Source organism: Podarcis melisellensis, assembly GCF_964234715.1.
Source record: "Podarcis melisellensis genome assembly, chromosome: 15".
Classification (NCBI taxonomy): Eukaryota; Metazoa; Chordata; class Lepidosauria; order Squamata; family Lacertidae; genus Podarcis; species Podarcis melisellensis.
This window is the reverse complement of record NC_138532.1, coordinates 44,604,207-44,727,864: the sequence shown is the minus strand read 5'-3', so window position 1 is coordinate 44,727,864 and position 123,658 is coordinate 44,604,207. Positions and strand designations below refer to the sequence as shown.

General features: G+C 49.1%; 4 protein-coding genes across 8 annotated transcripts; 3 read left to right on the top strand and 1 right to left on the bottom strand.

The window, feature by feature from the left end:
- Nucleotides 1–6,817: 6,817 nt before the first annotated feature.
- Nucleotides 6,818–22,578, top strand: ALDOC (aldolase, fructose-bisphosphate C). 2 transcript variants are annotated; one of them, XM_081889688.1, is made up of 9 exons: nucleotides 6,818–7,048; nucleotides 13,590–13,716; nucleotides 14,823–15,034; nucleotides 15,339–15,393; nucleotides 17,565–17,725; nucleotides 18,638–18,721; nucleotides 20,297–20,471; nucleotides 20,774–20,973; nucleotides 21,719–22,578. In XM_081889688.1, the coding sequence occupies exons 2-9, from the start codon at nucleotides 13,605–13,607 to the stop codon at nucleotides 21,812–21,814; spliced, it is 1,095 nt and encodes a 364-aa protein (XP_081745814.1). In that variant the 5' UTR covers nucleotides 6,818–7,048; nucleotides 13,590–13,604; the 3' UTR covers nucleotides 21,815–22,578. The 2 variants fall into 2 exon arrangements, with proteins under 2 accessions (XP_081745814.1, XP_081745813.1); XM_081889687.1 differs by lacking the exon at nucleotides 6,818–7,048 and adding an exon at nucleotides 7,787–7,810.
- A 3,403-nt stretch (nucleotides 22,579–25,981) lies between these two features.
- PIGS (phosphatidylinositol glycan anchor biosynthesis class S) lies at nucleotides 25,982–39,362 on the top strand. Its single transcript, XM_081889527.1, has 12 exons — nucleotides 25,982–26,098; nucleotides 27,051–27,190; nucleotides 28,207–28,318; nucleotides 29,100–29,189; nucleotides 30,130–30,221; nucleotides 30,517–30,727; nucleotides 32,749–32,891; nucleotides 32,983–33,097; nucleotides 35,200–35,345; nucleotides 36,297–36,397; nucleotides 37,376–37,586; nucleotides 38,952–39,362. Exons 1-12 carry the CDS (start codon nucleotides 26,056–26,058, stop codon nucleotides 39,225–39,227), a joined length of 1,680 nt encoding a protein of 559 aa, XP_081745653.1. The 5' UTR covers nucleotides 25,982–26,055; the 3' UTR covers nucleotides 39,228–39,362.
- A 2,103-nt stretch (nucleotides 39,363–41,465) lies between these two features.
- Nucleotides 41,466–69,579, top strand: UNC119 (unc-119 lipid binding chaperone). The gene is made up of 6 exons (XM_081889628.1): nucleotides 41,466–41,668; nucleotides 61,742–61,855; nucleotides 62,944–63,046; nucleotides 63,850–64,022; nucleotides 64,725–66,275; nucleotides 66,308–69,579. Exons 1-5 carry the CDS (start codon nucleotides 41,506–41,508, stop codon nucleotides 64,835–64,837), a joined length of 666 nt encoding a protein of 221 aa, XP_081745754.1. The 5' UTR covers nucleotides 41,466–41,505; the 3' UTR covers nucleotides 64,838–66,275; nucleotides 66,308–69,579.
- Nucleotides 69,580–76,069: 6,490 nt separating this feature from the next.
- On the bottom strand, nucleotides 76,070–123,360 carry FOXN1 (forkhead box N1). Of its 4 annotated transcripts, XM_081889610.1 has the most exons (10): nucleotides 122,996–123,358; nucleotides 98,940–99,080; nucleotides 96,803–97,309; nucleotides 94,087–94,194; nucleotides 90,873–91,000; nucleotides 87,894–87,990; nucleotides 81,916–82,123; nucleotides 79,945–80,073; nucleotides 79,576–79,758; nucleotides 76,070–77,835 (listed from the first exon to the last, which is right to left on the bottom strand). In XM_081889610.1, the coding sequence occupies exons 2-10, from the start codon at nucleotides 99,057–99,059 to the stop codon at nucleotides 77,543–77,545; spliced, it is 1,773 nt and encodes a 590-aa protein (XP_081745736.1). In that variant the 5' UTR covers nucleotides 99,060–99,080; nucleotides 122,996–123,358; the 3' UTR covers nucleotides 76,070–77,542. The 4 variants fall into 4 exon arrangements, with proteins under 4 accessions (XP_081745736.1, XP_081745734.1, XP_081745733.1 ...); XM_081889608.1 differs by having other exon boundaries at nucleotides 79,576–80,073; nucleotides 122,892–123,360; XM_081889607.1 differs by having other exon boundaries at nucleotides 79,576–80,073; nucleotides 122,996–123,360.
- Nucleotides 123,361–123,658: the final 298 nt, after the last annotated feature.

The following is a 123,658-nucleotide window of genomic DNA, read 5'->3' as shown; positions in this document are numbered from 1 at the left end:
GATGGGAGGGCGTTCCACAGGGCGGGCGCCACTACCGAGAAGGCCCTCTGACTGGTTCCCTGTAACTTGGCTTCTCGCAGTGAGGGAACCGCCAGAAGGCCCTTGGTGCTTGACCTCAGTGTCCGGGCAGAACGATGGGGGTGGAGACGTTCCTTCAGGTATCCTGGGCAAATGCACAAAGGAGGAGAGGTCTCTCGATGGCTCCTAGCAACTGCGGCTTGGCTCTGTCACAATTCTTCCAAAACTAGTTGCTGGAAACTGCAGGAGGGGAGAAGATTCTCGCTCTCATCTGGCTGGCTCTTCTGGTGTTCTGATGGAACCTCTAGTTCCAGAGGCAGTCTATCTGGGTTCCTCCTTCCATTGGGCCGCTGTGAGATCGGCTGGATGTGTGGAGCCGCAGGATCACCTTCGGTTCCACGCGGACGTCTCGCGGCATTGGGGATCCTCCAGCTGTAGCGTTCCCAAAGTAAGGAAGGATTGGACTCTGATTAATAGAATACACACGAGGCTTGACCAGCAAGACTGGGAGGAGTGCATATAATAATCCTCCCTCTCCGCCCCTCGGCCCAGGTCATTTTATTCACAAAAGAACTTTTTACACAGTGTTTGTAAGAACCAATCAGATTTCCCTGAGCATTTCAAAAAACCCCACGTGGGACAAAGTTAAATCAGATAAATTATTTTAACTACAAAGAAACTATTTCCTACTTGAGCATGCATAGTAGTCCAGAGTAAATAAAAGAGGAAGCAAGGAGGAATGCTTTTAGGATACCCCGGAGGTCATAAACAGGATGGCAGTATTTGCCATCTTGTGAACTCTCTTTCTGGTCCTTAAGATCTATCTAAAGATTAAACTACATCAAAGTAACCTACTATCTTTATTCAAAACAAAAAAAATTCCTTCCAGTAGCACCTTAAAGACCAACTAAGTTAGTTCTTGGTATGAGCTTTCGTGTGCATGCACACTTCTTCAGATACACAGATACGTGTATCTGAAGAAGTGTGCATGCACACGAAAGCTCATACCAAGAACTAACTTAGTTGGTCTTTAAGGTGCTACTGGAAGGATTTTTTTTTGTTTTGACTATGGCAGACCAACACGGCTACCTATCTGTAACTACTATCTTTATGTTGAGGATGCCTGATGAAGCAACTGGCCTGTGTACAGAATGCTTATAGGTGCCTGTCAGGCGTAGAGAAAGCAAATGGCAGAGGTGCAGAGGCCTGTGGGATTTGATCAGAAACCATTGTCAATGAATCAAACCCGGTCAACGCAGTGCTTTCATAGTGGACACAGTGGCTTGCTGCATATTTCATAATTCCTCAGCAATCCCACCTGACCCCCACACTCTGGATATCTGCACCCCTACATCCAGCCACCCTGGAAAGTGGGAGGTGTGATAGGAATTTTGAGGTCTTAGATAGATGTTAAATGTTCATAAGTGTACCAACCAAGCACGTACATAGATCAGCACAGGAAGGCCGACTGGAAACCATTTTTTATTCCCAAACTGACCAAATGTTTTCTCTGTAAGGTCAAAGGAAAATGGAAAAGCCTCCCCATTGTTTTTTCCTTCACAAATCCTGTCTTAAGGGTATGTCTGTGTTTGAATAGGGTGTGAGCCTGTGACCTGGCCCAGGAACTAAGTATTTATCATTACAAAAGACTGGCCAGGCTCCCCAGGAAATCCAATCAAGTAACCTGCCAGACAGGAGATAAACAACAACAGGAGAAAAACAACATTCAAATTTGTTATGTACTGAAGTTCTCACCCTGGGCCACCAGGGGGATACTGTAGATAGTTTTCACTCAGGTCCACATATGCAAATAAGGGATTGAAAATGATGTTCAGTGATTGGATAGTTATAGAAAGTGGTTACAGTTGCATTGTAGTGGAGCTCTATATAAGCAGGCTGGCTGAACCCTTTAGTTCAGTTCTGTTCTGGCCTGTGAATAAACAAGGACTGTTTGAAGAATTGCTATGTCGTCTGATATGTTCACCCACAACTTAACACTGGCGACGAAGGTGGGATGGATGGACAACAGAGCACAGCCAGATGCAGCCACCCTCTGAGATGAGCTGAATCACAGAGCTGAAACACTGAGCGAAATCACGGAGCAGAACCAATTCAGAGCTGACCATTCTGGCTAGAGCACTGTGTTCCATCCATCGCCTCCACGTCGGCATCAGAACCATGGCTTCACTTGTGCCTCTACCGCCGTTTGCCCCAGCCTCTGAATCATGGGACTCCTACCTCACTCAGTTTGACTGCTACCTCCAAGCCAACGAGCTGGCGGAAGTATCACAGGAGCGGAAGCGGGGCCTATTCCTCAGCCTCTGTGGGCCTGAGGTGTTCGAGACGGCCCAAGCATTGGTTGCGCCTGAAGCAGTCCAGGCAACACCATGGGACACGATTCAAGAGAAGCTCCACAACCACAACTTAAAATTTTTGTTTTAGACTGCCTTTTCTGTGATGTAGGTATGATGTACTGAGGGGTGGTCTTGGGTTACACCCCTTCTGTGATGTATGTATGATATTTATGGGGGTGGTCTTGATCTACAGGGTGGCAATTTCAAAAGTCTTTATAAGGCCTTGCACACCATAGTTCTGGGTTCCTCCTCTCCCCTGCGGATGAGGGGAGCACCCTGTTGCAACAGATCAATAAAGATCAAGCTTACTAGCTGCTTTGCTTCTCAATATTCTCTGGTTGGCCTCTGTTATTCTCTCCTACCAATAGGGAACCTACGTAAGGACTCTATATGGGATCTTGGATACCCCATAAGGGAAAAGGGCAATTTTTGTTTACACAGAGGCCAGGGCCCAGAGTTGGCCTGCCCGGCCCCTGTGAGACGGGAGCAAAAAGAAAGCAAAGAGTCTGCAAATGGCGGCCTCTCTCAGCCTCCACCCTCTGACTCAGCCCAGCCCCTCGTTTTATTCCCAAGTCATTGACTGACTTAATTTCATTTCTCTCCCAGCTGCTGTGCTCATCCTTTTTCCCCTGCCGTGCACACACAGCCTGCAGCCAGTTCTGTCCCCGATTTAGCCCCACCTCAAGAAGGTGCTGGATCCGTCCCTCTGCCCTTGGGCGTCCTCCGTCACGGGTGACCTAGCTTCTCTGGGGCGGAGCGTGGGGGGGTCCACCTCCTCCCCCGCCGTGGCCTAGATTCCCCTTGTCCCAGCTCCCTGCTCAGAGTCATGTCTCTTTCCTGGGGGTGGGGGCTATGGCCAAGAAGCATTTCTCTGCCTCTGTGGCTACAGGACCACTTGCCTTCCTCCCCTCTTCATTAAAAAGCAGCAGCATGCTTCCTTCTAGACTTCCACCCACCCTCCCTTCGTGGCCTTCTGCTTGCAAGCTCTCCCCCGCTGAAAGCAGGCCACCAGAACAGGCCTTTTCCCACCCTGCTTAAAGTTCTTAAAATCTTTTTAAAAAAATAATAATTCTGCAACCTGTATAGTTGTTGGAGGTTTGTGCATCTCTCCCCTCCCCCCATTTTTTTTTTATTTCATAAAATTTATGCACCGCTCGATTGTGAAAATCCCCCTCAAAGCAGTTTACACAAAAGATCGTTAAGAAAAATAAACGGCAAGAATTTTGAGGAGACGCCAAAGAGATTGTAGCGGAAACGCCTGCCCTGGTGTCAAGTGGCAGGGAGTTCCAAAGTTACTCAAGGTTGCAATGTCTCTGCCCCCAAAGTGTCAGTAGGCTGTTCCAGCAGGTGCTCTTCATCTCTCTGTCTTTTCATCACTGGTTGATGCCTCCCTTTTAAGTGCAGAAGAACGTTCTCTCACCCTGTGCACCTGTCCTGGTTTTTTCCTGTTCCAGGAACCCCGATGGCCACAGTTAAAATGCTTCTAACAGCCTCTCTCTCGCAATCAAGCATCCTGAGTCCCAGAGGATAGAATACAGAGGTTACAATATCCAAAATATTGAGAGGCCTCTATATTCATCATTTATGTTCCTCTATGCCAGAGGTTTCCCAGACTTTTTGGGACCCCTGCCCTATAAAAAGCAATATCCAGGATAGCTGCTATTATTTCCCCACTAAGGAAAATAATAGCACCAGACAGGAGGAAGAGATAACTGCACATTGATTCAAGGTCCAATTAAAACTAATTCAATTAATTCAACCAAACAGATGAATTTGGACCCAGTGACAGTCTGGCAGTCTCTTCCACCTCCAGCCCCCCCCCCCACTGTCACCCCTTTAGTGCCCCCACTAGGGAATCCCACCACCTCCAGGGGGCTTTAGCGCACACTTTGGCTCTATGCTGAGCACTAACACATGCGTATGGATGTCAAAGCTCCGTCATGCGGACACAGAATTAATACATTTACCCGCACCAAACGCTGTGCGATGTTGTCCTGCCTGTTTTGAGGGTTAATCCTGGGTCCCTCTTAGGAAGGCCCTGGAACGTGGGGCTGGGAGATTCCCTTCCTGGTATCATCAGAATCATCCAGCCTCAGCCTCTTGACAGCTCTCTAAAAATATTATCTATATGCATCTTTTAATTTCGGAAGATGTTAATATGTGAATGGTAAATGACTGGGGGGCAGGAATCAGAGGAAGGGAGAATCCCTCCCAGGTGGGAGCTGGAAGGATTGAAGATTAAGACAAAATACTGAGATAGATAGATGATAGATAGATTAAAAAACCTATATACTTTTGTATTTTATCAGGTTCATTATTGTCGTTGATATTTTATTTCACTTGTTTTCTTTCTCTTTTTTGTTTTTCCTTTTTTTGAGCTCTATTATTCCTTTTATATGATGCTGGAACAAATAAAAATGAGGTTATTTTTGTTAATCCAGCCTCTGCCCAGGTGGCTTTTATATCACATGAATCTCTTTCTCTCTTTTCCTCATCTATAATACATACATAACGGTGAAGCTGCTGAGTCAGTGGCTGGGCTCCACGATGGACTGGAGCCAGCCCTAATGGGCTGATGGTTGGTCCAGGGTTATCGCCAGAGGGGTAAACAGCCATTTACTCTTACAGCAAAAAAAAGCAACACCACCAGCAGAGTCTTGTGATATCTGAAAAGCAAACAACTGTAGTGTGTGTGGCACCTTTAAATTATGTAACTTGATTACTGGGGTTTCAATTGAATATTAAGTTATCTAGAGATCTTTTGTGCCAGAACATGGGAAGAGCTTGGCTGCTGGATCAGGCCAATGGCCTGCCTAGTCAAGCATCCCAGTGGCTGAACCGTTGACTGTGGAAAACCCACACTCAGGATTTGACCCCCTCCCCTCCTGCGGGATCACAGCAACTGGTATTCAAAAGCATCACTGTCTCCATGGAGGCAGAGGAGAACCATCACAGCCAGTAGCCATTCATAGCTGTGGACAGACCATTAATTTGCTAGCAGGAAAGTATCTAGGGGTCTTGGTGGACCACAAGCTGAACATGAGTCTTCTTATTCTAGGCTGCATCAACAGAAGTCTAGTGTCCAGATCAAGGGAAGTCATAGTCCCGCTCTATTCTGCCTTGCTTGGACCACACCTGGAATACTGTGTCCAGTTCTGGGTGCCACAATTTTAAAATGCCATTGGTAAGCTGCAATGTGTGCAGAGGAGGGCAGCAAAGATGATCCAGTATACCTGATCATCCACCTGATCTCCACCCCCATCATTCTGCCCGGATGCTGAGGTCCAGCGCCGAGGGCCTTCTGGCAGTTCCCTCCCTGCGAGAAGCCAAGTTACAGGGAACCAGGCAGAGGGCCTTCTTGGTAGTGGCACCCGCCCTGTGGAACGCCCTCCCACCAATTGTCAAAGAGAACAACAACCAGCAGACTTTTAGAAGACATCTGAAGGCAGCCCTGTTTAGGGAAGCTTTTAATGTTTGATGCATTACAGTATTTTAATATTTTGTTGGAAGCTGCCCAGAGCGGCTGGGGAAGCCCAGCCAGATGGGCGGGGTATAAATAATAAGTTGTTGTTGTTGCTAAGTCTGGAAACCAAGCCTGATGAGGAACGGTTGAATGAGCTGGATATGTTTAGCCTGGAAAAGAGAAGACTTGAGAGGAGATATGAGAGCCATCTTCAAATATCTCAAATATCACAAGGAGGATGGAGAAAGCTTGTTTTCTCCTGGTCTGCAAGGTAAGACTCGAACCAGTGGAATCAAGTTTACAAGAAAGGAGAGGCCGACTCAACATTAGGAAGAACTTTCTCACGGTAAGAGCTGTTTGATGGTGGAACAACGGCCTCCCTTCCGAAGGTGGTGGACTCTCCTTCCTTGGAAGTTTTTAAGCAGAGATTGGACGGCCATCTGTCAGGAATGCTGAAATTCCTGCACTGCAGCAGGTTGGACTGGATGACCCTTGCAATCCCTTCCAACTCTATGAAAGCCGTCCTTGCCATCCCTGCCTCCTGTGGCAGTGAGTTCCACAGTTTCACACTGCTGTGCGAAAGAGGATCTGATCCTTGGACGCAGTCTATAAAGGCTGGGTGAAAATAAACAAAAATGTGGGCTGTGGGTTTTGTGGGGCTGCCCTGCTGGGAACTCCAGATGTTCTGAGTCTTCCTCTCAACCCCAGCCGCCAGGCTGAGAGTTGCTGCGGTCCAGAAAGGGCCGTCACTGCCTTTCTCCGTCTCTAACCTACCTCGAAGGGCTGTTGTGAGGATAACAAGGGGAGGAGGGAAACCACATACTCAGAAAGGTGAAATACAAACAAACAAACAAACAAACAAACAAACAAACAAACAAATGATGCTCAAATATACAAACGAGGCTTCCCATCGCCGTTGCGCATGGCGCGCTGCGCTCTTCAAGGCGGCATCTACCGGTATGTGCCTCTCCGTCGAAACTGGAGTCGTCTCCGTCCCGGGCAAGGCTGAGCGGGGGGGGGACGGGACCCCTCCTTCCTCGGGTCAGGGGAGGGGACGGCGGGGGGGTGGCTCCTCCCTCCCTCTCCCCCGCCTCCCCCGCCGGAGTCACGTAGCTCTGCGGCACCGCAGCCTCTTTTACAGCCGGAGCCGCGCCGCTCGCACACGCAGCCTGCTCCAGCCTCGACGACGGACGGACGCACGGACGGAAGGCCGGTAAGCCCGCCAGGATCGGGTCCCAGAGACCCCCCCACTTCCTCCTCCGTGGCACCGTTGCCTGTCCCCCCCTCCCCACAGGAAGGCAAGACCCCCACCCCCACCCCCACCATTTGCTCGAGGGGAAGGACGCACGGCACTCCGAGGATAGGACACTTGGTGGTGGGGCTCTCCTGTTTATTTTTTTCAGCCCCGCAATTCCTCATCTCTGCCTGGTTTTCTGGGGAGCACCCTACACATATTTTTTGGGGGGAGCCTCCCCCTCTGTGCTGCGGTGCAAAGTGATGAAGAGGCGTCATGTGGGAGGAAGGAAAGGAACCCGGGGTTCAGATGGAGCCCCTTAGCGAGGTTAGGGGGTTGCTGTGGGAGTGGTGGCGAAATGCACTCTGCATGTGTTCAGAGGCACCCGCCGGGCAGGCAAAGTGTAGGGCAGGATTGGTTCCAGCTAATGTGCGTGCGTGGTTGAGGAGAGAGGCCCAGCCATCAAATTCCTCCAAACGCCACCCCCTTCCCATCTTTTGCTAATTCCTACAACCTTTCTCCTGCGAAGAATACCGGTACCCCCTTTAAAATTATTATGTTTGCATTTCTGTAACCCAGGAAGCAAAGTCCCAAATGGCGGGGAGGGGGTCCAGAGAGGCAAGGGGGCAGACTTCCACCCTGGGGCTCCCCCAGCTGCTGACCGCCGTGTTAGGGTCCGTCTTGGTGGTCCTGCCAGCCTCCACTTGGATTTGGGGCTCCTGTTCTGGGCCTCCCCACTTGGTAGGTATAAAAAAATATGTGCGGATATTTCTTGCACCCAGAATTCTGGAATGGCGATTCCTCCTTGCCTGCCTGTTTGCTAGTGGTTCCCTGGCACCCGTTGCCCAGGGGTGGGGAGGGAGCCCTTTGGCGCTGGCTGGGTTGGGGGTGGCGAAGCGGGTGGGGAGCTGAAAGCAGCTTTCCTGGGACGCTTTCGGAATGGCAACATCTCTTGTTCCTGGCTCAAAAAAAGCTTTTTTTGTGAGCCTGGCAGATTGATGGCTTGAATTAAATCTTCCTTTCTGGACAGATGGCTAAGAGGCAAGTCTCTCCCCCCCCCCCATCACTTTTCTTGCCTGTGGCTCAACTTGCTTTCTTGAAAGCGGAAAACACCAGATGAGATGTTGAATTTTAATATATTGATCAATCAGTTGGTTGCTTTCCTATTCCATCTCTAAGGAACTCAAGGTGGTCTGCAGGGTCCCCCCCCACAACAACAACCCTGCGAGGAAGGCTAGCCCAAGAGGCAGTGGCTGGCCCCCGAGGTCACCCACCCAGAGAGCTCCATAGCCAAGAGGGAGGATTTGAACCCTGGTGTCTCTAACCACTATACCACACTGCCTCTCTGGCGTGCATGCTACATTTACAGGGAACATGGGGTGCAGCTCAGTGCTCCAGAGCCCCTGCTTTGCATGCAGAAGGTCCCAGACTCAGTCCCCAATGGTAGGGCTGGGAGAAACTGCAACCCTGGAGAGGCACTGGTGCCGGTCAGTGTGCGCAATACTGGGCTGGATGGACTCTGTATAAGGAAGCTTCCTATAAAGCCAGTGGCAGAGCACCTCCTTTGCATGCAGAAGGTCCCAGGCTTGGTCCCCATTGGTGTCTCCAGGTAGGGCTGTAAGAGAGTCTGAAATCCTGGAGAGCCAGTGCTGCCAGTCAGAGTAGGCAAAATTTAGCTAAGTGGAGCAAGCCTCTAACTCACTATAAGGCAGCTTCCAGGGTTTCTATGAACCAGCATGGCAGAGTGGGGAGAGTGTTGGACTGGGACCTGGGAGAGACCAGGGTTCAAATCCCGTGAGCTCCTTGGAGAAAAAGGTGGGATCCAAAGCCCATAAATCCATGGTCCACCCCTATTTCATTCTCACAACAACCCTGCCAGGTAGGTTAGGTTGAGAAGCAGGGACTGGCCCAAGGTCACCCACTGAGCTGAGGGGGAAGATTGGAACCCTGGTCTTTCTCAGGCTGACACCCTTGTCCACCGTGCCACATCTGCTCTGACCAGACACTGATTTTTTTTTTTGGGGTGGGCTTCCTCTGAGTTGCCCTGGGCTTTGCCAACCAGCCCTGAGAAGGGGGTGCGTGGTGGGTTGCGTCTCCCCCCAAAAGGGCTGAGAATGGTTGGCAGGTTGGGGCAGCCCATGAAGCTGCCAAGGATGTAGCAAGGTCACAGGGCCCCTGGCCTGGGGTGGGGGTCTCTGGCCTAGCTCTGGCGCCCAGTTTGGGGTCGTTGGTGCTGATGATGATGATAATAATAATAATAATAATAATAATAATAATAATAATAATAATAATTTATTTGTACCCCACCCATCTGGCTGGGCTTCCCCAACCACTCTGGGCGGCTTCCAACAAAGATTAAAAATGCAGTGGTGCATCGGGTTAAGAACTTAATTTGTTCCGGAGGTCCGTTCTTAACCTGAAACTGTTCTTAACCTGAAGCACCACTTTAGCTAATAGGGCCTCCTGCTCCTGCTGGAGCATGATTTCTGTTCTCATCCTGAAGCAAAGTTCTTAACTCGAGGTACTATTTCTGGGTTAGCGGAGTCTGTAACCTGAAGCGTATGCAACCCGAGGTACCACTGTATATTAAAATGTCACACATTAAAACTTCCCTGAACAGGGTTGCTTGATGGGTATCTGGCAGCGTTTTGGGACCGCCTCGCCCCTCGTGTTGGTGGGGGAAGAGGGAGGGTGTTGGCCCCTGCCTAGGAGGAACTCCTCCCAGCTGGAGACACCCAGGAAGCAGGATTAGGATCACAGACAGGGGTCCAGTCCTTTTAGGAGAAGAGCTTAAGGGGAGCAGTATCTGCCTGCACAATGAGGACTAGCGCATCTTTCTCTGAAGGGAAGCAAACACACTGCAGCATCTTGGGAAAGGTTCCAGAAGGGGCAGCCCAAATGACCCAGGGGGTGGAAAGACTCCCCTGGGAGGAGAGCTTGCAGCGTTTGGGACGTCCCACAGTGCAGGGTTAAGCTGTGGAACTCCCTCCCACAACGGCCACCAACCTAGATGACTTTAGAAGAGGATTGGACAGATTCCTGGAGGGGGAGAGGGCTCTGCTCTGGCTGTGCTCCTGAATCCCAGTTGCTGGAACCCACAGGAAGGGAGAGCGCTCTTGAGTTCGAATCCTGCCACGGGTTTCCCATGGGGGCATCTGCTTGGCCACTGTGAGTGCAGGAGACTGGACCAGATGGGCCATGGGCCTGATCCAGCAGTCGCTTCTTATGTCCTTATATTTTTATGTTTCCACACTCTCCTGGAGCTCCCAGAGACAGGGATTGCTTCATGTTGACAGGTCGCTTTGATGGAATAACCATCGTAGAATTGCAGAGTTGGCAGGGTCCCCCAGGGGCCATCCAGTCCCACCCCCTGCAGCGGCTTGCAGAGAGTTGGGGGGCAAGAAGTAGCAAACCCCCTTTCTCCCTTGTGAGAAAAGGCAGCAAGGCTTAGGCCTTTTTAGCTTAGGAAACCAGGCGAATTGTGGAGGTGTAAACAATTATGTGAGGTGTGATAGAGATGGCGAGAGGGTTCTTCCCCCCTTTTATTTATTAATTATTGTCTATTTATTGTATTGATATCCCAAGGAGCTCAAGATGATGAAGATAATAATATTTCATTTACCGGTATACCCCGCCCTTGCCGGTTCAGAAACCGGGCTCAGGGCAGCTAACAACAAATTTAAAACACTTAATTGATGCAACAAAAAACAGCATAAAATACAGTATAAAATGTGAATAACAATAAATTCAGAATTCAAAAATCAATTTGGGGGGAAATCCATCCAATAAACATTAGATGATCACCAGGGCTAGCTGGCTAAATTAGTCCTATTTGGGCCAGCGAGGAGACCAGGGGAGAATTAACTGTGGGATCCCAGAGTGGGTAATCTTCATAAAAAGGGGGGGGGGGAGATGGCATGGAAAGTTCTCTTCCTCCGCATTTCATCCTCACAGCAACCCTGTGAGGTTGCTTATGCCGAGACTGAGAGACTGGCTTCCAAGTTCAGGCAGTGAAAGCTTTGTGGCCCAGCTGGGGGATTTGAACCCGGGTCTCTCCCAGGTCCTGGTCTGGCACTCTCACCACTAGGCCACCACAGTCTCTGCATAATGCGATGATCCAAAAGGAGGCCACCCAATGAAGCTCAGGACAGGCAAAAGGAAGGACTGCTTCAGGCAGCGTGTAGTTGAACTATGGAACTCACTGCAACAAGATATTTATTTATTTTAAAAAACAGCGTCCTGTTCTCTCTCCGCTTTCTCCATGCTGTGCTATGTGCTGTAGACATCTGAAGGCATCCTTGTTTAAGGAAGTTTTTAATGTTTAATGCTGTATTGTGTTTTTAATATTCGGTTGGGAGCCGCCCAGAATGGCTGGGGAAGCCCAGCCAGATGGGCGAGGTATAAATAAATTATTATTATTATTATTATTATTATTATTATTATTATTATTATTATTATTATTATTATTATTATGTTGCCTTATCTCTAAGTCCCAAATGCTCCTGGCTTCTTGGAAGAATATTTGGGGATATTGTTGTGAACAAAATCTGCCCTTTTCCCCTTATGGAGTATCCAAGAGCTCATAAAATTCTTGTCACTATATCCTACTGATTCTCTGGATTTGGGGCCTGTGCTGCTGATAATAATGATAATTATGATGGTGATAATATTAATATTAATAATAATATAGCAGTAATTAATAATGGGTCCCCATTTGGTGGCGGCAGAAAAGAAAAGCCCTTGCAGGGCATGTTTGTTTTGCAGGCTGTGCTTGAGAGGGGAAGGGTGCTTAATCCTCAGGGGTCACTAACAGTAAAGCCCTCTGCTCCTGTGGTTGGGGGGGGGGAGTGCCTGGCCGTGTGCTGCCATCTGGCTGGGGCTGCCACGAGACTGGGCACGTGTCTGGGCCGGTGGCTGTCATCGCCCATCTCTCCGTTATGTAACTTGTCCTCTGCTACGTGCTCCCTGGATGGATGGGCAGGCAGGAAGAGTGGTGGCGGCTCTGTCTGTCTGTCTGTCTGGGTGGCGCAGCTGGGTGGGGGGCTTGGAAGTTCCCCCTACAACTGCCTGAGCAAATGAGGCCTGGCAGAGAGGGGGCTGGCCCAGCTCCCATTTCTGTCTCACCTGGCGCACTAATTCCCTGGGCAGCGCCAAGGGAACCTCTTCAGAGCATACAAGCAGCCACTATATATATATATATATATATGGGCTCAGATTATTCAAAAACGTATTTTTGCAACCCAGGAAGCAAAGCAAGGTGTGCTTTGTTTATGAGCTTGCATTTTGGAATAGCTGGGAAAGTCGTTCTTCACACAGTGCATAGTTCATTTTTCTTTTTAAATTTATATACTGCCCTTCATCCAAAGATTTTTTTTGGGGGGGGGCATTGACAGAATAAAATACTGTACAAGATAAAAAACAGTACAGTGGTACCTCTGGTTAAGTACTTAATTCGTTCCAGAGGTCTGTACTGAACCTGAAACTGTTCTTAACCTGAAGCACCACTTTAGCTAATGGGGCCTCCTGCTGCCGCCGCACTGCCGGAGCACGATTTCTCTTCTCATCCTGAAGCAAAGCTCTTAACCTGAAGCACTATTTCTGGGTTAACTGAGTCTGTAACCTGAACCCGAGGTACCACTGTAAATAATTAAACCAAAACAACAAAGAGTAACTCCCCCTTCCCAATGATACCTTTAAAAGGCTGTAGAATACTAATCAGCCAAAGGCATTAAACTGTGGAACTCCCTGCTGCAGGAGACAGTGGATGTTGGACTAGCTGGGCCATTGGCCTCATCCAGCAGGCTCTCCTTATGTTTTGATCCTGGAATCGTTGCCATTCCTTTTGCAAAACCAGATCGCCGAATTGTGTTTCCCAGGCCTGATCAGCTCATCACACTCAGCAAAGCTTCTGTTTTAAGCTCTCTATCTAGTTCCATCCCCCAGCTGGGAATTGGTTTAAGGGGTTAGATGGATAGATAATTTATTACGGTCGGAGACCAGTTTATAACACACACTTGGGGGTACAGTCCTAGAAGGAAAGCAAACAATTAGAACATTGTACAACAATAAATTTAAAATTTATAAATGAGATAAGCTTTTACGGGGTTGAAAAATAGAATTAAACTGATTGTGCTTTCGATGCACAGATGTTGACTCGATCAATATTTGCACATAAGGTTGCCATGAACTCTGTAGCAGATATTGATTGAGTAAATTAGAAAGCCATTGATTGGTTTTGGAATGGGGATAACGAAAATGTAAAAGGTTCCGGTACAGAATTGCTACAAATATGGGTTGACTTTCTGTTGAATCTGGAAGCTTTTTGTCATCGTTTAAAGACAAGCGAACAAGGCTTGCATAAAAGCAGCGAGTGGACGGAGGCCTTGGCAAAGTTGCCGGGAGTTGGTGACCCCCATTTGCGGGATGGGGGAGCCCTAGAAAGAGCTGCCCCCACGGGTGCCATGTCAGGAAAGGTAGGGGGTCTCTGCTGACTTGCTTCTTCTGCCTTCTTTTGGAGCAGGAAAAACCAGCCAAGATGACACACCAGTACCCCGCCCTCACCACGGAGCAGAAGATGGAGCTCTCGGACATCGCCCAGCGGATCGTGGCCCCGGGCAAGGGCATCCTGGCAGCCGATGAATCCGTGGGTAGGCCTCTTTTTCTTTTAAAAAGCGCCCCTGGAAATTTCTTTCACTGGTTCCCCACTTAGGCAGGAAGTCCCAGATGCACAACTATAGGGTGGGGGGGCACATGGCTTGACAACAGAGCATGTGAGAAGGATTGGGGGGGGGTCTTAGGAAACCTGAAGCTGAACAGGAGTCCACAGTGTGACGCAGCAGCAAATGTTTCTCTAGCCTGCATTAAGAGAAGTCTAGGGTCCAGAATCTCAGGGGTCAGCAAACTTTTTCAGCAGAGGGCCGGACCATTGTCCCTCAGACCTTGTGGGGGGCCAGACCATATTTTGGAGGGGGGGGAGGAACAAATTCCTATGCCCCACAAACAACCCAGAGATGCATTTTAAATAAATGGACACATTCTACTCATGTAAAAACATGCTGTACCACCCGTGGGCCAGATTTAGAAGGTGATTGGGCCAGATCTGGCCCCTGGGCCTTAGTTTGCCCACCCAGGGTCCAGATCAAGGGAAGTCATAGTCCCGCTCTCTTCTGCCTTGGTCAGGCCCCACCTGGAGTCCTGTGTCCAGTTCTGGGTGCCACAATTTAAGAAGGATGTGGACAAGCTGGAAGGTGGGCAGAGGAGGGCGACCAGGATGATCAAGGGTCTGGAAGCCAAGCCTGATGAGGAACGGTTGAAGGAGCCAGATATGTTGAGCCTGGAAAAGAGGAGTTTGAGAGGATTTAGGAGAGCCATCTTCAAATATCTCAAGGAAGATGGAGCAAGCTTGGTTTCTCCTGCTCTGGAAGGAAGGACCCAAAACAATCCTGTCAGGGATTCTTTAGTTGAGATTCCTGTATTGCAGGGGGTTGGACTAGATGACCCTTGGGGATCCCTCCCCATCCTACGATTATATGATACCAATTCTCTGCTAGCGTTACCTGCTGGCTTTGGCTGACCTTCTTGAGTGGCTTTTGATTCCCATTTTACAGATGGCAACTGAGGCTGGGAGTCAAGATCCCTCGGACTAGGGGCGCTGCAGACTCACATACCCCTGACCCCCCCGCCATTGCGCTTCTGAACTTTTGCGTGGGTTTTTGGTTTGCTAAGCTCCTTTGCCTTCCTCCTCCTCCGACAGGGAGCATGGCCAAGCGGCTGAACCAGATCGGGGTGGAGAACACCGAGGAGAACCGACGTCTCTACCGCCAGATCCTCTTCAGCGCCGACAGCCGGGTGGAGAAGTGTATTGGAGGGGTCATCTTCTTCCACGAGACCATGTACCAGAAGGCGGATGATGGCACGCCCTTCGTCGAGATGGTCAAGGACAAGGGCATCGTTGTGGGCATCAAGGTGCGTGAGGCGAATCAGGGCTGTGGGGCGTGAGGTTTCTCCCCCTTTGAGGGAAAGGAAACGACCGCCAGCTCTCATTTGCAGGGTGTCTCAAGGCCAGACCCTGGCGACCCCGTGCCCTCCCCACCTCTAGGACTACAACTCCTATGGGTGTATAATCTTGGGGCTGATGGGAATTGTAGTGCGGCAAGATCTGGAGAGCAGCAGGTTCCTGGCTTGTTCTGGGCCTTGGGGAGGGTCTGAGTCCCTAGAGGGTCTGTCACAGAGGCGTCGGTCATCCTTGGGTGTCTTGTGTCTTTCACAGGTGGACAAGGGCGTCGTGCCCCTCGCTGGGACTGATGGAGAGACCACCACTCAAGGTAGGAGCCTTTGAAAGCCCAGCCAAACCCATCAGATGAGTTGGATTTTCATCGGCTAGCTGGCTGGTGTTCAAACATGCATGCAGGTCAAAGCGATGTTTCGGAATAGCTGTTTCCTTAGCCATCCTAGAGACGATTTTGAGCTGGATGGATGAATGCTCTGGTTCAGTACAAAGCACATTTGCTGCCCTTGCCCATTGTTCCAAAGGTCAGGTTGGGATTAACTTGATCTGCTCTTTCTGTAAGTGGATTAGGTCTTTGATGCTTCATGTCATTAAATTTTAGGGCCGAGAGTAAGGTAAAGGTAAAGGGACCCCTGACCATTAAGTCCAGTTGTGGCCGACTCTGGGGTTGTGGCGCTCATCTCACTTTACTGGCTGAGGGAGCCGGCGTACAGCTTCTGGGTCATGTGGCCAGCATGACTAAGCCGCTTCTGGCGAGCCAGAGCAGCGCACGGAAACGCTGTTTACCTTCCTGCCGGAGCGGTACCCATTTATCTACTTGCATTTTGACGTGCTTTTGAACTGCTAGGTGGGCAGGAGCTGAGACCGAGCAACGGGAGCTCACCCCGTCGCGGGGATTCGAACTGCCAACCTTCCGATCAGCAAGCCCTAGGCTCTGTGGTTTAACCCACAGTGCCACCCGTGTCCCAGGGCCGAGGGTAGGTTGTCTTAAATAAGAGTGCTAAGAAGATGAGAATAGCCTGCGGGATCAGAGCAGTGGCTCATCTAATCCTGTATCCTCTTCTCGCATGTGCCAAATGCCCCAAAGAACCTGGGAATCGAGGTAGACTGCCTCTGGACCTGGAGGTTCCATAGGAACATCAGAAGAGCCTGGCTGCTGGATCAGGCAAAGGGGGCCCATCTAGTTCTGCCTCCTGCTCTCAAAGTGGCCAACCGGGTGCCTCTTCTGGGAAACTTGCAATCAAGATCCAAGCCTGAGCCCTTTCCTTTACTGTGGTTTTCATCAACTGGTAGTCAGAAGCATTTACTGGCTCCAACCATGGAGGCAGAGCAGAGCCAACATGACTAGCAGCCATCGATAGCCCTCTCCTCCTCCATCAATCAGTCCAGTCCTCTTTTAAAGCCGTCTTGGTTGGGGGTCGTGGGACGTGGGTGGTGCTGTGGGTTAAACCACAGAGCCTAGGACTTGCTGATCAGAAAGTCGGCGGTCCAAATCCCTGCGACGGGGTGAGCTCCCGTTGCTCGGTCCCTGCTCCTGTCAACCTAGCAGTTCGAAAGCACCTCAAAGTGCAAGTAGATAAATAGGTACCGCTCTGGCGGGAAGGTAAATGGTGTTTCCGTGCGCTGCTCTAGTTCGCCAGAAGCGGCTTAGTCCTGCTGGCCACATGACCTGGAAGCTGTCTGTGGACAAATGCTGGCTCCCTTGGCCAGTAAAGCGAGATGAGCGCTGCAACCCCAGAGTCGGTCACGACTGGACCTAATGGTCAGGCGTCCCTTTACCTTTACCAAATTGGGGGTCACCAGTGCTTCCTGTGGGAGAGAGTTCCATAGTTTAAGTCTGCGCTGTTCTTTCTCACTAATAATGGTAACATCTGCGGAAACCTCCTATTTCATCAGACCTGTGTAGGCATTAAAGACATGTCCCATAACAGTTTGTTGATGCTTGTTTTAAAATAGTCTCTTTTGCTTCAAAATAATTTTTATCTTTTAATGTGGTTCTCTTTTTTTCATATTGTAACACACCTTGATATGTTCTGTGATTTAACGGTACAGAAATACCTTGATAAATAACTCAGGGCTTGTGAATGATGAACTGCCTCCATCAGGCAACTGAAAGCTCTTTAAAAAAAAGAAGATTTTATTAAAGCTTTTTCACAATACAATGAGATAAAAGAAACTAATCAAAATAAAAACACAGAGAATGAAAAAGGAACATGCAGAGTCCTCTCTCAAAGGCAGCTCTTAATCACACAGAAGGTGGTTCACCCCCCTAGCTCTCACCTGGAAGCTGTAACTAAAAGTTCCATAACTGTTTAATTGGAGTAATTAAACTCTGCAGCCCTAAACCCTGGTACCACCGGCTAATTATTTAAAATATCTCCAGCCCATCCCTTAGGAAGGTGCCAGTTAACAGGTCAGGCTTTTGATTTTTAAAATACAAATATATTATTGTCCGCCCCCAATGTTTCCCTTCCTTCCTCCTGCCAGGCCTGGATGGGCTCTCTGAGCGCTGCGCTCAGTACAAGAAAGACGGGGCGGATTTCGCCAAGTGGCGCTGTGTGTTGAAGATCAGCGATAACACCCCCTCCGCCCTGGCCATTCTGGAGAATGCCAACGTCCTGGCCCGCTATGCCAGTATCTGCCAGCAGGTGAGGGCACCCGGCTGCCGTGAGCGTCTGGAACAGAGGAAGTCTCCTTGCAATGACTGTCTAGCTTGGTATTGTCTGCACTGGCTGGCAGCAGCTCTCCTGGGTCTCTCACAGCCCTGCCTGGAAATGCCGCTGGGGACTGAACCCAGGACCTTCTGCATGCAAAGCAGGCCACGGCCCTTCCCCTACAAAGTTTCTAGTCCTCATGCATTTAAATAAAGCTTCACCTGAAATAGGAACCTGGCAAGCTGCTTTATGTAGGGTCTGGTATTTGGTATTTTCAACACCGACAGGCAGCTAGAGCCCTTTTCTTTAAAACACCCCCCGCAAGGCTATAGTCCTTATGGTTCTAAATAAAGGGGCAAACAGGAAGCTGCCTGGTGCAGAGTCAGACTACAGTCCATCGGGACTGTGTATGCACTGACTGGCAGCAGTTCTCCAGGGTTTTAGCTGGGAGGTGTCATTTCCAGCCTAGATGCTGTTGGAGTTTGAACCTGAGGCCTTCTGCAAGCCAAGCAGGTTCACCATACCCCTGGGCTCTGGCCCTGTGCTAGCCTCATGCCTTGCAACATGCCCAGAGTGGCAATGTGGAAGATGGCAGTGTGGCCTAGTGGTGAGAGTGTCTGACCAGGACCCAGGAGAGACTGGGGTTCAGATCCCCCACTCAGAGGCCAGTTAGGCTGCCTCTCTCCGCCCAAGCTACTTCGCAAGGTTGTTGTGGGGGTGAATGGGGAGGAAGCGAATCAAGCTGAGTTCCTTGGGAATAAAAGTGGGCTAAATAATGGAATAAATAAATAAAAATGAAATAAAATTATGCAGCCGCCACACTGTCAAAATTGGGAAATACAGCCGTCTTCCGGGGCAAAGAAGCCTCTCGCATGTTAAGTGATTGTGTTGGCCTTTCTGCTCTAGAACGGCATCGTGCCCATTGTGGAACCAGAGATCTTGCCCGACGGGGAACACGATTTGAAGAGGTGCCAGTACGTGACTGAGAAGGTGAGGCTTCTCTCTGTGTGTCTAAGTTTAGAAAACAGGCATGGCTGCCCCCACCCCTTTCAAAATTTCATTTTAGAATGTCCATAAAACAGAACAATTGTAACAGATTTTAAAAACAACAACTGTGAAATGGGTACATAGAACACAGCTGCACATGGGTTAAAATGGCAAAGTGCAAGTGTAAATTCTCAGCGTTATCAGATTATCAAGCATGGTTTAAACAATGCTTCCATTGCATACGTCACAGAAGGAACACCAAATCACATAAACGGCGTCTGGAAGCCTTAATTTTCTCCATTATAGCTCTATTCCAGAATGAGGGGTACCAAGTGTAAGATTTTGGGCTGGAAAACAGGGCTGGCTGAATCCACATGGTGAAAGGCTATCTTTGGGTTTTTATGCTTTTTCTTCTTAAAGTTTACAGACTCCTCCAAAGTGTTTGGCAGAATGCCAGCAAGGCTGAACGCCGCTGTCATTTTTTCAGTATTAGAAGGGCTGGCAGGAAGCAAAATACCGGTAGTTTTGTTAACGTTTTGTTTCTGTGATCCTTTGCACTGGATACGTCGTAAATAAATACAATGTGACCTGCAACTTTTTAAAGAAGCCTCGAAAGAGCATAAGGAAAGCTTTGCCATTGAGCGTCCAACGTTCAGCGGCTTCCGGCAAGTTGATTAGCAGCCTCTGACCGTGGAGGAAGAGATAGCTGTTGTGGCTAGGAGCCATCAATAGCTCTTTCCTCCTTGAATTGGCCCAATCCTCTCCCCCCTCCCCAGTTTTTAAAATTAATTTTCCAAAAAATTAAAACAAACAAACAAGCACACATACATCCTATTTATAATTAAACCAATCTTTGTAACATTGTTAAGTGACTTCCTCAAATCCCCTTGGTTGAATTTCATTATACGATATATCATTTTAACAGTTTTCCAAAATCAATTTTCTCAAAAAATTAACTTGATCACTTAACATCTTTCATTCTTTCTAAATTAGCGTAAGCATCTTAAATTCTATCTGTACATATTTAAATCCTGAGCTTATGTAATATTTGCAAGCTTTTCCAATCAAGTTATCTTAACATATTTAACTAAATAGTCTTTAAATTTCATCCATTTTTCCTGGTGCTCCTCCTCCTTCTGGTCGCGGACTCTTCCAGTCAGGTCGGCCAGCTCCGAAAAATCCATCATCTTCATCTGCCATTCTTCCACTGTTGGTACTTCTTGTGTTTTCCAATTCTTCGCTAACAAGATTCTTGCTGCAGTTGTGGCGTACAAAAACAATTTAACATCTTTCTCGAGCAATTCCAAACCTGTTATTCCAAGAAGAAAGGTCTCTGGTTTCTTAATGTATATTTCAACATTTTTTTTCCAATTCATTATAAAGCTTCTCCCAGAAGTCTTTCACCTTGGGGCAGGTCCACCACCTGTGAATTGGCCCAATCCTCTTTTCTGGCCCCCTGGGGATGAGAAGATGAGTCTCTATGGGGTTCCTTTAGAGCTGGGTCCACCTGGCACTAAATGGGGCACATGGCAAGAGCGTTGGGGAGTCTCATTGCAGCTGCACCTGTTGGGTTTCCAGGTCCTGGCCGCCGTCTACAAGGCACTGAGTGACCACCACGTCTACCTGGAAGGGACCTTGCTCAAGCCCAACATGGTGACCCCGGGGCACGCCTGCCCGACCAAGTACAGCCCGGAAGAGATCGCCATGGCGACGGTGACTGCCCTGCGCCGCACGGTGCCGCCTGCCGTCCCAGGTAGGCCACCACTCCCTCCCGCCTGCCTGCCCCACAGCTCCCCTTGGGAAGCCACACAAGGGTCTTCAAAGACAAGCCGTCAGTTTGTCTTCGAAACCAATTGGTGCTGCCTCCAGCTTCCGGCGCAGTCTACCTTTGAATGCCAGTTCAAGTGGGCAGGGGGCGCCGTTGCACCCATGTCCTGCTCCTCGGGCTTTCCAAAAGTGCCAGATTTTTGGCGGGTGGCCTTGGGCCACCCCTTCCCCTGTTCCTCAGCCTCCCGATTGCTCAGCCATCTCCTCCTTCCCCACACTCTCCTTCAGGGGTCACCTTCCTGTCCGGCGGGCAGAGCGAGGAGGAGGCGTCCATCAACCTCAACGCCATCAACAACTGCCCCCTGCCCCGTCCGTGGGCACTGACCTTTTCCTATGGCCGGGCGCTGCAGGCCTCGGCCCTCAATGCCTGGCGCGGTCAGCGGGAGAATGAGGACTCGGCCACGGAGGAGTTTGTCAAACGCGCCGAGGTAAAGGGCAGGGCGGTGGCAGGGTGGGGGGGGGGTGTTTCTCCTTCTCCTCCTGTGGGGCAGAGGGTCCCGGGACAGGGAGTGAGAGAATGCAGGTGCCCCAGGTTAGGCAAACAGGCCAGTGACCCACCCAGTTCAGCACCCTCTTCTCACAGTGGCCAAAGACCCATAAGCACCTAGGAATTGAGATAGACTGCCTCTGGAGCTGGAGGTTCCACAAGAGCATCAGAAGCGGCTGGTTACTGGATCAGGCCATTGGTCCATCTATAATACAGTCATACCTCGAGTTGAATGTGCTTCGAGTTGAGCGTGTCCCGCGGCAACCCGGAAGTAACAGCGCGCATTACCTCTGGGTTTCGCCGCTCACGCATGTGCAGGCGCTCAAAATGAGGTCACACGCATGTGCGGAAATGGCAAAACGCGACCTGCGCATGCACAGACGCGCTGTCGCATCTTGCATTCCATTCGGGATGCGAATGGGGCTCCAGAACGGATCATGTTCGCATCCTGAGGTACCACTGTAATAATAATAATAAAATTTATTTATATTTATATCTGTCCAGGTCAGCTGAGCCTGATGGGAGTTGTAGTTTAAAATCTGTCCAGGCCAGCGGAGCCTGATGGGAGTTGTAGTTTAAAATCTGTCCAGGCCAGCAGAGCCTGATGGGAGTTGTAGTTTAAAATCTGTCCAGGCCAGCGGAGCCTGATGGGAGTTGTCTTTCCAAACTCTTCTTCTGCTTTCCAGGTCAACGGCCTGGCGGCCCTCGGCAAGTACGAAGGGTCCAGCGACGGTTCTGGCGCGGCAGGCCTGTCTCTCTACGTCGCCAACCACGCCTACTGAGGCCCCGCTGGGCTGGGAGCAGCCCCCCCACCCCCAGGTGGGGCCAGGCCAGTAGCCGCTCTCCACCCCCACCCCCACTGACGGAAAACCTCCCACTCTGCTACCTTGCATACCAGCCACGACAGCCACACCCAGCTTTGTCTCTACCGTAGCCGCCAGAGGAGCGAAGTAGCCGCAGAGGGTGCCCGGTGCCAGGGGCGACGCGCCAGGAGGAGCAGCCGAAAAAGCAGCCGGGTTTTGTGCATCTGGGAGGCAGGGGGTGTGGAAATCCTAGCAGCGCCGTCCTACCTTGCAGGGTCGTTCTGAGGATCCCGAAGCACATCCGGAATAAGCGATAGGAAGACCCCCAAAGGGGATGTTCCCATCCCGGAGGCGGAAGCGAGTGTGGGGTGTGGGGCGAGCCCATTGCACGGGGCGACAGGTTGCGGGGGGGGGGAAATCCCCTGGAGAAGACGTTTTGGGGGCCGCCCCTCCCTGCTTGTGTATTTGGGGAACCCCTTTACCCTACCCCCCCCCGCTCATTTGGCTCTGCACTTTGATGTCGGTCGTTGCTTTTGCAGAGCTGCGCCCCCTAAGTACTCCCACCGCCGGGCGATGTCAGCATGGGGGGCTCCCCCCGAGTCGCCATAGGGAGGGGGAGGCAGTTACCACCCTCTGTGTGTGCGTGCTTGTGTGTCGAGTGTGCACTCTTTGCACCTTAAGTGTACCAAATAGACCTTACGACTAATAATACAGTAATAATAATAAACCGATAGAGGAGTGAAGCTGTCCGGGTTTCGTTTTGTTTGCTTCTGAAACACCTTCGTCGTTTGCGATGCCGTCAAAGAAGAAGAAAAGAATTTGTGCCCTGCTCTTACTAAAAATTTGGTTAGTTATTTTGCAAGATTTATACACTGCTAGTCTGCAAACAACAACAACAACAATTTTTTTGCATGCAGAGGGCACCTATTTCAATCCCCACTTGGCAGTATTTCCCTAACAGAGGAGGACCTCCCCCCTCAAAAAAAACCCCTTTAGGGCTGCTGCCAGTCAGTGCAGACCGTACTGGGCTAGATGAACCCTGTGATCTGACTCTGCAGCTTCCTATGTAGAATTAGCAACAATAACTGACAATTTAACTCTTTTGAAGAGTTAAATCAACCATAAACCACAAACAGATTAAAACTCACATTAACTTTCTAAATATCTGCATAGGCTTGCTACCTGAAGCAACCAACTTTCTGGGCTGTTAATGAATTTGTTTGTTTCCTTAAATTGATTGTAAAATAAACTCGCCAAGCAGTTTGTAAAAGGAATAAAATTACTGGTAACTGCTATTTGGCCTGTTCATACCCCATTCCAAACTCGTGCTTTCCCTCAAAGGATTCTGGGTGTTGTAGTTTAACTCCCTCTCACAGAGTTACCAAGCAAGCCCTTTGCCAGGCACCCCCAAACTTGGCCCTCCAGCTGTTTTGGGACTACAACTCCCATGATCCCTAGCTAACAGGACCAGTGGTCAGGGGTGATGGGAATTGTGGTAAGAAAACAGCTGGAGGGCTGAGTTTGGGGGTGCCTGTCCTTTACAGACTATATTACCCAGAATTATTTGAGAGATTGAGTTGGAGACTCAAATCCTTATGGCTGGAAGCCACTCAAGGGCCACATCACATTGTGGGACGACCACCTGGGGGCACATGACAATGGTGGGAGGAGCCAGTCAAAAGTGGGTGTGGCCAGAGGGAGAAAGGAGTGGGCCAGAACTGGGACTTCTTCATTCTGGCTACACAAAAGTCAGAGGTTTTCACACACATGTGCAAGAGGCATTGATCAAACTTCATAAGAACATGAGAAGAGCCTGCTAGATTAGGCCAGGGGTCCAATGAGTCCAGCATTCTGTCCTCACTGTGGCCAACCAGATGTCTCTTCTGGGAAACCCGCAAGCAGGATTCAAACACAAGTCCTCTCCCCTTCCACAGTTTCCAGTAGCTGGGATCCAGAAGCATTGCTGCCTCTTACTGTGGAGCCATCAAGGCTAGGAGCCACCCATAGCCCTCTCCTCCTCCATGAATTCATCTAAACTTTCTTTAAAGCCATCCAGGTTGGTGGACACCACTGCCTCCAGTGGCAGGGAGTTCTATAGTTTAACTCTGTGCTGCACTTTCTTTTAAATGCAAAGGGGTTTGAGGAGGTTGGGGAGCAGAGCCCATGAAATCTATGGCCCAAGGATGGCTCTGGCCAGCAGAGAGGACCAGGGGCCAGGTGGAGGAGGGGCAGAGGGCCGCATTTCGGGCCCAGGCTTGAGGTTCTCAGCCCTGGAAGCTGTAAGCAGAGCAGGACTGGGGGATCTTTGCCTAGAAATGGGAGTGGTAAATATCCTGCAATTGCCAGGCCTTGCAAACCCCAGTCAGGAGGCCCTGTGACATTGCCTGCTTCTGTTGAAATGTGGTATACCATATGCAGCCGGGCAGGCAGCTAGAAATCATGACACTGTTGTAAACAAAATCTGCCCTTTTCCCCTTAGGGGTATCCAAGAGCCCATATAGAGTCCTTACGTAGGTTCCCTATTGGTAGGAGAAAATAACAGAGGCCAAGCAGAGAATATTGAGAAGCAAAGCAGCTAGTGAGCCTGATCTTTATTGATCTGTTGCAACAGAGTGCTCCCCTCACCCGCAGGAAAGGAGGAGGACCCACAAAAATGCTGTGCAAGGGCTCATAAAGACTTTTGAAATTCCCATCCTGTAGATCAAGACCACCCCTCCATACATGTTATGTACTGAAGTTCTCACCCTGGGCCAGCAGGGGGATACTGTAGATAGTTATGCAAATGAAGGATTGAAAAGTGACGTTCAGTGATTGGATAGTTTTGTATGCAAATGAAGGATCGAAAAGTGACATTCAGTGATTGGATAGTTTTAGAAAATGGCAACAGTTGCATTGTTCTGGAGCTCTATATAAGCAGGCTGACTGAGCTCCTCAGCCTAGTTCTGTTCCGGCATCTGAATAAAGAAGAGCTGTTTAAAGAATCGCTGTGTCGTGTGACATGTTCACCCACAACTTAACAATACATACATCACAGAAAGGGTGTAACCTAAGACCACCCCCAGAGACATCATATCTACATCACAGAAGAGGCGGTCTACAGCAGAAATCTGAGTGACTTGTTTATCTCGTCTGACAGGTTACCTGTTTAATGGTCACTTGATTGGATTGCCTGGGGAGCCTGGCCAGTCTTTTGTAATGATAAATACTTAGTTCCTGAGCCAGGTTACAGGCTCACAACCTATTCCTATCTTAAATGTGCCCTTAAGACAGGATTTGTAAAGGAAAAAGACCATGGGGAGGTTTGACCTTGCAGAGAAATAACTGAGGTCAATTTGTTCAGGACTTTTTCTGTGGGGTTTTCAGACATGTGGTTTATATATTTATGCTTGGTATATTTATGAACATTTATTACGTATCTAAGACCTTAAAACCTCGCCCAGCACCACAGGAAGGATCCACAGAGGTCTTCTGGGAAGGGTTTGAGTCAATGCACAGATTCCCCACTGAGCCTGTTAGCGCTATTAGTCTCAAGGGAAGAACTGGAGCCCCCTCTTGGGGCTGCCCCATTAGCTCTGGAAAAAGGACAGTGCAATGGGATCCGTGGGTTTGATTCTCATGCTGAGGAGATGCACCCGAGGTCTCTGCAAGGGGGCTGGACTAGATGACCCTTGCGGGTCCCTTCCCACTCCACGGTTCTGTGATTCTAAGGCAGAGCCATTAAAGTTGTAAAAGCAGGTCTTTAAAAAACATTTCACAGATGGTGAAAATCAGCAGTAACTAAAAAGAAATCAAACACATGTTAACTTCTCAAACCATGTTGAACTTTCTGGTCAATCTGCCTTGAAGGAGAGGAGAGGGTTAAAAAAAGCGTTTCTCCTTTCTTGTATTTTTTTTATTCCCTTCTACTTTCCGTACTGAAGGGCGGGCCTTACTTGGCTATTTATTTTCTCCCCTGGCCAGTCGAGCTGTCGCTCCGTTAGGCGGCGGCGTACGATTGGCTGACCCGCCTCCGGCTTCGACTCATTGGGTAGACCGCGGCTTGCCCTTATCTAGGGTCGGGCAAGCGGTGCTTCAGCCGGGGAGCGCCTTTGGGGAGCTCTGATTGGATGTTTTCCCTGCTGCTCATCTCTACCGCGCGTCTGATTGGGTTAATTGCTCCTGGGGGCCTTGAGCTCCGCCCCAGGGCTACGCCAGCCCGGCAGCGGCTTCCGGGAGCGAGGATGGCGGCCGAAGCGAGCGCCGTTGCAGCCATTGATGCGGCAGGTGCGAGGTTGGGGAGGGGAGGAGACCCAGGCGTCCGGGAGGGGACCCAGGAGTCCGAGACCCATGTGGACAGGGGCACAGGGACCCAGGTGTCCGGGATCATGGGACCCAGGAGTCCGAGACCCATGTCGGCAGGGGAGGGGACCCAGGTGTCCGGGAGGGGACCCAGGAGTCTGAGACCCATGTCGGTAGGGGCACAGGGACCCAGGTGTCCGGGCACCGGAGTCACTCCAGATTCCATCCGAATTTAGCAAGCCCCCTTGTGTTCAATGGGATTTACTCGCCTGTAAATCCTATAAGGATCGCCTGGTTTGTAGGAAAATGTATTTTCTATCCCGTTTGAGTGAATGGGAGGTAGATTCAGTGGGGAGGGGCAGGCGCGGGAGGGTTTCGCTTTACACATAGCCCAGCTGAACTGTGGAACTCACCGCCACAGGACCTGGTGGCCGCTGGCTGCAAAAGGAGCCAAATCAAATACCCAAACTCCACAGTAAGATGGACTGGAATCTGGAACCGGAATGTCAAAGGCTGTCTTTGCGTGAACTATGCATGCCTTTGCAGGATTTGGAGGTTATTTGTTTTATTTTTATAAAATTCATAAAATTTATACACCACCTGAGTATAGAAGAAACCTCAGAGCAGTTTACAAAAAGAGGAAACAATAAAATTATCAAGGAAAAATTCACAACATTAATTAAAAACGTGTGGAAAGTTAAAATACTAAACCAGGTTAAAATCCACACCAGCTTTCTAAGCCTCTGCACAGGCTTCTCTAAACAGGAATGTATTTGGCAGGTACCAAAAAGAGAACAGGGAAGGTGCTGGCTCAAAATCAATAGGCAAGGAGTTCCAAAGGTTCCTCTGCCATTGGGAACTGAACCAAGGAGATCTTTGGCCGAGTGTGCCCTTTACAAACCAGAGACTCCCTTTCCTCCCTTCCATGTCTCCCCAGAGAAGGCACGAGGGAAATATGCTGCTCTCTCCTTTGCCGCCATTGCCATCGTGGTGGGGCTTCCGCTCTGGTGGAAGACGACAGAGACCTACCGCGCTGCGCTGCCTTACTCGGAGATCGCTGAGCTGGACACCCTCCTGGTGAGGACACACCCTGCCTCTTCCCCTCCTCAGCACTGTGCTCCAAGGGTCCCCTGCAGAGCCGGAAACAGGCCCCTCGTAGAATCATACAACGGTAGGGTCCCCCACAGGTCATCTAGTCCAGCCCACTTCAATGCAGGAATCTCATCTGAAGAATCCCTGGCACATGGCCTCTCTTTAAAAACCTTTCCAGGGAGTCTGTTCCGCTGCCAAACTGTCAGAAAGTTTATCCTGATGTTTGGTTGGAATCTCCTTTATCCTAACTTAAATCCGTTGGCTCAGGTCCTACTCTTTGGAGGAGCAGACAAAAATGGAAATTCAGATATTTGGAGACAGCTCTCATGTCACCTCTCAAAATCTGCTTATTTGGCTGAACAGGTGGGGTCGGACCAGGGCAGAATAGAGCAAGACTAAGACTCTTGATGCAGCCCAGAATAGTATTAGCCTTTTTTGCCGGTGCATCATACTGTTGCCTCCAGACTCCTCCTATGTGCTACGGGGGTCTGCCTTTTGCTAGGTGCTGACATTTAAAGCCCTAAACGGCCTCAGTCCTGTATACCTGAAGGAGCGTCTCCACCCCTATCATTCAGCCCGGACACTGAGGTCCAGCGCCAAGGGCCTTCTGGTGGTTCTCTCACTGCAAGAAGTGAGGTTACAAGGGCCTTCTCGGTGGTGGCACCTGCCCTGTGGAACGCCCTCCCAGCAGATATCAAGACAATAAACAACTATTTTACTTTTAAAAGACAGCTGAAGGTGGCCCTGTTTAGGGAAGTTTTTAATGTCTGATGCTGTATTGTTTTTAATATTTGGTTGGAAGCCGCCCAGAGTTGTTGTTGTTGTTACCATTATTATTATTAATCTGGCCGTCCCACGAAATCTTCTGGACTAGGAACTTTGACCTGGATTTGATCAGCCCCAAACAGCATCACTACAAATCTCGTGGGGAGAGCTCAGGTCCTCCTTGCGGGCAGGTTGCCCATGGTTGCACCTGCTGATGTTGCACTTTTCGGATTCAGTTCCAGCTGACGATGCCCGTCTCGGTGGTGTTTGCCAAGGGGACCCTTCCAGGAGATCTGGAGCGGAAACTGCCCTTTAGGAAACCAGAGGAGGCCGAGATCCCCTTGAACCGTGAGTTGGTTGATGTTCCTTCAGGGTCTGGCTCTGCAGGTGATGGTCCACTGTGCGTGGGGCAGGTGGCCACCCGACCTCTGCTTTAAAAGCCTGCCTCCTCCCCACACATCTCACTCAGTCCTGAGAGTTCCTCTTTCACCATCCTCTGAGAGAACGAAGGAGCCAGCATGGGCTGTCTCGATCTTCTCTGGTTTGGTTAGTTAGAGGGGCCAGCAAACCTTTTCAGCAGGGGGGCGGTCCACTGTCCCTCACACTTTGTGGGGGGCTGGACTATATTTTTTGTGGGGGAAAGAACGAATTCCTATGCCCCACAAAAAACCCAGAGATGTGTTTTAAATAAAAGCACACATTCTACTCATGTAAAAACACGATGATTCCCGGACCGTCCGCAGGCCAGATTTAGAAGGCAATAGGCTGGATCCGGTCCCCAGGCCTTAGTTTGCCTACCCCTGGACTAGAACTATAAACGTTGCTATCCAAGTTCTATATTTCCTACAATAAAAAACTTCGGTTATTTTCTTACCTGCAAGCATTTCTGGGGTTGTGTGATTTCAACGGATGAAGGGCCTTGTCTAAGCAAGAATCAACGGCATTAACGCTGCTCACTCTGCATCCCAAAAGGCTTTCTGCCGTTAACGGGACCCTGCTATCCCCGAAGGAGTGCTGGGGGTGGGTGCTGGGGACCCAGTTACGGTTGGGTTTCGGAAGCAGCCCAGGGGTTGGCTGAGGACTGTCACCCGCAGAGCAGACGGCCTCATCCTCCGTCTCCTTCCTCCAGCCAAGACCAGCGTCACGTCCCGCTATGAGATCTCCTACTGCCGAGCCACTTCCCAGGAGGAGAAGACTCTGTCCCGGGCCTCGGTGCCAGGTAAAGGCTCTGATCCGTGTGATGGAGATGGGTGGACCACAGGTTCCCCAAGTGGGCGGTGGCGTCTCCTGGGGGGCAGGCGGGATTGCCTGGGGGGCACTTAGAGGCAAGGGGGCAGCAGGGGGGGGGCGGGTGCTGGAAGTGTCAATGACTGTCAGATTCTGAAGAGCCGGTATCCGTGGGACGCAGGAAAAAGTTCAAGAACCCCTGGGAAGAACATGCAAGAAGGTTCAGCTAGGAGGATAATAATAATAATAATAATAATAATAATAATAATAATAATAATAATAATAATAATAATTTATTATTTATACCCCACCCATCTGGCTGGGTTTCCCCAGCCACTCAGGGTGGCTTCCAAGAGAACACTAAAATACAATAACCTATTAAACATTAAAAGCTTCCCTAAACAGGGCTGCCTCTGGTAGTTATTTTTCTCTTTGACATCTGGTGGGAGGGCGTTCCAGAGGGCGGGTGCCACCACCAAGAAGGCCCTCTCCCTGGTTCCCTGTAACTTGGCTTCTCAAAGGGAGGGAACCGCCAGAAGGCCCTCAGCGCTGGACCTCAGTGTCCGGGCTGAACGATGGGGATGGAGATGCTCCTTCAGGATCAGGGTGCGATCCTCTCCATGAGGGATGCGGACAGAGGATTTTGGGGTGACTGCCGCGGGACCGTTACCCCCTCTGGCCACTTCTCCCTGCCCTGGATCAGAGCCCCATGAGACCCAGAGGGAGAAAGGGCCTGCACTGACATGTGACAGAGGAGTGTCTTTAGTCTTTAGCGAGACCATAGAGAAGGTGCCTGTCTGATACACAGTGGAAGGGAGTTCCAAAGGGGAAGGGGAGGTCCTGGTGAGTAGGTGGGCTTTTGGGGAGGGGCTTTCCCTCTGCATAGCAGGATGGGGGGAACCCCACAGCCTCACCTCCTCTTCTCGTTCCAGAGGCGGGCGAGGGGCTCCTTCCAGCGCAGGAGGCTGCTGTGGGCTCCCTCACCATCTACGTGATCCCGAGAAACTCTGCTCTCCTGCCACAGGTAGACTGCCCCTCTCCTGCCCTCTCTGCTACTCCCCACCCTCCGGCGGGTGGGAAAATCCCCTTTATGGAAAGGGGGCATTTAAATTATGCAGCAAATAATAATAATACATTTTATTTATATCCCGCCCTCCCCAGCCAAAGCCGGGCTCAGAGCGGCTAACACCATTTTGAGTTGGCTCTCCATGCTTTATATGTTGTTCTGGCAAAATTGTGCGATTTGTCCCGCCTTGCAGGGCTGCTGTGCAGAACTAACTCACTGTAGTTTGCTCACTGCCATCTTTCTTCCTCTGCAGGAGGTCCCCGTCTACATCAGCAAGCGGCGCAGCGCAGTGGTGCGGGCGCCTCGGGGCTCGGGAGACGTCCTGGCAGCTGTGGACGCCCAGGTCCGAGAAGTTGCCCGTGCCATGTCCTTCAGCCTGGAATCCATCGCAGAGGCCCTCTCTGACCGCGTTCCCCTTGGCCAGCTGGGCGCAGAGTGGAAGCGCCCTTTCAAGTCCAGTCTGGGTAGGGATTGGCGGGCAGAGAACCTTCTCTTTTCCCAGCTGGAGAGTCTTGTTGGAATCTCCGTTTGACCGAGCTACTCCTCTGGTTGAGTCTTCTCGATGGTGATTAACGGCCTAAGCCTTTGGTGAGGCTCCAGGCCTGTTCCCATTATGCAGAGTATACAAGTAGCAGTAGAAGGAAAAGAAATACGAGCTACATTGCTAAGAGTTTTATTTCTAACTACGCAGACAGAAAAGAAATATACATCTTCTCTCTGTGAAAGCAGAGAGGCAACTGGTACAAAGAAACGGGAAACCAGTAATATCAACATCCGTCTCCCATCTCCCGTGAGACTTCCAGCAGTCTGGAATGTAAACAGAGTCTTGTGACTTCAAGCACTGCACAGTGGCACAACAGAAACCCATCAAATCTCCCTTATCTGCTGGGATTGCACCTGTGGAATTTCTGCCTGCCAGGAAAACCTCTCCCCCCTCTTTTGCCTCTGAGCCAAGCATGCTGGCCTGTTGAGAAGATCCTGCCCCATCTATGCCCACTCAATCCGCTTCAATCGGCGGAACTGGCATTCTTTCAGCTGTTCCGCATTAGCAAGAATTTGATGTTTTAGTGTGGCAGCACCTGCACTTTGGAACTCCCTGCCTCTTGAGATGAAGGAGGCGCCTTTGCTACCCTCTTTTCAGAACCTGCTGAAAACATTCTTCTTTGGGCGAGAATGTTTAGAAAACCGATTCAAGTTTTTGTCTGTTTTTAGTCCATTGCTATTTTCGAAAGTCTTAAATTATTGCCATTTTTTCATATATTTTTTCCATAAAATTTTGTTTATTTCGGTTTGTAATGTATATGAATCAGAGAGAACAGTTTGGACAAGAGATGAAAATTGAAAGATGAAAAACAGAGCTGTAAATTAACACACAGAATGAGCACAGTTGCAGGTGCCAGTGAAGAATATCGCATTGATCTGGTTTATGAAATCTGTTTCCAGATTTGCTAAGTTTGGGCTGAGGTTGCCTTGGAAAAGATGGTTCTGCTGTGTATTTACTTGATTTATTTCATTAAACACCACTTGATTGTAGAAGAAACCTCAAAGCGGTTTACAAAAAAAGAGAAAACCATAAAATCATCACAATTTATGGCAGTAATTTAAAGAGTACAAAAAGTTGAAACAACAGTGGATTGAAAGAAATTAAAATTCACCTTAACTTTCTAAGCACCTGGACTGGCTTGTCTAAACAGGAAAGCTTTTAGCAGGTACTGAAATGTTGATGGTGAAGGTGCCTAGTTAATATCAATTGGCAGGGAGTTCCGAAGTCCAGATGCTGCCACGCTAAACAACTGAGTCCTTACGAAAGTGAATGGGGTTTTATGTGGCACCCGTATGTTTTAATTTGTTGGGAGACATCCAGAGTGGCTGTGGCAACACATTGCGATGGGTGGTACTCAGAGACATATTGCGGTAAGAGTACAAATTCTTCGGATTAAAGAGGTTGGGTGGGCACATAACAAAGGAATACCAAATCATGTTAAAAGGGCCTGGAAGTTCTGGTTCCTGCTGAAGTCTCCAGCGTTGCCTAATTTTCTGCACTGTGACTCCATTTGGAGTGAGTGGCCCCAAGTGTCAGATTTCGGACAGTTTTCCATTCAGCCGCAATGGCTATTTGAACTGCCAAGATCAATTCTTTTGACCGTCAGAAACATTCAGCGATGTTAATTTTGGGCAGCAAACCATCGTTTCTTTAGTAGCATTTATTCTTGGTCAATTCTCCCAGTGGATATTTTTATCATTTCCTTGTTTTTGTAAAGCCCCTTGTGGGTTCGTTTTAAACAGTCAAGAGGTATATAAATTTTACGAAACAAGTAGCTCCGTCCGTAGAGTGTGAGGCTCTTAATCTTGGGGTTGTGGGTTCGAGTCCCACACTGAGCAAAAGATTCTCGGATTGCAGGGGGGTTGGACTAGATGGCCCTTGCGGTCCCTTCCAGCTGATTCTATGAGTAAGTCAATATATTCCCCCTCCGCTCTGCTGCAGGATACGAGGTGACCTTCAGCCTGCTGAACCCTGACCCAAGAGCTCACAGCGTCCACTGGGAGATTGAGGGGGCCATTCACCGCTACGTGGACCCCCTCCTGGGGAAGCTGAGTACACTGGCCGAGTTCTCCGTGGACTCTCAGGTGAGTGCCGGGTGCGAGTTGGCTGGGGGTCATGCAGCACCCTGCCCTGCGAGGGGGGCTTACGGCCACATCTTTCCCCCTAATTCTGCAGATCCTCTACTACGCCGCCCTGGGGGTCACGCCCCGCTTTGACGCTGCTTCCTCCAGCTACATCCTGAGCGCCCACAGCCTCCCGCACGTCATCAACCCCGTGGAAGCCAGGCTGGGTGAGTCCCTCTTTCTCCCAACCAGGGAGGGGGTGGCTGGTTATTATTATTTTTTCCCAAAAATTTTTATTGGTTTTCACCACATTATAAACAAACAAACACATAAGACAAACAAACATAAACCATAGCCTTATGGAAAATTACTCTTACAGTGGTGCCCCGCAAGACGAATGCCTCGCAAAACGAAAAACGCACAAGACGAAAGGGTTTTTCGGTTTTTGCGTCGCTTCGCAAGACGATTTTCCCTATGGGCTTGCTTCGCAAGAAGAAACATATTGCGAGTTCTTGCAAGTTTGTTTCCTTTTTCTTAAAGCCGCTAAGCCGTTAATAGCCGCTAAGCCGCTAATAGCCGTGCTTCGCAAGACGAAAAAACCGCAAGACGAAGAGACTCACGGAATGGATTAATTTCGTCTTGCGAGGCACCACTGTATTAACATTGTCAAGTGACTTCCTCGCTTCCCCTTGGTTGAATTTCATTGCATATCCTTTTAACGGTTTTCCAAATCGCAGTTCTTATAAAATTTAACTTAAACATTAACATCCTTGGATCTTCACATTATGAAATTAAACATACAAATTCATCACTTAACATAAATAAAATCCTAAGCCAATTAAGTATCTGCAAGCAGTTTTCAGTTAATTTAACATATTTAACTAAATAGGCATTAAATTTAATCCACTCTTCCTGATGCTCCTCCTCCTTCTAGTCGCGGACTCTTCTGGTTAGGTCGGCTAGTTCTTCCCAAGAGATCCCAGAAGCCTTTGCTGCCCTCAGCAGGCCAGGCCAAGCGAACCAGTGTCCAGTTTTGGCCCCTTAATTATTACGCATTTGCCTTTGTATCCCACCTCTTTTCTCAAAGGAGCTCACAGTGGCGCAACACAATTCTGTCCCTGTTTAATTCCCCCACAACAACCCTGCGAGGTGAGTTAGGCTGAGACAGGCACTGAATGACTCCCAGTGCCATCCAGGGGGACAGTTTACATTATAAAAATGCAAAAATACATACCACAATATCAAAGAAAATAGCAAACGCACACGGTTTAAAAGCCATCGCTCTCCAAGCCCACACCCAGAATATCTTCCAACAACACTGTAAGGAAGAGGCCACCGTCCTACTCCCAGAATATTTCAGGTCTTAGAACTCACTGTAGCACCTATTTAAAAAAAAGAGATCTGAACATACCAAGAATCAGTGGAACAACTCCACTATGCCATAACCTCAAACAATGAGATTCTAGTCCTTAGTTTCTGGGGCATTTAACACCAATGACTTCTCCTCGTCACTTAATTTGCCTAGTGGTTGATACCACTACTTTTCATCCCCCCCCCCCCCCAGATCTTTATTGAAACTTAACATATATACATAATAACCAAAATTCCCAATGATTCCCTCACATAAAATATAGTATCTAAATTACAACAGCTACTTAATTATACACTTATAAAACCCACCCCCTACTTCCCTCCACAGCAACTCAACTCAATTTCTTTCTACCTTTTTTCCTTGCGTTCTATAATAAATTATTTTTGTTACATTCTGATTTTTCCTTCTTTCTTTATTGGTTTTGTTATTGCTTACATTTTTTTATTCTAAGCCTATTAGCGTGTCATTTTTAGAACAACATTTTGACATGTAATCTTCGAAACACTTCCACTCCATTCTTATCTTTTGATTTGATTGATAACTGAAGTTAGTTTTGCCAATTCTATATGCTCACTTAATTTACAAATCCACTCTTCCTTTGTCGGTGTGTCCTGAGATTTCCATTTACCACTACTTTTCAAATGATCTCTTGTCATCGTTCTGTGCAAATCGATGCCCCCGAGTGGCTTCCGGTTTCATCAGATAAAATAAAAATGTTAATAGGCAAGGGAATGCTGCTGGCTCAGATGGGATAGGCTCTTTAAACTAGACCCTGACTGGCCAACCTATTCACAAGGGTATGTATGACTGGACTTATGCCAGAGGCATGGACAAGTGCAATCATTGTTCCCATATTGGCTCTCCATAGGGGGACTCCAGTTCCCCAGCCAGTGCAGGACGATGGGTGTTGTAGTCCAAAACATCCTTCTCTCTCTCTCTCTCTCTCCCTTCCCGCAGGTTCCAGCGCCTCCTCGCTCTACCCGGTCCTCAATTTCCTGCTCTACGTGCCGGAGCGCCTGCACTCACCCCTCTACATCCAGGACAAGGATGGCGCTTCCGTCCCCACCAACGCCTTCCACAGCCCCCGCTGGGGCGGGATCATGGTGAGGAAGCGGGCAGTGAAATTGAGAAGTCATTTCTTGCTTGAGAGCAATGAGCAATTGAGCCTTTAGTGTCGTTGGCCCCGTGGAACTCTCTGCCACTGGAGACTCGATAGGCGCCTTCTGGTTTTTTGTTTGCTTTTTTTTTACTTTTAAGGCACCTGCTGTTTTCTTTTTTGGAGAACTAGTTTTTTAAATGTCATTTTATGGTGTATGTAAAACAGACAGGACAGTTATAAAAAGAGAGGAAAACGAGAAGATGGAAGGCAGGACGGACTGTAAAACAGGCCCACAGAATGAGCGCAGTTGCATGTGGGTGAAAATAACGAAGCCCGAGGCAGGAAAGAAAAAAGCGAGGATAAATTTGGCCATCCCATAAAGAACATCAGTGTTATCTGATTGTCAAGTCTACTTCCTGGTTTGCCGGGCTTGCAACAAGCGCTGTCTTGAACATGATGCTTCTGTTGTATATATTTCACAAAGGAGTACCAAACAGTATAAAATGCACCTGGAGTTTCTAGTCCTCATTAACATCTCAAATTATGCCCCATTTTCTCCATTCTAGCCCTGTTCCAGAGGGTACCAAACGGCTAGTCTCCTATTTTGGCCTGTTTTCCACTGAGCTGCAGTTGCTCTTAGCTGCCAAGATCATATATAAAACCAATTCTTTTGACAATATGTCTACATAGGTATAATCAAAAATACCCAGCAATGTTGATTTTGGAAAACAAACCAGTTTCTTTGATAATATTGATCATTTCCATCAAAATACTATGGAAAACTCTTTCTATTGCACCAGGCCTGTGCAGGCCTTCCATTGTGATTGATGTCTGCCTTTTAACATTTTATGTATGCTTTTATGTGTATTTTTGTCATAAACCACTTGGAGATTTTTCTTCAATGCAATGGTGGTCCTTTTGTATGTGAATAAATGAATGGCTCCCTCGTTTCCAGGTGTACAACACGGAGCGTGAGACGGCCAATGAGACCTCCCTCCCGAGGAGGGTGGATGTCGACATGACGCGGGTGATGGAGGTGTTTCTGGCGCAGCTGCGGTGCGTTTTTACGGATCATAGAATCATAGAGTTGGCAGGGACCCCCAAAGGTCATCTAGCCCAACCCCCTGAGAGCACCTGCTCCGCATGCAGAAGGTCCCAGGTTCCTCTTTGTTCAGCACCATGAGGACTAGGAACTTGCTTTTATTTTCAGGGGAAGGGCTGTAGCTCAGTGGCAGAGCATCGCTTCGCATGCAGAAGGCCCAGGGGCATAGGGCAGGGCTGGAAACCTTGGAGAGTCACTGCTGCCAGTCAGTGCAGGCAATGCTTAGTTAGATGGGCTGGTGTGGCGACTTGCTATATACAGTATATATATAAATTTATTAGTTTTTTAACGTACCATATTCAACAATAATTAAACATACTTTTACATCTTACTCATTTTTTTTTACTTCCATCAGTCCTGTCTGAAAATTTTCCAATCTAATCTCTTAGTATGCATTTCTTATTTTCCCTATTACATTTCAAACTCCTAACCAATATCTCTGTCTTTTTCTACTTTGTAATACTTTGTATATTTCTCCTTACAAAACTTCTTGTAGTCCTACCAGCATAATTTGTTGGTAACAGTCGCTCTTCAAATAATTCATATACTTCTTCCAATCTTCTGTAAATCTCTGGTCCCGCAGGTTTCGAATCCTTCCTGTCGTTTTGTCCAATTCTGTATAGTCCCTTAATTTCGTCTGCCATTCTTCTTTCGTCGGAATTTCTGGTGTGGCGACTTGCTATTACGACAGCTGCCCACATCCCTGTAGTTCAATATTTTCAGGGGATTGTTTATTGTATCTTTTGATTACAGGTGTTTGTATTCTAGTGCTTGTGTGTTGCTGTTTTCTGTATTTTGTAATCTGTGTGGTTTTGGCATTAAGCCGTCTATAAATCTGTTGCCCTGAGCGGTGCATAAAACTGTTGTTGCAGAAGCAACAGATAAACCTGCTGGTGTCTAAATCTGCTCGCTGGGCCTCTTCCTCTCTGCAGCTTGCTGTTTGGGATCCTGCCGGGTCCCCTGCCGGAGGGGGCCATCCTAGAAAGCCCCGGGAACGAGGGTCTCTCCGACTGGGAGCTGGACCGCCTGCTGTGGGCTCGGACGGTGGAGAACGTGGCCACCGTCTCCACCACCCTGACCTCCCTGGCTCAGCTGCTGGGCAAGATCAGCAACATCGTCATCAAGGACGATGTGGCTTCTCAGGTAAAATCGCAGGCAGGTCTTTTGGGGCAGCGCTGCTCCAGTTTGCCTCCCTCTTTGGGGTCCTGTGCTGAGCCCGTTGCTGCGACCACAATTGCCAAGTCTTGTGGTGCCTTGAAAGGGGGTTGGTCTAGATGACCCGTGGGGTCCCTTACAACTCTATGATTCTTCCCCCCAACAATATTTATTAATTTTTGTACAAAAACATAACAAAAAAATAAACAATAATAAGAAAAAAAGAAAAAGAATGAATAAAGAACATAAAATACTTCAAACATCCCATATACCACCACATAGACTAAAACTTAATGATTTAATTAAAGTCCATCTTCATAGACATATTACTTGACTTCCTCTAATCTCTTCCATCTGAATTTCCTTGTAATTAAATGTAGTAGTTTCCAATATCATTATTTCATAAAACAATATTGCGGTCATAATCAAATTTCCTAACTTTTCTTATCGTACATTTTCTTATTTATTTATTTAATCCTAGGCCTAATTAGTTCTTTCAAGTGGTTACATATCTTTAATATTACAATATTTATTCAAATAGTCTTTAAATTTCTTCCAATCTTCTTGGTATTCCTCTTTCTGGTCGCGGATTCTTCCGGTGAGATCAGCCAGCTCCATAAACTCCATCATCTTCATTACAACTCTATGATTCTAAGCAGGGGATCTCCCTCTCAGCTACAGCCCTTCCCCTAAAGACAAAAGTTTCAAATGAAGGACAAAGGTTCCGAATTCAGGGCTGATTTAAATAGAAACTTTTTCTGTTGAGAGATAGCAAAGTGGGTGAAAATATAAGCAAACCAGAAACGCAAGTTGGGGGAAGTCTTGGAGGGGAGAGAGGGAGGGAGGAATATATAGTATCATAGAATCATAGAGTTGGAAGAGACCACAAGGGCCATCGAGTCCAACCCCCTGCAAAGCAGGAAACACCATCAGAGCACTCCTGACATATGGTTGTCAAGCCTCTGCTTAAAGACCTCCAAAGAAGGAGACTCCACCACACTCCTTGGCAGCAAATTCCACTGTCGAACAGCTCTTACTGTCAGGAAGTTCTTCCTAATGTTTAGGTGGAATCTTCTTTCTTGTAGTTTGGATCCATTGCTCCGTGTCCGCTTCTCTGGAGCAGCAGAAAACAACCTTTCTCCCTCCTCTAGTAAATGTTAAGAATTTCAGATGTATGTAATGAACGAAAATGAAAAATGAATATTTTTAAAAAGATATAAAATAAAATAAATAGAAAGGAGGAAGCTGCTCTGTGCCAACCTTCTGCATGCAAAGCAGCTGTCCTGCCGCCAAACTATGTCCTGGCCCAGCAAACCCAGCCTGATCCCTGCGCCCTTTTTTTTTTAACCCTAGGTGTACCACGCTGTGGCATTCGCCCAGGAGGCGCTGGCTGAGCTCAGCCAGGGACGCCTGGACTCTGCCTTCCAGGCCAGCAAGGCCGCCATCAACGCCTCGGAAAGGGCCTTTTTCGACCCATCCCTCCTCCACCTCCTCTACTTCCCCGACGACCAGAAGTTCGCCATCTACATCCCCCTCTTCCTGCCCATGGCCGTCCCCATTCTGCTGTCACTGGTGAAGATCGGCCGGGAGATGAGGCAGAGCGAGAAAGCGGCCATCAAGGTGGACTGAGACACACGCCCTGCCTGGAGAAGTTGGCGCCCGGGGTGTGCGTGATGGAGGGCAATGCAGGGGCGAGAGAGGGGTCTGGATGCAACCCTCTCCCTCTTCCTGGGATGGGGTCCCGTCCTCCCCTTGATCTGAGTTTGTAGCAGCTGATCTCCACCGCCCTCCCTGCGAGGCCACTGGATTCAAAGGGTGCTGCCGAGACTGTGATGGGCTCATCCAAAGAAGAACACTGCGGCGTTTGGGATATTATTATTCTTGCCATTGGAAACAACTTCCGTTGTTTTATATAGAAGGCACAGATGCATCCCGTTACTACAAACACTCTGTGAAAACTAAGCGAAAAGTGAAAAGCCGAAATTCATCACCGTGTCCTCCCCAGCAGCCAGCTACCCCATCCAGACTCTCCTGATCCTACAATATTGTCTTCACTCTTTGCAAAGTCCACACACACAAAAAAAACCCAGGCGCCCACAACATAAATAAGTATAAATTTGTATGTTTGGATATAAGGAGTTTAAATGTGCCGAAAATGTCTTAGGCAGAGGGCAAATGAAGAAATGAGGAGTTTTGAGAAAACCACAAGCCAACAGCAAATAAATGATGTGTAATGAAATACTTCAGTAGCCAGCTATTGTTTCTAAAATTCGATGTAAATATTAATCGCATCACACACCCAAACGGATGCAATAAAAAAATTCCTTCCAGTAGCACCTTAGAGAACAACTAAGTTTGTTATTGGTATGAGCTTTCTTGTGCTAAAGCTCATACCAATAACAAAATTACTTTGTCTCTAAGGTGATACCGGAAGGAATTTTTAAATTTTGTTTTGACTATGGCAGACCAACACGGCTACCTACCTGTAACCCAAACTGATGGTTTGGGAAATATTATCTCCCTGGGGTTGTGGATTTGGTGCTTTTTTAAAAACAGATTTTCCTTTTTGCAGAAATAAGTTTAGGAAGAATGCAGTGGGGTGGAATGGGCCACTTCTCCTATTTCTGCGCCCCCCCAGTCATTTTAAGGGTGGCCCCCAATAAATCTTGTTCACTTGCAGGGCTATGAAGGGACTTCCTCCTTGGTTTGCCATGGAAAGTTGGCATGTTGGCATAAATTCTGCCCTTGTTGATGGAGAGGATGGCATGTACCAACTACCAAAGGACACTTAGGGATGTTCAATAAAAGTCTGGTTGGATGGATTCTTTTTCTGCAGGGTTGTCGTTCTTGGGCAGGTGGGGCAGCAGCTGGAGATGGGCCTCCTGTGGGTGTTGGGTTGGAGCAGCAAGGGGGCCCCTGTGGCCCTCCAGATGTTGAGGCCATCAAAAGGGCCCTGCTGCAGCTGGATCAGGCCTCGGGGGCCCATCTGGTCCACCTTCCTGTTCTCACAGCGACCAACCTTGCTGTCCATAAGGAGGCAGGACCCGAGTGCGAGAGCAGCACTCCTCACTTGCGATGCTCCACTCTGACAGTGGAGGCAGAACACAGCCACTGGGTGTTATAGGAACGGTGGGAGTTGCCTCTATTAAAACTGAGCGAGACCGATGGTCCATCTAGCTTAGTATTGCCTACACTGGCTGGTAGCTGCTCTCCAGGGTTTCAGGCAAGGGAGTCTTTCCCAGCGGAACCTAGAGAGGCTGCCAGGGATTGAACCTGGGACCTTCTGCATGCAAAGCATGCACCACTGAGCTGTGTCCCTTCCCTTTAGGAGAAAGATGCTAGTCCTCATGATTCTAAATAATAATAATAATAAAAGATTTATCCCTTACCCACCTGCTCCAAGGAGGGCGAGGCTGCCCTTCTTCCTCCTAGTCCTCCCTTCCTGCCATGTTCCTTTCACATGTTCACAACAGCCCTGCTAGGTAGAGCAGGCGCCCGGCAGCGAGCCTCGCAGCTCCAGACAGAGGCCCCTTTCCACTGTTTCCAATTGCCCCCCCATCTCTCCAAGGAGCGCGGGGCTGCCCTTCTTTCTGCCATGTTCCTTTCACAACAGCCCGGCGAGGTTGCCAGCACCTCTCCTACCTCGCGCTCGCCGGCGCTCTGCACGCGCTCCGAGGCGCCCTTGCGTTCCCTCCTCCCTCCGCTGGGGAGGAGCCGGGCCCGAAGGGGCGGCCCGGCGGCCGCAAAGGCGCTTAGGGCGCGCGGCCGGGCGGGCATGAGCGAGGCGACCGTGGTCGCTGTCGCCGCCGCTGCAGCAGCCTCCGCGCGCGCCGCCGCCGCCGCCGCCACTCGCTCCGCGGCCGCACAGAGCAGCAGCAGCAGCAGGAGCAGCAGGAGCGGCGGCGCCATGAAGGTGAAGAAGGGCAGCGGCGCCGGAGGAGGAGGCGCGCCCGGGGCCGGCGCTGGCGGAGGAGCCGCCGCCGCCGCCGCCGCTTGCACCGAGGAGGAGCTGCTGCGCAAAGCCGCCATCAGCCCCGAGGACGTGCTGGGGCTCCCCAAGATCACCTCCGGTAAGGCGGCCCCGCAGGCCCGGACCCCCCTGCACCTCTCCAAGCGCCGTGCGCCCTGGGCGCAGCGCCAAAGCGCAACCCCTCCGGACGCAACAACGCCAGGCCCCCTGCCCGCAAAGACCAGTCTTTTTGAAATATATATATAGTGGGGGTGGGGAGGGGGTCCCTGAATATTCAGCCCCCCGATCTTCCACACCCCACCCACTTCCACTCGATCCCTCTAGGGGCCGCAAGGGGTGTCCCTGCTGCACCTCATTGGTCCTCCCTGGCAAAGTCGGCTGGGGGGGGCTGTCTTCTGTCTCCACCCGCGCTTTTCCTACATGGTAGTCTTTTCCGCGGGAGGGAGAAAGTTGAATGGAGGAAAGAAAGCAAATAAAGTAGAATAAATGCTGCTGTTCGTCTATTATTATTTCATTTCTGTTGGGTTATTAACATCCCAAGAGTGTCGTTATTTTGACTTTTTGCAAGTCTAGATGGTTATTTATGCTCCTTGTGGATAATTTTTTGTTTTTTTTAATCTTTTTTGGCAAACCACAATGGAATAAAGTATTGCTCCAGAGCCCCCTCCTGTGGTTGTTTACTCAGAAGTAGCCCCATGGGGCTCTCTTCCCCTAGGGCCTAGGTGACCCTAGACCCAAGCAGTCCATGGCAGGTTGCGTAACCAGACATGTGAGTGCATGTCAGAAGCAGGCATGACACGAGTGTTACTGTCGCCTCTCAGTTTGCACCTGTGTTCTTCCAGGGGGCTTATGGCCTGCTATGGCTGGCTGGAGTTCTGGTGGGCCCCTGATGCTCAGAGGCTCCTGGCACCTGGATTCTGCCTGTGTCTGGCTTCCGCCCATCTGTGGAATCTCTTCCGCAAGGATCGACTTGCCAGGATACCTCCCTTGCATTGGAGAGAAGCGGAAAGGTGTCCCCACATTGAGTTTTCAAAGTTAGCGTGTGAATAGTTGGAGGAGATGATAAGGCTTTTAATGTTTAGGGACTAGTAACTTGAAGTAGTTGTGCTTGATTTCTACCTCCTCCCTCCTCCTCCTCCATTTTTCCTCTTGTGCCATGTCTTTTTAGATGGTGAGCCTTAGTGCTGACTTTTTGGGAGCCACTTTCGAGAACCTTTTGGGCTAAAGGCACAAATGCTGTCAAGAAACGGGAGGTTTTCACGTCTCCAAGCTCTGTCACTTCCTGGAGTGTGCAAAAGCAAACGGGCTCTGTGAAGGTCTAGTCAGTGCATGGGTAGGCAAACTAAGGCCTCGGGGCCGGATGCAGCCCAATCGCCTTCTCAGTGCAGCCCACAGACGGTCCGGGAGTCAGCGTGTTTTTACATGAGTAGAATGTGTCCTTTTATTTAAAATGCATCTCTGGGTTATTTGTGGGGCATAGGCATTTGTTCTTTTTCCCCCTCCAAAATATAGTCTGGCCCTCCACAAGGTCTGAGGGACAGTGGACCGGCCCCCGGCTGAAAAAGTTTTCTGACCCCTAGTCTAGTGTGTCCTTTGGGAGCTTGCCCAGGGCAGGTGTGCTTTTGACCTGCAGCTTTGTGGCTTTCCGCCCTCAGACAAGGCTCTGGCAGGGAGAGGAATAGCTCCGGTTTGGGAGCAGGGCTCTAAGGTTTCGGTCCCCAATGTTATCTCCAGGTGGGACTGGGAATGTCCCTCCTGCCTGAAACCCTGGAGAGCCACTGCTGCCTGCCGGTTGGTTAGTGTAGACGAGAGCTTTCCAAGCTGTGTCGAGACATGTTTGTGTGTCGTGCAAACACTGCTGACGCTCCTCTCAGAGCTGGAAAATGGTTGGTTTAACCAGGGGTCAGCAAACCTTTTCGGCAGGGGGCCGGTCCACTGTCCCTCAGACCTTGTGGGGGGCCGGACTATATTTTTTTTTGGGGGGGGGAGAACGAATTCCTATGCCCCACAAATAACCGAGAGGTGCATTTTAAATAAAAGGACACATTCTACTCATGTAAAAACATGCTGATTCCCGGACCGTCCGCAGGCTGGATTGAGAAGGTGATTGGGCCGCCAGATCCAGCCCCCTGGCCTTAGTTTGCCTACCCATGGTTTAACCTCTGGTTTGCTAGTAAAACTGAATTATGCTGCTGCGAAATGATGTGTGTCTACAAAGTGTGTCACCTACATGAAAAGTTTGGAATGCCCTGGTCTGAGGGCAGTACCAAGATGGTCCAGTTGTCTGGTATAATATAGGGGAGTTTCCTATCTTCCTATTTAATCCAGCTCTTAATCCAGCCCCATGAGGACCGGAATCTTGCTTCTTAGGTCTAGGGGAAGGGCCTTAGCAGATGCTTCCTCTCTCCCTTCTCTCTGCAGCGGCTCATGGTCTTGGTTTGACTCCTGTAGCTGTCTGTATATTGCTGAGGACTGCAATTCAAGCCTCCTGTATATTCCACTCTCAAAGTTTGCATTCAAGTGCATGTGGCCTGAGATTTTCTCTGCTCCTGACGAGCCAGACGGCTTTGTGGGAATGTAGGAAGTGACTTTGTCCCAGGTCAGACGGTTAACCCATCTAACCCAAATTTGTGCCTCCTGTCGATGCGTCGTTCCCCTGCCAAACCACAGGGTGTAGAAAGCAGACCAGTGGTCCATCTAGCTCAGTATTGTCCGCACTGACTGGCAGCAGCAGCAGCAGCAGCAGCAGCAGCTCTCCAGGGTTCCAGGCAGGGAGCCTTTCCCCCAGGATTATGTGGAGATGCCATTGCGAATTGAACCTGGAACCTTCTGCATGCAAAGGAGGCAATCTACCACCAAGTTGCAGCCCCTGAAAAAAGCAGTGCGAGATTCTAGTCCTCATGGTTCTGAATTATCTCTGAATTACCCCTGTTTATAAAAGGGCTCACACCGCATCATCTTCACGTTCCATATTTAGGAACACAAGAAACTGCGTTGTACCAAGTCGAACCATTGAGCCATCCAGTTCAGGAGTGCCAGCACTGACTGGCAGCAGCTCTCCGAGGTTTTATGTGGAGAGTCTGTTCCAGCCCCACCTGGAGATGCTGCGACCATCTGCAACTGAAGCCCTCTTGCTCCCCGCGCATTGGAGGATTGGAGTCGGGGGGGGGGGCATGAAGATGCATCTTTGCCAATTTATTGATTCTGAAGGCTTCCCGCTTGGGCTGGGTGACCGTGTGCTAGGAGCTGCCAGGAACTTTGGCCCGCTCTTCATTCCCTCTATTTATTCGATTCCGTTTAATTCTTGACCTCCTCCCCACAAATCATTCCAAAGCAATGAACGAGAATGTCAACAATTAAAAAAACCCACCCATATTCATCAAACAATTTTGCACCCAGGGAAGATGAGATAAGGATCTTTGCTCAAGAGATTTCTTCGAAAGGAAAGGTCTTTGATAAACCCTGGAAAAGCAGCAGAGATGGCGTCTGCCTGAGACGAAAAAATAAGGTTGGGTGCCGCTACACTAAAGGCCCCGTTCTGTAGGAAAGGTTCTACGAGAGGCCATCTCCTGCGGAGCAGAGGGATCAGTTGGGCATATAATGCATTAGAGGATCTTTTAGGATCCCTCCAGGCTGGTGACGTGTTTTTGTGTGTGTCGAGTTGAGTTCTGTAGCATGACGTTGATGCAACGAGAGTGTATTAATAGTGGATTTTTACTGGACCGTTCACACGTCGTTCCGCAATATTAGCTGTTCTGCGATAACTACTCCAATGTTGCCACAGTATTGCCCTCTGGAGGGACACTCTTGAGCTATAGTGTCACAAAAGATAAACTGCAACTTGTGCAGCTATGGAAAGTTGGACGAAATTATCCAGAAACTTTGGAGCACATGCCAGTGATAAACTAAGTGTGTGCCCACCATGAAATCTTTGCAGGCACAGTGTCAAAAGTGTTACAGTCTAACCACCCCGTTAACGTCTTGCGCGCAAATAATTATTTGTTTATTTCATAAAAAATATACTTGATTGAACCCCCCTCTTGATTGAACCCCCCTCCCCCCCAACCTCAAAGTGGTTTACAAAAAGATGAAACATTAAAGTCGGGGGGGGGGAACTACATTGCACTGAAATATAGAAGCTGTTAAAATGCTATAGTGGATTAAAATTCACACCAGCTTTTATGGGCAGGCATGTCTAAACAAGAATGTTTTTAGTAGACTCCAGAAAGAGTGCAGGTGACCTGATCTCAAGAGGCAGGGAGTTCCAAAGTGCAGGTGCCGATGGAAGTGGCCAACACTGGAACAGCTCAATTTGTAGAGCACGAGACTCTTAAGGACATGGGTTCGAATCCTGCGGTGGGCAAAATATTCATTGTATTGCAGGGGATTGGGCTGGATGACCCTCGGGGTCCCTTCCGACTCTACAATTCTAGCATTCTAAATTGAATGCATTATTAAAAGGGTGTCTGGAGGACCCCTTGGGTATCCGGTTTCCTTGTCTTGGGGAAGGGGCTGCAGCTCATTGAGAGAGCCCCTGCTTTGCACCCAGAAACTCTCAGATTCAGTCCTGGGCAGCATTTCTGGGTGGGGCTGGGAGAGACATCTTTTCCTGCATCCTGGAGAGCCGTTGCTGCCCGTCAGAGCAGACACTGCTGAGCTAGATGGAGCAATGGTTCCGGCTGGCAGAAGGCCACTTCCTATGCTCCTTTGGGTCCAGCCCCGACCAGGGTGAGGGCTACGGGGCACATGCGAGTGTCCTGTTGGGGACATCCGGGCAGCCGCTATGGGGAGCTGCCTGTCGGCCTCTCTGGGCCTTTCTTCTGACCCAGCATTGCTGAGTCCTGTTCCTACTTCAAACTGAGATCCTCTTTGTTTTAAGAACATCAGAAAACCCTCCTGGACCTGGCCAAGGCGGGCCCACCGTGTCCAGCCTCCTGCTCTCCCAGTGGCCACCCAGATGCCCCCAGGGCAAACCCACAGGCAGGATTCGAACACAAGATATTCCCACATTGCAGGGGGGCTGGGCTAGATGACCCTCGGGGTCCCAGTTTTGTGGTTCTATGAGGAGCCTCACTGCTTCCGACTGTGGAGCCAGAACATCAGATCAGGCCTGGCTCAGGATCAGGCCAGTGGCTCCTCTGGTCCGGCATCCTGTCCTCAGATGGCCACCCCAACGTCCTGATGGGTAGCCCGCAAGCGGGATCCGAACCCGAAATCCCTCTCGCCTCTTGTGGTTTCCAGCCACCGGCGTTCAGAAGCCTCGCTGCCTCCCCATAGCCCTCTCCTCCTCTGGAAATTGGTCTGATCCTCTTTCAAAGGGGTTGGGTGCCCCTCCTGCTCTCCTGCAGGACGTCCAGTTCCCCCTGTCCCCTTCCTGAGCAGCTGGCACTGAAAAGGTGTCCTTCCAAGGGATTAAGCCCAACTCGAACCCTCTGCGTCCCCTTCCCTATTGCCCAGATTTGCGTCTCGCTCTCAGGGCCTCGCGCAAAGAGGGCGGCCGATTAGCCAGGCATTAGCCCTGGGTGCCTCTCACCTCCTCGGTCAATAGTGATGCTCCCTGCAGAGCGAGGAATAAATAGACTGTTTCGGGCATCTTCCGCGACAGCTGGTTCTGCACGGCACTTTTTCGATTTCTCTCGGGCACCTTGCCTCTCATCGTTTCCATTTATTTGCTTCCTAGAAATTCACACGCTGCTCGATTGCTTAAAAACAAAGCCGTCCCTCCAGGCTGGTTATGAAAAAGAGACAATTATCTAGGAGGAGAAGTAGCAACAACCATAACCGAAGGCTGTTGAAATGTTAGGTGAAAACTCGCAGCAGCTTTCTGAATGTCTGGATGCGCTTGTCTAAATAAAAAAATGTTTTCATTAGCACTGAAAGCAGTACAGGGAGGGTGCCGGCATGATGTCAATAGGCAGGGAGTTCCAAAGGTCACCACTCTAAGAGATTGAATTATTGCAAATTCATGCGTGTTATTTACGCAATTCTTTGACCCAAACCTTTGCTGTAACTTGGTGCCAGGATGGATTTGCTAAAAATGCAACATTGAAATACTTGGGAGTCCTTTGTCAATTTCTAGGCACCCCAGTTTAAGAAGGACATTGACAAGCTGGAAGGTGTGCAGATGAGGGTGACCAAAATGATCAGGAAACCAAGCCTTGTGAGGAACGGTGGAAGTAGCTGGTCAAGAGAAGACTGAGAGGAGACACGATAGCCATCTTCAAATGTCTCGGTTGTTTTCTCCAGCTCCAGAGGGGAGGACTCAGAACAATGGCTTCAAATTGCAAGGAAGGCGACTCAACATCAGAAGAACTTTCTAGCAGGAAGAATTGATCAAAGTGGAACGGATTCCCTCTGAAAGACCCTTTTAAACAGCAGTTGGATGGCCATCTGTCAGGGATACTTTAGCTGAAATTCCTGCATTACACGGGCTGGACTAGGTGACTTTGGGTATCCCTTCTGACTCTATGTATCTTCAATTTATCGGAGGCTATTAAAGAGAGCTCGCTCCTTCATGGATCACTGCCTTGTTATGGCGAAGGGGCTTGAATAACTCAGAGGAGCTATGAGCTATGCCATGCAGGGCCACCCAAGATGGACAGGTCATAGTGGAGAGTTTAGACCAAACATGATCCACCTGGAGCAGAAACCGGCAAGTCACTCCAGTATCCCTGCCAAGAAAACTCCATGGACAAAATCAACAGATGTATGGAAGTGAGAGCTGGACCATAAAAAAGGCTGATCGCCAAAGAATTGATGCTTTTGAATTATGGTACTGGAGGAGACTCTTGAGAGTCCCACGGACTGCAAGAAGATCAAACCTCTCCATTCTGAAGGAAATCAGCCCTGAGTGCTCACTGGAAGGACAGATCGTGAAGCTGAGGCTCCAAGACTTTGGCCACCTCATGAGAAGAGAAGACTCCCTGGAAAAGACCCTGATGCTGGGAAAGATGGAGGGCACAAGGAGAAGGGGACGACAGAGGATGAGATGGTGGGACAGTGTTCTTGGAGCTATGAACATGAGTTTGACCAAACTGCGGGAGGCAGTGGAAGACAGGAGTGCCTGGTGTGCTCTGGTCCAGGGGGTCACAAAGAGGAGGACACGACTAAATGACTAAACAACAACAAAGAGATCTTGGAGGGCTACCTGTCAGGGATTCTTCAGCTGAGATTCCTGAATTGTAGGGGGTTGGACTAGATGGTCCTTGGGGTCCTTCCAGTTATAGGATTTTAAAATCATGTTTACACATCAGGTTGCGGGAGTGGAATTGGGAGCTGTTTTGTGGCCAAGCTGATGGCCCAGGTGAGGGGGATTCCTTCCTCCGACCCGGGATGCACGTCAAAGGGAGCTCACAGGCCTCTCCTCCTCCTCCCTCCGCCCATCAATTTTTCCTTTTGCAGATCACCTTCCTATTTATAGCTGTGCTGTGGTAACTGCTAATGAACTTATCTCAGAGCCAAATCCCTCCGAGAGAGGGAATTATCTCCTTGCTACGCAGATGGGCTCCTGTGTGTTGATGCGGGGATTCACCGGGGCTCCTGCGTCATTAAGGTGGGATTCTTTGGGACTAGTAACTTACAAAACAGCCCTCGCTGGTCCATGTCAGCAGCTGGTGTTGACCGAGAGAGACCCAGGCACACCCTGGCACAATAATAGCGCAGATATCTGTGGCCAAAGTGGATTGATTTACTCTGTGTTTAAATATGCAAAGTGCTTCTCCCCTAACCCCATTTAAGATATTATTATATCAATATCTATCTATCAACCAATCTAGTTTTTGTTTTGTTATGTATTTTGCGTCCTCATTTTGTATTTTTTATGTTGTTAACTGCCCTTTGATCCTACGAAAATGTAGGTCATAATACAAATGTAATTAATTAATTAATTAATTAATAATAATATAGCTCCCATTTTGCAGATGGGGAAAACTGAGATGGAGAGGGAGCTGGCTGCTGTGTAGAGCTGGTGGCCTACACAAAGTCCCTGGGTAGGAACTCCCTTATTTCTTGGTTAGAAGACTAGGACATTGGAGACAGGGTTCAAATCTCCCCCTGACCTTGAAGCTCTCTGAGTGTGACCTTAGGCTGAGAGAGGCTCTGGGTGGCCCCAACCTACCTCACAGGGTTGTTGTGAAGACAAAGCAGGGAAAGGTGTGTGTGGAATGTCTGTCCCACCTCAAGCCCCTTGCAAGAAACCTGCTTTTAGTCTATTGCTATTTTAACACTTTGAATGTCTTGACTTATTCTTGTTTCCCCCCAAGGCATTGCTAATTTTATCGCATTAACTTTCCCCCTCCTTTTTGCAAACACATGGTGTATAAATATTAAGAAGTAAATAAGCCTGGGATATGAATGCCCTAGCAAAAAGAATAACATGAACGTCAATAAAATAATTGCATCTTTAAAAAAAATGCCTCTTTTGGCGCTCTCAACACCAGAAACATTTTTTAAAAAAATTAAACTGCAAGCAGAGACGCTTTGGGGTGTCATGTTCCTCCTGCTGACCTCAAGGGCTTGAATGTGCAACTTGCGTGCCCACTGTATCTGCCTGCGGCTTCCTATCGCTTCCCGTCTTGCCACTCCGAGCGAGAGACCTTCCTTCAACTTCCTCTCCTTCGCTCTCATAACACCCTAATCGCTGAGTCTCTGGGTGTGGGTGTCCTCGCCTTTTACCTGGCTTACCTCGACACTGCGGGGTTTTAAAAATAGCCCCTGAGCTTATCAGTTGCCCGAGCAAAGCTTGTTAGGCAACAGGGCTTTGGGCAAAGGGGGGTTGGCCTCTTTTCCTCCTCTGGGGGTGGAAGAAGACGCCACGGCGTCCCGCAGCTCTGTTTCCATTACGCCGCAGTTTGCCTCCCTCCAAAAACGCCGACATGATTAGCCATCCGCCGTGGCGAAATCGCTTAACTTCTGCAATGGATGGACGCAACTTACTTTGCAGAATGATGTCGTGAGTGACGTTTTCTCCCTGGTCCTTTTGGTGCAAAAGGAAGCTGGGTGTGTTCATCGGTTGCATATTTCTTGCAGACTGAAAGTTACAACAGTTGCATGGCAGTGGGTTGGGCTAAATGGCCCAACTCTACCAATTCTTCCAACTCTACAATTCAATAATAATAATAATAATATATTATTTATACCCCGCCTATCTTTGTGGCTTAGGGCCCTCGTATTTACGGGACCGCCTCTCCTGGTCTACCCCGCAGAAGACCTTAAGGTCCATGAATAATAGTAGCTTGAAGGTCCCGGGCCCTAAGGAAGTCAGACTATCCTCCACCAGGGCCAGGGCCTTTTCAGTGATGGCTCCGATCTGGTGGAATGCTCTGTCCCATGAGACCAGGGCCCTGCAGGATTTAACCTCCTTCCGCAGGGCCTGTAAGACAGAGCTATTCCGCCTGGCTTTTAATTTGAATTCAGCCTGATCTTTTATTTGCCTTCCCTTCCCTTCCCTCCACCTCCTCTTTTATGAAGATCACCCACTCTGAGACCCCACAGCTAATTCTCCCCTGGTCTAATTTAGCCAGCTAGCCCTGGTGATCATCTAATGTTTATTGGATGGATTTTCCCTCTAAATTGATTTTTATTTATTGTTGTTTACGTTTTATACTGTATTTTATGCTGTTTTTTGTTGCATCAATTAAGTGTTTTAAATTTGTTGTTAGCCGCCCTGAGCCCGGTTTTCTGAACTGGGAAGGGCGGGGTATAAATAAAAAAATATTATTATCTGGCTGGGTTTCCCCAGCTGCTCTGGGCGGCTCCCAACAGAATATTAAAAAGCACAATAAGACATCAAACATTAAGAACTTCCTAAACAGGACTACCTTCAGGTGTCTTTTAAAAGTAAAATAGTTGTTTATTGCCTTGTCATCTGATGGGAGGGTGTTCCACAGGGCGGGTGCCACGACCGAGAAGGCCCTCTCCCTGGTTCCCTGTAACTTGGCTTCTCGCAGTGAGGGAACTGCCAGAAGGCCCTCGGTGCTGGACCTCAGTGTCTGGGCTGAACGATGTGGGTGGAGACGCTCCTTTCTGTTCCAGACATGAAACAAACTTTATTTTTTATTTCATGAAATTTCTGCATTGCAGGGGGTTGGACTGCTAGATGACCCAGGGGGTCCTTCCCAACTCACCACTCCTGTGAATCTATGTTTTGTGCACTGCTTGATTGTAGAAAACCTCACCGCAGTCTCCTCTTAACTCATCTCACTAGCTTATCTAACTTAGATATAACTTATTTCAAAGAGCGGTGGTTTTCCTGTGACCTTTTTGACTCTCTTGAGTTTTGCATTCGGGACTCCTTGCTTTTGCGCAACGGCGTCTCTTCCTGCACGTTGCGCAGAGTTGCTCGCCTGCGTGTTCCCCGGAAGCCGCCGGCCTCTCTCAGCTTGTGAAGAAAGAACATACAGGCGGCATTCGCACCGCGTTTTCCCAGTGTGCCCCTGTTCAGGAGCCGCTAAGTGTCAGCAAATCTGCCAGTCCCCCCATTTTTCAAATCTTAAATTCGGCTCCCCGCGTATCCACATCCGGTTGTGACTTTTCCCCCTTAAAAGAAATCCTCAATAAAAATCTGCAACATTTGGTGTGAATTTCTTGAATTTTTCTACACAATTTTATGTGATATTGTGTGATTTTTTGTGTGTGTTTGTGTATTTGCAAAGCGGTATTCCCTGATAGACTGCTTAGGGAAGCTTTTAATATCTGAAGGACTATTGTATTTTAATATTTTGTTGGAAGCCACCCGGAATGGCTGGGGAAACCCAGCCAGATGGGCAGGGTATAAATATTATTATTATTATTATTATTATTATTATTATTATTATTATTATTATTATTCTGCATTTTTATCTGTCCTTTTCACTTATATGTTCCTTTTTGATGTACTGTTTACTGTAGCATATATATTTTTGTACAAGTTCCCTGTCTGGAAATTTGCATTGCAAAATTCAAAGAACAGCAGATTTTGGAGGACAGCTATACTCTCAGCGCTTGCACTGTTTATTTATTGTGTATTTAGTCGCATCTCTCTCCTGCCTTTTCTGCCGAGAAGCTCAAGATGACTTACACGGTTCCCCCCTCCTCACTTAACCCCCACAACACCCCTGTGAGGCAGGCTAGGCTGAGAGAGGCAGTTTCTGACCCCCAAGGTCTCACCTGGTCTGTGCTTCATGGGCCAAGGGGGGGATTCACACCCTGGTCTATCCCAGGCCCTGTTGTTGTTGTTTAGTCATTTAGTCGTGTCCGACTCTTTGTGACCCCCTGGACCAGAGCACGCCAGGCACTCCTGTCTTCCACTGCCTCCCGCAGTTTGGTCAAACTCATGCTGGTAGCTTCGAGAACACTGTCCCACCATCTCGTCCTCTGTCGTCCCCTTCTCCTTGTGCCCTCCATCTTTCCCAACATCAGGGTCTTTTCCAGGGAGTCTTCTCTTCTCATGAGGTGGCCAAAGTCTTGGAGCCTCAGCTTCAGGATCTGTCCTTCCAGTGAGCACTCAGGGCTGATTTCTTTCAGAATGGAGAGGTTTGATCTTCTTGCAGTCCATGGGACTCTCAAGAGTCTCCTCCAGCACCAGAATTCAAAAGCATCAATTCTTCGGCGATCAGCCTTCTTTATGGTCCAGCTCTCACTTCCATACATCACTACTGGGAAAACCATAGCTTTTACTATATGGACCTTTGTTGGCAAGGTGATGTCTCTGCTTTTTCCCAGCCCCTAGTCCTCATTTAGGGACGTGGGTGGCGCTGTGGGTAAAGCCTCAGCGCCTAGGACTTGCCGATCGTCAGGTCGGCGGTTCGAATCCCCGCGGCCGGGTGCACTCCTGTTGCTCGGTCCCAGCGCCTGCCAACCTAGCAGTTCGAAAGCACCCCCGGGTGCAAGTAGATAAATAGGGACCGCCTACTAGCGGGAAGGTAAACGGCGTTCCGTGTGCTGCGCTGGCTCGCCAGATGCAGCTTGTCACGCTGGCCACGTGACCCGGAAGTGTCTGCGGACAGCGCTGCCCCCGGCCTCTTAAGCGAGATGGGCGCGCAACCCCAGAGTCGGACACGACTGGCCCGTACGGGCAGGGGTACCTTTACCTTTACCTTAGTCCTCATTTAATCCCCACGACATCCCTGTGAGGTAGGTGAGGCTGAGAGGCAGGGATGGGCCCAAGTTCACATGCAGTGAGCTTCGTGGGACAAGGCGTGTGTGTGTGTGTGTGTGTGAATTCGAACCCTGATCTCTCCCAGTTCAGAGTCTGATGCTGTAACCACTCCGCAACCGCTGCCTCTCAGAAACGGCAAATTAGGTAGGGTTGTTTTTAAATGCAAGCAGAATTGAATTCCTTTCTCCTCCTGACACATTATTTTCTTGGGTTGCCCACAGGGTGTGCTTGATTTAAATCAAATTGATTTAAATAATTTTGTTTAACAGAAAGACTCATTCTTGCTGGTATAATCTTAATATTTACAACCAGAGGAAGGTTTCATTTTTGGAATAATAAATTTTCAGGGTAGTTTTTACAGTTGTATCAAAAATTACTGATTTGGTTATACTATTAGAAATACATAGACAGATAATTATGAAATAATTGAGAGGTTTAATAAGGTAACTGTTTATATTTGGACAACTTTTCTGCTGTACTTTATTGGAAGGAGAAAAACAATCATTTCCTTAATAACAATTTAAACAATTTATTCAACTTAAACACAATAACATTATAGCATATGTATCCATGTTTGTTAACTGATGTGGTTAAATGGTTTTTTTGTTTAAAAAACTTTAACCGAGTTTTAGCACACATGAAAAACTTAAAACAAATCCTTATTTCCTGATGAATAGCCTTTGGATATTTCCTCCAAAAGCATTTTATTTAAAAAATCCAATTTAAATTTTTTAAAAAATCCAATATATATATATATATATATTTGCTTTCGTAGATTTTCACGGGTACAGGAATGCAGGTTTTGGTGTCCTCGGGTGTCTTCCCGTGTAAAAGTTGGGGTGTCTAGGCAACGTTTCGACGAGGTCTCACTCGTCATCTTCAGGCTGGTGCTTTCGGCTTCTTGTTACTGGAACAGAGCAGGATCTCAGTGTTTGAGTTCCTATAAATACTGTTGAGGGGGGTGTGGTGTATAGCCTCCAATGTTCTGGGCAGAGAGGAAGTTCCCAGGCTAGTGTGCCTTTTCTTCTTTTGTTCCTTAATTACTTGAGGGATATCTTGAGTGATTTCTTGAGTGATATCCTGAGTACCACTTAGGTGGGTCATTAGGTGTGGATTAGTTGCTAAAGTCTTTGTGTCTTGACCTCTTGAACTTTGTGAAGAGTTTTTTTGAGAAGATGGCTGTACTGCACTTAGTTGTGCTCTGGCTTGGCTTCGTGTATAGGGGCGAGCTGTGGTTTTGTGGCCTGTGTCAGCCAGATCTGTGTAGGGATTGCAGGGGGGTGCAGCATCCGGAGGTGCCACCATGGTTTGGCTACTGGATGGTGTCTGTAATTTATCTGTGGAGAGGGTCTGGGTTTGGGTCTGGTGTGGTTGATTGGTGATGGCGTTCTGTGTGCCTCTGGATCTGGTGTCAGTTTTTGTGGGGAGGGCTAATTTCCAGATGTCTGGCAAGCGGGATGTGTCGTCACGCTTGTTCATGTTGTGAGGGTGTTTCTCTATCTTGATGGCTTCCATGATTATTCTCTTGTGGTGATGTTTTTGACGGCATTCTTGTGTTCTGCGATACGTGCAAAAAAGAAGAAAAAACTTCCTCTCTTTTCCAACACATGAAAGAAACAGGACACGAAATTAATTTTGCAGATTCCAAATTGCTCTTTAACATGGAACATCACCACAAGAGAGGCTATACACCACACCCCCTCAACAGTATTTATAGGAACTCAAACACTGAGATCCTGCTCTGTTCCAGTAACAAGAAGCCGAAAGCACCAGCCTGAAGATGACGAGTGAGACCTCGTCGAAACGTCGCCTAGACACCCCAACTTTTACACGGGAAGACACCCGAGGACACCAAAACCTGCATTCCTGTACCCGTGAAAATCTACGAAAGCATATATATATATATATATATATATATATATATCCAATGTTAATTTTTTTAAAAAAAATAATCATTGTTTTTTATCCACCCTGGTTGCCCATCTTCCTCATTGACAGCCACGTGGGCACTCATCGTAGGGGTGCCTGGTGATGGGTGCCAAGGCCCGATGGCCACCTCTAGCTGCGATTCTCGTGTTGGCAGGGGTTGGACTAGATGACCGCTGGAGACCCCTTCTGTGATTCCAGAGCCTCGGAGCAGAGGGGCTGTGGGAAAGGGAGGCTGAGCAAGCTGGCGGGAGCCCCTTTTGCTCCACCCTGGTGACTGGACCGCTCTATCTCCCTCCCACCCGAGGTAAGCCATGGCCACACCATCTCCATGGCAACTGTTGCTGAGGGGAGATGGCCGTTGCCATGGTGCTGGGAGGGGGGACCAGCAGGGGCGGCAGTGTGGGCAACTCTGACTGGCCTGCGCCATTAACCGGGGCAGCATTCGCCAAGCTGGTGCCCCCACTGTGAAGTTTTACAGGAACCTGCGAAATCGTGCAAGGGTTTCACCCATCTCAGTATTGTCTGCACTGATAGGCAGCAGTGGCTCCCCAGGGGTTTCGCCAGGGAATATTTCTCAGCCCTACCTGGAGATGCTGCCGACGGGGATGGAACCTGGGCCTTCTGCATGCCAAGCAGCCGCTCTGCCGCTGATCTACGTGCCACCCTTAAAAGAGAGGGGCTAGTCCTCCTGGTTCTCATTAAAGAGATGCTTTGAATTAGCAACAGAGGATGCAGCCTTCTGCCGAGTCAGACCATTCACATCCAGCCCAGTGTTGCCTACACTGGCTGGCAGCAGCACCCTTCTAGGGCCTCTCGCAGAACTTCCTCTAAAAAGAGAATAAGTTTCCAGCCCTCATGGTTCTGAACTAGAGGCTGGTTTAAGCAGGGGCAGAGGAAACTGGCTTAATCCCACGGCAGACCATTTGTTCACCTAGTTCAGTATTGTCTGCACTGGCTGGCAGCAGCAACACCTCCAGGGTTCTGGGCAGCAGATCTTGCCAGCCAGCTTACTCAGCAAGAGGGGAAGGAATCTGCACAGCTGTTTCCCACTGAGTTTCAATGACTATTTGCAGATAATCTAGAAGGCCAATTCTTTTAAAATATATCTACATTGGTATCCTCAAAAATATTCAGGAACATTAATTTTGGACAGTGGTAGTGTGTGTGTGTGTGTGTGTGTGTGTGTGTATTTAAATTTTCTGCTTCATAATTTAAAATACTCATTTTACACCCTTAAGATATCAATGACTTCCCTTCTTGCTTTCCACGGTTCATTTTACATATCATATATCCCTGCATATTTTACAAAAAACTATACCATTCAGTATTCCATTATGGCATCCATCAAAGCTTATTTGCACTGCTGAATTTGTCTCAATGCTGCCAGCGTTTTCAGCTGTACACTGTTATTTACCATATATTAAACGTTTTCCCATCTTCTTTAAATGTATGTTTGTGCACAACTTGCTTCTTTTGTAATATTTATCCTTTTCATCAAGATTAAATTAAAAAAACCTTGCCCAATTTACATTGCCATCATAAATGATAACACGCCAAGTTTATCACAACAATGAGGGGATATGGAAGGAAGCATTTTTGACACTTTGAAATGAGGAGGAATGCCTTCCTTGTGCATCATTTTTCCTAAGGAAACTAGATACAAATTTCAAGGGTTGGAATTCCTATATTTCATTCCAACCTCCGGAAAAAAAATTTTGTGCCTGTATCTGCTTCCTATATCCTTTTAAAGGGTTCCATAGATCTGCAAGTTATATTAACTTTGGACCCCTGCGGCTTGATGGAGGTAGAAACTGTCTCTCAAGCCTTGTTACACTACCGTATTTATTACTCCTGCTATGCAAAAATCTCCAAATGAATCTGAACTTCAATGTCTAAAATCCCTGGTAGAGGACAAGGATCCTGAGGTCATTCATTCATAACTTTGGCTGATTGACATCTGATGCCCTTTTTAAAATGTGTTGTAGAAGGGGAGGATTATTGGGTTGTTCTTGTTTTTATTATGTATTGTGTGATCTTATATTGTGATTTTTAATGATTGACGCTTTATTATGTTTTTATATTCTGCTGGAAGACGCCCAGAGTGGCTGAGGAAACCCAGCCAGATGGGTGGGGTGTAAATAATGCAAATTTATACTTTATATTATTTTATATTTTATGATCTGCCCCGAGACCTGTGGGGACAAGGCAGTATACATGTGCAATAAATAGATAAATAATAAATAATAACAATTAACCAATTGCGCAGAGTACCATCTGGGGCGCTTGGGCCTCCTTGAAATACCCTCGCGCAGCCGCCCCCTCGCAGCTGACCGCACCCTGCTGATTCGCTGCATCTGATCCGGCCAATCTGGGATCTGCCCAGATGGTCCATTTGCCGATGAGGGTGGCTAACCTCGTTAGCCGTCCGGAATTAGAATCCTTTTAGGGTGCGGGGGCCGGGGTGGGCGGCCGCTCTGAGAGGCTTAGGGCGGGCGAGTGCCGCGGCCTCCGGGCAAATGGCAAGAGGGGAGCTACTCTCTGTTAGCAGCAATAACAATAAAAAGGCAAAATACTATTATTTATTTATTGCTGTAATGTCACAGAGCACAGGTTGCAACTTTAAAACGCAATACCCAAAACAATTTGAAAGAACTTGCCTTGTTTACCTATGCAATTGACTTGAGCCCATTTGATCACTGATCGGGGAAGTTGGCGCTGCCAGGTCACACCCGTTCTGCCCTTGTAAGAACTCGGCTGCTTATCGTGGCGGCGTTTGCACCTTGGAACTCCCTGCCTCTTGATATCAAGCACTTGCTGAGAACAATTTTGTTCGGGCAAACCTGCCCATATGCTTAGGAAGTTAAGGTAATTCTAGCCTGTTTGAGTATTTTACCTTTTGTATGCTTTGAAGTAGGCTTGCAAATCTTTCTTGGTTTTCTTGTTTTGTCATCTTGTAAACCACTCTGAAGTTTTTGCCATCAACTGGTAATAATCTTCAGACTCTGCTTGGAGTCCTGGGGTAAGTCCAGTTCTGGGCACCCCAATTTAAAAAGGATGTTGACAAGCTGGAAGGTGGGCAGAGCGTCCAGGATGACCAAGGACATAGAAACCAAGCCTTATGAGGAGTGGTTGAGGGAGTTGGGTATGTTTAGCCTGAAGAAGAGGAGATTGAGAGGAGAAAGGATAGCCATCTTCAAATATCTTTGGGATATTCAAATATTTCACATAGAAGATGTAGCAACCTTGTTTTCTCCTCTGAAGGGTAGGACTCGAACCCGTGGCTCCAAGTTCCAAGAAAGGAGATTCCGACTCAACATCAGGAAGAACTTTCTGACAATAAGAGCTGTTCGACGGTGGAACAGCCTCCCTTCAGAAGGTGGTGGACTCTCCATCCTCGGAGGTTTTTAAGCAGAGATTGGATAGTCATCTGTCCTGGTTGCTTTAGCTGAGATTCCTGCATTGCAGCGGGTTGGACTAGATGTCCCTGGGGTCCCTTCCAACTCTGCAACTCCATGATAAATTGTGCCACTAACTAACATGAGTTTTTAAAGCCCTGAACAACTCAGGCCCCACATAGAGGGAAGGCCGCCTCCTTCCCCACAGTCCTCATTGAGTGTTGAGATTGGCAGGCGGTGCCTTCTTGGTAGTTTCTCCCCCTGCAGATGCTCAGCGGCTGAGGGAAATAGGGCCTTCTCTGTGGTGGCCCCTAAGCTAGGCAACTCTCACCCCAAAGAGGTGCACCTGCCACCTTCATTGTCCTGCTTCCATTGAATGCTGAATGCCTTTCTACTCAGGCTCGCAACATTCAGGGTACATATTTTAGGACTGACTTGATTTTTGTGATTGTAGAGTCATGGAAACAGAGAACTGTTGGAAGGGACGCTGAGGGTCACCCAGTCCAACCCGCTGCTGCAATGCAGGAATCTCAGCTGAAGAATCCCTGGCAGGTGGCCACCCAACCTCTGCTGAAAAACCTCCGAGGATGGAGGGTCCACAACTTCCAGAGAGAGTCTGTTCCACCGTTGAACAGCTCTTGCTGTCAAGGTTCTTCCTGATGTTGAGTCGGACAAAAAACAGCTTAAAATACAGTATAAAACATGAATAACAATAAATTCAGAATTCAAAAATCAATTTAGGGGGGAACTCCATCCAATAAACATTAGGTGATCACCAGGGCTAGCTGGCTAAATTAGTCCCTTTTGGGCCAGCGAGGAGACCAGGGGAGAATTAGCTGTGGGATCCCAGAGCGGGTAATCTTCATAAAAAGGGGAGAAGCAGGGAAGGAAGGGGAATAAAAGATACTAGACTTCTGTGGATGCAGCTTAGAATTGGCTTCTCTTGCCCTGCATCTCACCTCGAATCTGACTATGTACTAACATGAACTTATTGTTTTCTGATCCATAATTGACTTCTGACTTTCTCAGTGATTGAAACGAATTATTGCGTTATACATATCTTTGAGAGTTTGAGTTTGTAATCTCTGTTGGAGTTTGTAATCTCTATTTGAGTTTGTAATGCTTGTCAGAATACATACTTTTGAATGGATCAGTTTTTGTTAAAATGGACTATTGATTTGTGAGTAGGGACTATTCCCACTAGGGAAACGAACATTGGCCTTGGTGTGCTTTTTTCTTGGTATATTTAATAACAAGGACTACAACTTATTGAACGCATCTCACTGCTGGCACAGATTTCCCGGGGTTCCCTGGGAGAGCGCCTCTCTGTCGGGGAGGAGCGGGGGCCCAGATCCGCCTCCTCTATTTAGGTGTATTGGGCTTAGCGGCTGCAAAGGAGCTTATCCTTTTTGTTCTGTCAGAGGGCAAAGCCTCTTAGGGTTGGCACGGCTGCAGCCGCAGGGGCACCAAATGCCGGCCTGGGAGAGGGAGGAGGCAGAAGGGAGAGGCTTTGCGAAGGAGGCGCTGGCCGTTCCTCACGAGGGGGAGAGGCAAAGCACCATGCTTCCTTTGATACAAAAATAAAATAAAATAAAAATCCTGCGTTAAAGAATTTAAAATTTGACGGCAGTTGTTGCCGCTTCAGGACTCTGACAAAATAATAATAATAATTTAGAAGCTGCCTTAAAGCAGTTCTAGAAATAAATTAGCTGGATTCTGCAACCTGTATGGGAAATTTGAATGTTTTTTATTCTGCTTGCGGAATAGGGACAGGAGGAAAGGATTGTATTATTAGTTTTTTAACATATGATTTTCAACAATCATTAAACATACTTCTATATCGTATACAATTTTTTTTTACTTCCATCAATCACATCTGAAAATTTTCCAATCTCTCCCACTTAATTTACATTTCTTACTTTCACTATTACATTTAAGTATCATAACTAATGTCTCTCTGCTTTCTCTTCTTTGCAATGTTTCATATATTCCTCCTTACAAAACTTCTTGTAGTCCTACTAGCGTAATTTGTTGATTGCAGTTGCTCTTCAAATAGTTAGGATGAAAGAATTGTATTCACCTTCCTCCTCTGGTTGCAAGCAGATGGCCTTGGCTGCAGGTTTCCGGTGTCTGCTTCCAGTCATAAGGTCTAGAAACTTGCTTTGAAATTCAGCTTTTGCAGGATTATGGTGTACGCACAGCCACAACACCAAGCCTGTTTCCACCTGTTGATGTGGATTTAGGTTGAGTTCAGTCGCAGGCGTATTCTCTGCATAGACCCCACAGCAAGAGGAATGAGAGATGGGCGAATCTGGCAATTCTGATGTCTCTCATTTTCTCATTTCTCACTCAGCTCACCCCATTTCAGCATCGTAGAATGGTAAGAGTCGGAAGGGACCCCCGAAGGTCATCCATTCCAACACCCTGCAATGCAGGAATTGCAAACAAAGCATCTATCAATTTGCAATTACTATTATTTGTTTAAGTCCCTTGTGGGAATTCATCAGCAACATACATTTTTCCTACTGTACTCAATTTATACATGCACTTTTAAAAAACAAATCAGTGAAATCTGACCTGCACCAAATTTCTCCCCCCCCCCCCATGGAAAGAAAAGCGGAGCAGCTTTCGAACCCTGCACCTGCCTATGGGGCAGGCCTGAACCCTTTGGCCCACCTGCCCTCCTAACTGTGACGACCCTTCTCTCCTGCAGACTACCTCTGCACCCCGGAGGAGAACGTCTACAAGATAGATTTCACCCGGTTCAAAATCCGAGACATGGAGTCGGGCACGGTGCTGTTTGAAATCACCAAGCCACCGGCTTCAGGTAAGTTCCTAGTCCTCGTTATTCTGATGGAAGGGACTGCTTCGAACAGGAAGCTGCCTTACAACCGAAGCTGACCATTGGTCCATCTGCCTCAGTATTGTCTGCACTGGCCGGCAGCAGCTCTCCAGGGATTCAGGCAGACAGGCTTTCCCCCCAGACTTCCCTTGAGATTCCCCTGGGGTTTAAACCTGGGACCTTCTGCATGCAAAGCTGTTGCAAGGCTCTAGTCCTCATGGTCCTGCTTTAAACAGGAGCCTCGTACTGTGTCTGCTCAGTGGCAAGGGGTCTACAGAGTTTCTGGCTGGATGTCATTCCCAACCCTACCAGGGATTGAGCTTGGGACCTTCTGCATGCCAAGCAGGGGCTCTTCCCCTGAACCACACCCCTTCCCAGAGGTCTGGATGCTTTCTCGCTTTGTCACAGATTTCTAGCATTTTGTTTTAGTGCTTTTTGCCGTTGTTAAACCATGGAACTCCCTGCCACAGGAGACAGGATCCCCTTGAAGAGCCCTCTGGTGTGAGACCCTTAGATACATCAGAGAAGGATCAGCACCCGCCTTGTCTTCAAGAACGGTGGTACCAAAAGATCCAGGTTCAGAACACGGGTCTGTGGTCTCTGAGCCACTGTGTTCCTAAGGATTCAGGGGGTTTCCTCATGAGGAAGCAATCCCTGGATCTCCTTCACAGCCGCCATTGGTGGTTCAGGTGTGGTTTAGCAGGACAGTGTATCTAAGGCAGCAGTTCTCCACCTGTGGGTCCCCAGATGTTGTTGGACTACAACTCCCATCATCCCTGAGTTCTGGCCTTGCTAGCTAGGGGTGATGGGAGTTGTAGTTCAACAACATCTGGGGACCCACAGGTTGAGAAAGGCTGTGATGGACCCCCTTGGCTTGGTCCGGCCAGACTCTCCCCTCCATCTCCTCCGAGAACTCCTCTTTAGAGAACTCCCTTTTGCTTTCAAGAGTCAAGTTCCTTGTCTTCATGATTCTGTGGGAGGGAACAGGGTGCTGGACTAGACGGGCCGGCAGGCTCTTCCTGCATTGGGATACCTGCCCTGTAGCTTTCATTTTCTCTCTCTCCTCCTTCCAGAGCGAGAGCACAGTGACAAGAAGGACGTCGACCCCAACGCCGGGCGCTTTGTGCGCTACCAATTCACGCCGGCGTTTCTGCGGCTGCGTCAGGTTGGGGCCACGTAAGTGACCTGGCAAGGCCTTTGCTTGGATGCAGAAACCTTCCCTCTTCCATGTCTGTTTGGATAAATGCACCTTATAGGCCGGGGAGGGGCAGCCTCCAGCTCAGGGTCCAAATGCTGCTTGGGGCTGATGGGAATTATAGTTTGCAACATCTGGATGGCACCCGGCTGGGGAAGGCTGTTCCACACAGGCTGGCAGCAGCTCTCTTGGTGTTTCAGACCAGGGATATGCCCAGCCCTAATGGGAGATGCCACCTGGGGCCTTCTGCATGCCAAGCAGGTGCTCTGTACCCACGAACTGTGCCGGGGCTCTGCCACTTCGCGAAAGCCCTTCTCTGAAAGATAAAGATTCTAGTCCTCATGGTTCTGAGTTCAGAGCTGGTTTAAGGGTCGCAGGAAGTTGCCTTAGACTGAGTCAGACCGTTGGTCTGCCTAGCTCAGTGATGCCTACACTGACTGGCAGCCACTCTCCAGGGTTTCAGGCAAGAGTCTTGCTCTGCCCAACATTGCGGATTGAACCTGAGGCCTTCTGCAAGCAAGACAGCTGCTCTGCCACTGAGCTATGCACTTCCCCTCTCTTTGAGAGTTAAAAAAAGTAACTCCTCGCCGAGAAATTGTCTCCCACTTTTTCACAGAATCATATAATTATTGAAAGGGGCCCTCAAGGTTTCATCTGGTCCACCCCGCTTCAGGGCAGGAATCGCAGTCTGCTAACATTCTGTTCTGATAGTTTTATGACTCCGCTGTTTTGAAAAGTCTGCCTTCCGCTGAGGGACCTCAGCTTTCTCTTCCCCCTCTCTCAGGGTGGAGTTCACCGTGGGCGACAAGCCCATCAATAACTTCCGCATGATCGAGAGGCATTACTTCCGGGACCAGCTGCTGAAGAGCTTTGATTTCGAGTTCGGCTTCTGCATCCCCAGCAGCAAGAACACCTGCGAGCACATCTACGAGTTCCCCCAGCTCTCCGAAGACCTCAGTAAGCGGCTGCCAACGGGGGGGGGGGGGGGCGGACAGTAGGGCAGCAGGAGCCGGGGGGCGACCTCCGGAAGTCATTGGACCCCACCTCCCAGCAGGCATTGCTTGGGAATGCTAAAAACTCACAAAGACCAGCCCGGGTTCGAAAGCTTCCTTCCGCCATCTTGATTCAAAATGTCGTCTGATTGTACCAACCTGCTCCATTTTGGGCAAGGTCACTATTGGCAAATCATTTTATCCATCTGTATTATTATTATTGTTGTTGTTAATAATAATAATAATAATAATATCCCACCTTTTGCCCAAGGCTTCTGCCAGTTAAAACAACCGCAACATAAAAAGCTAAAAGCATACAGAATCATTAATCAAACTCTAACAGAAATGAAATAATATAAAAAAACTGATCTATTAAAATATGGGTAATATAAACAGCACAGGGCTATTTAAAAGCCCTTTCCTTAAAAAAACAAACCAAAACAACAACAACAGCCAGTCAGTCCCCAAAAGCCTGTTGGAATAGAGCGATCTTCTCCTGCTGGCAAAGGAAGCGGCGAATCTGGTTTCTCCAGTGGGCCCGTGAGGGTGGTGGGACCTGGAGAAGAGACTCCCCCTGGGCTGGGCATCTTTGTTTGGGACGTTGCAGTCCACCCTATAGCCAGGCTGTCAGCTGTGAGCCTCTTTCTTTCCCCTTCCTCCTTTGCAGTTCAGGAGATGATCCTGCACCCCTACGAGACCCAGTCAGACAGTTTCTACTTTGTGGATAGCAAGCTGGTCATGCACAACAAAGCGGATTATTCCTACAGTGGAGGACCCTGACGCGGAACCGCCAGGCGCCTTCCCCGCAGATTCCTGTAGAAATGGGTTCGGGTTTCCGCCGGCCGGCGTTGGCATGGAGAGCCAGGATCCGAGGACCCTGCCAGGAGCTGGAGTTTCGGGACTAAAATTAGCTGAAGTCGTTAACTGTTCCTTGAGCTGTCGAGGCAACCCCCCCTGCCCACCCCCTCTCCCAGGGAGAGCCTCTTCACACCACTGAGTAACCCCGTAGTTGTGGCTTGAAATAGCTCCACGTAGTTAACTCCAGGCCAACAAGGTCTGCGTTTCATGCCGGCTATGGTGTGTGTGTCTCTCTCTCTCTTCGTCTTTGGCCCAGGGGTTTGGTTTTGGTTTTTTGTGTGGGAAACCCACCCCAGACGCTCTCTCTAAGAGAGTGGCGTCCTCGATGACCCCCTTTTTCTCAGAACCGGTGGCAGGCGGATGCGAACTCTGAGACGTGCACCTTCCCTCTGGTCGGACGAAGGACCTGTGTGGTCCTCGGGGCAGAGTCCTAACCTCCTGTTCCTATTTCCTTTGCCCCTTCATCGTTCTGAGAAGCGGAAGCAAATCAGGACAACGTTTAGATAGGTGTTTCTTTTTTTAAAGAGGGGTCTTGCTGTGGGAGCCTCTGGCACTTGCAAAGGGCGGCAACTGTGTGTCTCAGGCTGGGTGGGAGCCCAGATCCCAGAACACCTCATTCAGCCCAATCCCAGGGTCTCCTGGGTGCCCCACCCTTTGCCCTCTCTCTTGGGGGGATCTTGGAGGCTTGGCCGCTGGGGTCTATTGCTCCCATTGTCATACTTCCCCACCCCAAGCCCAGCAAATCTCTGCATTCCAATGTCTGGTGTCATTTGCACTTAGAAAGATAGCTGTCGGTATATTAGACCTGATGGGGTGTTCCTCTTCTGCCAGGCCTCTTCCATCTTCCGTGCAAATCCTGGAGAGTTGGGGGTCTCCAGCCCTTTCGTGGGTCTCCCCTCATCCTCAGTCCCTTCCGCAGATACCTCTTCCTTCCCATACAGAACTGGCCGACTGAACCCCAACTCCTTACCCCAAACCCAACTTCTTTGTTAAAGGAGAGCCACTCAGACCAGAATCCTATAGACGTTCCAGCCAGGGGGGCTTTTTGGGGGGGAGAGTAGCCTGCCCTGTTAATGGGGATTTGGGGAATGGGATTTTCTTATTTTAAGCGCTCTCTCTCTCTCTCTCTCTCTCTCTCTCTCTCTCTCTCTCTCTCTCTCTCTCTCTCTCTCTCTGACTTATTTATTTCTTTTGGCTTCCTCTCTGTGCGAATCATCTGGGAAACGTCCCTTCTCCAAAGATGCGCAAGCCCAAAGGTCAGGGGTCGGAAGCAACTTAGGATGATGGGGTGCCTGTGTGGGGCTCAAGCTCTCTGGACTCTCCAGAACGTCCAAGGAGAGGAAGGCGGGGGGGGGGAGGAGTCTTCCCCATTAGGGTTGGGGGACTCAGAAGCCGAAAATGCAACCAGCCTTTGGGTGGGAGACAAGGAGTCCCCTTTATTCCTGGCATAATCGTGGAGCCTCCAGGCCACTGGTGTTTGGGTGGGTGTGTTGGCCATTCTGTAGGGAGCTCTTTAAATACTAGGTGTGAGTTAATCTAAACAGCCGTGTGCCAGCCTCCAAAAAGGGGGACTTTACCGGACAGCAGATTAAGTCCTGTTTCTCACTCCCTCTCGGGACGCAGCCTTGTTGAAGCAAGCATTCCAAATGGAAAAGGCAAAGAGTCTCGTGGCGCTTTGCGTTGTGGTCTCCTGAAAGTTATGCAGGCATCGCTGGGCCAAGGAGGGGGTCAACTGAGGGGGGTTTGGCAGTCCAGAGCAGGAGGTGGGTGGGAAAGCTCTCTCTCTCTCTCTCTCTCTCTCTCTCTCTCTCTCTCTCTCTCTCTCTCTCTCTCTCTCTCCCCGTGTGTGTGTGTGTGTGTGTGTGTGCGCGCGCATCATCTCCTGGTCGAGTTTCTTTCCCTAATTTTGACCAATCACATGAATTCCATTTTTCTATTTTCAAGCCTAAGTCTGGACCAGGGGCAGAACTTGAGCTGTGACGGTGCTCTTGTTTTATTTCCGTTCTGACCTAACTGAAATGTCAAAATGAAAATGCAGACGAAGAGATGGCAGAACCCGTTTCTGGAGCTCAACCCAAGCGGTTTGCCATTAGCAATGATCATGACAGCATCTTGCAGCTTGCGGGGCATGGATAAGTGTGCCAGAATTTTAAGCGCTCAAGGCTGATCCTTCTTGGCACCTGTCAGTTAAGAAAAAGACAATCTCCTTATGGAAGATCGGAGGAATTACCTTGTAGCCGAACGGAGGCACGCAAAAGACCCTGTCTTCAAGGATGGGGCAAGCAAGAGGCGCCATGGGGGGACTGCTTCTCTAAGCGGAGGCCGTGGCTCTGCGGGCAATTCTCCTTGGCTGCAGAATTGCCGCGGTTTATTTTTTTATAGCGTTAAAAAATAGGTTGGCTGTGTTGCAAGCAGCACGATTCTCTGTCGTCGGAGGAAAATGATTCACACTGGGCAGAGTTCTTTCCTCCCCACCTCTTTTCTTTGGGCTAAGGGTGGCAGGAGCAGCACAAAAGTCCCGGGTTCAAAGTCCCAGGATGAGACCTGCCTGAACTCCTGCAGAGCCATAGCTGCCTGTCAGTGGGGGCAGTACTGACCAGCAGTCTGACTTGGCAAATGGGCGGCTGCTCATGTTCCTCACTTCACTCACGACCATGAGGACTGGAATCTTTATTTTTAAAAGAAGGGCTCTAGTGGTCGAGTGCCTGCTTTGGATGCAGAAGGTCCTGGGTTCAATTCTATGGGCATCTCCCGGAAACCCTGGAAAATTGCTTCTGCCAGTCAGTGCAGGCAATACTGAGCTAGATGGGCCTGGCTCTGCACAAGACAGCTTCCTACATTCCCACTGTTGGGGTGGTAAGAGGCTCATGATATCCCCCCTCCAGCCTGGTTTCTGGGATTTCTAGAGGAAAAAGGGGGTCTGCAGGATTTCTTACAGAAACGGCTGCATTCTCCATTCTGTGCCCTTCTATAGTTCTGGTCGCCTTTTTCACAAATGGAAAGCTATGTAGAATAATGGAATTGTAGGGCTGGGAAGGACCCAAAGGTTGTCTCATCCAGCTCCCAGCAGTGTAGGGATCCTGCCCGCAGCCATCTCTGGGTGGGCTCAAACCACTGACCCCCCCTGCTGAACAGCCAGGCCGATTGGTGAGAAGTGCTTTTAAGACATGAGGCTGGGAGGGAGAGGAGGAGTCTGAAAAGCTCTCTGCCTGGGGGCGGCCAAGTGGGACCCCAGCCTCCCAAAGGAGTGGGGGAACACTCCAAATTGCAGCCTCGCTGGTCGGACAGGAGGGATCAATGGTCTGATTCGGCTGAAGCAGCGCCCTGTGTCCCTACTTCATTCATCTCGCTCTGCTCGCGTCCTCCCACTCTGTCCGATGGAAGGCGCCCACAAAAGCTCCTGTAATAATAATAGTAAGTCTCTTCAGGTGCCGCAAGACTTCCACAGAGCCACAAAACGGACATATTAAATGCACAGAAGCTTTTCATTGATTGGGCTTTGGGGAGATAGATTTTTAGCATCCCCTGGCAAAACGCTCTTAAGAAGTGTTTTGATTTTCTTTTGTGTGTGTGTCTCTTTTGAGTTGTGGGTGTGCGCGTTCGCATGACCCAACTGCTGTGTTAATAATATTTGAATGCGATGATTTAGCTGCGATTCCTGCATTGCAGCGGGTTGGGCTAGATGTCCTTCAGGGTCCCCTCCAAGTCTACAGTTCTCTGATTCAGTCCCTGGGAATCAAGTTCCGGATGTGACACGGTGAGCTGCAATGCATCATTTGACAGGTAGATGTTAGGATTTCTCCTTGGGGACATGGTAGCAATGTCCACCATATCAATTCCCCTCTTGCTTAGCTACCAGACTCGTATCAGATTTCCTAGGAACATGCAACGCGAGCTGCCAGAGCGCTGAGTGGTCTGCAATGCTGAATTTGGACCAAGAGAATTGGGTGATTATTCCAGGGAAAATAAAATAGGATTTATAATAGCCAGGTCTTCCTTGTAGGAATTGGAGGTGCCTAAAAGAGATTACAGATGAGTGGAGATTTTAAAGGGCCACATATAAGAAATGGGAGAAGGGGCAAACCACGGAGGAAGGGTATAAGTGAGTAACCAACTCTTGCAGGGAGAAGGTCAGGTGAACCAAAGCTCTGAAGGAGCTCAGGCTTGCAGGAGAGGTCATAAATTTAAAAGGTTTCCCCCAGTGGCTTTATTCAAAGCAAGAGGAAGAATAAGCAAGGAGTAGGTCCCCTTTGGGGGTGGAAAATGGAGAATTGCTTTTGGGTGACAGGGAGAAGGCAGAGCTGCTTGGTCATCTCCGGCCAGCCTCCAGACATGGCTGGGCTCCCATCAGCCAGCATGACCAATGGTTAGGGATGTGCAGCCCACAGATATCTAGAAGGCATCATGGATGCACCTCATCCTTGGGCGAAAGGGGAATTGTTTCAAAACTGTTTTGCGTTTCCACTTACAGATTATGGGGTGTGCTTTTTCCGGGTGGGACGGGAAAGGACTTTGGAAAAAAAGCAAACTTTCTCCGGAACAAATGTTTGCTCTCCTGTAAAACTGTAAAAATGATAAATCGCCCAGCAGTGGCACAAACATCTCTCTCCAAACACTTGAAAGTAAATGAGTGATCCAAAATAAACGAGCTGGTGTTTTCTTTGCCTGTTTTTCACTCTCCTTTATTTGAGGACGTCTCTAGAGGATGTGTGGTGCCGTGGTTAGAGTGTGAGGACCTGGGACCTGGGAGAGACCAGGGTTCAGATCCTACCCCCAGCCTCTCACTCAGCCATGAAGCTCTCCAGTTCTTCCCCATTGCCTGGTTTTCAGAGGTAGACTACCTGCGAGCGTGGAGGCACCCAAAGGACAAAATCAGGGCAGTGGGGCAAATCTCTTCCCTCTGCAGCAGGCAGGGGGAGCCCTTTCCAGCTGGAGGGCCACATTCCCTCATCAGAAACCACCTCAGGGCCACATGCTGGTGGGGCGGAGCCAGAGGCAAAGGTGGGCGGAGCCAAGGCTGCATGAAGTCCGTAGCAGGTGACACGGCAGCCCTTTGAAACTCCCAGATTTCTATATGTACACGAACACACGGAGACATATATAAGAACATCATATGATCCCGAAACAGCTGGATGAACCCAAGCACAATTCAAAGTGTTGGTGCTGACCTTTAAAGCCCTACACGGCCTCGGTCCACTATACCTGAAGGAGCATCTCCACCCCCATCGTTCTGCCCAGACACTGAGATCCAGCACCGAGGGCCTTCTGGCTGTTCCCTCATTGCGAGAAGTGAGGTTACAGGGAACCAGGCAGAGAGCCTTCTCGGTAGTGGCACCCGCCCTGTGGAACACCCTCCCGTCAGATGTCAAGGAAATAAACAACTATCTGACTTTTAGAAGACATCTGAAGGCAGCCTTGTTTAGGGAAACTTAATATTTAATAGGTTATTGTATTTTAATATTCTGTTGGAAGTGTGTTTTTACATGAATAGAATGTGTCCTTTTCTTTAAAATGCATCTCTGGGTTATTTGTGGGGCATAGAAATTCTTTCTCCCCCCCCCCCAAATGGTCCAGCCCCCCACATGGTCTGAGGGATGGTGGACTGGCCCACGGCTGAAAAAAATGTTGCCGACCTTGAACCACAAAACCTCCATGTGTGGTCTCGGGCACGGCTAGACGTCTCTCCAACTTGGCCTCGCCAATCCCTATCTGTAAAATGGGCGTATGAGTGAGCAAACTCACAGATCTTATCGCTGCCTATCGTAGAATTGCAACACAGCAATCCCAGCTAATGAATCCTTGACAAATGGCCACCTAAGCTCTGTTTAAAGATCTCCAGTGAACCAATGAATCAAAAGAGATTCTGACTCAACATTAGGGAGAACTTCTTGCTGATAAGAACTGTTCAGCCGTGGAATGGGCCACCTCAGAAGGCGGCAGACTCCTTCGTTGGAGGTTTTTAAAGAGGCCCGGTGGCCATCTGTCAGGATTTCCTTTGTTCTGATTGCTGCATTGCAGGGGGTTGGACTAAATGACCCCCCAGTGTCCTCACTCTATAATTCCTGTGCACCAAAGCTCTCTCCCCTCCTGTTGTGCCCGGCATCTGGTATTCAGATGCATCACTACCTCTGACAATGGAGGCTGGGCACAGAGCCATCTCTAGGTGCCAGGCACACACATTCCTCCCATGCCTTTGGCTAATTAAACCAGCTATGTGTGTGTCTGGTATTGCTTTTGTTTGTTACTATGGTATGTGTTGTATTTTCATTTTATAAACCACCCTGTGATCCTTGGACAAAGGGCAGTACAGTGGTACCTTGGTTTACGAACTTAATCCGTTCCGGAGGTCCGTTCTTAAACCGAAACCATTCTTAAACCAAGGCGTGGCTTTCCCTAATGAGGCCTCCCTCTGCCAGTCCCCTTCCACCATTCGGCTTTCATTCTTAGACTGAGGTAAAGTTTGCAAACCGGGACACTACTTCCTGTTTTGCGGAGTTTGCAAACTGAATCATTCTTAAACTGGACTGTTCTTAAACCGAGGTACAGTGGTACCTCGGGTTACAGACGCTTCAGGTTACATACGTTTCAGGTTACAGACTCTGCTAACCCAGAAATAGTACCTCGGGTTAAGAACTTTGCTTCAGGATGAGAACAGAAATTGTGCTCTGGCGGCATGGTGGCAGCAGGAGGCCCCATTAGCTAAAGTGGTACCTCAGGTTAAGAACAGCTTCGGGTTAAGAACAGACCTCTAGAATGAATTAAGTTCTTAACCTGAGGTACCACCGGATAGAATTATCATCATCATCATCATCATCATTCAATGTCAGAGGCTGAGCCGTTTTTGTGCATTCTTCGCCAGCCTGGGCTGCCCTCCAGATGTGTTTTGGCAAAGGCTGCATCCCAAACAGAGGAAACTGCAGTGAGGCCTCTGAGCAGCCTACCTCCCTGAATTTGTTTTGCCTGGGCTGCAGAATAGGAGCCCCAGTGAATCACCAAAAGCTAGAAAAGGCATGTTTTGGAGGTGGGTGTGCTGGGCACTGGGACTGGCTGGCATTGCACAATGACGGAGGTTTGACAAAGCAAGCCACGTGTGCCTTGATGAGGGAAACGGTTGGGCAACCCCGTTCACACAAACCGGCAGGAAGAAGATGATTTGCTTCTATATGTCTCCCCCCCCCCCAAGAAGCGCAAAGTTCTTCAGCAAGGACCAGGAGGAACGATGCACAAAATCAGGGCTGGGGGTGGAATGAAGCAGTGGATTCCGTGTTTGCAACATGGCAAAAGCATATGCGCCGCCTGGGGTTCCTTTTTGCCGTGGACCAATGCTCAGTGCGAAAATGTGCAGAAAGGAAAAGGCGCAAGCCCAGCCCTCTGGAATTCACTTGAAAACCATCGCCTGTGGTGCTGGACTTCCATTTGGTGCTGGCGACGCACAGGCAGCTCTTTCCAAACAATTTAATTCGCTTTTAATTTGAAATATGCCGCTACCCAATGCTATGAGCATGGACGTCCCGTGCCTGCGAGTTTCTCTTCTGCCAATTGTGTCGCGTACAAATGCAAGACAGAACGAAGGGAAACAATTGAATTGCGGGGGGTTCCTTCCAACTCTACAAATATAAGATGTTACGAGGTCAGCTACTAGAGACAGACGCTTTTTGGTGCTGGCAGCCTCAGGGGGTCTTCCACGTGCCTCTGCAACGACCTTCATAGGTGTCAGGTGAAGACTTCGCCAGTCGTAAACATTTTCCACTGCTTTTTAAATTCGTTGCCATTCACTGTCACTGGTTTTATTCTGTGTTAGAGCTTAGTTTTCTATTGTATTTTACGTTTTTAATTTTCCCCTTTGCAAACCACCCAGACGCTTTTGCCGTTAGTTATTTTATTTGCAATATTTATATATCACCTAAGCATTGGGACTCACTCTGGCGCACGGGGCCTGCTTCCCCTGGCTCTCCCCGTGGGTTTCAAACACCCTTCCTTCTCAGTGCCGGATTTACGTATAAGCTAAACAAGCTATAGCTTAGGGCCCCACTCTCTTGGGGCCCCCCAAAAAAATTTAAAGGAAAAAAACCACTGGATATGCATTTCCAAAATATAAGATAAAAAAATAAAATAAAACCTACACACAGTGTTTTGTGTTGTGTAGGCTCCTATTTGTTATGTGCAAATGGCTTTAGATACCTATTAGGTCCATAAATTACCATGTATATAGCATATATTCAACACAAAAAACAGCAACAATTTGTTGTTGATAAAGGACAGCTAGAAATATAAAGGGCCCCATTACCTTCCATAGCTTAGGGCCTCATCAAACCTAAATCTGGCCCTGTTCCTTCTATCAGGAAGCTCAGGTGGTGATTGCCAACAGATTGAGGTCCTAAAAATGTAAGAAAGTACCTGGCTGGGGCAGGCCAGCATCCCATCTATCCCGGCCTCCTGTCCTCATGGCGGCCAATCAGAGGCCCCCAAGGGAAGCCCCAAAGCACAACCTGAGCCCGACAGCAGCAACCCTCCATCTGTTCCCCATCCTATGGTATCCACAGGTAGACTGTCCCTGGTCATGGAGGTTCTGCTGTCAGACTAGACCTCCCTAAGAAAAGCCTGGCTGCATCAGGCCAAAAGGGGCCCGTCTAGTCCAGCCTCCTGTTCCCACAGTGGAAATCCATGAGCAGGACTTGGGCGCAACATCCACCGGAAGCCCTTGACTCTGCAAGTGTGTGTGTGTGTGTGTGTGTGTGTGGAAGGGGGCTGGCTGGCTGTTTATCAATAAGCAAGTGTGACTGTTGCATTTTTATACCCTTAAACCGCCCTGTGGTCTTCGGATGAAGGATGGCATATAAATTTAATAAATAGGATTATTTACTCTGGTGAGAAGGCGGAGAAGAAGCACCAGCTCTCAGGGAGCGTCAGTTCTTGCCACACACACTGTTGCGTAACCCTGTGTTGCAACGCTGCTTGCTCATTGCCGGAGATTTCTCCACCAGCTGCTTCGGAGGTCACCAGCTCTTTCTCCCCCTTTTATCTCCTCCCAGCCCTCCATGCTTTGCCAGGCAACCCATAAATACCCCTCCCTTGGGCGGAGAGGGAGGCTCAGAACATCTGCATCTCTGGCAAGCCTCTGTCTCTTTAAATCCCCCTTGGGTGGTGGGCAGGCAACAAGAGAGCCAGGTCTGAATCTGTGGGAAAATTGGGAAGGCGGAGATCACTTGACGGCAGGCATGGCCCACGGCAGCCACTAGGGGGAGGCAAAGAGCCATTGACTTGATGGCAGAAAGGCAGGAGGAATTAAAGAACCTTTTAATGAGAGTGAAAGAGGAGAGCGCAAAATATGGTCTGAAGCTCAACATCAAAAAACTAAGATCATGGCCACTGGGCCCATCACCTCCTGGCAAATAGAAGGGGAACAAATGGAGGCAGTGAGAGATTGTATTTTTTGGGCTCCATGATCACTGCAGATGGTGACAGCAGTCACAAAATTAAAAGACTCCTGCTTCTTGGGAGAAAAGCAATGACAAACCTAGACAGGATCTTAAAAAGCAGAGACATCACCTTGCCAACAAAGGTCCGTATAGTAAAAGCTATGGTTTTCCCAGTAGTGATGTATGGAAGTGAGAGCTGGACTATCAAGAAGCTGATCGCCGAAGAACTGATGCTTTTGAATTATGGTGCTGGAGGAGACTCTTGAGAGTCCCATGGACTGCAAGAAGATCAAACCTCTCCATTCCGAAGAAAATCAGCCCTGAGTGCTCACTGGAAGGACAGATCCTGAAGCTGAGGCTCCAAGACTTTGGCCACCTCATGAGAAGAGAAGACTCCCTGGAAAAGACCCTGATGTTGGGAAAGATGGAGGGCACAAGGAGAAGGGGACGACAGAGGACGAGATGGTTGGATAGTGTTCTCAAAGCTACGAACATGAGTTTGACCAAACTGCGGGAGGCAGTAGAAGACAGGAGTGCCTGGTGTGCTCTGGTCCAGGAGGTCATGAAGAGTCGGACATGACTAAACGACTTAACAACAACAATTACGCTTTAGCTGGGATTCCTGCTTTCCGGGGGGGGTTGGACTAGATGACCCCAGGGTCCCTTCCAACACTATGAATCTAGGATTTTATGAAAGGGGAAAGGGGTTTGGCTGCCTATCTCTTTGTTCTCCACAGGTTTGGGCGTCACTTGAGAGATCAACACCCAACTTGGCCCAAGCGTTTGCCCAGTGGGGCGGGCGTGGCAATTTTCCTTGACCAGTCACTGGTGTGACTGGTCCAAACTCACAAATTACACCATCTATTTAAAAACCACAATTTTGAGGGATTTTTTTTTTAATCCAACGCAGTGCTGGGCTCATTCTCTGCTAGTAACATTATATATGTGTTTGTATCTGCAGCTATATAAAGCAAATGGCTTTCCTTTCAAGAAAATGACCCTTATTCCCTGCCCGTAGCAATACATTTGTTGCATGTAAGACTTCTCGGAGCAGGAATCTGGTGGCAAATTGCTGGCAGGTAGTGATGGGTGAGCTCCCGTCGTACGGTCCCAGCCCCTGCCCACCTAGCAGTTCGAAAGCACCCTTAAGTGCAAGTAGATAAATAGGTATCGCTTTATAGCGGAAAGGTAAACGGTGTTTCCGTGTGCTGCTCTGGTGCCGGTTCGCCAGAGCAGCTTCGTCACGCTGGCCACGTGACCCGGAAGTGTCTTCGGACAGCGCCGGCTCCCGGCCTCTAGAGTGAGATGAGCGCACAACCCTAGAGTCTGGCAAGACTGGCCCATACGGGCAGGGGTACCTTTACCTAGTGATGGGTGACCTGTCAAAAAACATTTTTTGTAGGTAACTGTGCCCCAAAGGCACTTTTTTGCAACAGAGTTTTCATTCTCTCTATTATATTCATTTTTCAGCATGCATTATTCCAATACATGCATTTTTGGAACCATTACAAAATTCGGCAAAATGCAATTTTCGCAGGCGTTTGTGGAGAGTGAGAATCAGGCCGGCCCAGGCATAAATGCGAACTGAAATAGATTTCTCCCCCAGTGCAGAGAATCTGATGAAATTAATGGGAAAGACTTACGCAGGCTGCTTATGGCTCAGTCTGTGTACGTGGAAGAAAGCAAATGTATAGACTTCCTACTGTATATAAGGAAAAGAAGCAGTTTAAAATGAGCAGGTTCACTGTTTTATTGAAACGAACAAGGCGTGAGTTTTCTTGTGGGGGATTTGTAGTGCAATCCAGGATGAGCCCATTCAGAAATAAGCTACACTCACATCAAGGAGGCTTACACCTGACCCTGGCAGATGACCGCGGAAGGTGGCAGGTTCTCTGTTTTTAAACAGAGGTTGGATATCCACCTGTCAGATTATCGAACTGTGATTCCTGCTAGATGACCTTTGGGGTCCTTGCCAACTCTACATTTCTATGTCTCTACATTGATCCATTTTATTGAATTAAGCTAAATAGCCTTAAGTTGATTTGGAATAAATGCATAGTTAATTGTGACGGTCTTGAATTCTATTGGGTTACAGTCGTACCTTGGAAGTCAAACGGAATCCGTTCCAGAAGTCTGTTCAACTTCCAAAATGTTCCAAAACCAAATCGCGGCTTCTGATTGGACGAAGGAAGCTCCTGCAGCCAGTCGGAAGCCCCGTCAGACGTTCGAGTTCCCAAAGAACGTTTGCAAACTGGAATAATCAGGTCCGGGTTTGCGGCGTTCTGGAGCCAAAATGTCTGAGTTCCAGGGCGTTCGGGATCGAAGGTATGACTGTATTGTCTTCTGTAATAGGTCACCCTCTTCAGAACAAAACTTTTGATAAGGGAGGATAGGGCATGGGGCACCAGGGATTAATTTATGGAGCCGAGGGTGGTGGCGGCAGCCCACTGGGTTAGAGACTTCATCCACCTATATATTTTTCTAATCCTGCCACAGCCCCTGTACATCACACGCCCTCGAGGCCCCCAAACCTACTTCCAAAGGGCATTGGAGTTTGTGGTTGCTGAGCAGAATGTTGCAGGCTGAGGGGTATTTGAAAAGAGATGGGCTTTGAAAATAAAGGGGAATGGGAGTTTGCTTGCCACCTGACTCCTTCCCTGCGAGCCTCGGCCAGGTTTTCTCCAAGAACGCTGGCTTGACGCCGGCATGGTTTTAACAGATCTCTGGCTAACTGTGGTTTGCCGTTCCAGGGGCCTACGACAATCTGGGTTTTGAAAAGATGGAACCGGCTTGTTTTCTGCTGCTCCTGAAGGGAGAATCCAAAGCAATGGATTCAATTGCTAAGAAAGGAGAGTGTAGCGAAACATCAGGAATAACTTTCTGACCACAAGAGCTGTTCAACGGAGAAATGGATTCCCTCAGATGTTTTTCAGCAGAGGTGGGACAGCCACCTGTCAGGGGTTCTTTAGTTGCAATTCCTGCATTGCAGGGGGTTGGACTGAATGACCTTTGGGGGTCCCTCCTGAATCTACAATTCTAAGGTTCTGTGCATATCTACATATTTGCACCACGGCACTTGGGCACGCCTCGGGTTTCTGCAGTCCGGGTCCAGAAGCAGTGAGTTTTGTTTCCTTGCTGAGCATCAGTGGCGGACTTGGGTTGGGGTTCCACACCCAACATTGGCACGGGCGACGTTTGGCCTGGTGGCCTAGACCAAAGCCACCGGTTTGGAGCCGGAGTTATTCAAGAAGGAAGGCGATCCCGTCTCCAGGTCCATGAAGGCAGAGTAGAGGGTGGTGAGGTGGATCTCAGGCAAGCTGTGGTGCTGAGCGTCACCGTGTGCACTGAACTTCCCACTGTTGTCGTCATCCATCTGGCACAGGGTCGAGAAGCAAGGGCCGGGCGCCGAGGAGGAGGAGGAGGAGGAGGAAGAGGAGGAGGCGATGAGCACTAGGGGGTCGCTACCCAGGCTGTCGTCCTTCAGTTCCTCCCAGAGGTTTCCTGCAACGACAGAAACAGACTTTGCTGGATCATGCCAAAAGGGCTCCCCGCCTAGGCCACCGTCCTGTTATCTCAATGGCCAAATGCCCCGAAGGACCTAGGAACTGGGACAGACTGCCTCTGGGCCTGGCGGTTCCATAAGGACAGAAGAGCCTGGCTGCTGCAGGATCAGGCCCAAGGGGGGCCCATCTAGCCCAGCCTCCTGTGCTCACAGATGACCATTATTGCAAGCCCATTCATATACAGTGGTACCTCTGAAGCAAACACAACTCACGTCTGTGCGGGTCGTGATTCGTCGCTTCCGCGCATGCGAGTGACATCAATTTGAGCATCTGCGCATGCGCGAGCGGCGAAATCCGGAAGTAACATGTTCGGTTGCTTCCGGGTCACTGCGGAGTGCAAGCCGAAAACGCTCAACCGGAAGCAACTTCAACCCGAGGTATGACTGTTATTATATTATATTATATTATATTATATTATATTATATTATATTAATACCCACGGAACCTGAGTGCAGCAGCAACTCTGGTATGTAGTGGTAGACTGTCCCTGAGCAGGGAAGTTCTGCTATCACAACAGACCTCCCTAAGAAGAACCCTGGTGGATTAGGCTGAAGTCCTTTCTAATCCAGCCTCACTATGTGGACAACCAGGTCTCCCCAAAGGGAATTCTGCAAGCTGGACCTGCAGGCCAAAGCACCTCTCCTCGCTTGCCGTTCAGAGGCATTTGCGGCATGCATTGGGTTGATGGACATTGTTCCATCGATCTGTGGCATTTGATCAGCACCTGTCTAGTTAGCGAGGGAAGATGCTGGGTTTTTTTGTGTCCTCCCTGGCTGTGTAAGCAGCCAGGACGCCACCCGCTAGCACAGGGCAATACCTGGTTTTCAACATTGTGCTATATTAGCAGCTAAACAGCGCAACAGTGGAACCTCGGTCGTTAAACACCTCCGTAGTCGAACGTTTTGGCTTTTGAATGCCAAAAACCTGGAAGTACAGTGGTTCCTCTGGCTACAAACTTAATTTGTTCTGGAGGTCCATTCTTAAGCTGAAACCGTTCTTATCCTGAGGTGTGCTTTCGCTAACGGGGCCTCCGGTGCGCGATTTCCGTTCGCATCCTGGGGCAAAGTTTGCAACCAGGAGCAGCTACTTCTGGGTTAGCAGAGCTCGTAACCTGAAGTGTTCGTAACCAGAGGTGCCACTGTAAACACGCCGGTTTTCGGAAGCTGAACGTGATACGCAGCTTCTGTTTTGAGTTTCCCTATTGTATTGAGTCTTCCGTATTAAGTTTTCGGTTTTTGAACGTTTGGGAAGTCGAACCGTCTCCCGGAACGGATTACTCTCAAAAACCGAGGTTCCACTGTATATCGCAATGTCTGAAATAAGGAGAAGCATTGGCTGATTGCATGGTTTTGCCACCATTGTGATTTTTGCATAACAAAACACACATAGCAAAGCACACACACATACACACGATTTGTGATAATACTGAATTGCAAGCTCAAAAATGAAACCGACATCACAATATGGATTCAATCCTTGGCCATCACTGGATTAGGACTGGGAGAGGCTCCCTGCCCAAGACCCTGGAGAGCCCTTGCTGCCGGCCAGTGCAGACATTACTCAGCTAGATGGAGCAGTGGGCTGACTCAGTAGAAGGCAGCTTCCTCTGCTCCTATTCAAATCAGGATCCATGAGGACTAGAACCTTGACTGGACTCCCTTGAAGCAGGGCTGCGCACCTTGGAGCTCGAAGTCAGTGAGCGAAGGGTTCAGGGCGTCCACGTCGTGGCTGAGGTCGCCTTCCGCCATGGGCACCTCCTGCACGGCGGCCCGTGCCATGGCCAGCATCTTCATCCCACGTCCCGGAGGGGCCTGGGCGCCCCCCGGCGGGGAGTCTTGGCCCTGGTGTCCGTTCTGGGCGTCTGCGGGAGGGAGAAGGCTTTGAGAGCCGTCCGGCTGCAGGAAAGTGGGCGAGACCTGGGAAAACCCTTGGGGAGGGACCCCGTAGCAGGAAGTCTGTGGGGCCCCCAGCATGCTGGGCTGTGGGGGCTTGGAGGGGAGGGCCCCATGGGCGTGGGGGGCACCGGAGGAAGAGATGGGGGGCTCACACAGGGGGTGATGCTGGAGCGGCAGCCCCCGAGAGATGGGAGGACTCGCCAAGCCGCTGTTCGGGGTGCAGGCCAGAAGGGTAGACCTCAGCTTGTCCGTCTTGTCCCCTATCAGGTTGTCCAGTTCCTCTGAAACACAAAGAAAAAGAAAACAAAACAAGCCATGTTTATTCCTTCATTTCTGGGGGGTGGGCTGGATGACCTTTGGGGCTCCCAATTCTGTAGTTCTATGTTTCTAAGATGTGTTAATTCTGCCTGGGGTGGTCTTCTGCAAGAGACCAGGAGATCTGCTTTGTATCATGTCGGAATTGGGCCTTTATTACTATTTTTAATCGTTTACTGATTATTTTATGATTATCAGCAATAATCTATAAAATTCTTCTGTAGGAAAAGTTCCATCCAATCATATTATTCTGCAGGAAAATATGACTTTTAAAGATTTTATTTATCCTTTTACAACATTTGCACAAATCACAAAACTTAAACTCTACCCTTCCCTTCCCTGGTTCATTTCCATTTCCCTTCACTGCTGCGTTATTCCTTATAATTTCTTTTCCAGTTCTTCCCTCAGTCTATAGTTTAACTGCTCAATTTATTCTAATCCTGCTAACATTTTAAATTGTTTACAGAATTTTTTTCAAATATTCAACAATTCCCCCCCCCCCCCAGTCTTCTTTAATAACTCTTGTTTCCTGATCTCTTATTAGGAGGAAAATATGACTTAATGTAAAATACAACGTTTATTCTAAAGGGGCAGGGGAGAGATATCTCAAAAGCTAGTTAAGGACATAAGAAGAGCCGGCTCAGGATCAGGCCAGGGGCCCATCATCTGTGGCACAGCCATGGACCCAGAGCTGAGCTGTCATGGCTAGTACCATCAATAGCTCTCTCCTCCATGCATTATGACCTTTCAGGGAGGCAATTATTTTGTATAAGGAGAAACCATTTCCCTCAGAATTTATTTCTGGGAAACTATTTACAACAAACATTAAAACCAACAATAACCTAAACACCAGATTAAAACACATGTCAGTGTCTTGATGGGCTTTGTGTAAACAAAAGTGCTTTGAAGCAGGTACCGGACATAGGACAGTGAAAGTGCTGATGTCAAGAGGCAGGGAGTTCCAAAGGACTGGCGATGATGGCAGTTGTAGTCTAGCAACATCTGAAAGACTGCAGGTTAGGTGACCTCCTCACCATAGGAGTTTCCGCATCCATCACCCACCTGCCTGCCTTCCTACTGTGCAACCAACCCAGGAGGTGGCCTTGCATATCCCTCCTCCCTCTTAGTCTCACTGTTGTTCCTTGCTGAGCAGCCTCCTTGCTGCCTGCCAGTCTCTGAGGCTGCCAGCGTCCTCCTTCCCCTTAGTCTCACTGTTGCTCCTTGCTGAGCAGCCTCCTTGCTGCCTGCCAGTCTCTGAGGCTTCCAGCGTCCTCCTTTCCCTTAGTCTCAGTGTTGCTCCCCACCAAACAGCCTTTTGCTGTCTGCTAGTCTCTGGGGCTGCCAGCGTCCTCCTCCCCCTTAGTCACATTGTTGCTCCCCACCATACAGCCTTTTGCTGCCTGCCAGTCTCTGGGGCTGCCAGCGTCCTCCTCCCCCTTAGTCACAGTGTTTTCCCCCACCAAACAGCCCTTTGCTGCCTGCCAGTCTCTGGGGCTGCCAGCGTCCTCCTCCCCCTTAGTCTCAATGTTGCCCCCCACCAAACAGCCCTTTGCTGCCTGCCCCAGGGTGCAACGGCCCACTGGCTGAATACCACTGCCGTAGTCTCATTCCCCCCCCTTCTGGAACTCAGCAGGGAGGAGGAAGAGGAAGGGGCAAAGCCAGAATGAGTTGGCTCTGCCCTTCATTGGCTCTGGTGCCCCCTGCTGTTGGCTCCTGCCCTGCCAGTCCCAAAGGGAACCAGCCACTCCTGAACGCACCACCTGCAAAGGATGTTTTTTTGGGGGGCTGTGACAATGCCCCTTGCCCACCTGGCTTGGCCATGCTTTTCCGGACTGCGATGGGGTCTTTCCTCTTCCACTTCTGCAGCTCCTCCTGCATCTTGTCCACCTTGGCCGGGTTCAGCGCCCACAAACAGCCTTTCCTCGAGGAGCTGCCTGACTTATTCTCCACTTTCTCAAAGCATTTGTTCAGGGATAGGTTGTGGCGGACTGAATTCTTCCAACCGTCCGGAGCTGTCTAGGAAGGGAGACAGGCACAAAAAACGAACGGAAGTTAATTGGGGAGGAGAAAGGCTTTGTTTTGTTACATCTATACCATTCCTCAACTTCTCCTGCGGCAGAAACTTCCATCTGAGGTAGACAGCAATAAGCAGTTTCAGTTCTTCCTACAACTGATTGTGATTCCTGTAACTGATGAAAGCAAAAGCCAGCCTGAACAGGATTTGTGCCCAGCTAATCTTGGCACCGGTGCTGGAGGAGACTCTTGAGAGTCCCATGGACTGCAAGAAGATCAAACCTCTCCATTCTGAAGGAAATCAGCCCTGAGTGCTCACTGGAAGGACAGATCCTGAAGCTGAGGCTCCAATACTTTGGCCACCTCATGAGAAGAGAAGACTCCCTGGAAAAGACCCTGATGTTGGGAAAGATGGAGGGCCCAAGGAGAAGGGGACGACTGAGGACAAGATGGTGGGACAGTATTCTCGAAGCTACCAGCATGAGTTTGACCAAACTGCAGGAGGCAGTGGAAGACAGGAGGGCCTGGCGTGCTCTGGTCCAGGGGGTCACGAAGAGGCGGACACGACTAAACGACTAAACAACAACAATCTTGGCACCTTCCAGGAGCTTGTGACCTATCATCCCTAGCCATTGGGCATGCTGGTTGCTGGAGGTTGTCAAAGGCAGAGCTGAACATCATCAGATCTTTGAAGTGTTTCAGAAAACCTGGAGCAAAAACACTCAGCAGTGCATGGGCTCTTTCATTCTGATTAATGATTATTAACTAATATTATTAACTTCCCATCTTTTCCCCAGGCCAGGACTCCAAGCAGCTTACACAAATTAAAACAGCTCAGATAAAATATGAAAAGCTGAATGCTTTTTGTTAATAAAGTATTTCAGCACTGATAGAATTAAAATAAGGTAAAAAAATGTTGATCTATTAAAATACAGATAATAAAAACAGCACCACACTATTAAAGCAAAAAAAGAAAAGACACCAGGCAGCTCTGCCCAAGTAAGAAGATTTTCACCTGCCAGTGAAAGGGCAGCATGGGAGGCACTGGTTTAATTTCTCCAAAGGTTGGGGAAGCCACCACCGAGAAGTCCCTCTCCTTCATTCATAACTAGCAGGCCTATGAGGGGGGCATGACAAAGAGGGGGGCATGTGGTCTGCCAAAGAGCTTGGGCTGAATTGTGCGGTGATTGCAGAAGGGCCGCGGTTCAGAGCCCCTGCTTGGCATGCAGAAGGGCCCAGGTTCAGTCCCCTTTGGCATCTCCAGGTAGGGCGGGGAGAGGCCCAAAACCCTGGACAGTTGCTGCAAGCCTGTGCAGACAACACTGAGCTCGATGGGCCGATATAGAGCAGCTTCCTAAATATGGAACATGACAGCGATGAAGACATCAGCCCAGCCCTGTAGCTTTTATAAATAGCAATACCTCAGACCTAATTGCGGAGCGTGGGATTTTCGGATGGGAAGTGACAAGGTTAGAAATGTACGAGAAGGATTGCGTTTCTAGAAAAGCCGCATTCCCTTGCACCCATCTTGGCTGGGGCTGGGTGAGGGTGTGGCTCAAAGCATCCAGGATGGCAAAGGCTGCTGTCAGCCAGTGGCTGGCACCGCGGCGTTTTCGGGAGCTCAGGCACCATTTTTTGGGAAGGTGGCTAATTAACAAGAGCAGTTTGACAACCGAATCCCAGTTTTAACATTTGCATATATATATATATATATATAACAACTCTGGGGTCAAAAACCCAGAAGGCTGTTTTTGCTGGGACAATGCACTTTAATTATCTCTGCAAAATAACCTCCTCCTTTTAAAATTCATGTTCTCTCTGGTTAATGAGATAAACAAACGGCTCTCCTCTGCCTCAGGCAAAGCTCCCTGTGTAATTAATCACGCCTCAATTGGAAAGCGGGGGGGGGGGGGATGATGGATACATGTGTCTACCAAAATTATTATTATTATTATTATTATTATTATTAATAATAATAATAATAATAATAATAATAAATCTGCAGCAGGAGTTGACCAGCACTTGACAGGTTCAGGGGTCTAAGCTGTCTGTCCTCTGGAAACGTTTGCCCTGCCATATAGTTGTTCCCGTAAAAATAAAGATTCTGGACCTCATGAATAAAGGGGATGGGGAACACAGAAAGCTGCCTTATATGGTTGTAGGAATTTATGTACAGGTTGGGGGGGGTTGCCCTCCAGCAGATATCATGTACATGCAGCCCACTACCAAAACCAGCACAATCGCTTTTGTGACTTTTGTGATTTGTCCCCACAAAACACTCCATCACAGTTTCTTCCTATCTATTCAAAGGGCCTTTGCGGCACGATACCAAGTGTAATAATTCACTGATAAATGTATTTATGTACTGGCTCACTGGGAAAACTTCAGAAATTCATATAGACAGGTTAGCTCAGCTACTCAGCAGCCCCTCTGCCTGAGTGATAATCCCTGGCATCCTGATACTTGAGTGCCAGACATGTAGCCATTCCAGAAATACCAAACCCAGATGGAGATAAAAGGGTGGGATGAACTTGGCTGGGAAACAGGGAAATGTAAATATCTCTTTTGTTCCACTTGATGGGTGTTTGGTGAAGGGCAAGGGGAACCATGGGGCAGGGTCCAGGAGGCTCAGATTGCTGTCACCAGGCCTCCCCTTTCATGATGTAACCATGATGTATTTTGGGGGTGTAATATGGGGATTAGCAGCTAATAAAAGTTTGGGGGCTCTTTGGTTTGGGGCTTCCATCTTGTTTCACCTGGTGGCAGGTGGGAGTCCTGTCACGACAGTCTTCAATCAAGACCAAGTCGACTCGCTGCTGTTTTGCTCTGGTATTTCTGGCTGGTGTCCTTGTTTTTTGTCCAAGGGAGCCCTCAGATTTCTCCGCTAACATATGGAACCAGAGCATTAGTCCGTATAATTCAGCTTAAACAAAGGTGCATTTCAGGTGAGATGGCGTCTCTCGCTGGGCTATGGGGAAACCTGGGATCTGGTTCTCCGGCAAGAGGTGTGATGTTAGTGGTCAGTGAGGCGATGTCTCCTCGCTTGGAGTGGCAGCATGATTATATAAATCTCCAACTTCAGAAAGCTAGCTAGGCCTGCCTTCGTTGTCCTACACTGGTGTTTCTGCTGATTAGCTAATTGCGTTTATAATTAAATTTCTGGCTCTCTGTTTTGTCTCTTACATATTCCCAGGAATCTGTCAGGTTCTGCAACTTGTTTCCTGTGTCATCTTCTGTGGTGAGCAATGGTCTTCCCCAGGAAATGACTTCGGGAGAGCGCTGCGGCCAGATCAGGCCAAAGGGTGCCCCGTTCCACTCCAGCCAGTGGCCGAGCCCATGTCCCCAAAGAGAAGCCAAAAACTCTGTCATTTGGGCAAAGACTCCCTGGGAACACAGACCGCTGACCAGTGCCTTCATCTGGTTTTCATCTTACCACTGATTTTACCTATAATAACATCAGAAGAGCCTGCTGGCTAGTAGCCACCAACACTTCACTCCTCCTCCCTGGATTCAATCCTTTTTTAAAAGCCAACCACTTTGGCCGCCATCCCTGCATCCTGTGGCAGGGAGTTCCACAGTGTAACGATGCACAGCATCTGTCCTGAATCTTCCAACTGTCGGCTTCATGGGATGCCTCTGACTTTTGGTGTTACGAGAGAGGGAGGAAAACTTTTCTCTCTCCACTTTCTCTGCACTTTACATAATTTTAGACACTTTTATAAATGTCCAATTCTAGGTTGCTGGCCATTACTGCCTCCTGAATTTTCAAACCATTATTATTAATAATCATTATTGTTAAATGTTTTAAAGAGCTGGGTTTTTACTGATAATTTGTTTATTCTTTTAGTAAACAACTCTGAGGTGTTTGTTGAGTTTTCTTTTACAAGCCATTGGAATATAGATTTTGTGAACTGAAATAAAAAATATATATAGTTCATAAATGTGCCGGCCAGGCGCGTACATGGATATGTGGACCACATGTCTGGATCAGCACAGGAAGACCGCCCTGAAACTATTTTGACTCCCAAACTGACCAAATGTTTACTCTGCAAGGAGGGAGGGGGTGAGGGAACCTTCCCATTGTTTCAGGAATTGGGTAATCACCATCTCAAAGGAATGGCCAGACTACCAGGAAAAGCAATCAGATAAGGCATCATCCCATAACCTGAGAGACAGGAAAAACAATTCAAATTTCTGTTGTAGACCACCTTTTCTGTGATTTATGTATGATGTATGGAGGGGTGGTCTTGAGCTCCAAGGCAGGGAATTTAAAAGGTCTATATAAGGGCAGGCACACCTTTGTTGTGTGTCTTCCTCCTTTCCTGTGTGTGAAGGGGGCACCTTGTTGCAACAGTTCAATAAAGATCAGGCTTGCTTTGCTTCTCGATATTCTCTGGTAGGCCTGTCATTTTTTCCTACTGATGGAGAACCTATAAAGGACTCTATAAGGGGTCTTGTGTCCCCCATAAGGGAATGAGGGCAGATTTTGTTTGTTACAGAACTAAGCAAATGGAATAACCTCCCTTTGTTACTAATCAATCAAGCCAAACCATTTGCACCCACCCAAGCTAGCCTGCCTTGCAGGGGGTGGTCCTAGATGCCCCCACCCAACGCTACAATTCTGTGCATCTATAAGCCCTTCCAGAGCACCTTCTCTGCCTGCCACCCTGCTGGGCGCAAAGCAACAAAGAGCCCCTGGCACGAGCAGATTCCCAGCTTGACATTCAGTTTCTCCTCCTGCCTGCCACCACCCTCGCTCTCTCACTGAGCCTGGCAAGAACCCCTTGATCTTTGGAAAGTTATTGGGCTCTTGCAAAACTCTCTCCCTTTTGGAAATCTGGTTCTGCTGAGCAAGGAGAGGCACTTCAAAGCGGCTCAAATTGTGTGCGTACCTTCCCTGCCCCTTTTTACCCCACGGACGTGGGAGTCAGATTGCCGTGTTTCAACTAGAAAAGGGGCCAGTTGCATCACTCCAGTTGCCGGTGCCCTGGCGATGAGGAAAAGTTAATTTCCCAGCGTTTCTGTCGTCCCGGCCTCAGTGCTGGTTGTCCTTTCCCTCCGTGTATTTTATTCCCAAATTGTGCTCTCCTCCACCCCTTGGCTCGCTCTGTTCCGAGAACAATGGAGGGATTTCCTTCTCTGCCTTTTCTGGCAAGGATTTGCCCTGTGAGGCTGAGAGTGGAAACGTGGGAGAAGGAGAAAGGGCAGGATAGGCGAGCAAGAGGCAACCGGAAAGCTCATAAAATTCTGCCAGGAATGGAGAGAAAGGTTTTCCTCCCTCTCTTGGAACTCGGGGGCATCCAAGAAAATGGAACGTTGGAAGATTTGGGACAGAGAAAAGGAAGCCCTTCTCCATGCAACACAGAGTTAAACGGTGGAACTCACTGCCACATGAGGCAGAGATGGCCACCAATCTGGCAGGAAGCTGGCCTCAGTGGGCCAGCAGGCTTCCCCCCCCTACGTTCTTAGCTGAAATATTGCTTGCTGTTTCTTCTACGATGCCCAGTTTTGCACCTCTTGCGAGACTGAAGAAGAACCGACCGATCAAGCCAGGCGGTGCCCTGCATCGGGCAGGTTTCCTGGAAGTGCCTCCTTCTGGAGGAAGTGGCACGAGGTCTGGTGGGGGAAATCCCCCAGCTCAGGGGCAGAACACCTGCCTTGCATGCAGAAGGTTCAGTCTCCAAGAGCGTCTCAGGGAGAGCTGGGAATGTTCCCAATCCGAGTTCCAGGCCTACAGATCTGCAACGATCCATCGCTCGCCACAAGAGCTTACCTTGAAATAAGGGAAGTGTTCCGTCATGAAATTGTAAATCTCGCTGACTGGGAGGCTGCCCGTTTTGCTGTTCTTGAGCGCCATAAATATGAGGATGCTGGTCAAAGGAGAAAAACAAAACAAGAAAGGGATGTTAAAGCTTCCTTCAACCTTCGGTTTCTCTGCTTTTGCTTAACAGGGACTAGCAACTTGGCACTCTGGCAGCTGTAGCCCTGCTTACTTCAAGGCTGGATTACTGCAATGTGCCAGATTATAGGGAGAGCTTTGCATGCCAGCCTCACCATTTCCTTCATTTGGTGCAGGGATTTTATTTTCAGTATGAACAGGGCTCTGTTTTTGCACCTACACACACAGCAAAGGCTCCTGCTTCCAAAAAGATCTGGATTGGGGCACCTGATCTCTCCACCACTTTTAATCAAGATGAGGAAGGCAGGAATAAGGAAAACTAGGACAGTCCAGGATCAGATCAGAAACCAGGACAGCTTCTGTAATTCCAGGACTGTCCCTGGAAGATCAGGACACTTGGAGGGTACAGTTTAGCTTTGGGTTCGTCTTGCCCCCACAGACGCCCATCTGACCCCTTCAGGCAGTGGAACTGACACTACTGCAGGGGCCACATGCCCCCCTCCTGCATTCGTAAGAACTTGATCATTCAGTGTGGCAGCATCTACAACTGCGGAACTCCCTGCCTCTTGATATTAGGGCAGGCGCCTTCGCTGTTCACTTTTGCGAGCCTGTTAGAAACATTCTTTTTTAGACATGGCTGACTGATGTGACTTCTAATCTTAGTCTATTGTCATTTTAACTTTTCAAAGGTCTTAAATTGTAAACCGCTTTGCGGTGTATCTTTTTACAATCAAGCGGGGTGTACGTTTCACGAAATAAACGAGCAACCGCCTTGCATTGCTTGGGAATGACAAGGAATGAAAAAGAGTCTATGCTGTTTTGAGAAGCTCGGTCCACCATCTTGATGCACCCTGGTGTCCAACTGTCTCCAAATTTAAGCAAAAATCCTGCTCCTTGATCTCAGAAACCATCATGAAAAAATTGGTTGAAATCAGGACAGTTTTGAAAGGTTGTGGGCCGTCTTGATTGAATATGGCACCCAATGGTGTCCAAACATAGAAAGGAACCGGTTCCTTTCTCTCAGGAAAAGTCAGGCAACATGCAGCTCTGATTTCTTAAGAGGTGTCCAATCACATTGCGGACAGGCAAGCAACTTTCCAAAATATATAGCAGATCGACACAAAGTCTGGCAATAGAAGGATTGATTGGCAACAGACTCATCTTATTTTTATTTATTCAATCAATAATTTATAATCACAGAATGTCTACATGGCTTGACTGCAAAAAAACAACAACCCTCAAAGCAATTATGAAAAGATAAAATAAGAAAATCAAGAAAAACTTACAGCCATACTTTCAAACATACAAAAAGTTAAAATACGGAGGCAGATTAAAATCACCTCGACTTTCTAGGCATCTGGAAAGGTCTGTCTAAAGAGGAATGTATTTAGCAGGCGCTGAAAAGAGTGCAGCGAAGGCACTTGCTTGACATCTATAGGCAGGGAGTTCCACAGGGTACGTGCTGCCACACAAAAATATTGCGTCCTTACCGATGTGGAACAGGGATTATGTGGCACCTGGAACAGAGCCAATTCGACTGAGCGCAGCAGGTCAAGAGGGTCAGGTGAACTTGTCCAACTTGTTAAAGGCTTTATGTCCTAATAGTAACACCTTGAACACGGCCCAGTAGCAGACCAGCAACTGGTGCAGATTTCTGAGGTGTGATACTCCCTGTCAGCAGCCGTGCTGCAGCATCCTGCTCTTACGTTGAGGCCCAGTATACCTGAAGGAGTATCTCCACCCCAGTCATGCATCCTGGACACTGAGGTCCAGCTCCAAGGGCCTTCTGGTGGTTCCTTCACTGTGAGAAGTGAGGTTACAGGGAACCAGGCAGAGGGCCTTCTCGGCGGTGGTGCCCGCCCTGTGGAATGCCCCACCACCAGATGTCAAGGAAATAAACAACTACCTGACTTTTAGAAGACATCTGAAGGCAGCCCTGTTTAGGGAAGTTTTTAATGTTTGATGTTTTATCGTGCTTTTAATATTCTGTTGGGAGCTGCACGGAGTGGCTGGGGAAACCCAGCCAGATGGGCAGGGTATAAATAATACATTTATTAATTATTATTATTAATAATAATACTGGAACTAGTTGGGGGCACCCCATGAAGCTGGATATTTGGAGGTTCAGGACAGACCAGGTCCTTCTTGGCCCAGCTTGCAGTTGAACAATGAGGACTCTTGTGCTCTACTCTTGCTTGTGGGTTTCCTACATGCATCTGGTTAGTCAGTGGCTGGTTCTGATGTTCTTCTGACGTCCTCATGGAACCTCCAGGTGCAGAGGCAGTCTATCCAGATTCCTCTCTTCTGTGGGGCATTTGTGAGAACAGGGTGCCGGACTCAATGGGCCTTCAGAAAGGCTATTGGCTAGAGCCTCCAGGCACAGGGGCAGCCTACCTCCAATTGCCAACTGCAAGATGGGACAAGGCTGTTGCACTCTGGGGTCCTGCTTGTGGGCTTCTGGTGGCCACTGTGTGAACAGGATGCTGGCCTGGTTAGCCCCCTTTGGTAGCCAGGCCTCTTCTCGTGGAACCTCCAGGTCCAGAGGCAGTCTATCTTGAGTCCTAGGTTCATGGGGGTATTTGGCCACTGTGAGGACAGGATGGGTGGCCTTTGTCCTGGTCTGGCAGGCTCTTCTGATGTCCTTTTAGACATCACTCCAAAAATCGAAGAGACAAATGCGAATTTCTCTTTTTTCACCAGCCAGTATCTACTGATGCTTTCCATTATGTTTTTATGGATCATTTTATTGATCTTGCTATTCTGTCTGTTTTAAGATGCCTTGGGGGGATCTTACGAAAGAGCAGGTTCTAAGCAGCCCAATGAGGAAATAAAATGAAGGTGCAACAGGCTTACCTATAGGAGTAGATGGGCTTAGGGAACAGGGGCTGGTGATGCTCTTGGCTGCTCTGCGGGGCGATGCGTTGGTAGGGGTACTGCGAGCTGGAGATGTAGGAGAACGGGTAGCTGTTCCCTGCAGGATACTAGGGACACAAGGAGACGAGAGATGTACCTTCATTGTATCAAAGGCTAGAGTGCAAAAAAACAAAACAAACTCCAAGAGATTTACAGAAAGGATAACACAACAAACCCATCAGTTAAAAAAAAACCACAATACAGGTAAACTACTATTTAAAACATTCATAGAATTGTAGTGTTGGAAGTCTGACCCGCTGCGATGCAGGGATTACAGCTACGGAATCCCCAACCAAAAATAATTAAAATCAAAATTGCTGCATGAACCTCCATCAACGGAAGTAAAGTCACAAAGAGGTTATGAAGCCGGCCAGCTGAGGCCCTGGTCTGCAGCCACCATGGCTAGTAGTCTTTGCTAGCCCTCTCCTCCTCCACGAACTTGTCTTTTAAAGCCATCTAGCTTGGTGGCCCTCGCTGCCTCCATGTGGGAGGGAGTTCCACAGTTCATCCATGTGCTAACTCCTTGTACTCTGTAAAAGAACACGGAGGGTTCTGCGTCTCATTATCCATTATTAGTGTTCCTGAAGGAGGAGCATTCCCGTTGCCTTTACGCAGATCTAAGGGAACAAGGAGAGACCTTCTCAAGGCCCAGGGAGCCCAGGCTGCTTGAGGGGAGGGAGGCAGCCCCAGGAACCGAGCCCAGAAAGCTCTTGGGCAGCCAGGGAAGATGCTGTCTTGTGTTGTGGGCGATATTCTGCTCTGCAGCCAGTCCTGGGGAGATTTACCTGCGGAAGCTGCAAAGCCCTACAGAGGAATATTAATGGCAAGGAGATGGTGTGCCCTTTAAAATGTTGCTGTGCCCTTTAAAATGTTGGGCGGCCAGCATGCCCAATGGCTAGGGATGATCAAGGGAATGGAGGGACTCCCCTATGTGGAAGGTTTGCAGCGTTTGGGGCATTGTAGGCAAGCGAGGTGACACGGCAGGAGTTTATAAAGTTCTGCAGGGCAAGGAGAAAGCAGACAGAGGTGATTTTATTCTCCCACTCATAACATTGGAACTCTGATGAAGCTGAAGTTTAGGAGATGCAGAGCAGATGGAAGAAAGTCCTTCGTCACGCAGCACGGAGTTCACCTGTGGAACTCCCTCCCACAGGAGACAGTGAGAGCCGCCAACTTGGAGGACTTCCAAAGAGGACCAGAGAAATTCTGGGAGGAGGAGATCATGCGGCTGGACGCAGTGAGATCAGGATGCTGGACTAAACGGGCAACGTAAGATCAGCTTATGATCTTACGATGGGAGATGGAGGAAGAAACGGGGGGCCACAAGTTCACCCCCCTGACGTGCACATTCTGCATCCAGGGAGGTGTCCAAATCATTTTTGAGCCTTAATAGCTCAACTGGGATGCTGAGAAGGTTGTGTGAGCCCCCGACATTGAATGCACAGTCCTGAGAGCTGCCGTTTGCCCCTTGCAGGGCTACTATTCCCAACACCACCAGCAAACTTCAATTCCCAGAATTCTTCTTTTTAAATGTCTGGCATGTGTGCTACCAAAGACATGGTCCTCGGTTGCAAGTTCCCAGTCATGGGACGGCAAAGCCTTGCCTAGTTATTGCTACCAATTTGGGTCTCCAAGGCGCCTAAACGGCTGTTGCTGGACTAAATGGGTCACTTTTGGCTTGATCCAGCAAGGATCAGGTCCAACTCATGGGCTTCCTGCTCTTAATCTTGGGGCTGTGGGCTCGAGCTCCATGTTGGGGAAAAGATTCCTTCATTGACGTGGGGTAGACTGCATCATACTTGTGGCCCCTTCCAAATCGAGGATTCTATTATTCGGTCGGGGCATCTGGTGAGCCGCTGGGAGAAGAGGGTGCTGAACTAGGTGGGCCCCCTTTGGCCTGACCCAACAGAGGTCTTCTGTTGCTCTCATGGAACCTCCAGGCCTAGTGGCAGTCTATCTCGATTCCTAGGCTATGTGGCCATGGTGAGAACAGGAGGCTGGGCCAGAAGGGCCACTGGTCTGATCAAGTGGAGCTTTTCCGGTGCGCTTGGGGGTCAGACCCTGTGCCAGGGCTTTTCTTGGCATCTGGGGCCACATCCTGCCCTCCAGCGAGGCTCCGGGGGTCACCTGCCCCACCCTGCTCACCTGCGGTTCTGGGGCCAGGCGAGGAAGTTCTTTGCTCTGCAATTCCGATTTTATTGGTTTCAGTCTCTCCTTCAGAAGTTGGGGAAGGAGCTGGCGGAGGTGTCCTCATTACGGGCTGTTTTGAAAGGCCATTTCTGTTTTATGAGTTTCAAGGCAGTCGGTGTCAGGTGTGTTATTTCGTTTTTTATAGGCAAATGAAGGACAGCAGAATGGTCCAACCGCCTTTCGGGAGTTTTACGACGGCAAGGCTGGCACCACCGTCCTCGTAAGGCGGATGGGCAGGTGACTCCAGGCCAGCCAGGAGATGGTTTCTGACTGAGTCAGCCTTGACCCAGCAAAACACGAGGCGAATCCGTTCTGCTGGTCAGGGCCAGAAACGAACGAGGACGCTGACCTCCCTGGATGACAGAGGGGTTGGTCAGGCAGTCAGAGGCCAGGATGCTCTGCGGAAGGAATCCGATGATGGCAACCTGGAAGTGGCTCGTTCTGCTGGACCTGGCACCTGTCCTGCCTGGTCCAGCATCCTGTTCTCACAGTGGCCGACCAGATGCCTTTTTGGGGAAGCCCACTAGCGGGAGCTGAGTGCGAAAGCTACTCTCGTCTCCTGCACTTTCAAGCAACTCATATTCGGGAGCATCGCTGCCTTGGACCGTGGGAATAGAGCGGATTCATTGTGACTGGTAGGCACTGAGAGTCTTAGCCTCTGTGGCCCATCCACTCCAGATCTCCCAATGGGAAACAGGCAAGCAGGATTCGAACACAAGAGCAACTTTCCCCCTCCTGCAGTCTCCAGCGGCTGGTATTCAGAAGCATTCCCTGCCTCCGACCGTGGAAGCAGTGCAAAGCCCTTGATAGCTCCCTCCTCCACGAAATGTGTGCAATCCTCTTTCAAAAAGGGTTAGTGATTGTCAGTGCCTCCTGCAGGAAGGAGTTCCCCAGTTCAGCTGCTGCACACTGCAATCTGGGTGCCACTTCTGTTGTGGGTGGGGGTCGCCCCATCCTGCCTTACCTGGTGGAAAGGATGAGAGGGGCAATACATCTGGGGGGCCTGAGGTTGGTAGCAGTAGGGGCTGGTCTGTTCCTCCAACGGTGGGGTCTTCAGCTTCACCTCTGTTTCCTGGTGGATGAGAGAAGAACGTCATGGTGCCATGTTAAAAAAAACCAAAACCCCAAAACCACACGTGTGGGGAGCCTGTGTTCAGTGTTGGGGGAGGCAGTGGAAGACAGGAGTGCCTGGTGTGCTCTGGTCCATGGGGTCATGAAGAGTCAGACACGACTAAACGACTAAACAACAACCACAACTACTCGGAGTAGAGCCACAATGAAATGAATCTCCATGGGTAGTAGATCCATTCGTTCCAAGGGGTCTACCCTGAGGAGGACCAGCAGTTGAGCTCATGGACATGAAGGTGATTGTTGGAAGATTCAGGGCTGATAAAAGACAGGACTTTTTCATGAACCCCATAAATAAACTGTGGAACTTACTCCAGCAGGAGGCCAACTGGGATGGCTTTAAAAGTTCAAGCAAATTCATGGAAGAAGAGAGGGCTATCGATGGCTTTGGGGCTTTGAAATTCTGAATCGTGTCGTGCAAAATAAAAATTGCAAGCCTAATGCATATATTATGGGAAAGTGGCTGCCAAATGTTTATGTGAGTTAAAATAATGCTCAAAGATGTGTTCTGTTAGTGGAAACGGCTTGCTGGGAAATGTATTTATGTAGAAAAGTGTGTCCATTGGGAGAAAAAGGCACAGATAATGTAGGATTTTTTTAATCCTGCAAGCTGATGAAAAAATGAAGCAAATTGAGCTGAAAGATGGAAAAATGAAAAACTGAAACGTCTGCTTATTTTGGAGTTGTTTGTTGTAAAGAATGTATATAAAGAAGGTCCAGGGTTATAAAGACTAGGACTAGCCACCTGAGAAACAGTTCCTACCCAAATGCAATTCTGGTTTTAAATGCAGTATAAGGAGTCTCTATAGGAGTATACTGTATTTTAAAATGGGGTTTCAGAGTTTTTAGGGTGTTTTGAATGTCTTATGTAGATTTTTCAATTTCATTGTTCTGCATGGGACAATGACAATAAAGAGATCATATCGCATGTGAATTTTAAAAAAAATTAAAAAGGGGGAGCAAAAAAGTAAAAGAAGAAGAAGAAGAAGAAGAAGAAGAAAATAGGAAAAGCATTGGACAAATGGAAGGCAGCTCAGACTCCTGCTTTCTAGGCCTGGGTGGGGCAAGCGGGAGGGTGGAGAAGCCCAGAGACTGGTCGCTGGGAAAGGGCCATCGGACTCTTTTGGTGTCTTTAAGAAACACCTTTCGCATTGTTTCTGCTGCAGTTGCATGTACTGTACAGAGAATGTACTGTACAGAGAAGGCTTGGCAGGTGGCGACTACTTTGCAATCCTGTGCAACTCCAGAATGTGTCTTGCCAGCCAGGAGACCTTGTGACTGTTACACCTCTAATTAAAGCAGCAAGTGATTTTAAAATGTCTTAATTAATGGGTATAACGCATCTCTTTTCCTCTCTTTTCTTTGGCCAGTCTGTAGAGCCTAAGACCGAAAGTTAAACAGAGAGAGGAGTGTGTGGATGTGCCGCTTTCGGGGTGGTCTCCTTGAAACAGCTTTGGGCGCCCAAGAAGACCAGAAGAGCAGCCTGCAGGATCAGGCCAGTGGCAACCTGCCTTCAGGATTCAAACCCTTTCCTTTCCGTAGGCTTCCAGAAACTGGTATTCAGAAGCCTTGCTGCTTCTCCATGAATTTGCCTAAGCCTCTTTCAAAGCCATCCAAGTTGGTGGACATCACTGTCTCCCGCAGCAGCAGGGAGTTCCGCAGTTTAACTCTGAGTGAAGAAAGACTTCTCTTTCGTCTCACCAGGACATCCCAGCATTCCACTTCATGGGATGTCCAGGAATTCTAGTGTTATGAGAGAGAGAGGAAAACTTCTCTCCGTCTACTCTCTCCAGGCCAAGTTTATTATTTTACAAACTTAAACCATGTTGTCTCTTAATCACTACTTCTCTAAACTGAAAAGTAGGGGAGTCACTTCCTCCCCTCGATTATGTGGTCCTTTTCTGACCCTTTCCAGCTCTACAATATCCTTTCGAGGGGAGGCAGCCAGGGCACAAATCCGATCGCACCAGAGATTTGTATTATGATATTGGCAGTTTTCTTTCCAACCTCTTTCCTAATGATCCTTAGCACGGCGTTTGCATTTTTCACGGCTGCCGCACACAGCACTGACATCTCCACTGAGCTGTGCACTTTCTTCACGGCCTGCATGGTTTTCTATACCTCTGCCATGCGCTGAAACTCTCAGACGCTTCAACTTCACCCCCAAAGGCACACTCTTCCACTGTCTGCCGAGACAGATGGAGGCCAGCTATCATCTTGCCTCTTCCTTGACTCTTAAAAAGCCTTAAATGCTGCAACCCTTTCCCCATCCCATTGATCATTTTGGTGGATGTAATAACTGTAGAATTTTTGACGCAGAAGGGACCTTGAGGGTCATCCAGTCCAACCTGCTGCAATGCAGGAATCACAGCTGAAGAATCCCTGGCAGGTGGCCACCCAACCTCTGCTTAAAAACCTCCAGCGAAGGAGAGTCCACCACCTTCTGAGGTCATGGAAGCATAGAACCATAGAGTGGGGACCCCTGAGCATAATCTAATTCAAACCCACCTCCTATGGAATGCCGCCATTTAATTAGAACGAGCCCAACTCACCATAGCCTGGGGGTGATGTTCCTGCCCGGGGTTGGCATACTGCAGGCCATTGCACCAGGCCGGCTCGGAGGAGAGGCTGGGAAGGTGTGCCAGATACATCTCCGCCTCCCTGGTCATGGTGGACCCACACATCTCCTCAAAGCCCTCCATGCTGGCTGCCTTGAACAGGTGTCCATCCATGGCCAGGGCCTGCTGAGCTTCTGGGAAGGTCTCCTCTGGGAACTGCCTCTTGTAAGGGTGGAAAGGGGTGTTGCGGAGGGAGCTTTTGAACCGACCGCAGGTGCCGGCTGCGCTCTCCTCGTAGCTGTAGCGCCTGAACTTCTCGGCGGCACCAGAAGGGACCTTGAAGGCTTCCTGCTCAGCCGGGGCACCTTGGCCGGCGGAGAACCTCCCGTAGATGTGTTCGGGGGGCGGGGAGGAGGTGCTGGAGCTCGGGGAGGACTCCGAGTGTGTCCTCTCAGTCCGGGCCTCGCCATCATACGATGGGCAGCAGAAGCCTGGAGTCTCCTGAAAGCAGAGGCATAGCAAGGTCAGGTGGTACCCAGTGTGATTTTTTTTTTTGCAATTTTTGGGAACATTGGAGCAGTGAAACCATCATCGAGTTGTTGAGCTTTTTAAAGGGAGGGTTGGCGCGAAACAGATACAGTGGTATCTCAGGATACAGATGCTTCAGGTTACAGACTCCGCTAACCCAGAAATAGTACCTTGGGTTAAGAACTTTGCTTCAGGATGAGAACAGAAATTGTGCTCTGGCAGCACAGCAGGAGGCCTCATTAGCTAAAGTGGTGCTTCAGGTTAAGAACAGTTTCAGGTTAAGAACGGACCTCCGGAACGAATTACTGCATTTTTTGCTCTATAAGACTCACTTTTTCCCTCCTAAAAAGTAAGGGAAATGTGTGTGTGTCTCATGGAGCGAATGCAGGCTGCGCAACTATCCCAGAAGCCAGAACAGCAAGAGGGATTGCTGCTTTCACTGTGCAGCGATCCCTTTTGCTGTTCTGCTTCTGAGATTCAGAATATTTTTTTTCTTGTTTTCCTCCTCCAAAAACTAGATTCATCTTGTGGTCTGGTGCGTCTTATAGAGCGAAAAATACAGTAAGTTCTTAACCTGAGGTACCACTGTACGTCCACAGATCATGCAAATCCGACTGGCGATCACATGGAACCGTATCAGCGGCGCCAGATGGGGGTGCAAGCATCGCCCGCCGGGAGTGCCAGCGCCGGCCACTGATCATGAAAATCTGACTGCCGATCGCATAAAACCGCCCACCGGGGATGCGAGCGCAGCCACTTGGGGGTGCAAACACCGCCGGCCGGGGGTGCCAGGCTGATCGCTGACCGTATTTGCATGATTAGCAGACGGATTTTCCCAATGACGATCGTGCCAATTGCAAAAGTCCTCCTGCTGGGGGTGCAAGCGCCGCCATGACGATCCACCCAGAGGGATTTTGTCACCCCTCCCAGGCATGACACCTCGGACAAACCGCACCCCCCTTGCGACACCCCTGCCTGAAAGCCACCAAACACCTTTGAGGAGGGTTAGGTCACTGTGAGAGCAGATGCCTGGCAGGTAGAAGGTCCCAGGTTCTTTCCCCAACGGCATCACAAGGTAGGGAGTCCCGGCCTACCCAGGCAATAACTCCTCATCCAGTCTATCCCCCCCCCCCAAAAAATACCCCAAACCCAGCTGGGCATTATTCCCAACCATCCCTACAAGATAAGTATGTCAAACTCTATGGTGAGCACACCATAAACTCCACAGGCAAAACACCCCCTAGACCCAGGGGAGATTTCTGACTTGGGCAGGTGAGCCTTGGGGTCCCTTCCATTTTATCCTCACAACAACCAAGGTGAGCTTCATGGCTGAGTGGGGGATTTGAACCCTGGTCTCTCCTGGTGTCTAGTCCGACACTCTAACCACTAGGCAACGCTGGCTCATTACGTGATGTCAACAGACTCCAGCTCCCATCAGCCACCGTGGCCCCAATGGTCAGGCGGGCTGGGAGCTGATGTCCAGCAGGAACCCCTCTTCTGGATTGACACAGGTCAAGCGGGGAAGAAAACGCATGGCCATTCCCATCTGCGTTGCAGGGGGCTGGACTAAATGGCCTCCAGGGGTCCCTTCTAGGATTCTCACCTGCTGGATGGGGGACCCCGAATTGTCATGGGTCTGCATCCGGTCGCCGCGTGGGTTGCTGTCCAGAGAATCCGAAGGCGAAAAGGTAATGCTAGATTGGTCTTGGAGCAGTGAAACCATCACCGACGCCAGCCAAGAATCCTGTTTCAACAGAGAAAAACAGCCAGGCGGGGAAATAAATACATGACCTCAGATGAATTGGAGACTTTCTGAGCTTCACAAGAGGATGCACTTCAGTGCCTCTGATCCCAAGGAAAGGAGTTGGGCTTCCATCTCCCTGAAATCAAGAGGATGGCTGTCCCCAGTCCTGTTGGTTTTGACGGGACAAGGGGGTGCATTTTCGCTCAGTTGTTCCTCTGCCAGGTGGTGGGTTCAGGAGGTAAGAAGAGGCTGCTGGATCAGGCCTATGGCCGTCTAGTCCAGCATCCTGTTCTCACAGTAGTCAAATGCCCATCAGTACCTAGGACTCGGGGTAGACTGCCTCTGGGAATGGAGGTTCCATAAGTGCACCAGGAGAGCCTTTCTGGGTCAGGCCACTTGCCCACCTCACAGGGGGGCAGCCCCATGCCCAAAAGGGAAGTCCCCTAGCAGATCCAAGCACAAGCAACTGGGATACAGAAGCATCACTGGCTCTAGTTGGGGAGGCAGAACTGAGCCATCATGGCTAGCAGCCATCAATACTCATCTCCTCCTCCATGAATTTGTCCAATTCCCTTTTAAAGCCACCCAGATTGGCGGCTATCCCTGCCTCCTGTGGCAGGGAGTTCCACAGTCCAACTCTTCTCTGCACAAAGGAGGTCTTTCTTTCCCCCGTCCTGAATCTTCAGGTCTACAAGGTCCCTGCCTTGTAACTTTGTGAGAGCAGAATAAAAGGATTTTCCTATCCACTTTCCATCAGAGCGTCATACAAGAGCATATAAATAGAGCAAAAGCCCACCATTGCCACCTGCAGAAGCCCACAACCCTGGCCAGACAAGCGGCTTTGAATCCCCCAAAACTGCCTACTTCTTGATATTTAAGAAGAGTTGGCTCCGGCGACTTTGAGATCTCCTTTGCGAAACCTGGGATGAAAAGGCGACTGCTTTACGGCTCTTGCAAGGGGAGCAGAATGCAGCCGGCACCTCTGACAATCCAGAGAGGCACCTGCAACCTTTTTTTATTTCGCCTGGAATGCCTTCCTCGCAATCTCTGCACCTCCCGGGGCTTTTACACCCGGTTTCCGTTGCTGATCCCCCTGGGCGGCAAACATTTCAGCAGAACTTACTCATGATAAAACATCCTTCCCCCCCCCTTTGAACTACAAAAGAGACTTTTTAGCATTTTTACAACCCTGCCTCTTTGTTTAATCCGAAACTGATAGATGAGGCTGGAACTTCCAGAGATAAACCCTTGGGGTGCAAAATCTGGGCGAAAGTTGCGGGAAACTGACAAGGCCCACGAGGAGGGGGCCCTAGATCTCTTGGGGCCACAGGGCAGTTTGGTTTTGCTTGGTTTCTACATCTGCCTGTAACCTTTCTAAACAAAAATCCGGATGGAGATTCATCAGCGTTTTCTGCGCAAATTTCCCCTCAATGTACACAGGGACACAATTTTACTTAATATATGGATTTTTGAAAGAACCTTCCCCAGAAGCATCCTTTATCTTATTTCCTCTAATAACACACATTTCTCTCCCCCACTTCGCTGGAAAACCACACCACAATGTTTGGAGGAAAGCAACTGTTACGAGACAGCTGCATTCACACGTTCAGTTTGTTTTCAGGTTGCGAACCGAGTGAATCTCTCTCTGCTCCCTAACAAAACCACCCAAGGGCCCTGCCCTCTCCTTTGCCTAGATTTGACGCTCAGGGGTTTTCCACAGGGAACTTATTTCATTTCACTCGCCACACTCCTGTTTGCAAGGATGAGTGCTTTGTAAATAACAAATTAATGAGCCATTTATGCAATTGATAAGAGAAGATGGCACCGCCTTAAAATTAGGAAAAGGGGAAAAGAAAAAAAAAACCCAGACATGAATGCTAGAAAATTCAATGGAACTGTGGTAAGGGCAACCAGATTTGTAAGCCTCATCCTACCTTCCTAACAGTCAATTTTAAAATTATTATTATTATTATTATTATTATTATTATTATTATTATTATGCAAGAGGACTGGAGAAATCCATGGAAGAGGAGAGGGCTATCGATGTCAACAATGGCTCTTCTCCACAGTCGGAAGCAGCGTGCTTCTGAACAGGGATCTGGGACAGTGGCATGTGGTGAAATATTTTGTAGGGGGACAAGTTAGGACTGCCAGAGGTTCCAGCTTGCGAGGGCAATTGTGGGGGCTGATGTCACACACGTGTGGCATCCCGATGTCCTGTGGTTGCGCGCATGAGCAATGTGCCTCCCTTACTAAGCCAGGAATTTGGGCAAGAGGCACCAGGCTTTAATACTTTAATACTCTAATTTAGCAGGAACATTTAGGGGACCAGCCTCACTTCCCTAGTCCACTGACTGCATGCGACTGGTCTGGAAACCGCAGGAGGGGAGAGGGCCCTTGGACTCAAATCCTGCTTGCAGGTTTCCCAATAGAGGCACCTGACCAGTTGGCCACCATGAAAACAGGATGCTGGAGTCGGTGGTCCCCTTTGGCCGCATCCAGCAATGGGTGCATACCCCCCAAGATTTAAGGCAAGCAGCATCACAGCTCCCACCTATTGCTGGCCTACAGCACAGGCTGCATAGCATATTTTTAGGTCCCATTTTCAGCATCACTCATAAAGTGCGTCTTCTGTTTGTGCAAAGGTGACCAGAACCACACAAGCACTTCCAAACGAGGTCGCGCCATAGATTCACATAATGGCGTTGCGGTATTTTTCCAGGGTTTGGAGGCGCAACCCCACTTAGGAGAGCAAAGGCACGGCTGCTTGAATTTCTACTGGGACAGATGGGAGCCAGCCAAGGCTGAGATTGCTCCTGACCAACGACCAAAGCCCCGTGTCTCCGCCGCACTCTGCAAATGGTGCGTGGCCATCGCCACTTCCCCTCGGATTAAATGCCTGCTTTGAAAAAATCAAGGAAGTGGAAAGCGCTTGGAGAGGCGACGCTGGCCAAGCTCCTTCGCTTGCGTGACTGACGGGTCCCGTCAGCGAGCCAGGCCTGAACCCGGCCCCCGTTTCGTTCTCGCTCTTGGATTCCCGAGGGCCGCTATTCTGGCGACACCTCTTTGCCGCTCGCTGTGCTGGATGCCAGGTGCTGCTGCTCCTGAGCAGGCCTCTCGTGTCCCCGGAGGCTGAGATCAACTTTCACTGGAAGGCGGCGTGTTTGGATGATCCCCAATTCGTAATTCATCCTCTGCTCTACATGCCTCCGAGGAGGTGCGTGATCCCAGGTTGACACCGGTGTTTCTGATCTTCCCCCTTCTCCCCCACCCCTTCCCCAAAGCACTAAATCACCCTCTTCCCAACCCCCCTTCCTTCCTTCCTTCTGGGATTCACTCCGATGCCTCTTGGTTCGAGGAAGAGCCAGAGCGTTGGAATAGGACCCCAAATCACCTCCACACCAGGATTCTTTAGCTGGGATATCCTGGCGGGTCCCTTCCATCTCCACAATCCTCTAATTCTAGATGGTACCACCACCATCAAGTTGCATCTCATTTCCTCATTTATTGCCTTTTTCTCCCAGGAGCAGGAGGGGGAATACGTGATTCTTCTCCTCATCCTTTAATCCCTCCAACAGCCCCGCGAGGTAGCTCAGGTGGAGAGGCAATAACTTGGGCCAGGCTCACCCAGTGAGAGCTTCGTGGCTGAGCGGGAGGATTCGAACCCTGCTCTCTCCCCAGGCCTTAGCCTGACCCTCTAACCACTACACCGCACTGTCTCTCTAGCAAAGAGTGTGGCTGAAGAACCAGGCTGAAAAACCAGGCAGACGGCCTTGTGGGATCAGCAAGGGAGGCTCCATGGCAGGAAAGATAAGAGCCTCGACAGCAGCCACAAAACAAACCACGGCAGATTCCCTTTTTTGCAGCCACAGCAACACAGGCTCTGCATGACCTCAGAAGAGGAGGAGGAGGAGGCAGCTTTGTGCGGCACCTTTGAGTCTTCCAGGGTGGGGTTCAGGGGTTGAGTCAGCAGCTGGGTGGGGACGGGCCCAGGAGGGCGAGGTGGGGGAATGGTTGGCCTCTGGATTCCTGAGTCAAAACACCTTGTCTCTGATCTCCATCAGATCCAGATTGCGGCAGGTTTGGCCCACAAAGTGTGTATTCCTGCCTGGTGGTGTGAAAGGCTCCACCTTTGGATTTCCACACGTGCCCAGAACATCCCTGGTGATTTCATGGAATCGTGCAGTCGGAAGGGGACCCAGAGGGACATCTAATCCAACCCCCTGCAATTGCAGGAAGCAGAGCTGAAGAATCCCAGACAATCTCTGCTTGAAAACCTCCAAGGAAGGAGAGTCCACCACCTTCCAAGGGAGATCATTCCATTGTTGAACTGTTGAAATTCCTTCCTGATGTTTAGTCAGAAAATCCTTTCTTGCAACTTGAAGCCCTGGGTTCGAGTCCTACCCTCCAGAGCAGGAGAAAACATACTTGCTTCCTCCTCCAGGTGACAGCCCTTGAGATATTTGAAGATGGCTCTATCTCAGTCTCCTCTTTTCCAGGCTAAACATACCCAGCGCCTTCAACCGTTCCTCATCAGGCTTCACTTCTTGACTCTTGATCATCTTGGTTGTCCTCCTCTACACACCTTCCAGCTTGCAAATGTCATTTTTTAACTGGGGTGCCCAGAACTGAACACAGGACTCCAGGCAGGGCCTGACCAAGGCAGAACAGAGTGATACTATTACCTCCCTAGATCTGGACACTAGACATCTTTTGATGGCAGCCTAGAATTGCATTTGCTTTTTTTGCTGCTGCATCACACTGTTGCCTCATGTTACCTTTGTGGTCCACCAAGACCCCTCAATCCTTTTCACAGGTCATCTCTCAGAGTGCCAGGCTAACTGACTCTTTGCTCCAGCAAGTGAATGGCGTGATGACGTGGCTTTCAAGTTGGTAGCAGGGGTGGAGATAACAGAAGCCGGAGAAAGCAGACAAATCACCCAGAAGAGGCTAGTTACGTCTCTCCTTTTCCTTGATGCGGTTTCTGCTTCATGCTAACAGCTTAAACAGTAATGCTGCGGGAAGGTGTTAATTTTACTGCATGCAGTGCACTTAAAGAAAATGTTATGAAAATGATATATAGATGGTATTTAACTTGCCAAAATGTATAAGACAAGAACTAATGAGTGCTGGAAATGTAAAGGAAGGTATCTTTTACCACATGTGGTGGACTTGTAAAGAGGTAAAGGCTTTCTGGGAAAAGATATATAATGAGTTAAAGAAAATGTTGAAAAATACTGTATTTTTGTTGAAGAACCAGAATCCTTTTTATTGGGTATAGTGGCTGAAGAGATACCAAGGGAAGGTAAAAGATTGTTTATGTATGCAACAACTGCGGCAAGAATTCTTTACAAGAAGAAGTACCAACGAAAGAAGAGGGGACAATGAAGATGTTGGACTATGCAGAATTGGCGAAGCTGGAGGGAAAAACCCGAAACCAACAAGATCAAGGACTCGGGCACATTTATACGATATCTGAAAGATTATTGTAAGCAATTAACATCACTAGCAGGGTTGTCTGAAGACTCACAACGAGAAATTTTCTACCTTTCTATATTTACGGTGGTACCTCGGGTTAAGAACTTAATTAGTTCTGGAGGTCTGTTATTAACCTGAAATTGTTCTTAACCTGAAGCACCACTTTAGCTAATGGGGCCTCCTGCTGCTGAGCCGCCGGAGCACGATTTCTGTTCTCATCCTGAAGCAAAGTTCTTAACCCGAGGTACTATTTCTGGGTTAGCGGAGTCTGTAACCTGAAGCATATGTAACCTGAGGTACCACTGTATTTAAATTTTGAGTTATTTTATAATGTATGTAATGAGAACTGGAAAACGTGCAAAACGCAATGATATAAAAGTAAATTTTGAAAGCCATGAGGTGGGAGGGAAGGAAGTTGACAGGCTCTGAAGGGCCAGGGATGTATTTGTTGTTGAGTCATTTAGTCGTGTCCGACTCTTCATGGCCCCATGGACCAGAGCATGCCAGGCACTCCTGTCTTCCACTGCCTCCCGCAGTTTGGCCAAACACATGCTGGTAGCTTCTAGAACACTGTCCCACCATCTCGTCCTCCATCATCCCTTTCTCCTTGTGCCCTCCATCTTTCCCAACATCAGGGTCTTTTCCAGGGAGTCTTCTCTTCTCATGAGGTGGCCAAAGTCTTGGAGCCTCAGCTTCAGGATCTGTCCTTCCAGTGAGCACTTAGGGCTGATTTCCTTCAGAATGGAGAGGTTTGATCTTCTTGCAGTCCATGGGACTCTCAAGAGTCTCCTCCAGCACCAGAATTCAAAAGCATCCGTTCTTCGGCGATCAGCCTTCTTTATGGTCCAGCTCTCACTTCCATACATCACTACTGGGAAAACCATATACGGACCTTTGTCAGCAAGGTGATGTCTATGTTTTTTAAGATGCTTTCTAAAGAGCCAGGGATGTATAGCGTAGTGTTATGATGTGAACGTAGATTATAAAATGGAAAAGAAAAAAAATGATCATGGGGTTGAAGTGTGTGTGTAATCATGGACCAACACCACAGCACTGGGAAACAGGTCATTCCTAGCAGGCCGGCTGGCCAGCCTAACTTCATCCTCCTGTACAATTAAGTGTTGCAATGACTTCGCCTGCAATAGGGAGTGAGATGGTCCTCGCAACCTGTCATTTGAAACAAGCCAATGTGGTGCACCTCAAGTGTATCTCAGGGAGATCTTTGCATACCTTGAGGAGAGATTCCTCTGGCGCACTATTTCCTCTGCCAATGTGCTCTGTTCTGTTCTGGAGCAGGTGGCTGCTGGTGCCGTTGGGGCTAGTAAGGTGGGCGACAGGCAGCCCCAGCGGTAGGCGGGACCAGAACCAGTGACGGGCAGCGGCCGATCCAATAGCAGGCCCGTTTGGACGCCATCTGTATTTAAAGCAGCGTCAACCCACAATCTTTGAAGAATTGGGTTGCACTGAGAAAATTCAAAAATTGTAAACATTTGAAAACGTTTGTAGGCTTGAATGGAAATGTTTTGTAATGTAAATATAAGGAACTGATTTACCGATAACAAGGTGAAATACTGTAATAAGATAGAAGGTAAATATATAAAAGTTTGAAAATTTAATAAATTTAATAAATATTACTTTTAAAAAAAATATAAATTAATTAAATTAAATTAAATTAATATAAATTAAATAAATATTACTTTTTTTAAAAAAGAGAGAAAATTCAGTCTCAGCCAACAGTCACACGACATGCAGGTTAGTTGCCACTGCTAGTCCTCCTCAGAGTAGAACCGTTGAAACTAATAGATGCAGCCAACTTACGTTTATAACTTTCAAAGGATCAACTTGGGAGAGATCTCAGGGCATCAGTGAAACTGAATATTGGAAAATTCAGGGCAGACCAAAGAATGTCCTTCTTCACGCAGCAAAGAGTTGGACTATGGAACTCCCTCCCACAGGAAGCAATGAAGCCCACCAGCTTGGATGGCTTTAAAAGAGGATTAAACAATTCTTGGAGGGCTGCTGATGGCTGCTGGCCAGAATGGCTATGCTCTGTGTCTCCATGGCTGGAGGCAGTGATACTTCTGAATACCAGATTCTGTAAACCCCAGGAGGGGAGAGTGATGCTCTTGGGCTCAGATCCTGCTTGGGGACTTCTGGTTGGCCCCTAGGAGAACAGGGTGCTGGACTAGACGGCCACGGACCTGATCCAACCACTTCATTTAAAGCACATGGCTTCTCCCAGAGAATTCTGGGAAGTGTAGTTTGTGGGGGGTGATGCTGAGAGGTGTTAGCAGGCCCCTTTTTGGAGAACTACAATTTCCAGAGTAGTTTAACTGTCAGTCCTCTCCGGGGAAAGGCTGGAAAGGGGAATAGGCGTCTCCATGATGCTTTCGAGCAGCCTTTCTCAACCTGTGGGTCCCCAGATGCTGTTGGACTACAATTCCCATCATCCCTGAGCTCTGGCCTTGCTAGCTAGGTGTGATGGGAGTTGTAGTCCAACAACATCTGGGGACCCAAGGTTGAGAAAAGCTGCTTTAGAGCAAGCAGGGATGGAGCAGAGTTCAGATTCGGTTGACACTTAAAGCCAGGTTTTTATGCTGTAAACTGCTCTATGATTCTCAAACGAAGGGCGGTAGATATGTTCAGTAAATTCAACAAATAAATAAAATTGCTGCTGCTGTTGCTGTTAATTAACTTTGTACACCTCCCTTCCTTTGAGAATCACAGGGCAGTTTACAATCTAAAAACACAACATTGCATAACAAACAAAAACATTAACTCCCACTTTATCAAAGAATTGTAGAGTTGAAATGGACCCTAAGGGTCATCTAGTCCAACCCCCAGCAATGTGGGAAACTTTCATCCAATGTGGGACTTGAACCCACAACCCTGAGATTAAGAGTTTCATGCTCTATTAGCTGAGCTATCACATTCGCCAACCAAGCAGTTTGCAGAAATGAACAGGCTGTGTGTGGGGGGTGTGTGTGTGTGTGTGTGCATGAAACTGAAGACATCTGTGAAAATGGCCTTTAAAATGGAAAAGTGGCTTGCATCCAAGAATATGCTAGTCAAAATGGTGTCAACTGAGAGAAATTTGCACTAAATTGCTGAGGATTAAATACCTTATTTACTCGAGTCTAATGCGCCATCAAATCCATTGCGCACCTCAATTTTCAGAATCTTGAAACCCCAAAAAGTATTTGCTGGCAAATGCAAATGTGCCATCAAATTTAATGTGGATCTTAATTTTCACAACGTAATCTGGCCAAAAAAAGGTGAGCACTGGGTTTGAGTGAATGTGGTAACAACAATCTCCATATTTCCACAGAAATGTGGAGATCCTGAATTTAAGACTGGGGGCGAATGAGAGAAGGGCAAACCCTTGCATCCCTGGCGGCTGACGTGCTCACTTTTTGCCCTCTTCTTGCATCTAGACTACAACTCCCATAATCCCTTGGGCCTGGGACTGATGGGAGCTCGAGTGCTTGAGCCAAAAATCCTCCTCCAAACTTCTGCCCCTTATCAACCAGCACTTTATCTGGAGTGCTGAGGTCTAGAATCTTGCTTCGCTTTCAGGGGGGGAAAACTGCTTTGGTAAAGCAGCTGCTTTGCACGCAGAAGGCCCCTGGTTCAATTTGCAGGCAGGGCTGGGACAAAAGACCCCCCTGCCCGAATCCCTGGAGAGCTGCTGCCAGTCAGCGCAGGCAACACCAAACATCTAAGGCGGCTTCCGATGTTCCTATTTAATTCGGAACCATGAGGACTAGAATCTTGCTTCGTTTTGGCGCTGGTGGTCAGTGTGGGTACCTCTGGGCCAAGGGTCCCCTGTGTCAGGTCTCTCCATCCTCTCCTGCACCCTTCTCATCCTCCTGCTCCTCCGGGATGCTTCCCTTCCCGTGAGCTCATCCTGGGACAGTGCCATGTTCCTCCTTTTACGAGGAAGGTGTGTGCCGTGACCCGCCCTAATGGTTTCTGTCTCTGGCTGCGGCAGCATGTTTTATGCCGGGTGTGGCCTGGTGCTGTGCCTTTCATGCGTTCCCTCTGCTGCCCCACCTGGGACCACTCCTACCCTCCCACTGGGAAGCACCCACATCCTGCGTTGCAATTACCTTTATTTGATCTGCGGGACGGGTTTGGGAATCTTTCGCACCAGGGTTCTGGGGAGCTGAGTCGGGAGAAAAAAGCCTGGCAGGCTGCGGGAAGCGCCAAGGAATGGGCAGGATTGCAGCAGAGCCAGGAGGGAACCCCCCAGGGGTCATTTAGCAGGGGTGGGGGCTAAGTTGGTTCTGGGGGGTGGAGAGGGCAGGGCTTCAGGCCCAGAACTTGATTCCCAGAACTCAGCTGTGGAATGTGTGGAAGCGTGTCAGGCACAAGGTGTCATGGAGCATGTGCAGAGTAACGCTCCTAAGTGAGGGAAAGTCAGACCCAACAGATCTGAGATTCTGGAGAGGGCTTTCCAGAATGGAGTCTGTGAGTTCTGGATGGGAAATTCATTTCATTTACTACGCGTCGCTAACGGCCAGTGACTGCAGGTCCTGGTGCTCTTTGCCTTAGTGATTTTTTTTGGAATATCTGAAATCTGAAACTGAATAATTAAAAAACAACAACAACAAATACACCAGGGTATGAAACCAAAGGGATGCGGGTGGTGCTGTGGGTTAAACCACAGAGCCTAGGACTTGCCAATCAGAAGGTCGGCGGTTCGAATCCCCGCGACGGGGTGAGCTCCCATTGCTCGGTCCCTGCTCCTGCCAACCTAGCCATTCAAAAGCACATCAAAGTGTAAGCAGATAAATAGGTACCGCTCTGGCGGGAAGGTAAATGGCGTTTCCATGTGCTGCTCTGGTTTGCCAGAAGCGGCTTAGTCATGCTGGCCACATGACCCAGAAGCTGTATGCCGGCCCCCCTGGCCAGTAAAGCGAGATGAGCGCCGCAACCCAAGTCATCCACGACTGGACCTAATGGTCAGGGGTCCCTTTACCTTATGAAACCAAAATAGGAACATAGGTCTGCGTATTGTCTACACTGACTGGCAGCCGCTCTCCAGGGTCTGCGGGAGGGAGTCCTTCCCTGCCCTCCCTGGAGATGCTGTCAGGAATTGACCCTGGGACCTTCTACATGCAAGGCAGCTGCTCTGCCCCTGAGTCACAGCCCTGAAGGTGAGAGGAATTTGCCCCATCACTGCATAAGTCGGCCCATCCAACCATGGATCCCCGCCAGAAAAAAGCCAAAAGCAACCTTTTCTCCAAAGCAATCCCTCCCTCCCCAGGTCTTCCCCCACTGGCTCTGCAGGTAGGAGAGTAAGACATCTAAGGTGCAGGCAGCACATAATTAGCAGGGAAGGCTCCCTCGCGGCATGGCTGGCGGCCACCAGCCAGCTTTCTAAAAAGGGATGAGCAACTCATGGTGGACGGCGAGGATGAGTGTGTACGTTACGGCTCCCATACATGGTCCTCCTGCTCCTTTTGCAGTCATAGGATCATAGGCCTGTAGAGTTGGGACACCCAGGGTCATCCAGTCCAACCCGCCACGATGCAGGAACCACAACTATTTCAGCTTTAATTGCGTTGCCCCCTGACAGTACTTTATACATCCTTTGATCATTTATGATACAGCCGAGGGAACTCTAGCCCGCGAAAACTGGTGCCAGGATAAATCTGGTGGCCTTGAAGACAAGGGTCCCCAATTATGCTGCCCCTAGTTGCCCACAACTCCCCTCCATCGCCTTTGGAAAGTGCAGAGAGCTGGAGGAGGAAGTTGGAAGAGTGGTTTCCCCCTTCCACTCTATGGTGCTTTTCAAGACACAGAGTGACTCTGCTGGATTGGACTCAAATCCTTTGAAAAATTAAACTGGGTCATTGGGGTCTTTCTTTCTGTAGGGAATAATCTGGGAGAGTGGGAGGTGCCTGCGGACATTCACTCAAAAATCCAAATTTCTCCATGGCTTAGAAAGGTGCACTATGTTGCTATTGATCCTGCCACTCCCTGGAGCTGCCCAGTCCTCTTTTAAAGCCATCTAGGTCATTGGCCATCACTGCCTACTGTGGGAAGAAGTTCCACAGTTTAACTCTGCACGACTTTCTTTTATCCATCTTGAATCTTCCAGCATTCAGCTTCACTGAATGCCCATGAGTGTCATGAGAGAGGGAGGAAAGAGTCATATTTTTTTTACACCTCTAGTTCAGATGGTAGAGCCCGACCTTCTTAATCTCGGGGTTGTGGGTTCAAGCGACATGTTGGGCAAAAGATTCCTGGGTTGCAGCGGGCTGGACTAGATGACCCTCGCGGTCCCTCTCCCTCGCCTTTTCTCCAAAGTCAAAACAAAAAAAAATTCCTTCCAGCAGCACCTTAAAGACCAACTAAGTTAGAAGAAGTGTGCATGCACACGAAAGCTCATACCAAGAACTAACTTAGTTGGTCTTTAAGGTGCTACTGGAAGGAATTTTTGTTTTGTTTTGACTATGGCAGACCAACACGGCTACCTATCTGTAACTTTTCTCCAAACTAAGATGTCCCAAGCGCCACAACCTTTCTGCGGTGGGGAATCCCTTGATCATTCTGGTAGCCCTTTCCTGAACCGAAAAAAGCCCCAAATGAGTCCCAGATCCTTGCATGATTCACAAACCTCAGTCTCTGTCCTCTTATCTCTGGATTTTTTGCCTCTCCTGGGAAAGCAGAGGATCGGCTGGGAAGGAGCCTCAAAGGAGTTGCTCTGCTGGTGAGTAAGCAACTGCAGCCTCCCAGAGAGACTTGCTCCGGGCTGGGGTAGGGACTTGGTGCATTTAAAAGTGCTTTTTTCTCTCTCCTTCCCTCCCTCCTCCTCCTCTGTGGCACTTCAGCCCTTAATAAACAGAGCAGAGTCCTCAGAAAAGGCGCCCTTGTGCTCCCAGCCACAGATGGCTCTGCAGCAATGCCAGTTCCTGGAGGGAAGCGGGCTCTGGTGCTCAGAAGAGGCATCTGGTTGTGGGGCCACTAGGGGCCCGATCCAGCAGGCTCTTCTTCTGTGAGCCAGCCAGGGAACCCGGTGAGGGATTTCCTTCCACGAATGGCATGCGGCTGCTACATTCTTGGGAAAACAGGTTCCTCTCTCTCGTCTCCTGGCTGCCTCTCGCTCGCTCCGAGCAGGGAGAAGGTTGGCCGGGACCTGCCAAGGCAGGCCTGGGCGAGCTGGCTGCCAGTCCCTGGCATCAGGAGGGCAGGAAGACCCAGCCCCGCTGCAGGAGGGGAGGGAGAGAGAGGGGTGTGGGGTGGATGGGCTGCTGCGACCCAGGGTGCTTGGTGAGGCTGCGGCCACAGTTGCCCCAGAGCCCTTTTTTCTGGGTAAGGGGCACATCCACCGCTGTTTCCCATCTGCTGGGAATGGAAGAGGCTATCAAAGGATCGGCATCCTGGCCACATTCAGGGCGGCCCACACAGGCGCCAGGCACCATCCCAGGCCAAGGGTGCCCCAGGCAGCTGGAGGCTTCTGGGGCCGGGTGCGGGAGGCAACAAGCAGCCAGGTGACTTATTCACCTCCGCCATCCTAATCTTATATTGATTGAGGCTGCCAGTGTTATGATGCCATCGCACAGATCTGTGATGCAGCTGCATCAGGAGGGCTGGTACAGTTCTGGTCAGCTCACCTCAAAACAGAGTTGGAAAAGGTTGATAAAAGGGCAGTCAGAATGGTCCAGGCAATGGAGCAACTCACCTATGGTGAAAGGTGGCAGCGTTTGGGAATTTTGGGTTTAGCGGAAAGGCGAGGAAGAGGCGACATGAATGATAGACATTTATAAAATCAAGCCTGGCCTGGAGAAAGGGGGTGAAGGAAAGCTTTTCTCCCACACTAGAACTTGTGGATGTCCAATAGAACTGAATATGGAAAGATTTGGGACTGATAAAAGGATGGACTTCTTCATACAGCAAATGGTTAAACTACAGAAATCGCTCCTACGCTTTGGCCTGATTCAGCAGGCTCTTTTGATGTTCTAATGGAGCTTCCAGTTCCAGAGGCAGTCTATCTAGATTCCTAGGTTCTTAAGGGCATGTGACCGCTGTCAGAACAGGGTGCTGGGCTAGATGTGGCCGTTTTGCCTGATCCACTGGCTGTTCTTATGCCTCTGACAGCAGAGGAAGAACACAACCCCCCTGGCTAGCAGCCACAGGAAAGCCTCCTCCTCTTCCTTGATGCCCTTACCGTATCTTGACATCAATGGACCTGAGTAACGTTAGGTCCACTCCTTCCAAAGGATCTACTTTGAGTAAAAGCTAGGCTATAACCCATTCTTTTAAATCTCCTCTTCTGGCCTTCTGTCGACCTCATCTATTTACTTCCTAAAACTTATGCACTGCTTGTTTTGTTTGTAAAAAGCCTCCCTCAAAATGGTTTGCAAAGAAAGCAATAATATTATCACTAGGGGGAAAAATGCAACTCTCAAAAAGTTAAAACAACAATAGACGAAGAGCTCATTAAAGCTCTCACCAACTTTCTAAACATCTGGGCAGACCTTCAGTTGTGTTCAGTGACTGGCTCCCTAAATCGAGGACGGAGTTATTGCTGGGCTCCAACACCCCTCTGCTCTGCCCATTGGGCGCTGAGGGGAGTAGAGAGCCTCATGGCCTCTGGAGGAGGGCCAAAGATGTCCCCCCCCCTGCTCTGAAATCTTGCCACCTGCACTGATACCCAGCATTGCCTCTGCCCAAAACCTCTCTCAGCAATCTCTGCAAGCAGCCTTGCAAAGTAGGCCGGAGTTGGTTCTCCCCATTTTGCAAAGCTGTGAGAATCAGCTTGTATAAGGGCTATCTCATAAGCCTGTGATTCACCCTCCACACCCACTCTGCCAGGGCTGATTGAAATCTCAATCTATTTAAACCTCTCTCTCTGTGTATGTGTGTTTTGTTTTTCCCAGATTGCAGTCCCGGGACTTGCCTTTAGGGTCATTGCGACGTTGGCATTGATTGGGGTTGGACTAGATGATCTTGGGGGGTCCCTTCCAACTCCACAATTCTAGGAATCTATAAATTGTCCCAATTTCTGGTCTCTGGTTCCCCTTCTGGGGTGTGTGTATGTGAAATGGGTTTGCCCACCTTGCCCGCGTCTCGGAGGAGCAGGCTGAGAATTGCCGCCCACCTGCTGTCATCATCAGGGAGAATAAGCCTGTGAAAACGGGGACTGATCCCTTCGCACGTTGCTCCCTCCATTTTGCTCGGGGGCCGACGGCTGAGAAAGTCGTGGCCCTTTGTGCGCCGGAGGGGGAAAGGTGTATCAAAGCCTTGTCATTTTCTTCTGCCGCTAATTTCGCCAGCGCAATCTCCAGGATTAATCTTCCTTTTCTTCTCCCTGCGACTTAATTCATTTCTTCAAGGTGGAAGGAGGAGGAGAGAGCTGAGAGGCTCGCCCAGGCTTGGAGGCCTTGGCGAATGCCATCCTGCCTGCCGGCTGCCTTGTGTGTGCCAGTGAAAATCTGCTCCACTCTTGAACAGCTCTTCCTGCCAGAAAGACATTTGTATTGCAGATGGCTTTCTGTTTGCCTCGGAAGGCTGTGTGTTTTGCTAGGGACCTTCTGTGGCACAACGAGGGTGTGTGTGTGTGTGTGAAATTATTGCTGCTACTTATTAAATTTCTGTACCGCCTTTTGCCCGAGGATCACAGGGCGGTTGACAATATAAAACATGAACCCAGCTGGGCGTCAAGAGAAACGGAGGCTTCCTATTTACATTTGCAAAGCAGCTTTGGGAGTCGCAGAAAGGCACCTTCTACTGTGTCAAACCCATTAAGCCCAGTGTTGTCTGCACTGACTGGCAGCAGCTCTCAAGTGTTTAATACGAAGGTCTTTCCCTGTCCCTCTTGGAGATGGCGCTGCCCCTGAAACGGAAGCAAGGCTCTAGTCCTCATGGATCTAGACGAACACATAAACAGGCACACCGGAAGCTGCCTTATACCACATCAGATCAGAGGTCCACCCAGCTCAGTGTGGGCCACCCTGACTGCCAGCAGCTCTCCAGGGGTTCGGGCAGGAGATTCTCCCAGCCCAAATTGCAGATGCCAAGGAATGAATCGGGGCCCGGATCAGCAACAAGCAAACCTCTAGGTCAGGAGGATGGGGCCACAACAGAGTTTCTGGGTATGTATAAGATTTTGGGCAGGGCCGAAATCTGCATAAGATTTGCAATAGTTCATTTATATGCAGAGAGGCAAATCTAGCCTTTAGATTTTGCCCAAAGCAAGCCAATCAAGGTCCGCTGTGAATCCCCCAGTTCAGTTTGTGCTCATCAGATCTTCCTGAGATAATGTCCTCATACCTACAGGACCGCCTCTCCTGGGATGTCCCACGGAGGACCTTATGGTCTTCAAACAAAAACATCTTGGAGGTCCCGGGCCACAGGGAGGTTAGGCTGGCCTCAACCAGAGCCAGGGCCTTTTCGGCCATGGCCCCTATCTGGTGGAACGCTCTGTCACAAGAGACTAGGGCCCTGCGGGACTTGACATCTTTCCGCAGAGCCTGCAAGAGAGAGCTGTTCCGCCAGGCCTTTGGCCAAGGCACAGTCTGACCCCCTCCTTTGGCAATCCTCACAGAACTCTGGCCCAATGGTTGCCATTAATTTAATTTGATTTTAAAATGAATTGATTTTAGAATGCTGTGTTACTTTTATTGTTGTTAGCCGCTCTGAGCCCGGCTTTGGCTGGGGAGGGCGGGATATAAATAAAAAATTATTATTATTATTATTATTATTATTATTATTATTATTATTATTATTATTTATTATTATTTAGCCCCAATTAATTTCCCCAAAGGTTTCCTCCAAATGAAGGCTGCCCCTGCCTCTTCAGGGCCCCCAAATCCCCACCAAGTACCTAAGGAGAGCCTCCTGGATCAGGCCAAATGGGACCCATCTAGTCTAGCCTCCTGTCTTCACAGGGGCCAATCAGCTGCCCATTATGGAACCCCCAAGCTGAATTCGAGTGCAAGAACATCGCTCTCCTGTCCTGCCGGTTCCAGCAATGGGCTTTCAGGAGCATTTCTGCCTCTGAGCGTGGAGGCAGAGCCCAGCCACCTGGGCTCTTGTAAAGCCATCCAAGTTGCTGGCCGTCACTGCCTCCTGTGGCAGGGAGTTCCACAGTTCATTTATGCAGTTCATGAATACGTCACTTTTTTTATCTATCCTGAATCTTCCAATATTCAGCTTCATTAGATGCCCAGGAGTTCTGGTGTTCTGATGCCAAGCTTACTTTTACAAACTTATATCATGTCGGCTTTTCTCTTAACTAAAAAGTTCCACACGCTGCGAACTTCCTTTGTAGAGAAGCTGCTCCATCCCCCAAATCACTTTGGCGACCCTTTTCTGTACTTTTCTTTTTTTGGCAACTCTACACTATCACCTTACATTAATATCCTACACAGAAACTGAGAACATCCCTCTGAATTCAAATTCCCCAGACAACACTTGGTGGGCGGGCAGGCGGGTGGCAGCAAGGAATGGGACACCCACAAAAATATTCAGCTGCCCTGTCCCCTTTCCCATCCTTCCTGAATGGATTAGCGTGTCTGGGAATCAGTGTGTTTTTACATGAGTAGAATGTGTGCTTTTATTTCAAATGCATCTCTGGGTTATTTTGGGGGCACAGGAACTCGTTCATTATTATTTTTCAAAATATAGTCCAGCCCCCCACATGGTCTGAGGGATGGTGGACTGGCCAACGGCTGAAAAAGGTTGCTGACCCCTGGTCTACAATCTCCCAAGGAAAAAAGTTCCACCGTTAAGAGATTCTGACTAAACATCAGAAAGAACTTTCATCATGTAACTTGAAGTCATGGGTTCGAATCCTACCCTCCCGAGCAGGAGAAAACAAGCTTCTTCCCTCTTCCCTGTGGCAATCTGATGATTGCTCCCATATCTCCTCTTTTCCAGGCAAAACATACCCAGCTCCTTCAACTGTTCCTCATAAGGCTTGGTTTTTTTAGACCCTTCATCATTCTGGTCGCCCTCTTCTGCCCACCTTCCAGCTTATCAACGTCCTTCTTAAATTGTGGTGCTCAGAACTGGACACAGTAGACAGCATCTTAAAAAGCATAGACATCACCTTGCCAACAAAGGTCCGTATAGTTCAAGCTTTGCTTTTCGCAGTAGCGATGTATGGAAGTGAGAGCTGGACCATAAAGAAGGCTGATTGCCGAAGAATGGATGCTTTTGAATTATGGTGCTGGAGGAGACTCTTGAGAGTCCCATGGACTGCAAGAAGATCAAACCTCTCCATTCTTAAGGAAATCAGCCCTGAGTGCTCACTGGAAGGACAGATCCTGAAGTTGAGACTCCAATACTTTGGCCACCTCATGAGAAGAGAAGACTCCCTGGAAAAGACCCTGATGTTGGGAAAGATGGAGGGCACAAGGAGAAAGGGACGACAGAGGACGAGATGGTTGGACAGTGTTCTCGAAGCTACCAGCATGAGTCTGACCAAACTGCGGGAGGCAGTGGAAGACAGGAGTGCCTGGCGTGCTCTGGTCCATGGGGGCCATGAAGAGTCGGACATGACTAAACGACTAAACAACAAAAACAAATTCCAGATGTGGTCTGACCAAGGCAGAAGAGAGCAGGACTAAGGCTTCCCTATTGCTTCTGCTGTTGCAGCCTAGAATAGCGTGATATATTTGTCTCTGTCTGGAACCCTGGAGCACCCCTGTGTTGCGCTCCAAAATTTTCCTGTCGGGTTGGGGGTGCACCCAGTATTTGGCACCCAGGAGTCTGTGGACCTGCCAAAAGGTAGATGTCACAAATCTAAAAAAGGAGGCCAAAGTTGCAGGCAGCTGGGCTCTCTGATGTCTCTTTGTAATGACTGCCTTGGGAGACAGAACAGGGTGACTGACTTGCAGGTGCCAAATGTTTTGTAAAAGTCAACTTGTTTTGCATCACTTCTGGCTTCTGCTCTTGGCAAACAGTGGCCCGTTTTCTGCTGGTTTTGGCATTCTCCACAGAGCCACCTCCCTCCAGCCTCTGACCTTGGCTTAATTTAAAACAAATAACTAGATCTGAAGATTGGATCCGACTGTGATCTTCTCTGAATTGAAATAAATGGATCTCAGCAAGTTGTACCTATTAATTTTATTTTTAAAAATTGTCCAGTAGCACCTTAGAGGCCAACTAAGTTTGTTCTGGGTATGAGCTTTCATGTGCAGGCACACTTCTTCAGATACATGGAAACAGAAGTCACCAGATCCTTAGATATATTTGGGAGGGTTGGGTGGGGTTTTTCTCAGAAGGGTAGGAGGAGATGGCTGATGGACTCAATGGGTATAGTCAACCTGTTGACGACTGTTAACGACTGCAATTAGTCCTACAGGAAAAAGAAAGGGATAGTATGCAGATGACCGAAAATAACTTTAGCATATGTAATGAGGCAAGAATCCGAATATTCTTGTCTCATTACATATAGAATCATAGAGTTGGAAGAGACCACAAGGGCCATCGAGTCCAACCCCCTGCAAAGCAGGAAACACCATCAGAGCACTCCTGACATATGGTTGTCAAGCCTCTGCTTAAAGACCTCCAAAGAAGGAGACTCCACCACACTCCTTGGCAGCAAATTCCACTGTCGAACAGCTCTTACTGTCAGGAAGTTCTTCCTAATGTTTAGGTGGAATCTTCTTTCTTGTAGTTTGGATCCATTGCTCCGTGTCCGCTTCTCTGGAGCAGCAGAAAACAATCTTTCTCCCTCCTCTATGTGACATCCTTTTATATATTTGAACATGGCTATCATATCACTCCTTAACCTCCTCTTCTCCAGGCTAAACATGCCCAGCTCCCTTAGCCGTTCCTCATTAGGCATTGTTTCCAGGCCTTTGACCATTTTGGTTGCCCTCCTCTGGACACGTTCCAGTTTGTCAGTGTCCTTCTTGAACTGTGGTCCCCTGAACTGGACACAGTACTCCAGGTGAGGTCTGACCAGAGCAGAATACAGTGGCACTATTACTTCCCTTGATCTAGATGCTATTGTACTCCTATTGATGCAGCCCAGAATTGCATTGGCTTTTTTAGCTGCCGCATCACACTGTTGGCTCATGTCAAGTTTGTGTTCAACTAAGACTCCTAGATCCTTTTCACATGTACTAAAGTTATTTTTGGTTTACCATACCCATTGAGTCAATCACCCATCTCCTACTACCCTTCTGTTTCAGTGGATCTGAAGAAGTGTGGATGCACACAAAAGCTTATACCCAGAACAAACTTAGTTGGTCTCTAAGGTGCTACATTAAAGGGACGCGGGTGGTGCTGTGGGGTAAACCACAGAGCCTAGGACTTGCTGATCAGAAGGTTAGCGGTTCGAATCCCCACGATGGGGTGAGCTCCCGTTGCTCGGTCCCTGCTCCTGCCAACCTAGCAGTTTGAAAGCACCTCAAAGTGCAAGCAGATAAATAGGTACCGCTCCGGTGGGAAGGTAAACGGCGTTTTCATGCGCTGCTCTGGTTCGCCAGAAGCAGGTTAGTCATGCTGGCCACATAACCCAGAAGCTGTACGCAGGCTCCCTTGGCCAGTAAAGCGAGATGAGTGCCCCAACCCCAGAGTTGGCTGCGACTGGACAACTTTTTAATTTTTTTTATTTATTTTGACTGTGTCAGGCCAAAACAGCTATCTACCTGAATCTATTAATTTTATGCTAGCCTTTTAGCGACTAATGGAGTGAAATAATAATACTAATACTAATATAATTAGATTCGTTTAGAGTTGAAAGGGACTCCCAAGGGCCATCTAGTCCAACCCCACAATGCGAGAGTCATGGCTGGAGAATCCCTGACAGACAGACAGCCATCCGACCAACCAACCTGTGCTTAAAAGCCTTGAAGGAAGGAGAGTCCACTGCCTTCTGGGACATCATTTCGGCTGGTCTACTTTGAGTATGACTCATGCTGGATACAACCCTGACAAAGCACCTTGCATCCTCTAGTTAACACAAGGGCTTCATCAGGTCCCCAGAGCAGCCAAGCAGATGGGAAGGTCCACCTGCAGGACTGAGCACAACAGCTCAGGAGAGAGGAGAGTGTTGCTGTTGTGGCAGTGAACTCCATCGCTGGAAAGAACTCTTTCCTTTTGCCTGTCCTGAATCTTCCCATGTTCAGCATTGGCGAGTGACGCCTTTGGGCTCCCGTATGATGAGAGAGGCCGACCCCCTTCTCACCACCACCGTGTGTAACCTTAGACCAGCGGTTCTCCACCTGTGGGTCCCCAGATGTTGTTGGACTATAACTCCCATAATCCCTGAGCTCTGGCCTTGCTAGTTAGGGGTGATGGGAGTTGTAGTTCAACAACATCTGGGGACCCACAGGTGGAGAAAGGCTGCCTTAGACCAAGGGTAGGCAACCTAAGGCCTGGGGGTCGGATGTGGCCCAATCACCTTCTCAATCCGACCGGCAGACGGTCCAGGAACAGCATGTTTCTACATGAGTAGAATGTGTCCTTTTATTTAACATGCATCTCTGGGTTATTTGTGGGGCATAGGAATTGGTTCACCCCCCCAAAAAAAAGTTTGCCCCCCACAAGGTCTGAGGGACGGTGGACCAGTCCACAGCTGAAAAAGGTTGCTGACCCCTGCCTTAGACCCCTGCCTAATGCCCTCTTTTATTTGCTCTGAACTGATAAGCAAAAACCACACAAGCCTTGTGAGGGAGTTGGGGGGGGGTGACTGAGAGGCAGCATGAGGGCCATCTTCAAATATCTATGGAGGATGGAGCAGGCTTGTTCACTCCTGATCGGGAGGGGAGGACTCGAACCCATGGATTCAAATGACGAGAAAGGAGATTTTGACTAAAGCTCAGGAAGAACTTTCTGATGGCAAAAACCATCTGACAGTGGAACAGACTCCTTCGGAAGATGGCAGACTCTCCTTCCTTGGAGGTTTTTAAGCAGAGGTGGGGATGCCTTAGTTGAGATTCCTGCATTGCCTCCCTTCTCAACTCCACAAGTCTACAAACTATTGCAGCCTCTTTTCACAGGGGAGCTGTTCCACCCTGTCAATCACTTAAGCTGCCCTTCTCCCAAGGGCTTGGGAAGCCACGGAACGATTGCTGCCCACAATTTGCCCCGATATGGGCTAGAGACCTGCAGAGCCCCAGCTTGCCGAAAAGGTGTTTGCCCAGCCCTGCCTCTGGGTCCCCTGTTGCAATCCTCCCATCCCTTCGCACCAGCGCTCCGCACCAAGCATGCTTCCAGTGCCTGCCTGGGCCTGCCTCCTTCCCTCTGGATGAAGAGCCGAGCGAGAGGTGGGGTGTGGCATGAGGCTGCCCTGGTACTCTGTGCACCTGTTGGAATGGCGAGGCTGCTGCCAGTGGAGAGCAAGGTGCATCAAGGTGCCTCGCCAGGCACCTGCCCGCTTCGAGGTGCTCCGTGGCATCTGAAGTCGCAACGGAGGTTAACACTCTATTGCTTTGCATTTATGTACTTAAGCCTGGATTGTTTTGTTGTTGCAATTTATTCTGTTTTATCTGTTGCAATACTGAATTTATTCTGTTTGCCAAACTATTGGCTTTTGCCTTTTTTTGGATTTACTGATTGGCTCCATGTTTTGTATAGCTGTATTTTCAATAGGTTGCTGTAAACCAGTCATGTCCAAAGTCTATTTCGGAGGCCTAATCCGGGGTAAAATTGTAAAAAAACAACAACCAACAACTTCAATCCTAAAAAAGGTCAATAGCTTTGGTCAGCCCCCATGGCCCTTCACTTCGTCAAATCTGGCCCTCTTTGAAAAAACTTTGGACACCACTGCATAAACTGTTCTGGGCAAAGCTCATTGTGGAAAAGAGGTATATAAGTAAAATCCACCCATCAATCCTCCAAGCGACTCCAAGTCAACAGAGCTTGAGGGTCGTTCTGCAACTGATGCAGCTACAAGGAGGGACTGGTGGCATTTATATCCTGTCCTTTTCCCCAAGGAGCTCCAGGTGACATTCATGACTCACCCCTTCTCATTTAATCCCCACCACAAGCTTGCGAGGTGGGTGAAGCTGAGGGGCTGTGCCTGGCCTCCAAGGTGAGACCTTCATGTCTAAGTGGAGATTTGAACCCTGGTCTCTCCTATATCCTAGTCCGATGCTCTAACCACTACACCACACTAGCTCACCTCTGGGCGCTGGCTGAGGAGCTGGCAATGTTGCCAAGCCCACCACTGGCCCTTGCTGCTCTAGCGCTCTCCAAGTCAAGGGGTGGGCACCTGGACAGTGCCCAGGGAGGAGGTTGCACGGGAATATTTCCTTTTTGCTCAGTGGCAGAGTGCCATCTTTGCACAGAGACCACCCCAGGTACGGCTACGAAAGACCCCAGAGGCCGAGTCGAAGGCACTTCCCTGTGTGGCTCATTAAACCAGCTCTCCTTCTGGAGCTTGAGGACTAGGATCTTACTTTATGCTTCAGGGAAGCGTGGCAGCTTGATGACAAAAGCACCTGCTTTGCATGCAGAGAAGGTTCCCCGTCCCGTCTCAAGCAGGCTGAGGGAAAAACAACCTGCCTCTGAAAGCCTGGAGGCAGACACTGCTGGTCAGAGTCGGCAACACTGCCCTGAATGGAGCCAAGTGTCTGGCTTGGTCAAATCGGTTCCCCATGGTCACCAGAAGAAAAGTGACTGCCCCAAACATGCCAAGCTTTTATTTGCCCCTTTGCACCAGAATGGTCTCCTCCTGCCGGGACCTCACTCCTCTGTCGCTTGCTCAGAGAATTCCTCAAAGGCAGCCTTTGCCATCTTGGGGTCCCCCAGATGTTTGTGGGCCCAACACAACAGCTGGGCAGCTGCATTGGGGCCTCCAAAGCAGCTGAAGGGCGCCAGGCTGACCGATTTGTGGCTACTCCCAAGTCCATCGCATGAGGAGGGATGATGGAAGGGGCAGCAATCTTTCAGTTGGGGCATTCTGCCTCAGCCACCCACCCACCCCGTCTCTGAGCTGTGATTCCTGTGATTCTACCCTTGGTGGTCCCTTCCAATTCTGTGACTGCTGCCCAGGAGGAACTCTGGAACTCCAAAAGTTGTTTCTTTGCACCGTCGTTCCTCCTCCCCACCAAAATAAAACACCCCTCAACACTCAACCGCTGCCGGATCTTCCATCCGCAAATTTCTGGGAACGCGAGGTCAAATGCCCAGCTGACAGCAACCTGCAAAAATGTCACCGCGGTGAATAATAACTACCAACGGGGATGCCCCATCCATCCGTCACACCGGCTCCTTCCCCAAGTGAGGGGAACAGCCAAACTTTAGAATTATGGAAGAGTTTGGGGATCTTCCTGGAGAAAGCGGAAGATCAGTTTCTCCCGCCTCATAGACGTTAGCGAGCAACATGTCTCACAAGCATACACAGAGTGCCAAGAGTCTGCTCACCTCGCCGCCGGGAAGCTGGAGAGGCTTCGGGGCCCCGTTCCCTTCACGGGGAGTTGCGCGCTGCCCGGGTTAAGTGACGGGACGGCGGAGAGGTCTCGGCTTACCTCTCTGCTCCGAAGCAGCACCTCCGAGACGCGGAAAGGTCATGCGGAGTGAGGCGCCCTTGGGTGGCTCTGCTGCGGCGCGCGCGGCTCAGCTACTCTCCGCGCTGTGGGAGCCCGGAGACTGCTGCGCTCTCCAGGTGAGGCGGAGAGGCATTTGGCGAAGGAGGCAAGGCGGCAATTATGATATCAGCAACTCCTAGCCTTGGGCAATCGAGCCTCTCAGAAGGCCGGGGAAAAAGTGACGGAGAAGTCGAAGGCTCCCGCTCTCTGCGCGCCTCCACGCACCTTTTCCCCCTGCCTCTCAACTTTCCTAGGTGCGACTCGGGAGGAGTGGGGATGAGCTATCCGAGGGTCACCTGGGCAGGTGCTCGACCCTCCGCAGGTGGGGTGAAGGCGTGGGGCGGAGCCAGCCTGTAGCTAAACCTGCGTGCGTCTGGCAGAGGCAATTGCGCACCTCCTGCCCCCTTCCCATGGCATCACAGAATTGCAGCGTTGGAAGGGGGTCCAAGGGTCATCTAGTCCAACCCGCTGCAATTCAGGGATCGCAGCTTAGGCGTCCCACAACTTTGGGGGTGGACAGAGGGTGTGGGGCAGACCCCTTGCGCTAAAATTATGGTTTTAATGGGGATGGGGTTTTAACTCAGGTGCGTGTTTTGTTTTCTT

Coding starts and splice junctions, on each gene's coding strand:
- ALDOC (XM_081889688.1), top strand. CDS start 13,605: ATGACACACCAGTACCCCGCCCTCACCACGGAGCAGAAGATGGAGCTC. Junction 15,035..15,338: donor GCATCGTTGTGGGCATCAAG/GTGCGTGAGGCG, acceptor TGTCTTTCACAG/GTGGACAAGGGCGTCGTGCC. Junction 20,472..20,773: donor GGTGCCGCCTGCCGTCCCAG/GTAGGCCACCAC, acceptor ACTCTCCTTCAG/GGGTCACCTTCCTGTCCGGC.
- PIGS (XM_081889527.1), top strand. CDS start 26,056: ATGGCGGCCGAAGCGAGCGCCGTTGCAGCCATTGATGCGGCAG. Junction 30,728..32,748: donor CCCTTTCAAGTCCAGTCTGG/GTAGGGATTGGC, acceptor GCTCTGCTGCAG/GATACGAGGTGACCTTCAGC. Junction 33,098..35,199: donor CCCCGTGGAAGCCAGGCTGG/GTGAGTCCCTCT, acceptor CCCTTCCCGCAG/GTTCCAGCGCCTCCTCGCTC.
- UNC119 (XM_081889628.1), top strand. CDS start 41,506: ATGAAGGTGAAGAAGGGCAGCGGCGCCGGAGGAGGAGGCGCGCCCGGG. Junction 41,669..61,741: donor GCTCCCCAAGATCACCTCCG/GTAAGGCGGCCC, acceptor TCTCTCCTGCAG/ACTACCTCTGCACCCCGGAG. Junction 64,023..64,724: donor CCAGCTCTCCGAAGACCTCA/GTAAGCGGCTGC, acceptor CCTCCTTTGCAG/TTCAGGAGATGATCCTGCAC.
- FOXN1 (XM_081889608.1), bottom strand. CDS start 99,059: ATGGTTTCACTGCTCCAAGACCAATCTAGCATTACCTTTTCGCCTTCG. Junction 82,124..87,893: donor AACACTTCCCTTATTTCAAG/GTAAGCTCTTGT, acceptor CTCCCTTCCTAG/ACAGCTCCGGACGGTTGGAA. Junction 77,836..79,575: donor CACTGACTTCGAGCTCCAAG/GTGCGCAGCCCT, acceptor CTGTCGTTGCAG/GAAACCTCTGGGAGGAACTG.